Raw genomic sequence first — 144,179 nt, 5'->3', positions numbered from 1 at the left:
GTCGGATACGAAAGTTCTGAATCTCTAAAAATTAAATGACGGTAAATCCGATTAGCAATAATTCCAGAGTAAAATGTAGTCGAAGCATGAAAAAAAATTTACAAAAGTCGAACCGTTGAAACAAAACCGTTAGCGTTCATCGAAATTTTTCTCCTACGTGGAGCATTAAAATGTGTGGCGAATGCATAAAGGGGACGATAACGATTTATTTAAATGAGAGAGAGAGAACTTTTGCATTTTTATGGCGAGCACGCCGTCTCCACTGTCCCGAGCAGATAAAGCGGCAGTGGAGGAATGTAATCGCCTACCAGCTATGGCGCGGGAGGGAGGGGGAGGGTTGGAGCAGGAGATGGAAGGGGAGAGTGAGTGGTGGGTGGAGGGGAGGGGGCGTGTGTGTGGATGCGTGTGGGAGCAGGGATGGGGGGGGGGGGGGGCGGCACAAGTGGCAGAGAATTACACGCAGTCGCTAGCGGCCAGCCGCTGCGATTATTCAATAGAGCGTGCGGCGCTGTGCTGCGGCCGAGGCGGCTGCAGTCCACGGAGGTTCCCGTGAGCCACGGCGGCCGACCTTGTGCGTGCCTTGCTTACGAATGGCGGCACTGACACCACACAAGTGAAAGGGTTGTGGCAAAAGCACGCAACTGCCTCCTGTGCAGAACACAAATTTAAGAAAACGACTGTGTGATTCGGGCGTTTTAGTGTCAGTCTAAAACGATTTTTCTTTTATTACATGATTTCATCTGTACATTCTGTCGAGAAAAGTGGAACAACAGTTCCTTCTGCTAAGTCCATTACTAATACAGCCTGTGTCAATTATAAACGACTCTCAATAGGTACTCACAATGACACAGTATTCTTTAAATACTGCACCCGTAGGGTCTCTGTATGAGTAGAAACGGCAGCAGTTTGGTAATCTTTGTCACAGGGACCTTGGTTCGTTAGCACAAGTATGCAGAAGATCTCTTGGTAACAGGTAGGTGGCTTCATTTTCTTGTCATGGCAGGGGCTTACTTTGGCTTCTGTTGTTATCAGTGATGGTGTGGGAATATGCTTTCCGAATGCTGTTTTGGCCCTATCGGGCTACGCTGAGTGAGATAATCTTCATAGTGCAGTTGCAGATATTACCTCTTTCCCCGTACCCCAAAACTGAGGAAACAGCTTTCCGAAAGTAAAGCTTCACACCATCAAGACGAAGTAGAAGTCAAAGTAAGTCGGGTGCCTGGCAAGAAGCAAGAAAGCCACGAAGTGTGATCTATCAGTAGCACAATTCACTTAGTAATTAATAAATTACGCAGCTAATCAGGTTCTACAATTTATGTATAGACTTGACCCGGTTTCGATACAGCTATGGGTATCTTCTTCGAATTTCACATTGTATGTGGCTTGAGGCTTCAGCTCGTGGTGAATGTAACCTTTTCTGAGTAAAGTGGCACAAGTAACTCCTCATTCTTCTCAAGAAGATAGTCTTAACGGTACCGAAACATGGGCCAAGTCTAAAAATTACTAATTTCGGCAACTGACTGGCTGTGCAATTTATTAACTGGAAACTTACCCATAGTTGCTGCTAACAGCCATGTTCAATATTGTGAACATTACGTCTGGTAGCCCACACAGATCTGCTGAGGAGTCACACCCCCTGTGGCAAAGATTATAAAATTGCTGCCACTTCTCATACAGACACCTTAACCCGAATATTATGATTCGCATTCTTCGGGAATTTGTGCATTTCAGAGGATCAAATATTAACAATACGTTAATATCAGTTCATAGTTAAACAATAATGCACCCGTGAGAGTGTAGCAACAGAAACTGGTCGTTTTATAAGAGGAGCTGTTCAGATGCTCCTTGTAATTCATGATCCTACACTTTTTAGGTGCGGAAAGATCTAAACTGGTTACGCAAGTGATTCACAGCACAATGCCCATTTCCTCCAGCAATGGCTTTTAAGTTACTTACCGCTCCACTTTACAGTATAAAACACCTTTGGTTTTCAGATTTGAGATAGTCGGTTAAAACTCTAATTTGTAGGTTTGTTGTTGTAGTTTTTATAATTAAGCTTTATTTGAGACTATCTAATTTTCTCAATTCCCCGTTTTAAGAAAAGTTTTCCTTGTTTGTTCCCAAGTCTAAATTTACTCTACACGCTATGAGAACTCAGACTACGCACACAAAATACATCCAGGACGAATGCGTCGAGGTGCAGTTTTCACCAAGTTATAGCGAAAACAGTGGCAATATTTCTGGCGTACGCAAGTCATTGTTAACTTTCGTAGTTGCCTAATTATGACGACGGCTTCTTTTATAATAGCACTACATATATATCTACTTGGCACTGGAAAGAGCCTTCGAAGACAACTTTGAGAGTAACTGCATGGAACAAGGGAACAGCGCTGCAGTTCACTGACCCGCCATTTTTCAGAAAATATCCAACAAAAGTTTCCTCAGTTCTTCAAGATGTAAGCAAGCTCATACCTCAGGTACTGACGTATGTCAACATGAAATTTTTGGCAGCCCAGTTCCTGTGGTGCAGGGAGGCATAATCTTGCAAAGACGTACTAACCTCCAATTATTTGAATACGATACACTCACCGGGCAACCTCACTGCGACATTAAACCGCTCCCTTGTGTGTGTTTTCAGGGCGCACCGGACCATGACTTCATGACTTCATTTCTATGGATAACAATGTGGACTGCATTGAAGAGCGCTGAGGGGGGGGGGGGGGTGCTATTGGAACAATAGGATATTCTGCGAATGTAATGACCTGCCTGTTCACCATACTAAAACCCCTTGGAGCCCTTGTGGGAAGTGTTGTGGAGAGTTATAGAATCGCGTCCATATATACAATCGACCGTCCAGCAGTTGTCAAAAACGCTGCTAGAGGAACTGAAGATCCTGTCGCGAGAACTTATTAACCTTGTGACCAGCATGGAAGTGCATTGAGGATGCATTGGTGTCCGTGTTGATTACACATACTGTTGAGAACCATGTGTTGTCATTCTTAATGTGCCAGGGCCCATCATCAATCGCGGTGTCTTCAGTGAAATTTTTATCTTTCAGCGAAACTTCATTTATTTTCGTCTTATGGACTATATGGAGTATTTCTTTCAGTTACCTTCTGCACTACACTGTAGCAGTTCTTTCTGTGTATGGCGCAAGTTTCATCGAGCTCTATTTCCTAGTAGAGAAATAACTTTCGTCTGTAAGTTTGGAGCACGGGTGCAGTTTCTGCAGAGTAACAACTGTGACTTAGAATAGTCGAACCCTTCCGCGCGCCATCGGGACCCAAAGACAGGGAGAAGCATTCGTTGTATCATTACAGAGCTTCCTTCGCCTTTGCAAAAGTTTTTTTAATTTACTGAACAAATGTGAACTGAATAACTTTAAATCAACTCACCGTAACACCCAATAATCTTTACATGCCCTCTTCATCCGAAGCACATAATTTTCTTTGAATCTTTTCTTTAGTCTTCGGGAAGATGAAAGATGGAGGGTGAAGGGCAAGAGAAACAGGGTAGTCTACCATGTTTGGCAAGAGGTTTTCGCTTTTGTGAGGGTATTGAGTGATCCAGAGCACTAAAATTGCTGTAACTCTGCAACATTCCATCCAGACTTTACTAAGCGTTGGCTGTCAAGAGAAACAATGACCAAAAATACTTTATCTGCGCCACATAAGAACGAATCACTGGCTTACCGCTTCTGCGACCCATTAACTTTCGTTCGCGGGCAGGTCGTATTAGAAACGAAACAAAAGCATTAAACTGGAATACAAGGTGCATACTGAAAGTCGTGAGCAAACCATTGTTGAAAGTCCAAAAACGTAACAAACACGAATGCGTGATTGTTATTTAAAGACTTCGCAGTATATATTGTCATATTATGATGCCATTTGCTATTATCACGTGACCAGAGAGGGTACTTCCAAATGGGCGACATCGATGTTTCGTTTCGACACGTGCTGTCGTTGAATTCCTTGTAAAGAGGGAAAATGTATGCTAGAATTTACCTCAGACTTCAGTGTGCCTTAGGAGAAGGCTGCATGACCGTCATAAGTGTTAGCGGTTGGATGAAACATTTCAGTGATGGAGTATCCAAGAAGAGCCTTCTAGTGGTCGACCTCGGACTGTCTCCACAGAACACAGTAAAGAAAGAGTTAATGAGCCCATTAGAGAATAGACGGTGTTACAGAGAATGAAATGACTGCAAAACGTGCAACGAAGAAATAATTCGAAAGGTTTACGACTGTTGGGTTCCGTGTTCATTGGTCGAAGACTAACTTCGGCGGAGAACCGTCACCCAGAACCTTCATCAGAGATTTCAAAATAGAGATGGTGGTTTTTTGATGAGTACTGTGAGAAGCGATGAAAGTTGGTTTCATAATTATGAACTTGAAACAAATCGCCAGGGTATGGATAGGTACAACTAGGAATCACCATTGAAGAAGAAAGCTAAGAGAGTGATGTCTGCTGGGAACATTATAGGCATCGTCTTCTGGAATGTAATGGCTTGCATTCTGATTGATTTTCTAGAACATGGACAAACCATATCTGCTGCCGCTGTATCTAGACAATTTTGAAGCAACGTAGCGCATTGCGTGGTAAATGCCGTGTTTTTTGCTCGCGTATCATGTCGTTTCTGGAAACCCAGAATGTACTCTGTAGGAGTCAACATGGATTCGGAAACAGCGATATGTGAGACCCAACTCGCTTTATTTGTTAAGGAGACACAGAAAATATTAGATACAGGCTCCCAGGTAGATGCTATTTTCCTTGACTTCCGGAAGGCGTTCGATTCAGTTCCGCACTGTCGCCTGATAAACAAAGTAAGAGCCTACGGAATATCAGACAAGCTGTGTGGCTGGGTTGAAGAGTTTTTAGCAAACAGAACACAGCATTGTTGTTCTCAATGGAGAGACGTCTACAGACGTTAAAGTAACCTCTAGCGTGCTACAGGGGAGTGTTATGGGACCATTGCTTTTCACAATATGTATAAATGACCTAGTAGATAGTGTCGGAAGTTACATGCGGCTTTTCGCGGATGATGCTGTAGAATACAGAGAAGTTGCAGCATTAGAAAATTGTAGCGAAATGCAGGAAAATCTGCAGTGGATAGGCACTTGGTGCAGGGAGTAGCAACTGACCCTTAACATAGGCAAATGTAATGTATTGCGAATACATATAAAGAAAGATCCTTTATTGTATGATTATATGATTGCGGAACAAACACTGGTAGCAGTTACTTCTGTAAAATATCTGGGAGTATGCGTGCGGAACGATTTGAAGTGGAATGATCATATAAAATTAATTGTTGGTAAGGTGTGTACCAGGTTGAGGTTCATTGGGAGAGTCCTTAGAAAATGTAGTCCGTCAACAAAGGACGTGGCTTACAAAACACTCGTTCGACCTATACTTGAGTATTCCTCATCACTGTGGGATCCGTACCAGATTGGGTTGACGGAGGAGATAAAGAAGATCTAAAGAAGAGCGGTGCGTTTCGTCACAGGGATATTTGGTAAGCGTGATAGCGTTACGGAGATGTTTAGCAAACTCAAGTGGCAGAGTGCAAGAGAGGCGCTCTGCATCGCGGTGTAGCTTGCTGTCCAGGTTTCGCGAATGTAAAATTAGAGAGATTAGAGCGCGCGTGGAGGCTTTCCGGCAGTCGTTCTTCTCGCGAACCATACGCGACTGGAACAGGAAAGGGAGGTAATGGCAGTGACACGTAAAGTGCCCTCCGCCACACACCGTTGGGTGTCTTGCGGAGTATTAATGTAGATGTAGATGTAGAAGACAGTTCAGCATTAGGATAAAGTGCGTCCTCAACCGTTCTATTGGTGTAGAGAAATTCAGGACCTTTCTGTGGGAAACTATTCATATCCTTATAGTCAGGATTTGGCACCCTCCGTCTACCGCCTCTCGATAAGAATGAAAGGGTGTGAGCTATCACTATGAGACGGTGGCTATAGACGGTTTGTCTAAAAATTAAGATTAATTTTTTTTTATAATTGGTGATAATTACTTTCAGTTTGGCCAACGTAACCAAATATTGTGACCAGTCTGACGTAAAGAAGGGTAGTTTTCGCCTCTGAAACGTCAGGTCCAACATACATGGGAGTAAAATCCTAAATTTTAGGACGAAATTGCATTTGGAATTCAGTTCCCCCAAAATTCAAATCTCTGCAGAGCTCTCTAACTCACTTGTGCCACTCTCAGTGTTGGGCTGTGCAACTCGTTAAGATACAGTGTTTCCCTGAAATCTTAACAAATGTCCGATCATCTTGTCCTGCTTTCTTGACAGTGTTTTCCATTTAATCCTTTCCTTGCTGATTTGTCAGAGGGCCTCCTCATTGCTTACCTTATCAGTCGACCTAATTTTAGACAAATTCCTGTAGAAACATATCTCAAGTGCTTCGATTTTCTTCGGTTCCGGTTTTTCCACACCATACAATGATGTGGTCCACACGTAAGTTCTCAGAAATTTCATCCTTTTATTAAGGACTATGTTTCATACTAGTAGCCTTCTCTTGGAGGAAAAATATCTGTTTGCGGCTACAGTGATCGGCTTACTATGAGGTATTAACTTTTTATTTTTTGACGCTGCCACTTTTTTCTGATACATTAACAAACAGTTTCAGTCTTTAAAGTAAGTCTTGAAATGCAGTTTGCGGCGTTTGATGGAAAAATGTTAGTACGTCGTCAATTCTCTTCAAGACTTCTCTTGGCTAGGAATGCACATTGTGTCACCGCTAGTCGGCTGCTTAATATGTCCTCTATTCAGTTTAATCATAGGTTCTTTTAGTGGCTAGGCAGCAGATTTCCTTAACTTTGCCTATTTCGTGATCCAAGATTCTCATGTTAAGGCTCTCGCTGTTCTCATGTCTGCCACATCTCATTACTATAGTCTCGCTGGTATTTACTCTCAGTTCATATTCTGTTCTTATTATAGGATTCAATCTATTCAACAGATTTTGTAATTTCTCTTGGCTTTGACTTAGGGTAGCATTGTCATCAGTGAACCTTATCGTCAATATCCTTTCACCTTGAATTTTCGTTCCACCCTTTCACCTTTCTTTTATTTCCGTCATTACTTCTTCGACATACAGATTGAACAGTAGTGGTGAAAGACTACACCCCTATCTTACACCCTTCTTAATCCGAGTACTTCGATTTGAGATTTCCTGTCTTATTGTTTCCTCGTGGTGGTTGTTCTTACTGTTTATTAACCATGTTTTCCTACAGCTTACCCGTACTCTTCTCAAAATTTCGAACATCTTACACCATTTTTCCAAGTCGACAAATCCTGTGATCATGTATTGATATTTCTTCAACCTTGCTTCCATTACCAACCGCAACTTCAGAACTGTCTCTCTGGGTCCTTTACCTTTCCTAAAGCCAAAGTTACCGTCATCTAAAACAACTTTAATTTTCTTTTCCACTCTCCTGTATATTATTCGATTCACCAGTCCTAATGCATGAGCTGTTAAAATGATCGTAAGATAATCCCCCACTTGTCGTCGCTTCCTATCTTCAGCACTGTGTTGACAATGTTTTTTTCAAAATATGGTGGACCGTCGATAGCCTCACACATTCTGTACCTCACCATGAATAATCATTTTGTTGCAGCTTTCCCCAATGATTTTAGGAATTCCGATGGAACGTTATCTGTTACTTCTGCTTTCTGATGAAGTGAATAGTCGTTACGTCGCAACATCCCCAAAAGATTTAGAAATTCCCATGGATTGTTGCCTGTCTCTTTTGCCGTATTTGATTTAGTGTCCAAAGCTCTTTTAAAATTGCATGCTAACACCGGGCACACGATCCATTTCCTTTCGACTCCTGCTTCTTCCCCTATCGCGTCATTCCCGTCATTGAGCCCTTCAGTATACTCTTTCCACCTATACGCTCTCTCATCTGCATTTAAATGTGGAAATCCCACTGCACTGTTAAAATTTGCTACCCTACTTTTATCGTCCTTGCTTTTAGTTTCACTGAAGGTTGTTTTGACTTTTCTCTATGCTGAGGCAGTCTCTACAATCGCTTTTCAGTCCTCCATGACTATTAGATTTCATCTCCCTTTAAAGCTCAATTTCACGTATCCTCACAAACTTCCTCTGTGTCTTCATCTTCTGCCTGTACGTCAGGACGTTTATCGGAAATATTGTTGTTGGTGTTGGTTTGCTGTCAATTCTGATGGGAACATGTCTATCGCTCAACTGTTTGCAGTAACATACTGTTTGAAATACCTACCTATTTATTATGAATCCTACACCCGTGATACCATTTTTTGCTGCTGCTGATATTGCACTATACTCATCTAAACAGAATCATTATTTCTATTTCAATTCACTAATTTCCACTGTAAGCGGGCTGAGTCTGAACATTTCAGTTTTCAGACTCTCTGCAGTCTTTTGTGACCGAGCGGTTCTAGGCGCTTCAGTATCGAACCGCGCTGCTGCTGCTGTCGCAGGTTCGAATCCTGCCTCGGGCATGGATGTGTGTGCTGTGCTTAGGTTAGTTAGGTTTAAGTAGTTCTACGCCTAGGGGACTGATGAACTCAGGTGTTGAGTCCCATATGCTTAGAGCCATTTGAACCATTTTTTTAAGATTTTCTAGCTTCCCTTCCGCGTCCAAACTTCAGTCATTCCACGCCCCGACTCGCCGAAAGTTGCTCTGTCGTTGTTTATTCGCTGTTTCCTCGTGGTCACCTCCCCCTTTGCAATATCCTCCTGAAGATCCAAATGGGAAGTACGTCGGAACATTTTGCCAATGGAAACTTCATCATGACAAATTTTCTATTATAGGCCACAGGTTCCGTGGACACACATTATGTGTCTTTAATGCAGTGGATTCCATTGCCTTCCGTATCTTCATACCGTTCTTCGTTGGTGATTATTCGGCCTTTCAGTGGATTCTTCCCACCCCAACAGCGAAAAATGTCCTGACCTCTTTGCGCACCTCCACCCTCTTAGACAAGGCCGTTGGCAGAACGCAATTAAGCTGGAAGTCTTCGACCACCATTGCCGATCTTTTTCGTTCCAAATACAGAACGTGATATTGACTGAGTATTGACCTGTACCTCATTAAGCTTATGGCTGTTTGAAACCAGAAAGTGCACTTCATGCAAGAAATCAGATACGCAATACAAATTACAGAGAAATGTTAGCGTTTAGGTTACTAGGGGCAAACTGTAATGCTAGAGTCCTGTAAATTGCAGACGCGCTGGGCAGCTCACCCAGGAGAAAAATTCACAAATAATTTTATTGTAATTCCATTCACCGTCTAGACGCTGTTGTAAGTTGTCACAGCAGATGACGGTCTGAAAGAGGCACGCCTTAAATGGCTCTGAGCACTATGGGACTTAACAACTGAAGTCATCAGTCCCCTAGAACTCAGAACTACTTAAACCTAACTAACCTAAGGTCATCACACACATCCACGCCCGAGGCAGAATTCGAATCTGCGACCGTAGCGGTCGCGCGGTTCCGGACTGAAGCTCCTAGAACTTCTCGGCCACAGCGGCTGGCAGGCACTTCTTAGCAGAGGCGGCAAGTCTGGTACTTGTTCCAGAGAATCGCAACGTCAGTGAGTTTACGCAAGTCAGAGTGCTACAACGGCAGTCCTCACTCACGAGAGGCCTTAGGACCGGGAGAGGTGACATAGTATACTGTTGGTGCTAACCATAATAGGAGCACTGTGCTCCTATCAAACTTGGAATTTGTTAATGTAAAGGCCAGAAACATCCCTACGTACCGAGTGGGAGAAGGGGGGAAACCTGTATATGGCTGGCCACAGGTGTCCTGGAAGCGCAGAGCCACTTGTCAGATTGGCCGAGCCTGTAAAGTGTCGATGGATTGGTGGAACTACTGCACAAAGGGAAAAATAGTGCACCGCCACATTACTTTAAAAAACCGTGTGTTTGTGTTCAGACGGAGCTCCCACTTAAATCATCAATGATCTTGCTCATCGCCAACCTCTGGTAAACACCGACAAACGTGTTTTTCCCACTTAGAGTGCTGCTCTCAAAGTTCATACTTTACAGTGCTGTTAGCAATTCCTGTTTCTGTTAGCTCTCTACCCACAAAATGGGACACTGATCTCTTGTGCAAACAGTTACACCCTTTGCTTTTTCCAACGGTTAGAATTAGCCTTCAGTGTAGTTGTTACTATGGTTTCAAATAAATAACGCTAAGCCGGCCTGAGTAGCCGAGCGGTTCTAGGCGCTACAGTCTGGAACCGCGCGACCTCTACGGTGGCAGGTTCGAATCCTGCCTCGGGCATGGATGTGTGTGATGTTCTTAGGTTAGTTAGGTTTAAGTAGTTCTAAGTTCTAGGGGACTGATGATCTCAGTAGTTAAGGCCTGTAGTGCTCAGCGCCATTTTTCAAATTATAGCTAAAGTGACTAAGAGGGATTTTATTTGAGTGAGTCAAATCTAAGAGACACAATGAGCAGATTCTATATTGCCCAGAATCTACTATGTAGGAATCAACATGGATTCCGGAAACAGCGATCGTGTGAGACCCAATTCGCTTTACTTGTTCATGAGACCCAAAAAATATTAGATGCAGGCTTCCAGGTAGATGCTATTTTCCTTGACTTCCGGAAGGCGTTAGATACAGTTCCTCAATGTCGCCTGATAAACAAAGTAAGAGCCTACGGAAAATCAAATGGTTCAAATGGCTCTGAGCACTATGGGACTTAACAGCTGAGGTCATCGGTCCCCTAGAACTTAGAACTACTTAAACCTAACTAACCTAAGGACATCACACACATCCATGCCCGAGGCAGGATTCGAACCTGCGACCGTAGCGGTCGCGTGGTTCCAGACTGAAGCGCCTAGAACCGCTCGGCCACTCCGGCCGGCACGGAATATCAGACCAGCTGTATTGCTGGATTGAAGAGTTTTTAGCAAAGAGAACACAGCATGTTGTTCTCAATGGAGATACGTCTACAGACGTTAATGTAACCTCTGGCCTGCCACAGGGGGTGTTATGGGAGCATTGATTTTCACAATATATATAAATGACCTAGTAGATAATGTCGGAGGTTCCATGCGGCTTTTGGCGGATGATGCTGTAGTATACAGAGAAGTTGCAGCATTAGAAAATTGTAGCGAAATGCAGGAAGATCTGCAGCGGATAGGCACTTGGTGCAGGGAGTGGCAACTGACCCTTAACATATAAAATGTAATGTATTGCGAACACATATAAAGAAAGATCCTTTATTGTATGATTATATGATTGCGGAACAAACACTGGTAGCAGTTACTTCTGTAAAATACACTCCTGGAAATTGAAATAAAAACACCGTGAATTCATTGTCCCAGGAAGGGGAAACTTTATTGACACATTCCTGGGGTCAGATACATCACATGATCACACTGACAGAACCACAGGCACATAGACACAGGCAACAGAGCATGCACAATGTCGGCACTAGTACAGTGTGTATCCACCTTTCGCAGCAATGCAGGCTGCTATTCTCCCATGGAGACGATCGTAGAGATGCTGGATGTAGTCCTGTGGAACGGCTTGCCATGCCATTTCCACCTGGCGCCTCAGTTGGACCAGCGTTCGTGCTGGACGTGCAGACCGCGTGAGATGACGCTTCATCCAGTCCCAAACATGCTCAATGGGGGACAGATCCGGAGATCTTGCTGGCCAGGGTAGTTGACTTACACCTTCTAGAGCACGTTGGGTGGCACGGGATACATGCGGACGTGCATTGCCCTGTTGGAACAGCAAGTTCCCTTGCCGGTCTAGGAATGGTAGAACGATGGGTTCGATGACGGATTGGATGTACCGTGCACTATTCAGTGTCCCCTCGACGATCACCAGTGGTATACGGCCAGTGTAGGAGATCGCTCCCCACACTATGATGCCGGGTGTTGGCCCTGTGTGCCGCGGTCGTATGCAGTCCTGATTGTGGCGCTCACCTGCACGGCGCCAAACACGCATACGACCATCATTGGCACCAAGGCAGAAGCGACTCTCATCGCTGAAGACGACACGTCTCCATTCGTCCCTCCATTCACGCCTGTCGCGACACCACTGGAGGCGGGCTGCACGATGTTGGGGCGTTAGCGGAAGACGGCCTAACGGTGTGCGGGACCGTAGCCCAGCTTCATGGAGACGGTTGCGAATGGTCCTCGCCGATACCCCAGGAGCAACAGTGTCCCTAATTTGCTGGGAAGTGGCGGTGCGGTCCCCTACGGCACTGCGTAGGATCCTACGGTCTTGGCGTGCATCCGTGCGTCGCTGCGGTCCGGTCCCAGGTCGACGGGCACGTGCACCTTCCGCCGACCACTGGTGACAACATCGATGTACTGTGGAGACCTCACGCCCCACGTGTTGAGCAATTCGGCGGTACGTCCACCCGGCCTCCCGCATGCCCACTATACGCCCTCGCTCAAAGTCCGTCAACTGCACATACGGTTCACGTCCACGCTGTCGCGGTATGCTGCCAGTGTTAAAGACTGCGATGGAGCTTCGTATGCCACGGCAAACTGGCTGACACTGACGGCGGCGGTGCACAAATGCTGCGCAGCTAGCGCCATTCGACGGCCAACACCGCGGTTCCTGGTGTGTCCGCTGTGCCGTGCGTGTGATCATTGCTTGTACAGCCCTCTCGCAGTGTCCGGAGCAAGAATGGTGGGTCTGACACACCGGTGTCAATGTGTTCTTTTTTCCATTTCCAGGAGTGTATCTGGGAGTATGCGTGCGGAACGATTTTAAGTGGAATGATCATATAAAATTAATTGTTGGTAAGGTGGGTACCAGGTTGAGGTTCATTGGGAGAGTCCTTAGAAAATGTAGTCCGTCAACAAAGGACGTGGCTTACTAAACACTCGTTCGACCAATACTTGAATATTCCTCATCAGTGTGGGATCTGTACCAGATCGGGTTGACGGAGGAGATAGAGAAGATCTAAGGAAGAGCGGTGCTTTTCGTCAGAGGGTTATTTGGTAACCGTGATAGCGTTGCGGAAATGTTTAGCAAACTAAAGTGGCAGACTGCAAGAGAGGCGGTCTGCATCGCGGTGTAGCTTGCTGTCCAGGTTTCGAGAGGGTGCGTTTCTGGATGAGGTATCGAATATATTGCTTCCCCCTACTTATACCTCCCGAGGAGATCGCGAATTTAAAATTAGAGAGATTCGAGCGCGCACGGATGCTTTCCGGCAGTCGTTCTTCCCGCGAACCATGCGCGACTGGAAGAGGAAAGGGAAGTAATGACAGTGGCACGTGAAGTGCCCTCCACCACACACCGTCGGGTGTCTTGCGGAGTATAAATGTAGATGTTGTAAGTATTAGGTTTTTTTATTGGTAACGCCACCTTAGTATAAAAATCACTGGCTGTGCTGTGTGCAGTCTGTGGCTAGTTTGCATTGTTGTCTGCCATTGTAGTGTTGGGCAGCGGCAGCTGGATGTGAACAGCGCGTAGCGTTGCGCAGTTGGAGGTGAGCCGCCAGCAGTGGTGGAAGTGGGGAGAGAGATGGCGGTGTTTTGTAATTTGTCATTAACTGCTATATATATTATGACTATTAAGGTAAATACATTGTTTGTTCTCTATTAAAAACTTTCATTTGCTAACTATGCCTATCAGTAGTTAGTGCCTTCCGTAGTTTGAATCTTTTATTTAGCTGGCAGTAGTGGCGCTCGCTGTATTGCAGTAGTTCGAGTAACGAAGATTTTTGTGAGGTAAGTGATTTGTGAAACGTATAGGTTAATGTTAGTCAGGGCCATTCTTTTGTAGGGATTTTTTGAAAGTCAGATTGCGTTGCGCTAAAAAATATTGTGTCAGTTTACGCACAGTCAGGTATAATTGTTCAAAGGGGACGTTTCAATGTAGATGTAGATTGTTAATTTATTTACATTGTCAGTACAAACACCAGCTTCATGCGAATTTACTAACAATGAAGACACAGTTTTTCAACGATTGCGTGAAGCGGATCATCCAGAATTGCTGAAGTTCGAAAAAATTCATGTTCAGGCTCCTGCACGTAATAAACTGCTCGTGCGTAATTTACCTTCCATGTAGAGTGTGTAAGAAATATTGTTAGAAAATAATGCATGTATGCGTACTTTAGACTTCTACGCTTGTTAAATGTTTTCTACTAGGCAGTCAAAGCGGAAATCTACTGCATTAACGTGAATTCACCTTTACATTAATTGCGTCAGGCTGTCCATAGTGCTATGTGAGCATCGTAACTGGCAGAATCTTTGTCGTCAGTAACAAGATTAAGCAGAACAGTATTCATTCAGGAGATGTATATGAGCTCCTACAGGCAACTGTCTGCATGGGGTGAAAACATCAAACTCACTGACGCCACTGAGTTAGCTTTTACAGTAGAGTTCGCAATTATGTCCATCAAAGAAAAAGGATTTTCCGATAAGAGTCATCAGAGCTAAACGGCCAAGCTCATCTTTAACTGTTCCTTATGTGGACGTGTAGATACACGCCTAAGGACTGCAGAAGTAAAGTTAACTGCAAATCCTGTGGTAAATCACGGCGTTTAAAGCGAGACTGCCGACTGTAGAGAAGAATTCCAGAAGCAGATTCAGCTGAAGGGCGTCGAGTGTCAGAGGCTCCAAAGCCAGTCTGGAGCGAAAGCTGCAATGTCCTCAGACATAGAGAACCTTGTAAGAAGGCAAATCCAATTCTGTGTTTTGCATGTCGTACTCCAGAGCACCTAGCTAGAGAGTGTACTGAAAACACAGGAAATTCTGTGAAAAAAGACGCAGAGAAATGAAAGAAAAGCATAACATTACGGTTGCCTTATGCTGAACTGGGAAACGTATTTAAAGTAGATTGTGGAAGAAAAATGAGTTTGTAAAACTGAATCGAACTCAGAGTAAAGAAAGTCTGTTAAAATTGCTTCTAGAGAACAGAGCACGGTTAGCTTGTTCAGTGTGCAGTATCTGACAAGCTAATTTGGGTATAGTCCCGAATAAAATGTAAAAATTACATACGTATGGGACTTCGGTGTTATAGCTTGAAATATATCGTAAATTAAAAGATAAGTTTCATCTGTTTGGAGGGTAATTGGCTGTTCCATATGTCGGTTTAACTGCTTTACGAAGCATGCTGTAGGAATTGATTATGCCATGGTCGAACCAGGTAGTCGCGTTAAATGATGTACGGAGAGAGGAGTGCAAGACACTCAATTTGAACATACTTTATTATAGTTAAAGAAAACGCCTTCTTGGCATATACTAAGTTTTAAACGCAAAAACAACAAGAAAACCCACGACTCCTGTGGTGACAAGCCAAATAAGGAAACAAGACAATGGAAGAAAAATACTGATCAAAATCTGCTCGACACAATACAAACTACAACGTCCTACTACAATGTTACAGCGAGTGAATAAAATGTTAGGGCCAGAGTAAGTACTGGCTGGAGCTGTTCATAGCAGTTTGTAAACACTGTCGGTCTGACGGCCTAATCGTGCTTATAAATCCAGGTCGGCGGAATGATACATGAGTCATATGAGTTCTGACTTGTGGAACACTGTCACATGTTGTCTGGCGAAGCAGTTTCGTGTTTATCAGGAAAGTCTCTATAGTTTCTGTCTCCTGGCGATGTTTCCACGCTTCTGAAAAGGCGTCGGCAACCCTTCTTGCGTGTCAGTTGTGCGGCGCCCTCTAACAATAATGGGCTGCTGCGACACCTACACAGGGACAGGGACTTAGAAAGCCAGAAACAGATTTTGGAACCGTAGAATGCGAATGCTGTGGATTTAATATTTCTTTGAGAAGCTGAGAGGAGACAGTAAATCAAAGTTCGCCGAATAAATGGTGAAGCAAACAAGCTACCAGTGAACAGAGGATTCGCCGATGGGAAACAGAGGCCACAAAGCCTGATGCAGGCCAGGTGGGTAAAATAAAATTAGTTTTCTGTCAGTGGAGGATTTTGAGGAAAAACGTTCCAAATAGTAGTCTAAGAGAAGTCACTGTTGGAAGAAAGGCCTGAAGCAAGACATGTACCTACCAGAGGCGCTGGTGAAAGTACCAAGAAGCTGTTGCTTAATTAGTGTGTTAAATACACAAGACGAGACGGCTTTTATTGAGATGCCTCTTATCAAGGTTGAAGAAGTTCCACAATTTAGCCCAAGTCTGAAGTAGGCTGTGTGCAAGGTAGGCAAGGTCTCGAGTGGAAAAAAAAAATTAGAATCAGTTTATCAAACTTTATTAGAAAACATGAGGTTAATCATTTAGATTCCGTAGAAAAACTGTGCAGAATATATGTATTTTCTGCATATGAGGATATCTTTCATTTGTCAGGGGAAAAGTTTAGATATATGCATACACAATTTGGCATTACATAAAATTGGTTCCCAAAGCAAAGGGACACTGAGCTAGGGACACCATCATGGTACAGCTGAGTGGGGGACGCCAACTTCCTGCCACAGACCCGCCAATGGGAGGCCTGGGTGCCGTCACACGAGGTACGCAAGAAGGCTGGCGAGTTAGTGACCGAAACAGCGGGTCACTTCTTCTCCACCTTCTTCCTTGCCCTATAGACGTGTCCCTCAGTCCTTCCTATTGAAGATGAAATACCCTTTCAGGACCGTGTGCGCTTCACTCAGCAGATGTAGTCAGTTTCCACAAATTTTGTAGCCCTTAGTGGTAGTTTTTGGGAGCAAAACATATGTTTCTCTGAATCCTAGCATTTCTCATTTTACCTGCAGGAAAAATCCTCCGGGCTCCCACCTTAGCTCTTGATGCTTTCCTGACCTGTACAGTGTAATTTGATCTCTTCCTCACTAAGTACCAGAAACGTTACAACAGGAGGTAAATCAGCTATTGAACGATGGTATAATAGAACCTTCAACAGGCGCCTAGAATTATCTAGTACTCAAGATTCCCAAGAAGATGGATGCATCTGGTTAAAAGATTTGGAGGGTGGTAGCTGAGTTCGGAAAACTGAATAATAGTAGTGCCAACACAATCTTCCTACTCCCACGAGACCATGAAATTTTGGACGGCTTGGGCAAGGCAAGATATATTTCAAGAATTGGTTTGTGTAGTGGATATTATCAGATGTCCTTAGATGGAAAGGACTGGGAGCTTAACAGCCTTTAATACACCGTACGCCCATTATATGTAAAAAAGAAAATCAATGGGAATCTATCCTGCACCGTCCACATTCCAAAAATTAATGAATTCAGCTCTAGTGGGTTTGTAGGGTGAAAAACTGGTCATTTATTTTAGACGATGTAGTAATTTTTGTTGTACCTTATGGAGGACAGATTTCCCGCTAGGGCAAGACTTTGGAGAGGCTATGGAAACTCTGCTTGAAATTTCAGGTGGCTAAAGTCGAATTTCTAAGGGAACGGGTCACGTGTCTGTGACATGTCTTAACCACAGATGGGTTAAAGCTAGACCCAAACATGCTAAAAGCAAGAAATTTTGCAGGAATTCCATCACGCACCCAGAGGTGGTAATCAAGGAATCGTGGGAACATACGATCGAATTAGGAAATACCGAACGTGGTCCGGTATGAAAGGGGATGTTGAGTACTATATCAGAAATTGATTTATCTGTCGAGAACCAAGATAACGCAAAATACGACAGAAATAACTTTGGTTATAACATCAACACATTAAGGAGTGTTCGATAGGTGTGATACATCGTCGACCCCCTGATAGCAACAGATATAAATAATAAATATACTAACATTCCAGGAGGATGGAACCAGGTTAATTACAGAGAACTGATACAAAAACATTATGCAGATGAAGTGGCTAAGACTTGGGATCCCATCAGTAACTCTCAGTGACAAAGGTACCAATTTTTTGAACAACACAATAAAGTGCATGTGCAGATTAAGGACTGATATTGTACAGACCTCTTGTTACCATCTCCAGACGAATGCAGCATTGGAAAGATCACACAGAACTATAACGGAATTCCTGAGACATTACAACTTCAGGACACAATTTCCAAAAAAATTAGTGATTGCACGGCAGGATAACGTCGATTTCTTGCCACGATATTTTGACTGACAACCATTCAGTCATCTGAAGGTGAGTGTTTTTCATTAGAAATTGCTAATTTACTTAGTTACGTTTATAGAAAGAATTGGCCCGAAGACACATGCACAGTGCAGCTGCTACATGAGCTGCCTTTGTCGAATTATGTGCCTTCTTCGAATATTGCCTCATCTATGGCATGCAGGGGCAATGTAAATGTGATACTGTTGTCTGTTGGAATGCCCACAAAGTTAAAATTCGTATGTCAAAATTAATTAAATTAAATTTCGCTAGACGCATCATTAATCACAAAATATTTACTTTCTGAAGAAATCTGGTCCCTCGCCTTATCCAGCTGCCAAGATAAGTAACACAATCTCACGCTAAACTATGTCCACCAGTTCCTTAATTATTGAATCCCAGAAGGATCTTGTGAACTATTTATGGCCGTCTTACCCACCTCACTCCTACCCTCAAATACCGTGGCCTCACCGTCGACCGCCACCTCACCTGGACTCCTCCTCTCCTTACAATCCAACGTCAAGCCCACAACAAACTCCACCTCCTGAAACTCCTGTGCAGCTAGACATGGGGACTGCGTCCTTCCACCATCCTTCACAACTACAAATCCTTGATCCCCCCCATCCTTCGTTACACCAGTGTCACTTGGATTTCTCCTCTCCCAGGTTCTATAAAGCCCTCCAAATCCTAGAATGCCATGGACACCACCTCGCCTTCCGTTTCTGTCTTCCATCCCCCACGTGCATCCTCTATGACCTCATCCCCTACCCCCAACTCCTCCTTTTCCCTGAACACATCCACAGCCTGTATATTGTCCGACAACTCGATACTCCCCCGCCCCCTAGTGTCAACCTTCCTCTCTACCTCCAACCCATTGCCGCGCCTTCGCCGTTGTGTCCCACCCTCTCTCAATCTCCACACCCTCCATCTCTTTTACGAACAGAGCTTCCAGCACCTACCCCTCCTGGATGATGATCTTTGCCTTGTCGTCTACCCCACCTTCCAAATCTAACCCACCTTCGTCCTGTCTCCTCCTCAGGCTTCCTTCTCCTGCCCCTCCTGAGTGGCTTTCACCCTCCTACGCCCTTCACTCCCCCATGCTCCCCTTCACTCTCTCTGTACTTCCTCCTGCCTTGTCTTCCCTCTTAATCTCCAGCCCTGCCCATCTCCTGCCTCTTGGTGCGCCTCCTGCCACCTTTTATTCCTTCTCCTCCTACCCCCAGTCCCCCCACTGCACCTTCTTCCCCTCTCTTTTCCTCCTCTATAGCTTCCAGTGCCTCGGCAGGTCCATACCATCGGTTTTTATTCTTCATGAGTGTTCTGTCGTTTCCAGTGTTTTTTAAGTGTCTTGAATGATTTTTATCCTGAGGCTGACTTTTTATTTGTGTTTGCCTCCAGTTGTTTTTAAGTGCACTTTGATTTGCCAGCTGTGTTCTTTTAAATTTATGTCGACTTTTTAACTTTTCCCCGGTGCATGTCCCCATCTTAGCGTATATTTTAACTCCCATCATCTCCATTTAATGTGTTTTTTATGTTCCACTTTTAATCCCTCTTTTTATGTAATCACGTTTCTGTATATTTGTAAAGCCAGTTGGCTGAAAACCAGCGGACTGAGCCACTGCCAGCCCTCTCCTGCCCATGAGGGGCAGGGGAATGAAATGACAATAGAGGGGAAAAAGACCAAGGATCTCGTGGAGGCCAAGATTTCCATGGCAGAGTAATCCTTAGAATTTTCTGTGTAGATAAAATGCTCGTCTATGTCAGGTATTACTCATATATGGACAAGAAATGAAAATAGCTGGGAAGATATGCTTTAAACATGATAAATAAATTTTTTCTGTGTAAATGAGTGTGTAAAATGATGTAAGCGGAAAATTAGTTATATGTTAGCGGTTCATTTTCGAAAAGCAGTGAGAGCGCACATCCTTCTCTTGTCTGGAGTAAAAAGGAAATGTTTCGCTCTCTCTCTCTCTCTCTGTCTCTCTCTCTCTCTCTCCCTTCGTAGATGTCATATGAGATGTATCACGTAAGTGTCGCTCATGTTTTTCTATTTTAATTCAGTAACTGCGGTCGATTTAAAGTAAGTAGTTGCATCATTATTTTTATGCCTGTTCGTAGTTTATCCTTTCCATATTGGGTATTTATTGTTTTTTAAAGTAACGTTTCAGGCCTCATTGGCGAATAGTTGTAGGAACATTGTTTAGAGACCACGAACGAAAACTGATAGTGATCATTCGTCGTTTATTCCGTTATTTCAAGTCCATACTTCGTTGAGATCATTTTTCCGATCTTTTCAGTTGACGATCTGGGCTATGCGTGCACGAGAAAGGCGTACTGTTTCAAATCGGTCATTAGCCGCCTAACAATATCGCCACGCAGCAGTTTCGTTGATCTGATGCAGTGATGCAGCTGGGGCGCATGAATTATCACAATTTCATAGGGGAGTGAAGCAATTACGAAAATTGATTTGTTTTATGTTTTATTCAGCAGAAGTAGAGCCTCCATCTATGTGCCACATTTTCACATTCAGTCAGTTCAAATTCATACTAATATTTTAAATCAGTGAAATTAAACACTACATATGGCTGACTTACTGGGCTGTAGAAGGCGAGTGTGGCGATTATGTTCAACGTATCTTTCACGCACTGTGCGCCTTGCCTGAACAATGTAGGTTTTGCACCACTGCAAGATATGCCACAGGTTTCAGCCTTCCGCAATCGTAGATCGTCGTCTCCCGAACCGAGAAGAGCACACGTTTTTGTAGGTGGTTGGAAGATTTCTTTGAGGTGATATTTTCTTAAGAGCCTTCCTAATTTTGACGAAATTATGCCAGCGTACGAGAGGACGGCGCTGGACTTAAACCGCTCCTTCTCCTCGTGGTCTTGTGGGTGGTCACCTTTCTCCTTCCTTAAAACTGTGCTGATCTGATTAGGGGAACATCCATTACCTTCGAACTCTTATTGTAAGTCTTCCAGCTACTTTGCAAGGCTATCTGAAATAGAAACATGTGCACGGTGCTCCTTGCAAAGGAAGTGGTTTTATTTTGGAGGGATATAAGTTTGAATCGAGTTCTGTCTGAAAATATATTGATTTCTGTACTAAGTTGTAAGAAAAACTGTGAATAATGACAAGAAGGAAGTGAATAACGATTTACGACAATGTTGTCTGAGAAATTATTCGGCTGCAGGAATCGAATGAGCAATACATTATTCATTGCAACTGTGGACGCCAGTTCAGAGGGCGATTCTGCAGCACATGGTCAGCTGTATTTCTCCACGTCGCTAAGAGAACGTTGAATTCTATATCGGGTCGCAAATTGCACTTTGTGTAGTTCACCGGCCGAATTAACCTGTTTCTCCTTCAAAAACATCGACAAAAGCAACATTCATTCATTTCATTTCAAGATTGGAAATTGGCTTATTTATTAAGGGTAGTTTAATACGATATTTTGTAACGATTCTTTGATAACGCGGACCAATTATCGTCTTGCCTGTATCTTGCGATTGTGTGTATTACTTTGAGTGAGAGTTGCACGCAAATGTACGCTGGATTTTTGGCTAGCTTACATAAAGCAAACTTCGTTTTTATTTTCAGATTCCTTCATAGAAGTGGAAAAGAATCTAATTTTAAAAACCGCTAATGAACACAAATTTCCACTGTATGACAATCTCTCTCTCTCTCTCTCTCTCTCTCTCTCTCTCTCTCTCTCTCTCTCTGCACTCACGCACATTGCGATGCAATTGTTTTTTGCGAGGTAGCGACTAAATGAGTCTGTATTGTATCAGAACTCCATTAAGTAAACTTAATTAACATATGGAAGGAGAAGTAGTACAGAGTACAAACACTCTCGCAGTGTAATAATTTTGAGATGAAAACCAGTCCAATTGTTTCTTCCCTGTTTTCCAAGACACGTTGCTACATTATTTGCGTTAAGTGTGTGGCAGTTAAAATGTAAAGGTTGGTGCGTTACACCCTTCTTTGCAGGTAGTGTGTTGAATAATAATGAAAAATGTGATCTGCTTATTCTGTAGTTTATAGCGTTATCGAATTAGTACGCCTTTTATGAGGTAATACGGACGAAGTTGTATTCTGTCCAAGCATTAATCTTGAGTAAAAAATGGAAGAATGCAACTATCATTTAAGAATAATCTGAATTTATTGCTGGTAGATTATGAATATAGAACAGCCATCATCACTGCACATGTCACTCAGTGTGGGCACATCAGACTTGTATTTAAACACATATATATTTTAAACTTGTATACACGTATAATCATATTGAGTAAAAGAACCAGAATATGTGACTGCGTACGAACAAGCCTGAAAGGTATATGTTTAAGCACAAGTCTGACATGACCACACATGCACTAATGATGGCTATTATGGAGTCAAAATTGATATACAATAAATTCAGTTATTTCGCGACGGATCGCTACATTCTTCCAGTGTATATTAAGCAGTTACTGCACAGAAGAGTGCTATGGATTTTAACGTAATTAATATTATACATAAGTTCTTATTTTTCAAGTTTTATTTTTTCTTTGTGGTACCCTCCAATTTGTTTCCATTGCACGAACAATTAATTGTGCGTCATTTGGGACCAAAAGGAAAAGGTAAACCATGCCTCTAGGCCCATGAATTTGCAAGGAAATCTAAAAATTGTATAAAAATCTCAGTTACTTTTAATCTAAGACCATTTACTTTCAACTTAATTATTAAATCTGTTACATTAACCTTAACCACATACTATGAGAAAAACACGTTTCCTCCAAAATCTCTTTAGCGTGTTCTAGCAACGTGGTGGCTATGGTGGGATACAACCTGAAATTTATTGCAGACGCCCATGGGATTGACACTTATTTCTTCAGGGTCATATACAACTTTCAGTTCACTGACTAGGTGAAGAGCAGTGGCAAAAACTTCATTTTAATGCTACTGAAAAGGTTCTGTCTTAAAGAACTCGTCACTCTTGTTGCACTACAAAGAAATTGTTCCTGTTATTGACGGTTTTTATGGTTAGATCGATTCCTAACAGCTTTTAATATTTGTATTGGATGGCACCATCTCATGGCTCAATGTATTGACTATACATTTCTTAAACAGTGCAGAAATCTGCACTTAAAGACGCAGAAGAGACGTACATAATAGGTGTCTAACGTAAATGATGTTGTAAGGAATTGTAAACTGTGTAATCCATACAAGGATTCCTTAAAATTGTCTCCACGTGCTATTCTGTCAGACTATATCGAATGAAATAAATATTCAAGTCAGATATACCTGATCCGAGTGTTCCTGGTATTTTCCATGCTGAATTTTAATTTGGAATTTATTAACGTCAGTTATCACTAAGAGATTTAAAAAAAAATGGCTCTGAGCACTATGGGACTCAACTGCTGAGGTCATTAGTCCCCTAGAACTTAGAACTACTTAAACCTAACTAACCTAAGGACATCACAAACATCCATGCCCGAGGCAGGATTCGAACCTGCGACCGTAGCGGTCTTGCGGTTCTAGACTGCAGCGCCTTTAACCGCACGGCCACACCGGCCGGCGAAGAGATTTCAAATTCCTGAAAGATTTACTATATTATTTCGTTGGTAACACATTTAGTCCATGGCCTCGGAATACGGGTAGTCAAGCCACCTCGCGCTGAGGTTAAACAAAACTACACTCCTGGAAATTGAAATAAGAACACCGTGAGTTCATTGTCCCAGGAAGGGGAAACTTTATTGACACATTCCTGGGGTCAGATACAACACATGATCACACTGACAGAACCACAGGCACATAGACACAGGCAACAGAGCATGCACAATGTCGGTACTAGTACAGTGTATATCCACCTTTAGCAGCAATGCAGGCTGCTATTCTCCCATGGAGACGATCGTAGAGATGCTGGATGTAGTCCTGTGGAACGGCTTGCCATGCCATTTCCACCTGGCGCCTCAGTTGGACCAGCGTTCGTGCTGGACGTGCAGACCGCGTGAGACGACGCTTCATCCAGTCCCAAACATGCTCAATGGGGGACAGATCCGGAGATCTTGTTGGCCAGGGTAGTTGACTTACACCTTCTAGAGCACGTTGGGTGGCACGGGATACATGCGGACGTGCATTGTCCTGTTGGAACAGCAAGTTCCCTTGCCGGTCTAGGAATGGTAGAACGATGGGTTCGATGACGGTTTGGATGTACCGTGCACTATTCAGTGTCCCCTCGGCTGCACGATGTTGGGGCGTGAGTGGAAGACGGCCTAACGGTGTGCGGGACCGTAGCCCAGCTTCGTGGAGACGGTTTCGAATGATCCTCGCCGATACCCCAGGAACAACAGTGTCCCTAATTTGCTGGGAAGTGGCGGTGCGGTCCCCTACGGCACTGCGTAGGATCCTACGGTCTTGGCGTGCATCCGTGCGTCGCTGCGGTCCGGTCCCAGGTCGACGGGCACGTGCACCTTCCGCCGACCACTGGCGACAACATCGATGTACTGTGGAGACCTCACGCCCCACGTGTTGAGCAATTCGGCGGTACGTCCACCCGGCCTCTCGCATGCCCACTATACGCCCTCGCTCAAAGTCCGTCAACTGCACATAGGGTTCACGTCCACGCTGTCGCGGCATGCTGCCAGTGTTAAAGACTGCGATGGAGCTCCGTATGCCACGGCAAACTGGCTGACACTGACGGCGGCGGTGCAGAAATGCTGCGCAGCTAGCGCCATTCGACGGCCAACACCGCGGTTCCTGGTGTGTCCGCTGTGCCGTGCGTGTGATCATTGCTTGTACAGCCCTCTCGCAGTGTCCGGAGCAAGTATGGTGGGTCTGACACACCGGTTTCAATGTGTTCTTTTTTCCATTTCCAGGAGTGTAGTTCCGAGAACACTGGTGGTCACTAAAATGGCAATACGTCGGTGTTCAGAAAACAACAGAGTCTAGCTAACTGAGCTCACGCAGAGTACTTACGATTAAATTAGTCGTTATCTTGGGGTATAAGGGGGGAGACATTCAGCTCAGCACAAATATGGCTCCAGCTGGCCTTGGCATCAACTCCAACCGGGAATGGATTTCGGATACGACTACGTAAGTCGAAGGGGCCTCAGCTCTGTGCCAGAGTTCATCAGCTATAAGTGGTGAAGTGTGGTGTCATGACTGTGTCTCGGCAACCGCTCACTGTACTTTTCTAGTGAGTGAGAAATCTTCACGGAACCACGTGGGCAGCAATCGAACGTCTGCTGCATCGACGTAGATTGGGATACAACGCGTGGCCAGCGGCCTTGGGTTACTTTCTTGAAATACAATGTCGAGTACACTGGAAAACAGGCTACACATAACCTCTTGCCAGAATAACGATCTAGCTGCGGCAACTAGAGGTTGTGCTGTGTGGTCATCCATGCGGCAATTTTAATCGCCCTATATGTAAGTGCAGCGCCCTTTCTGTGGTGTCGCTGTCACGCGGCAAAGTTCTGGACAGTCGTGTGAGCGTTCCGGGGATGAGGAGGCGCGCACTGCCTCCGTGCTACACTCTCTTCATCCTGTGGTTTGCGACCCCTGCAGAACAGTGACAGCTTCGTGGTAGTAAATCCCAGAAGCTGCTTTGTATGACAAGTAGGTCTTTCCATTTCGGATTTCCCGTAGGCGGTTGGATTGTTGTGGTTGTGGAACAAGGTGGATAGTAGGATCTTGCAGTCACTTCGTTGATGAATAAGGTGCCTTAGATGATACGGGTGCTAGTGTCCTTATTACATCGCTGAATGTGAATCCGTATTTATTCTTTGATGTGTGATTTAATAACCCGTCAGTATCAGGCGTTATCTCTATTCGTCTAAATTTGTGGATATCTTGCGGAGAAGATTTCAGTCGCTATATAACTGTTGATTAAGTTGTTTGCTGTGTGGGTTGGTTTTATTTTGCTTTAGGGTGCAAGAAACAACTGGGGTAAATTGGCCAAACAAAGCGAAGAACTGTTTATAAACTGATAAACAAGATCAAAGCGTCTCTTCGATCGGTATAGGAGAAAAAGAGGCACAACTTGCAATATACCGCATACAATGTAATTGTGGCAAATCCTATGTTGAGAGGACTGGGTGATGAATCATCACCTGAATCAGCTAACATCTGCGGCATTCCAGGAGGGGCCAGGTGGAGACATCGGCAGTAGTGAAGCACGCGCTGTGAGAGACGACGACGTACTTGTAATGTTATTCGCCGAAACGGAAAATCTTGCTGTACAAAAGATGCATCACGTTTGTTTATTCAGGGAAGATATAGGAATACAGAAACATGAAAACAGTTTCTAAGAAAGCCTCAAGGTGAAAAGATCCTAGATTTCTATGCTGCAGCGAACGACCGTTGCTGGCAGCAAGGAAAGAACCGCGGCAGTAATGACCATGGAAAAGCCGTTGGACGTTGGCGCTCCAGGTACGTATGATCTACCCCCGCAAGCTCGGATCCCATCCACCACCAGAATTGGAGTGTCAAGCTTTGACAATGCAAGCCATTCAAGCTGCCGAAACGTCAGAAAACTCATCAAACACACTTCGGCCGAAGAAGCAGAGACAGAAGCCAACAGGCAATTGGTATACGCAATATTGCACGATATTAGTGAGAAGTTTCCCTGATGCAGGCAGGGAGAGGGGGACTATTTTTGTGTGATGTGCTTGCGGCCTTGGGACGGCTGATTGTGTGATCGTGTTATTACGTTGAGTGTTGCTGAAAGTATAGCCTTTTGAAAGAGTGCAGTAATATGTAGCTACTGCTTGCATGTTTATTTGAAATGCAAAATCCTCAGGCCTTGTTGTGCCTCTGTGATCTGCTAGAGCCGTACTATGCTTCAGAGAGAGTGCTCAGCTGCGGTTGTGGCCGGTCCGTTCTTTGACGTCAGCCCGTGGCGATAACCATCAAAGCGGCGGCCGTTATGTGGCCGTGGAAATTGCCCGCTCCTGCGCCCACACCGCTGTCTGGCGCTGCCAGTTTCCGTCCTGCAGTCGTTACCGTCTAACTGACACTGATAACGCCGATGCCGTACGGCTGCGTCGTAACTGGCCGAGAGCGGACTCTCTTTTCACACTTTAATCCACGGGTAGACAGGGCACGGTCTACACCATATCCCAAGCGTCAGATACACCGAAGCGACAAAATCTGGGCAAATATTTGTGTGGCGCTTCTATTATTCAAAGGCATGTAAGTACGTAGCCAATTTACGCTCTTGAGCTAGAGTGCCACATCTGTGTTATGAAACCCTAACACAGCGTCAGCTACGAGGTAAAGCACTAACAATGTGTGAAGGGTCCAAGCTGACTGAAATTCCTTGCCACTACGTTTACTGGATAATATTAAGGCGTTAATGGTTGTGAAATATTATAGTAAACGAGGAGCTGGGCGTGGCAGAGTGCTGGGACACAAAAACATAACACATCTCCCAGAAAAGCTATAATTAATTTCTTTTAATCATCTAAATTTAACACTACCAAATTAATATGAGAAAATAAGCAAAATTTTTAATATTGAAAAATTCGGAATCGTTCAGCTGTTTCAAAATGTGAGTTTGTGTAGATCTTCTATCAAAATAATCTCAGCAAAGCATAGAAGAGATTCATGCATTTGTACACGGTGCAGTCACATTAATGTGACCACTGGCTTTGTTCGACATCAAGTGGCAATAACCACTCATAGACCACGGGTCGCAGTCCTGGCACTGAGTGGTATACAGAGCTTGTCGACGGAACAAACGTCTCAGTGCAGTGGTTGACATAATACGGAAAGTGGGTGATTTACCTATCGTCCAAAAGGGCATGGTCATTGGCTTTCGTGACAAGGGTGAAAGCATTTCCGAAATTGCTAAGCTTGTAAACAATCCGAGTGCCGCAGTGCTTGAAGTATAACCCTCATGGCAAGATGGCGCTATCGGTGCCGAGGCTATTGTGGTGCACAAAGGACCATAAAAGGCATGTGTAAATGCTGGCTGTGGAATTGTGCTACTGTTCAGCAACTGACCGCCCAGATGATCCAAAGGGCTAACAACATAGTCTCCTCCACGACCATTCAGCGACCGTTGCTGCGTATGAGGCTATGCAGCAAGCGCCTGGTTCACACATCCCTACTGACGGCTTTTCATCAGCAAGGAAGGCTGCAATTTCCATGCCAGTACCGCAACTGTACGTCCACTGAAGTGACCTTATCAAATGAATCAGGTTCTATGCTCCATGGGACATGGCCGTTGGCGTGTGCGGCACAGCAACAATCATGGGAAAAGTCCAGGACGGAGGAGAGAGCATTATGAAGCATTCCCTCGGTGTTCTCGACATTCTCGGTGGCTCAAGTACGCATCTTTTCTTGGGGATCATCTCCATCCCCAACGTGCAGTTTGTTTTCCTCGGCACGATGATATCAACCACCAGGACCATAAAACGTGTTACACAGCTCGCAGTGTACGTACGTGGTTCGAAGAGCTTCAGGACGAGTCTACTCTACACACCTATCCACCAAAATCCGCGGTTATTAGCCCACTCGACAATATGTGGGTCGTTGATCTGGATGTTCTCAACTGATAAATCCTGAGCAGCTGGCCACAGTGCATGAGTTGACATGGCTCCAGATCTCTGCTGATACCTCGGGGTATGACCATGCGGTGCAACTGACCCGTGGTCATCGCACGGTGGCGCTGGCAGCAGTCCACATACACATAGGTGTGTTGCTGCATGTCAGAGTACGGTGCAACAAGTAAGTGTGCAGACTTTTCAGACGTGCTAATGGAGACTGTGTGTTTAAAATGGCTCAAAGAACACATATTGATGACGTTATGAGGGGTAGAATACTAGGGCGACTGGAGGCTGGTCAAACACAGCAGGTCGTAGCACAGGCCTTCCGTGTGCCACAAAGTGTGATCTCAAGATTTTGGCAACGATTCCAGCAAACAGGAAAAGCGTCCAGGCACCACAGTACTGGACGTCCACATGAAGACCGATGTCTCACCATCAGTGCCCACACACGGCCACGGACTACTCCAGGTAGCCTTGCTCGGGACCTGGAAAAGTTTGTCTCCTGACACACAGTCTGACGAGGACTGAACAGACATGGTTTATTCACCCGGAAACCTGCAAGGTGCATTCCACTGACCCCTGGTCACAGGAGGGCACCGCCGGCCGAAGTGGCAGAGTGGTTAAAGGCGCTACAGTCTGGAACCGCACGACCGCTACGGTCGCAGGCTCGAATCCTGCCTCGGGCATGGATGTGTGTGATGTCCTTAGGTTAGTTAGGTTTAAGTAGTTCTAAGTTCTAGGGGACTTATGACCACAGCAGTTGAGTCCCATATTGCTCAGGAGGGCCCGTAAAGCCTGGTGACAAGAACACAACACTTGATCATTGAAACAATTGTCCCAGGTTATGTTCACGGACGAGTCCAGTTATAGTCTGAACAGTGATTCTCGCCAGTTTTTCATCTGGCGTGAACGAAGAACCAGATACCAATCCCTTAATGTCCTTGAAAGTAACCTGTATGGAGGTCGTTGTTTGATGGTGTGGGGTGGGATTATGACTGGTGCACGTACACCTCTGCTTGTCTCTGACAGAGGAACTGTAAAAGGTCAGGTGTACCGGGACGTCATTTTTCACCAGTATGTTCGCCTTTTCAGGGGTGCAGTGGGTCACACCTTCCTCCTGATGGATGATAACGCACGGCCCCACCGAGCTGCCATCATGTAGGAGTATCTTGGAACAGAAGATATCAGGCGAATGGAGTTGCCTGCCTGTCTTCCACACCTACACCCCATCGAGCATTCTCGGTCGACGTATCGTTGCACTTCAGGTGCTCCGACAGGCACTGGTGCAAGAATGGGAGGCTATACCCCAGCAGCTGCCCGACTACCTGATCCAGAGTATACCAACCAGTTGTGTGGCCTGTGTAGGTGTGCATGGTGATCATATCCCATATTTATGTCGGGGTACATGCGCAGGAAACAGTGGCGTTTTGTAGCACATGTGTTTCGGGACGGTGTTCTCAACTTATCACCAATACCGTGGACTTACAGATCTGTGTAGTGTGTATTCCCCATGTGCCTATGGTATTAGCGCCACTTTTGTATAGTGCCACTTTGTATGGCACCACATTCTGCAATTATCCTTAATTTATGAGCATGAGTGTAGAAAAGACAAAAAAGAATTTCAGTTATGGCACTAAAAGTGAATTTGATATTAACGCATTACTAGTAAAGAAAAAGCAATCAAAAATATCATGTAACTCTTCTTCCAAAGAAAGAACATCACGAAACATTTAATCAAGACGTTAATATACACTTGACACCTCAACAAGTCAGAACAACCAACAGGTGACATAAAGTAATGCGAAGTATTAGCTTTACCTGAATCAGAGAAATAATACTTGAACTCTTCAAATAGAGTTCCAAATGACTCAGCCTACTTCCATGAGAGATGTATACATAAAATTTCAGTGGGAATGTCTACATGGCTAACTAAAACAGCAAATAGTGAACTTACATTAATCCTGAATATAATATAAATTACAGGATCAATTTCAAAACCATTCATTAACAAAATGTAGGGCACAGCGGATAACTCCGAATGCAGCAGGTACAGTTTACACATGAAGGGACTCACTAAACAACTGCAACAAAACGATCAGCAGTCCCTATGCCCGTGATATCCGTGGTCAGCAAATCGTAGTGGAAAAAGCGAGGCCGTCTTCCACCAAATACGAACGACGTGCTTCTGGAGCATGTAAGTGGAAAAATTGGCAACACATATTCTCTGTCACAATAATATTCCACTTCGGCAGTTGCTCGTAGTGTCCACGTAGATGTACTGCAAGAGACTTTATGTATGTAGAACAGTCAAGGTAACTGACGCACAATGTCAATATTGCTCTTCGGAAAAATGGTTTAGTCGGGAAACCCTCTTAGGAATTGTGCACGGTTTATTTCACTGATAAAGCAGTTCAGTATGTGCATTTAAAGGCTTATCAGTCTCTTAACTCCCTGTCGAACTCACATGGAGGCCCCTAACAGTGGCTTCTCTCTCCAGCCAAGATCTGGACAACGACTGTTTTCCAGTGACGAGTTACGGCTTAATTATTCTCAAGCCTCGCGACGACTGGAGATATTAGATATTCTTATTGGGACATAACGATGAATTTTCCATCTCTCGGACGATAAAGGCGAGGTCATCTGTCACACTACTATTAACATATTAGCGCAAGCAAAGCCACAGTAATAATTAGCCGTTTCAAAGATCGATCTCGCGTTTCCTACACGAGATCGAAGAACTGGGGTGCCATACCGCCCAATATGGAAACAGCTAAAGTGGTAAGAATAAACTTCATTTATTGGAGGATGACCTTTATTGGAAGCTCACTCGTGATCTGGAAGTCCATTGTCACAGAGACTAAGGATTCCTGAATGGCAGATGAAGACATTTATGCCCGTGTGGCTCCTATTTCAGGTGTCTGGAATGTCAATAGTACACAAGGACAAGGTCCCTCTACTACCAGTAGTTAAAGCTATTACTTTCCCTTTTTGTATACGGTTGAAATGTCTAGTCGGGACCCAGCAAAACCAGTCAGTAGACAAGTAGAGGGTTGGGTTGGATTGTTTGGGGAAGGAGACCAGACAGCGAGGTCATTGCCTCATCGGTTTAGGGAGGGGCGGGGAAGAAAGTCGGCTGTGCCCTTTGAAAGGAACCATCCCGGCATTTGAGTGGAGCGATTTAGGGAAATCACGGAAAACCTAAATCAGGATGGCCGGACGCACAAGTAGAGTTAGTAGAGTTGCAACTGTGAAACATCGAGCAGTGGCTGCTGTGAAATCGATTGGGGCTATATTTTTGGTTCGGATTACCATAAATAGTAAACTCTTGGATTAGGAATATACAGATTACTTTCTTTTATTTGAATAAGTATACGTTGTTGTCGGTTTCGTTGAAGTAGAAATATTGTGTCGACCATCAATGTAGAAACATTCTAGAGAATTAACATCTCAGTACTGTCAGCTACTTGAAAACAGCGAACGACAGAAACGTTTATAAGACTTGGCAGTTCCGCGTCGTCCAAAAAGTAATTGTGTTACGGTTCGGTACAGTGCTTTTATAAATCAGTCTGCTCTTCCATCGCCTTTCTGTGGGTGACAGCCAATATTTCTGAGTGGCTGAGCACAGAATCTGGCTCGTTTCTTTTCGCTTGGATTCTCACGAAACAAATGACCAGCGGCCGGAGGAAAATTGTGGTTTCCTAAATAACGAAATAAATCCAGAGGATAACCAGCAAGGAACATATATTTCCATAAAAAAGTAACGGCTCTCCGTTTTTCAGTCTAACGCGCACAACGATTTCCTTTTCAAAGATGTCGTCAGAAAGCATTCAGTAGGATAATTTATAAAGTAATGCAAAGCTTTCGTGCGATTGTTTGATGCGTATCACATTTTCCAAGTGAACATATTTCTGTACAAGACCTGCACTAGTTATTGTTATATTTTAGAATTGGAACACACATAGATTACTGGACAATTGCAAGCCGCAGTGTATGAGATGCTAGTGTCTGTTATCTATGTGAATATGCCATTTAATCTGAGTGCTCGCTTGATAAAAACAGCATTCAGTACGTTCAAACGATTAATAACGGTTTCTGAGTAACCTGAACATTGATAAGACCTTGCTATTTGGCCAGTTCTGTGTGATATAGTTACAACTTGTGATCAGTCGGTTGTGTACCACCTTCTGACGAAATCGTTGTAATAATCTGTAACTGTACTGCTTCCCATTTCCACAAATTACCTATTTCTTTCGATTTTTCATTACGGGAGTTGCATATCTGCCCACTTTACAGCGTTTCCTGTCTTGCAACAGTGAGAATAATTTACAAAACATAGTTTTCAATCATATGAAGAGATAGGATCACAAAATGAAGTTGATGGTACGTAAGGGAAAAGCGAAATCTGTTGCAAAATTGTAATGAATATGATAATAGTACAAAAATAACAAACTCTAAATACGTTGCATGCAATATACCACGCGAAAACTAAATTTATTTTCAACGTGATACACCGCCTGACAAGTGAAGCATGCAGAATACATGGTCGGATGTAAATGTAACTTCGTAAACGTACGTACGATCAACAGGTACGTAAATGATTAGAGTTGGAATTCTCTGTGGATGATATAACTGTGGTGTCACCGCCGGACACCACACTTGCTAGGTGGTAGTTTTAAATTGGCCGCGGTCCATTAGTACATGTCGGACCCGCGTGTCGCCACTGTGTGATCACAGACCGAGCGCCACCAAAAGGCAGGTCTCGAGATACGGACTAGCACTTGACCCAGTTGTACGGACGACGTAGCTAGCGATGCACACTGTCGAAGCTTCGCTCATTAGCCGAGCCAATAGATAGAATAGCCTTCAGCTAAGTCAATGACTACGACCTAGCAAGGCGCCATTAGTAACATTGCATGTATCTAAAGAATCTCACTTGTATCGCCACAATCTCCAGATGTACCAAACGGATGGATTAAAGTTAAGTATTCCAGAAGCTACGTACTTTTCTTTATAGCATTCATTACGTATCCTGTTTCAGACCTCACGCCATCCAGCTTTAACTTAGCGCATGCCTTTCGGTTTCCTCTCATTGTGTCTAGGCTGTCTTGTCTAGACACAACATTTTTTGGCGACGAGTCAATAAAGGGTCTTGTTCTTTCTAATTGCTTATGTTTACTTGTGTCATGGCTTCGCCAGATGTACTGTCCGAATTTTATCACTTGCAGAATCAGCAGACGCAGGCGTTATTGGATGCCCTTGGACAGCTCGTCCAGGGTCAACGTGCACTGCAAAACGATGCGGCAGCCGCCGCTCCACCGCTACCGCAGCCACAACATGCTGTTGCACCCATGTTCCGGCCGTTTGACCCAGCTAAGGAAACATGGACGGAGTGGTCACGCCAGTTTGGATTTCATCTCGCCGCCTACAGAATTCAAGGTAACGAGCGGCAGCCTCATTTATTGGCGTGTGTAGGGGTGCAAACGTACCGTGTGATAGTGAAATTATTTCCCCGACGCGACGTAGCAGCTCTGTCCTACGAAGAAATTTTGTCTGCTTTAGATGCCTATTTCAAGGAAACAGTTAATGTCGTTGCAAAGAGGTATACTTTTTTTCGTACGAAACGTACGGACAGTCAGACTAATAGGGAGTGGGTTGCAACACTGCAAGGCCTCACACGGGATTGTGCTTTTGAGTGTGAATGTGGACTCCCTTATTCAGATACAATGGTACGTGATGCAATAGCACAGAACGTTTCTGATGTTCGTATATGGGAGCAAATTTTGAAACTAGTCAATCCCTCCCTTCAACAAGTGATAGACATATTGGATAGGCAAGACACGCTTGACTTTGCTCAGGAATCATTTGCAACTTCGCCAGCCATGTGTAACATTAACCAGCCTGCCGGGCGCGCTGCGCGGACCGGTAAACTGCCCTCGTGCACGTCCACGCAGCTGCCGGCACGCTCTAAACCAGGTGTGCCGCGACAGCATACAAATGCAGTGAAATCATGCCCGTGGTGTGCTACTAGACATTCGCGTGAAAATTGCCTGTCACGCCAAGCTACTTGCTTTTTCTGTAATAAGAAGGGACATGTTCAAAGTGTTTGCCAGAAAAAGCTCAGATCAGACAATCATAACCATTCCAGGCCCTTTGCTTCGCGCCGGAATCGAACCAAGAATACTCAGGCTCGTGAAACTTCGCCCATGGACATTCATGTCGTTAATTCCACTTCGTCCTGTGCCCCTGTCTCTAACAGTGACTGTGTTCATCCCACGAATAGTGTGCGTCGACGTTGCAGGAAATCACGTCAATTAGAAAGTGATGCTGTACCTGTATCAGTTCAAATTGCACGAGACAGTCGCTCTTGTCGTCAGCAGGACAATAAACTTTTTGTAGATTTGGACTTTAATGGCAAGGTCATACCATTCCAGCTCGATACCGGAGCTGCAGTTTCATTGATCAATCACGACACGTACAAACAACTGGGCAAACCTCCGTTGCGTGCCGCGAATTTTAAGTTACATAGTTATTCGGGACAGCATATCCCTGTGTTAGGACAGTGCACTCTTCTTGCAACATACAAGGGACAAACAAAACTTGTGTCATTTTACGTTCTTCGTTCATCTACTGCAGTGAACTTGTTTGGTTTAGATTTATTTCAGTTGTTTAACATGTCTATAGTAAATCAGGTCCTATCAGTGAACCAGACTGTGCCTTCGGACAGTGTTTCTCGTCTATGTGAAGACTTTGCAGACATTTTTGCGCTGGGCCTTGGTTGCGCTAAGAACTATGAAGCACATTTGGAACTGACAGTAAACGCGAACCGAAATTTTTCAGAGCGCGCAATGTTCCAACGCATTGCGTGATGAGGTCGCGAGAACCTTACATGATTTGGAATCACAAGGTGTGAGTGAATGTGCGCAATACCTCTTCCATTTCAGCTCCGCTTCATCGCTTACGCCGTACGAGTGTTCCGTTCGTCTGGACGACGGAATGCGACCGCGCCTTTCGCCAGTTGAAATCAGCGTTGCTTTCAAATACTTGCCTTACGCCATTCGATCCCCAGAAACCCCTTTTGCTGATGGTAGATGCATCGGATTTCGGGATCGGTGCTGAGCTTGTGCACAAAAATGGATCGCATGATCGCCCTATTGCCTTTGTGTCCAAATTGCTCTCGTCTGCGCAAAGAAATTACTCGCAGATAGAGAAAGAAGCTTTGGCTCTCGTGTTTGGTGTTACTAAGTTCCATGACTTCTTGTATGGTCGTCACTTTACCATCATCACAGACCACAAACCTTTGACGTCGCTTTTTCATCCGAACAAGCCTGTACCTCCGTGTACAGCGCCGAAATTCATTCACTGGTCTATTTTCCTCTCGCAGTGCCACTACGATATCTTGTATCGGTCCACTGCTAAGCACGGAAACGCCGATGCGTTGTCCCGTTTGCCGGTTGCTGAGGATAGAGCATTCGATTCTTCTGAACTTGCTTGCATGTTCATTGATGCGGAAACCGATCACGTGGTCGACTCGTTTCCGATAGATTTTCTTCGTGTAGCTACAGTCACAGCTGCTGACCCTGTCCTTGCTACCGTTTTGCGTTTTGTTGCTACGCAATGGCCCTTGTCGAAGTCGCGGATAGAGGATCCGCTGGTTCGCCGATTTTTTGCTCACAAGGAGAGACTTTTTGTTCGACGTGGTGTTTTGTTGTTGCGTTCTGATAATGATCAGTCCAGAGTCGTGGTCCCACGTTCGTTACAGTCCTCTGTTTTACGGCTTCTTCACCAAGGACATTGGGGTATCGTGCGAACGAAACAACTTGCTCGTCAGCACTGTACTTGGTTCGGAATCGATGCTGCGATTACGAATATGTGTTGTTCTTGCATGGCGTGTTCCGAACAACAATCCGCACCGCCGCGGAAAGTCTTTGCATGGCCAAAAGCCACTTCCCCTTGGCAACGCTTGCACATCGATTTTGCTGGTCCATTCTGGAATGCTAGATGGTTGGTTGTGATAGATGCCTTCAGTAATTTTCCTTTTGTTGTCCGGATGTCTTCCACGACGTCATCTGCCACCATCCAAGCGTTGTCTGCTATCTTTTGCATTGAAGGTCTTCCGCAGACTATTGTTTCCGACAATGGCCCACAATTCATGTCCGCAGAATTTCAGTCATTCTGCCAGGCCAATGGTATTCAACATCTGACATCCGCGCCGTTTTCGCCTCAGTCAAACGGTGCCGCTGAACGATTGGTCCGGACTTTCAAGTCACAGATGTTGAAGTTGAAAGAGTCGCATTCTCGGGAGGACGCGTTGTTGCTCTTTTTGTCATCGTATCGCTCTCAGCCCCGAGATGGTCGCTCGCCGGCTGAGTTGCTCCACGGTCGTCCTCATCCAACCTTGATGTCTTTGCTGCACCCGCCGCATCAGGTTCCTGTGCAGCGGCAGACTTCTGCGTTTGCTCCAGGCGACGTTGTACTCTATCGCAACTATCGTGGTTCACGGCGTTGGCTCGCAGGGCGCATTTTCGCTGCCTCGTCCGCACGATGTATTTGGTTTTGGGGGCTTCTGGTGAGGTGCGTCGGCATCTCAATCAGCTGCGCCTCTGTCGTCGCACGGGTTCTGCCGCTCCCCGTCTGCTTTCAGCGACGGTGCCGTCCGGTCACCGCCCTGGGACCCATCTACTGGCTCGCCTCATCCCCAGGTGTTACCGACGATGCCTTCCATTTTGCCCCATGGCGACGCGCCGCTGCCGCCTCCGCCGCCGCCGCCTGTCCTCCAGCCGGCGCCGCCCGCAGTGGACGCTTCGCTGCAGCCGCCAAGCGCCTCCCTGGGTCACGCGCCGCCGATCGCTTCCCGTGACCAGCCGTCCTCCGCCATGGAACTCTTGCCCGCTCCGGACCACATGGCGTCTTCGCGCGTCGGGTACCCCGACGCAATGGAGGTCGACCCTTCGGCCCCTCCTGTCTCTTTACGGGCGCATACACCGCATGTTGACGTGCACCCTGGACTAGGTTTTCAGGCATTTCCTAGCTCCCCTCGGACCGAATGGCCGGGTGCGGGTGGCACAGCCTCGCCTGTTGTTAGGCTCCCCACCTCATCGCATACGTCAACATGGGGTCCTCCCCACGGCGGGCGGAAGCCTTATAACACGACCGTTCGCCGATTTGCGGGGGAGGAATGTGGTGTCACCGCCAAACACCACACTTGCTAGGTGGTAGTTTTAAATCGGCCGCGGTCCATTAGTACATGTCGGACCCGCGTGTCGCCACTGTGTGATCGCAGACCGAGCGCCACCACAAGGCAGGTCTCGAGATACGGACTAGCACTCGACCCAGTTGTACGGACGACGTAGCTAGCGATGCACACTGTCGAAGCCTCGCTCATTAGCCGAGCCAGTAGTTAGAATAGCCTTCAGCTAAGTCAATGGCTACGACCTAGCAAGGCGCCATTAGTAACATTGCATGTATCTAAAGAGTCTCACTTGTATCGCCACAATCTCCAGAAGTACCAAAAGGATGGATTAAAGTTAAGTATTCCAGACGCTACGTGCTTTTCTTTATAGCATTCATTACGTATCCTGTTTCAGGCCTCACGCCATCCAGCTTTAAATTAGCGCGTGCCTTTCGGCTTCCTCTCATTGTGTCTAGGCTGTCTTGTCTAGACACAACAATAACAAATACCAGATGTCTTAGTGTTGGTCATGTTTACTGTTGATGGATATCACTGAGTTGCTGTATTCTGCATCTATGAGTGCTTGGAACATTCTGGAGAGTAGTTTGCCATATGGTGCTACCCACTGATTATCTGTTTCCAGTTCTTCGCTGCCTCGTACTCGTACGTTCGCTATGAAGCCGCCGTTTTTGGCTGAACGTCTTCTGTATTTGGGATAGCTAACAACTATGTTTGTGTGCCGTCCAAGTACGCTTTTTTTTTGTATGTACTCCATTGCTCATACATAGAGAATTTCGATTAATAGCCCGCATTGTCCGTGAATCGCATTTTTCACTACTGTGTCGCTCAGTTTCGGATCTTCTTGTGAAATGGGAAATTCAGCGTGGATTATGTTGTCGATATCCATGGAATGAATTCTGTCGTGCAGCGATATGAGACTGTGAGAGTGAGGGAGTTCTAGTTTTCACCATTCGATTGTGTACAACTAACGGTTCCAGAGATGTGGTATTTTGTGATGACTTCAATAAATCTTATTTGTCTTTGTCTGAAAAATCGAGATACTATATCTATTCATGGGACTTGTCCGTATCTTAGTTGTTCTTTGATTTCTGGCCACGAGAGGAGTTCCATGAGAATGTTATGAAGAGGTCAGGTCGTCCATATTTTACTTTGTAGGTCATGTCGTCTTGAGTTATTCGTGCATGTGTCTCTGACTTCTTGTGGGTAAGATTACCACTGTTCCAGTGCCGTCAATGTTTCAGTCATTTATGACTGCGTCTAGAAGTGGGACATATTCTTCCTTTCCTAGTTTCTTCTGATTCAGTCTTATGTAAAGCATCCATTCCGCTTCTGTTTTTGCATACATATCTACCAGGAATCTTTGTAATAAGCGGCGAGTGTTGAGAATGTAATTGTATGTTTCATTGTCTCTTATCAAGCATAAAACTTGTTTCACGACCGTTTCAGGTGGGATTTGTTTCGTAAAACGATATCCATCATCTCCGAGCAGAAATATTAATGAATATCGGTAGGCATCATATGAACGGTGTGTCTCTGCAATGCCTTGTAGTCCTACTCTTCATCGTATAATTATGTCAAGTGTTTTCGTTGTCCAAAATTACGATGGCGACTTCGTCTACCTGAGGTTCAATAAATCGATGATTGTGTTCTCCAGGCGGCATTTTGTCGGCTCGAATTATAACTTTAAAGGTAGCAGAAATAATTTGGTCTAGAGCTGCTTTAAATATATGAATCAGTTGATTTTATTTCTGCAAGACTAGTCTTCACCAGTTGGTAGTTCCACCAGTGGCGAATACCAGAATGTACCAAAAAGGCTTCCAATCGTCCACAATGTTCCAGAACATTCCACAACATTCCAGAGTATTCTGGATTGTTCCACAATGATCTAGGATGTTCCGGGATGTGTGACTTTTTCTCATCTCAATCCACTGATATTTGTGCGTCTTTGATCAATTTCTGTTTCTTCATTTCCGACAAAATATACTTGCAGAAATTTATAGTCTTCTTTGGGTAGTGGTAGTAATCATCCTATGTTGTGATAGATTTGTCCTGGGATGAAAGAAACATAATCTATTTAATCTCTGTTAGTGCTGGTCGAAGTGACACCTAAAGAAGTCATTTGGTGGAAGTCGTTGTATGCTTTTATATTTTGAAGAAAGTCGTCTAACGTAAAATTGTTGCGGAGGTGCTTCGTGTGGTGGTAATCGAATTTTTACATTCAAGCAATAGAATCCTGGTGTTTCTCTACCGAACTTGTTCGCGTTGCAAACTGTCTGATGATATCCATTGTACCGATTACGAAGTGCTTGGCTTTGTTTTATTCCTTCGTCGACTCGTGAAGGAATGTTCATTTGTTAGGTTATATTGTTAACTTGTCCGCTTTTCTCTCTGACTTGAATTTGCAGTCCTTTATTATAAGACTGTGTCGCAGTTCTTGATTCTTCAGTCCGTTCATTACGTTGTTCCCCAGTTTCTTTGCTTCTCATGGTGCTTATTCTCTTTCGTTCGGAACTTACAAGTGCTTCGCGTTCTTCGTCTGTTTCGTTTTTCTTTGTTTTTGTTCTTTTGTTTCTGAACTGGCGAGATCTCCTCCTCTTTCATATTTGGTCACAGTGTAAAGTATACATTAAATTAACTTTTTGTTAACAAAACATCAAGTACACTTTACAGACTTTACTTTCGATTTACATTCAGTCACTATATCATTCTGACTACCCACACTTGACTGTTTGTTTTTATTCGCTCACTGGACTACTTTTTCGGTTGCTCCCTTCGTCACTGATACGAAACTGACGTTCGAATCCACGACGGGTCTTTACCAGTCGGTAGTCCCACCAGTGGCGAATACTAGAAAGTACCAAAAAGGCTTCAAATGTTCCAGAACATTCCACAACATTCGAGAGTGTTGTGGGTTTTTCCACAATGATCTAGGATGTTCCGGGATGTCCCCGAACATCATGGAATCTTTCCGAAAGTCTGACTATTCCAGAACATCCGTGATCATTGTGGAACATTCTGGAACATTATAGAATGTTGTGGAATGCTCTCGAATGTTGTGGAATCATCTCGAATACTCTCAGATGTTCTAGAAATTTATAGAGGTCAAAACTTCCCAGCTCTGATATCTTCAAAACCACCTCCTTCAAGTAAAAACGGGAACATTTTTCGTGGATGGGGAATAGAGGGCTACCATACCATATAAATCCCTCGATCGTACCGGGACACGTTTCTGAGGTTTGCGGCTTGCACCTTCTACACTTTTACTTCCATGATATATATAGATGACTACTAACGATGCAAAATCAGTAACACCACACACTGACAGTTTCTGTAGCACTCCGTGTCTGAGAGTTAGAACTGAGCATCAACAGGAAAGGCGGCACGGGCAACGCTTTCCTCAGAAGGCGCTATCGGCTAAAGACGGGTAGGGTGGCGGGAGGGGGCGTGGGGGGGGGGGGGAGTTATTGTTTTGTAGAGGCGGATGTTTACTGCCCTGAGTTAGGTGGTGACTGTTTACAATGCCTTAGTCGGCAGAACCTGTGAAAGCGCGGGCAATGCTGGCGTGAGGTTGCACTGTGGTGGGCCGAAAAAACGATTTCAGAGTATCGTACCCGGCGGCTGAACGGCGGGAACGGAATAAGCCGAAAATACATTCCTTCCTTTTTTTCCGAAGCAATGCTTCGGTTTACAAACGATGGTTGCGACATAACCTCCGAGATATCTTCTCACGGGAAGTGCTGAATCACGGTTCCTCTGAAAAGTAGAGATGCGTTTTTGATTGTCGGAGTGCGAAGGCCATAGGAGGGGAAATGTACACTTCCAGAACTTCTTCTGTAAGGAGTAGGAGCTTCAGGCGATTGGCTGGCGGATTCATGACCCACGCAGTGGGAGGTAAAGTCATTGTAATGGCCACTGCGATTCGTCACCTGAGCGCAAACATAGACGACGCATGTCCAGGAGGGAACGGGTATCCTGTCTCGAGACACTTCCCTGCTGGCGTGACCCAGAGCGGAAAGTCTGGCGGCTAGATTTCGAGAAGTATTGTTTTCGCGAAAAAGAACGCCGAAGTCGTTTCTCTGTGAACAGACTTGTTGTTCAGCTTACTCGATTGACGATTATTTTTCTCTCAGTGGCGTATGGCGCACACTGAAGCGCTTCTTTAAGGGAGAATACATGAGTCAAATTTCTGTCCCTGGCTAGTGATCTAACAGCAGTCTTGACTTGTGTTCTGTCTTTTGCTTAGACAATTTCAGCCCAAGGAGTTCGCGGACGTATACTGCGCCCACTGTGTAGGCAGAGAAGTACAGAAAAGCCACACACACATCATCATGACTGTGCAGTCAGAGAATTGTATTTAGGCCGCATACACCATCGGCACAGCGGCCAACGTCCCTAGGAGCAGCTCGTCGGTGCAGTGGAAGTGCTGCCTCTACCTCAGTACGTGGTTTCTTCTGAAAGCACTGGTCAGTATGTAGGTCATTTGTTGCTCACCGCTAATCAGTATCAGCCAAGTTTGTGTCCATCTAATAAAGGGGGACAGTCTAAACAAAATCAAACATACGTCGTGCCAATTTCTAAATTACACTTAGGGTTGCATTGTCGTTGAGTACATATTTATACAATTTTGCACTCTTTATCTGGCGTGAGGGTAAATCATTTATGGAATCCTAGCTGTGATTTGATTCTAGTAGCATCTCTATGGAAATAATTGATTTGAAGTAAAGCCGCAACACGAGACTTCGTTTTATAGAATCCCTAGGTGTAGACTGTCACTGGCAGGGTCATTTTAATCATTTTTAGGCTTGACTATTCCACTGTGGATACAAAATTACGCAATCACACAAACACGCTATACGTTACGAACACCGTGTTTTTAGATAGTGTTCAGCGACGAACTGCGGATCTGCAGTATCCCAGATGACCAACATCGGCGAGTATGGCGGCAAGCTGAGGAAACGTATCATTGCTTTATTGCTTCGACGAGGCACGTGTGGTAGCCAGGTCACGACTGGTAAAACCTGAACAAATGTGATGTCACAGTCGTGTGTACTATGTCCTCATGTGTTACCTCTCATGCGACCGCATCGTGTTGCTATTTTTCAGCAGGATTCTGTGCGGAGCAAGATCTTCAGATCCACCACTGGTAAAAAATTTATTCGACCAGCTCACACGTTAACTTCGTCCCAGCGTCCCCATGCTGGATATCAAGTACCAGTTATGCTGTTGTATTCCAGCTTGCCACATGAGAGGATACCTCTCAAACGAATCAGTGCATATATCCAGGCTGGAGAAAGGGGGCGGGGAAGGACAACGTCATCCTGATAAGTGAGTCCATACTGCCAAGTTATTTGTGTATTAAACAATTACGCTAGCCCCTCTCCTCACGTTCGGTCTGTGGAATCGATCCGTCAGTATTTGATGCGGTTTACGAAATATATCCAGCGGTAATGTTAGGTGACTCACACTGTAGATAAGAGGAAAATGATGAATTCGGAAATAAACAGAATTAGCACATCAGTAGGTTGTAGGATGACATCTTACCAAAATCACTGTTTAACTATTAGCTTTCAGGACGAAGAAACGTAGGGAGACCAAAACACAGATCGAAGGCTGTAGGCTAATATAAGCAGCCTTAACAGGCAAATTCTAATATGTGCAGGAGAAGAATAACAAGACTATGAAGATGTGTCATCAAGAAAGTACATCTGTCTGCAGGTAATGCTTAGTACTTTTATTACTGTAGCAAATACATTTCTGCGTTACGTATGTGGTAGCCAATAACTGTTACTAAATACACTGCGTAATAAGAAATGAAGAGAAGCATCCTGGAGCTGAGGAGGAAACGAAACGAGCTTCATGGGTTGAGGGAATATATAATATCATTTCAAAACTGAATCAAATTTATTAAGAACTCCGCACTAAGAGCCCACTTAGCATTATCACGTTCCACCCCGTCTGGCTTTGATGCATCCTCTGATTCACTCCGGATAAGTATCATAAAGCCTTTGCATACTGCGCTGAGGCCATCCGACCTACTACTGTTTTAACTGGCCCTTGGTACTGGTACTTGGACGCAATTAACGCCTGGGGTGGCCCCATACCTGTTGTCAGGTACAATTCTGGAGAAATTGTGGCCGTTGGAGTATCTCAGTACGACACCGAAAGTTCATAGAGAGAGACGTGGCACCTGTGGACAATATAACGTCACTTCATCCTGCTGTCCTCATACTTTTGGGTATGATCAGATTCCAGGACTCCTCTTCTACCGCAAAGTATTTAAATTTGGACAAAATGAAAAAGGCATAGCTGAATTAATTTGTACTTAGCTTTTTGGTGTTTTTGAAGTTTTGGGCAAGGCTCCCAGGCTGCTGTTGCTTCTTGCTCAAGTTTGTAAAAATAGGTTCTGGTAAGAGGTTTGATGTTTCTATTAAAATAAAAAGTCTTGACCATGATTTCATTTTCAACCAGATGGTTTAGTTCCAAATTATGAGTACACTTTCACTAATGGTGATGACAAGGGCTTTTTAAACTACCCTCAAAACACGCCGGACTCGAGACATCAGATACCTCGTAAACCCTCCAGGTTCATGCTTGAGTAGTTATTCAGGAATTTGTTGGCAAGCTTTTGACACGGGTTAATACTATTACAAAAACTTACAGGTTGAGAATAATGCTTACAGTAGCTGTTTGTAACTGATTACCAGAATGTGATTTCTGTACTGTGTTTACAATGGTATACTTAATCTGATTTCGGGATGTTTTCCACTCTGATTGTCAAACAAATGTTTTGCAGTTTTGTGTTTTTCTACGTATAGGTTACATGTGTTTTATGTTCCAGAGCAGGATTCACAAATAATAACAGCACTTTTGGTGTGAACAGTTTTGTGGATCAACGGTACTTTTTAATTCAAAATTACGACGGGATTTTCATATTTCAAAATTTAGCTATTTTCTATTTGGGATAGAACTGACAAAAGCTGGGCAGCATTCCAGTGAGTCCTCAGTTTCCGGATGAGACATGTAGTTCCAAATGTTTATTTAAATAATAATTGAACAATGTTGCACAATTCGTAATTTTCATCATTTGGTTAGTGTGACGGTACGTCACAAAAATATTGGCATTTTTATCGGTTGTAATCCACAGTTAAAGTATTTTATGAATATAATTAGTGTAAAATATGTAGTTAGTGTTCTTGAAACAAATGATATGCAGCGATAATTTAAGAGTAGTATCTTTATTTAATGTCTACGAAAATAAAAAAGTATCGAAAGAGACGCGATTGTGCGGCTGCGGAGGGAGGACGAATTTTATGGCTGATTATTTTTAATAAGCATTTTTTCAGTCATTTGCGCAGCGAGAAGCTCATCTTCCGATGCAGCCTCTGGTCAGCCATTACGCGCCGAAGTATTAATTTATTTTTTAGTGTTAACAGTAACTGTAAATGCGAGAGATTTCGTTGTAAGAACCTCTTTTAAATTGCAACAGATAATTAATTTACGTTAAATTCAGTTTTAAAATTATATATATTCCGTGAGCTCAGTAAGTTTTATCTTGGCCGCTCCACGGCAACAATCGAAATTCTCTCCAGCCTTGCTTTGCAATCAGTAAATAGAAATGAACAAAATTTCATTCAATTCAGCTAACGGCAACTATATTTTAGTCATCACGTTCAAAATCTAAAGCTGGTACGTGAATAACAGTGGACCTTCAAGAACCCGTTTCATATTTACTTATGCACGTAAGTAAAAGTGATAAGAAAAGACAATATCCCTGAGAAAGAATCATGCACTGACAAAAGAAAAATTTATGCTGATAAAATTAAAAAGTGTAAAAAATATAAAATATATATAATTTTTTGTATACGACGTAACAAATGATAACGACGTCACATTAGTTATTGAAATTAACGTAGCTATTTCTGTAATGTCAGTGCTCAGAGGTTTGTTTACATGTACTATGCATTTTGTCTGTTCCAAAAATTTGTTTCCTTGGGTTGCAACTTTTTAAGCCTACAATGAAAATAATTTAGGATAAGCTGTAAAACTCATCCTATATTTCTTGTCAATAGAACTTTCAGAGTGTCAGATGTGTGTGAAATCTTATGGGACTTAACTGCTAAGGTCATCATTCCCTAAGCTTACACACTGCTTAACCTAAATTATCCTAAGGACACAGACACACATCCATGCCTGAGGGAGGACTCGAATGTGCGACCGTAGCGGTCGCGCGGCTCCTGACTGAAGCACCTAGAACCGCTCGGTCACACCGGCCGGCCAGCAGTAACATAGCTTTGCCTTCTAACACATTGCAAGAACGTGAACTCTTCCGTGCCAGCTTTCGTACTCGCCGACAATTGTCGTCCGGGATACTATTCAACCGCGGTTAACCGCCGAATCCAATGCGATGCAATTCATGGGCAGCGCATGCTTCCAGTCACGGCACCTATCCAGACGCCGCCGTTTGTGTTCTAGAGATAACGGCAGGCTACGCATTTGGCGGTAGTCACGTGGTCAAGCTGCTGTGAGTCTCTAACCAGTGCTGTGAAATAACACAAAATGTTGATTGCAGTACATTATTTGTTCCTAGATGCGAGGAGCACATGTGAAGAGGCTACGTTGTGTTTGGTGAACAATACGGCTATCCTCCCTTTTGATGGTCAGCTGCGGTCTACTGAAAGCGTGACGACTAGTACACATTTTCCTCAAGTTCCCATGCTATCCAAACACTGCACCATTGCCACATCCAGATACCCAATAAATGCGGATACTACACGGTTCGACCAGCCTGTCAACCGAAGACCCATAATGAGGCCCATTTCTCTTTTAGGTGTTGATAAGTCTGTCTCACACGAGAAGGCGGCTTCTCCGTGGTGTTAACTCAACAGCTGATGCTTCTCACGTCATTATGCACCCTACCAGGGTTCGGTAACAACAGTAAACATGAACAACATTAATGTCAGCCGATATGGTCGACATTGACATCCAACCATGTGTTTTAGATGATTCGCATTTTTTTGAAAGCAATAAAACTAGTATGACTTAAAAAGATCGCTCCTGGTACATTTGTATTAGCTGCAGAATGATAGCTAATTCTACAGAAAATCGCCAAATAAATTTATTATCGCGCAATTAGGGCAGCAACCTCTCTGTCTCGTATTTAGAGTTATCGGGTCAAGTCCGGAGGAAACATGCACATATTTCCAACTTGCTGTACCCCACGCTGCTAGGTTCTCGACACTAGACCATCGCACTTATCATCTGGTGTGGCCTTAATAATGAAGGAGAATGTGAGCCACGATCAATAGCTGTAGCATCAAGGCTGACATGGGACGAATGATGATGAAAGGACAGTATGAAGATCATCTGTACCATCTGAAGTTGATAGTTGCTGCGACAATAACTATACTAAAATGGCCTTCAAATGTCACTCGATGCTACTGTTCTCTCATTGAAACTGTTCTTCATGTACAATATATCAAATGTACCGACTGTGGTGCTTCATACCTCAATGAAATATTGTAGTCCCCCTTCTAATAGCTGTCAACTCTAATGTATTGGTTGCAGCGGCCCGCCTCCGCCGGAATGCTGTATACCAAGTTTTAATAAGCACTTCGTCTTCTGGCGTGCTTGGAGTAAGACTTGTTTTGGCGTCTGACAGCGCCGTTCGCTGTGCGATGTGGTGGTATGATGTAGTTTTGCTGGGTGCAAGAATAGCACACTTTTTGTGTCATTAGTGTCCTGACTGGATTGATGCGGCACGAATTCCTCTCTTGAACCAAACTTCCAACCTCGTCATCCCAGAGCAGCAACTGCAACCCATGTGCTCAACTATTTTCTGGGTGTATTTCAATATCTGTCTTCACTGGCAGTTTTTATCCTCCCTGTAACACCATGCAAGTTTTTCCCCGATGTCTTAACTGATTTCCTACATTCTGCTCCTTCTTCTTGTCAGTGTGTTCCAATTGCATTACGAGTTTTTAATCATTTTTAGCGAGGGCACGTTTCATGCACGATTATTTTTCCCGATGAGAATGGCGAAGTACTGACACTTTAATAGTTTTGACGCGTTTTTCACGTGTTGTAATCCGGCCATTGTGTCTTTGTGAAGAAGAGTGTTTCGATGCGTAGTACTAGTATTAAGTCATCTGAATTGTAGAACATTTAATTTGGTTCCGCCCATTATGACAGAACGTTAATCGGCAATTGTTTGTGACTAGTATTAATCTTGGTTTGATCGATTTTCTTGCTTGATGGAAGTCGATTTGTCGAGTGTTTTCTGAGGGCTAATATGGCATGGGCTACTGCGATTTAATTACTTTTCTGGAGTCAGTTATATGAATTTCAGTTCAAGTGTTCTTTCAAATCGATTTTTCCTTGTCAATCAGTTTCCTATGAAGATACTTTTCTTACCCAATATCACATTGGGTACTATTTATTCTTGATGGCTGGTTTCAATAATTAAGTCTGTCACCTTCCGATCTTCAAAAAACTTGTTATACGTCCTGTTCCTTTATAACTGTGTCGCACAATCCCATGTTGACACTGTGGTAGACTGTTTGTAGCATATTCCACACAGGTTTGTTAAAAATAGAAACATATGAGTCATATACAAAAACCTTTTTTTATCTTTAATTGGCGTGTGTGGCCTGTGCTGCTTACTACCCACTGCAATATGAACATGGCATGTGTGATAAACCATAATGATATACGACGTACAACAACAAGATTTCTGAAAATGCTGGTTTGTTTGTTGGAACCTATTATCAGGACTTCATACTACTGAATGCTTTCTTGGCTATGAATAATTTCTTGGATGCAAATACGGATAGCTCCTGCTTAGTCTCGAATAATAAGGAATTTTAATCACTTCCCTGTTTTCAGACGACTTTGTGCTGATTGGTAGTAAGCAATCCACATACGACGAAACGCCTTCAAAATTAGTTTATTAATTCCCAATCCATTAACATCAAAATTAACATTAATTATTGCGTGTAGTATACACCACGTTCTTTGCCTGATCTCTCAGCAATGTTGGTGTTCACACAGCAGGCAGAGCCGTAGCTATTTGTTCAACTGGACGTGTGCTTATTCGGTGCCTTGTGTTTGCGATCTGTTACAAAACTGTGTCCAAATGCTCAGAGTACTGCACCGAGCTATAAGCCTCGTTGCATTACACATTTCCACACGTGGTGCTATATTTGTGATTTGGTTACTCAGATTCACATAAATTCAATATCTACAATGCCGAAAAAGTAAAAATACAAATGTGTGTGTGTGGTGACGTGGATGTACTATACCTCGTAAAGACAGTAGTAAGAGGCATTATAAGTAAGAGTAAAACGCGAAATGCTGTGTAAGGAGGAGAAGAGACGTGCTGGGCATGTAACGAAGGGCCCTTGACAAAGCGAACTCTATTCCGACATTTAACAGTATTTGAGCAGGTTGTGTCGAGGGTAAGGTTGAAGGCTGGGCTGTTTTTTTACACAAAAATCTCCAACCCTGTGGTTCTATCAATGCTTCAGCACGGAGCAAGTAAGGGAGACCATTAATTATTTGTGTGTGTGTGTGTGTGTGTGTGTGTTTTATTCAGGATTCCAATACACCGTATTATCCCCCACTCGATTCGTTACGGAACCCTGTTTTTCAACGTAATCACCATCCAATGCACGGTCTTAGGCTACCTTAGTGTGAGGGCCTGTATGCCCGAATGTAACCACTCTACTGGTCGATGTCGGAGCCGACGCCTTGCTGCATCAACAATCTTCCCATCATCCATGCACCGCTGCCCACGAAGTGCATCCTTTATTGGGCCAAACAAACGGAAGTCTGAAGGTGAATGAGGGAGAGTCCCCCCCATAAAGTTTTGTGACCTGTCCTCGGATGAGCAGACTTGCTTGAGGCATGCGCTGCTGTGGGAATGTAGGTGTTTGTTTTCATTTTTGTGGCAACGGATACGCTGAATTCGTTTCTTCAGTTTCCTGAGGGTGGCACATATTTCTTCAGAGTCGATCGTTGCACTATGATGGAAGATATCTAACCCCTTCAAAGTACCAGACGTCCGTCGCCATGACTTTACGGGCTGAGGGTGCGGCTTTCAGCTGTTTCTTCGGAGGAGAGGTGACGTGGTGTCAATCCACGGACTGCCGTTTTGTTTGCGGTTCGAAGTAATGATCACGTCCTTCATCACCTGCGACGATGCGTGTCAACATATTTCCATGTCCATCCTTGTAAGGCGCAAGCAGTTCCACACTGATGGCCATTCGTTGCTCTTTATTGCTGCTGTTAGGCGGCGAGGATCCCAGCTGGCACACACCTCTTAGTACCCCAACTGGTGGACGAGTGTGTCAGCATTACCAACATTTCTGTGGGTCCAGTTGAGCAGCCAGGTATTTTATTGTGATCCGTCCATCACCTCAAAAATGGTTCAAATGGCTCTAAGCACTATGACACTTAACATATGAGGTTATCAGTCCCCTGTACTTAGTACTACTTAAGCCTAACTAACCTAAGGACATCACACACATGCATGCCCGAGGCAAGATTCGAACCTGCGACAGTAGCAGCAGCGCGGTTCCGGACTGAAGCGCCTAGAACTGCTCGACCACAGCGGCCGGTTCGATCACCTCGAATGAAGCTGTTGGCAAATTTCATTGATAGTTAATCGAATGAGAGAGTCCGCGCTCGGGAGATCGGACAGTTCGCGCGATGTTGTTGCGATGATGACAGACACCTCGCCCACTTTTTACAGTGCTTTTGTTCACTGCCAGGTCTCCGTAGACATTTTGCAATCCCCTGGTTTTCCGCCATAAGAAAACTCAATGACGATTCTCTTCTTTAAATGCAATTTTGACGGCTGCGTACAGTGCCGACAACTATCGGAAACTCATGAATGCTTACGGGTTCAAGTGGGCATATTCCTCGGCGTCACACACCAGGTTCCGCAATTTAAAAAAAAAAAAAAAAAATTCGGAGAAAAAAAATGTTTTACAAACCTATTGAAATCATACGCTTGAAATGTGGCCGTAAACAAAGAGTGCAAGGCACTGCGGATAGCAACGTATCCTCGCCCATTGTAAGTAACAGCTCCATGGCGCCCCAGCTCTTTAGGTTTAATTGCACATATACCGCACACACTTGTAATTAATTCATATTGAAAAGGCGTTATCCGGCAGAGAATCTTTGTGTTCTACGTGCAGTGGTAGTGATGCCAGTTCTCTTAGTCGAATGGGAACACACGGTTTAGCATCCAGAGACAAATAGATAACTTTATCTGGACTGAGAATTCAAGCAACTGTGTCCAGAGTCCTTACCGAAGAACTAAAAGAAATTCTGGTCTGTGCGCGCAATATTGCGTTCGCTTGTGGGCGGCCGAGTGAGTACAACGTGCCTCCTCGCCCCGGAGGTGGTATTTTTCCTAGAGAGCAAACGAATGTATATTATGACATATTGCATCCGAGTTCGCGTGTGGATCAGGTAGTGTATGGCAGGTTTGAAGAACTTCACACCGTCGGCGTTCTTCGGCAGAAGCTCTGGACGTAGCTATGTATACAATTGTCTTAAAAAGATCTGATCGTTACTCCTCCGAGGATGGGCCTCTAGGGGCAGATAGGAGTGTCAATAATTAAGTTGCTTCCCGATTCTGAAACCAAAATTCTGAAGTGGCGTTTTATGTGATTCCCTTTTCTGTTATGAATAAACAGTCCGTATTTATTTATTTCCAAGAGTTTTTCCATGCTGATAAATATCCCGTCGTAGCGGTTATGTTTTATTTAGAAAATCGTATAAACTGAAATAAGAGTTAAAAAGTAAAACCTAGAGTTTAAGTATGTCTGATGAACTTGTATTTTCGGTTTTCAATAACATTTTACCCAATTTTCAATTTCACATGTGTCTTTACGTACATGCCATCTCGAGTGATGCTTGAAATGTGTAGATCAGTTGAAAAAAAAGAAGTTACATCAGTATCTCGACAGATAAAAACGTGCCCTACATGACTCGATGAAAAAATAACATTCGTCTTGGTATATTGAATAATTTTTGAAATATGAAGGCTGTGTCGAATGATATCACTTTACAGTTTGAATTAGCAGGATAGCTTCACGCACAGCATGTGTTCCTCTGCAGCCCACTGCTAAAATCGTACAAGTCGCATCATTATCTAGTACCAGATTGTAGAACTCAAGAAAATAGACAGAAATGTCTCTGAGAGCACATGTTTACTTCTGTAGTCGACGAAAAGTCACCATCTGTAATAGACTTATGTAGCGGTGTGGCGTAGCAAATGCGAAACAAAACAAAATAATTTTGTTTACGGGCAAACCAAAGAAAATTAAGACTCATGTTCTCACTGACATTTTTGTAGATCAGTTACAAATCTACAATTTAGTGTTATGTATTATGATATATCGCTTATGGCTTACACAGAGTATTGCAAAGGAGGGTATGGGCGGCAAACTTTTATACTTTATATTCCTATTCAAATGGTTTCTTGTTGTCGTATCGTCGTTAAATAGGTCTACATTGATAACTAAAATATTACGAAGAATCTGAAACATCTTAATACATTCGTTTTCGGTGGTAATGGAACAGACACGAATTAGTAGTTACGATTTTATTTGCAATAATTAAACGTATTTACATAGGTAGTGTACATATTTCGAATGTGCTCAGTATTAGACCTTTCATTTCATACCCAATACGACAATTTATCTTAATTTTACTTTTTAGAGATGTGAAATTTAAGTTATAAAATACGGCATATTGAATCTAGTGCGATAATATTATACATCCTATAAATAGCATCGAAAGATATCCGATTGCTAAATTGCATCGAACGACACCTGATTGCCAATTACACAGCGTTCAAAATTAAAGCAACAAACCGCGGTTTCTCCGCTCTGTATCTAACTTACCATATAATCATGCAAGCTGTCAACAGATGCGTGTAGATCGTGTCCCGCAGGGAAGATGGCATTTCGATCAACGGAAAACCATGCCAACGATGAAGACAGGGCACCCATCAAACAGAATAGTGTTTGCCGGGTAGTCCCACAACCACACTCATTGTGTACACAGTTACAGACGTGCATTACGGCACAGAGAAGACGTTTACCAGTCTCTCTACGGCGGAGGCCATAGGAAGAATGGAAGAAGGACAGTTGCAAACTCATGTGGCCCGATGGCTTAATGTGAATCGTTCTGTTGTTTCTCGGATGTGGCGACAGTTTACAGGGACAGATACTTTATCCCGAAAACCAGGAACGGGCCGACCACTTGTGACATCAGAAAGAGCGGACCGTTATTTGGCTGTAAGGGCACGACGACACCGCCTTTCCCGGGTTCCCAGGTTCGATTCCCGGCGGGGTCAGGGATTTTCTCTGCCTCGTGACGATTGGGTGTTGTGTGCTGTCCTTAGGTTAGTTAGGTTTAATTAGTTCTAAGTTCTAGGGGACTGATGACCATAGATGTTAAGTCCCATACTGCTCAGAGCCATTTTTTGATACGGCGTTTGAAGAACGCAGCATCTGGCATCTGAACTCGCTGCATCATTGGACGTCTCATATCCAGGAAAACTGTGTAGAGAAGGCTTCGACAGAGTGGCCTTTATTGTCGGAGACCTGCCGTATGTGTGCCGCCGACGTCTCTTCACGGAAGGAAATGTGGAAAGAGACCGAAATCGAGAAGTGTTACTATTGGTGTGGACAGGGATTATGTTGGCCACTCAAACACCTCTTCATGAAATTGTGCGGATGAATCGTAAAGGTTTAATTGCAGTCAGGTATCGTGATGAGATCTTGGGACCTCATGTACTGTTGTTACAAGGTGCTGTGCTCCCAGTCTTCGTACTGATGGGACGATAATGCTCGACGTCATAGAGCACGAGTAGTTAATGTTTTCTTGGAAACGGGAGATACTTCAATCATGACGTGGCCTGTTCGCTCGCCCTATTTGAATCCCGTAGAGCACGTCTGGGTTGCAGTAGGGAGGCGGGTTGCATCACGTCAACATCCACCATCCACTCTCCAAGACTTTCGTGCAGGTCCGCGGTAAGAATGGGCTTTATTGCCTCAACATGACATTGATGATTTTATTCCTAGCTTGCTACGTCGTCGTGAGGCCTGTATTTCTACCAGAGGTGGTCACGCCCATAGTGAGCACATCAGCCAGTGGTCGGAATGTGTGTTTAAATCAGTTAAGTTGGAAAAAAACGAAGAACATTTTCGTCTACTGTGATGCATATTGCAGTTGCTTACATTCTGTATTCCTCAAATTGTTTCTGTTTTGCTATTCCCGTTCTATATTGTTTTGTTGCTTAAATTTTGGATGACAATGTACGTTGTTAAAGGAGTTAAAAAGGAGTTCAGTGGGTGGATAGCTGAATATAGGCACAAGCATCCATATTTGCACACATAGGCTACTAAAATCACATTACAAGCCCTCCGCGTCCTTGCCGTAACTGGCTATAATATGTAAAAATGAAAATTGTTTTATTTGTTTTAAGAAATGATTGAAACATTTCAACAAAAGTATGTTAACCTTAGAGACTGTGTTATACAGTGTTTTAACTCATCATTAAAAACACTTTATTCGCACGAAAAGACGGAGGCAGACGAACAAGAAAGTTGCTCGATAATAATATCAACCGTTTTGACGGATCCCTAAGTAATTGACTTTTGACTGATATATTTAGCATTATATAGATCAATTGTCATTGAACCTTTACTTGGTCTTGCTAACGACAGACAACATTGTTTCAAACTACTCTCAGGCTGTATGATTACGTAGCTTTTGAATCCCTTTATTTAAATGATCACTAAGAGAACTATTGTCAGTGAACTATAGCTTATCTTCCTCCCACAGAAGATTAATTTCTTACTAGCACGTTAGTTTCGACTTGTCGGCATGCTCCTTAACATATGCAGGGTAAAGAACTGCTACATGTTGAACACAATAACATTGGCTTTACATGTCTTATAGAATATCACGAATGACTCACCGACCGTCACACAGTGGTTTCAACCATCGCGGCAGGGGACTCCACGAATGAAATGAAATGGTAGGGGAATCATGGGCATGCATACGTGTAAAACATGCTGTTTAGTTCAGAGAGACCATAAAAGATGGTGGGCTTATGCATAAACTACTCTCGCACTAATCAATAATAACAGGAAACTCTTGCCTTTGATCATGATGATGAATGTTCTATTGAGTCCAAAATAACAAGAAATATACAGACTTTTTTATGTTTGCTTTGGTTACAGAAATATAAAATAAACAATATATATGGTACAGTTATATACAAAACAAACAAATTAACAAAAAAACAAAGAGAAGTCGCCAGCTGCCAGTTTCTCTCCCATAGATTCGTTTCTGTTCGTTTCTCTACCTACCCTACCTATACCACCGGTGATCCTAAAATTTACTACGTCCTTCGCGTACTGTGCTAAAACAACCGAAAAATAGATTTGTTAGCGCGTAACTCTAGTCACATCATAATAATGTCAACAGTGGCAAAAGTGTGATGCTATAGTTAACCTGGTTGCTATACTATATAGGTCCAGTTGCCTACCATGCTCCTGCATCAATGACATTCACCACCGTTCCATATGACTATATTCTTAATGACGGCTATTGCGTTAAAGCGGTAAAGGGGAGGTGAGCGGATGATGGTAGGTAAGGTATATGATCCTTCATGTGCAAGATGTTGCAGTATATATGAAGTCAGTCTACACGTAACGATGAGGGTTGTATGATTTATCCTTTACAGAAGCAATACAGAATTATTTACCTACTTGCGACAAAGGTTCGTGTCCAATAATTTATATGATGCCGGATTTCGTGTTTGCCTTGAATTTCAAAGGATAAGGCGTTTCCTCCTTGCTGCCATTACTCAGGGCAGTGAAAAGTATAATTTACAAGAATAAGCAAATAAAAGACGTTTATTAAAGATCTTATCAGTGAGAAAATATTTGAAATTGGCGTACCAGAACCGTGTTCATTGTGTTGTAGTTAGGACCTAGCTGTGGACAAAGAATTCCTTGAAAGTAAACAATAATGTGAAGAAAACACACACACACACACACACACACACACACACACACACACACACACACACACACAAAAATCTTTCTACAGAAAACCTGGAAGGAACACGTTGCTCTTGTACAGTTATATACCCAAAAGAATAGTTTAACAAGGGCATAATAAGAACTGAGATAATAACAAGGTGGCTCACTTACTGTGAAAGAGCTGCTCACATGTTGATGTGATGGCGTTGATCACTACAAGCTTAGAGTGACTGGCGAACTGGTCTTTTAACGATGAGATGTTCGTAGCTTTGTAGATTCACCGTGCTCAATTTAGCTGTTGTGGCAATTTTCCAGTTATTATATTTATTTAACCAGTTAAATTTTAATACTTCAAGTACAAACTTTCTTTCATTACCTCGCTCATTCTTTGATTTAACAGTAACATAGCAATTTGTCTATTTATGATATATCTACTCAAGAGAGGTAGGGAGCTTCTGTCTCTCGCACTCGTCTCGAAAACGAAATGCTACTGTAAGAACGAGTTTTGAAGTACGGTTGTGCTGAAGAGAAGGATGTCAACAAATGAAAGAGGATTTTTTAATGTCGGTGTGCCTCAATCGTACTGTAACTCTCTGGGGTCATGGTCCTCATTATCACTTTAATTATTCTTTTAGTACAGCTACTTTGGCTATTAGACCGCTTCACTGTAAAACACTAAAGCAACTAAACTGCCTACGTTTCGACCTACTTGCTGCGGCACTCTTGAGTGTGTTTAACTGCTGCATACCAGTGGCTGTACAGCGCTACATACTGTTTCGGTTGACGGAACGCTACCGACGTCTTTGGATCTTTTGAAGAGAGGTAACGATGGAGGGGTTTGGCTATACAATAGGGTGCAGCCTCTGTTACTTTGTTGGCTGATTGGGAGAAAACTCTAGTAGGAGATTGGCAGCATATAGCGTATAGGGAGGTTATTATCTGTAGCACTCTTAGTAAGTGATTGGTGTGCAATAGCAAATCGGCAGCCTCTACGCAGTAGTGTTTTCCTGCAGAGAAGCATAAAGCCTGCAAGGCAGTTGACTCATGGTCGTTGTATATGCTGCTAAACCCGAGTCAAGTGGTGCTGCTGGCTGGTAAATACACGCGATCTGCCTGGATGGACTAGCTGGCAACTAGACCGTAGGTAAAGGCGTTTGATTATTTCAAAGGCCTCTCTTATTTTTCGCTGTTGCACCTACGGCTGCCGAGCAAGCACATGAGGTTCTAGAAAACTGACGCAACGGTAACATTCCTCCTGGCGGTATTCAGCAACTGAAGTGTTCTGTCCCAGTCCTACGTAACGTGTACTCTCCGGCAGGCGAGTTCTGGTAAGTCTCCCGGGTTCAACGACACAGACTTCGCCGCATTCACACCGAATTCTGTAGATGCTTGGAGTTTGTAGAACATCCGCGGGGTCTTTAATGGACTGAACAGATCTCGAACCTTTTGGCGTTCCGGATTATGGGTTTTATAACTGTGAGACGGAGGACCTTGACTGCACCCTCGCTGACGCCTCTCACATAAGGCAGGCGAACAACAGGACGAGTATCTTCTGTACCATTGTTAGTTTTGTCCTCTCTGTAACCCACAGCACGTTGTACGCCTCTGTTGTTGTATCCATTCTCACTCTTTCAGTTCATGTTGAATATGGTTAGGATCACTAATGCGATGAATTCGGGCTGTCAGTGTATGTAGCAACGCGTTATTTTATGCTGAATGATAGTGCGAATCCACATGCACTTACCTGTTAGTGTGTGTCGATTCCCTGGGAACCTTATGTCCTAGTGTGTCACCAGGTGTTCTATACATATCCACCCCCAGAAATTTAACAGTTCCGTTATTTGTCATTTATAGTGCGAATTGTATATTCTTATTCAGACGCTTCAGGTGCTTATGGAATCTGTTTGGTTCAGTTTCCCCTGCGGCCATGTGACAATCGTGCCGTCTATGTACCTCAGTCAGCAACTTGGAGACAGTGGCGTAAAATATAATTTATGAAAAATGACAGTGGCCATGGAAGCGTAAGAACTTACCCGGCAGTGTAGTTTGCTTACCAAACTAGTAGTAATCCCTACGTTGTTTTTCAGATGGTTCAAATGGCAGTAAGCACAATGGGACTTAACATCTGAGGTCATCAGACCCCTGGACTTAGAAGTACGTAAACCTAACTAACCTAAGGACACCACACATCCATGCCCGAGGCAGGATTCGAACCTGCTACCGTAGGAGTCACATGGTTCCGGACTGAAACGCCGAGAGGCAACAGGCCATAGCGGCCGGCGGTTTTCAGATGGACTGCTCCGTTTATCCAAGTGACGCTGCTGGTAGCGTCTGCCATAATAGTTGCTAACAAAGTCTTTATGAAATAAATTACTCTGTAATGCAATAACATATATTAATCCGTCATACAGTTAAGACTTTGAAAGATGAGAATGCAGGCTAAACGTAAGGGATACAGTTCACTGGCACAAATATGCCAGGCAGTTTGTAACACACGGTTGCAGAACAGTCAGGCGTACAGCTTTCGGCGCATTCGGTGCCAGCATTCCGCAGCGGATTTTGGTACAATATGTCTCTTTGATGTTTGCGGTACAGGTATCACTCGACAATCATGGCCAAGTACTGTTAATTACGCACTGACACAGAAACATGAGAACACGTGGTACTGTGGGGCAACGCAGTAAGTGAAGTCAAAAGCCGCTGAAATCAGTCCGGTGTAACCTCTCCCGTTGGGGTCCTCGAACTGTGGAACGAGTTCGTGTCACTCACTGATGAATAACTGAGAGGTGTTCATGCTGCGTGAGTGATGTTGCTAAAATGTTGTATGAAACTTTAAGCTCAACTCTGATAACTGGTCACCACTATCACGTCAGCATTGGCAACATCATACAAAAGGTCTTAACGTGAAGTACTACACTATTCATCACGCCAGGCGTAATTCCTAGAAATCAAGCAGCTATAATTGAATCAGTTAACTTATAAAAATATCTACGTTTATTAGATTTTGAGGATATTAGGTTGAAAAGAAAGTTGCAGGTAAATTAAGCAGCAGTGGTAACATATTCGGGAAATGCAGTCTATAAGGTTCTTCAATCCACTCAAACAACATATCCCAGAATTTTGCTCATCTATGTGTGAACCAAACGACATATTACCAAAAGAGATATCAAAAACGTGTACGAAAATGTACTGCACTTATTGTTACTTTATCTGAAGTACTTGAACTAGCAGGTGTTTTAAGACAGAGCAAACCAACCTCACCAACTAACAAAGTTTCAAGATTCAGTATTGAGTGAGCAGTTTACGAATAGACTACCGTGTCTTTGATATCGCTCCTGTAGGATCAGCGTACGCAAGATTAGTTTAATCACAGTCGACACAGAGGCATTTATGACCTTATTCTTTCGATTTCCATAAGCGAATGAAGTGGGAGGTGTCCTCTTCTGTAGTAAATTGAGTAATGCTCTCTACCAAGCTCTTATCTGTGGTTTGCACATTACTAATGTAGATGTAGATCATCATCGTCATACTGTGACGTCTGTTGTTGGAGAAATTCCTTCTGAAGACTTCTTCACGCAAAACTGCTACCATACATTCCCTTGGCTAAAAATTCTAGCCACCATTATAATATAATCCATTCCAGTATTCTCACTTTTTTCTTCTCCCTCTGAGAGTAATTCCTACACGCAGTTCTTCAGCGTCATTTTATAATGTGTTTGTGGAAGATTAGAGCTGAAGAGGTGTAACTTGAAGTTAAATTCCCTGGAAAATTAGAACTGTGTGCTGGACCGAAACTCGAACCCTTTGCCCTTCGCAAGCATGTGCTCTACTGATTGAGCACCTACGCACCCACATTTCCTGATTCACTTCCGCCAGTACCTTACCTAATATATTCCACACTCAGGTTTAATCTGCCAGCGCATGCTTCATTGCAGAGTGAAAAATAGTGTGAAACGTCCTATGAAAAGAAAATTGAAAGTTTGAAATTTTAATACTGTGGAGGCACTGAAAACTATACTGGACTATTCGGAAGCTAACAGATATAATAGAGATTAATAAAGTGACATGCAAAGAGGACAGAAATATCTGATCGTATGATTTTGAAGCAATATAAACAGAATCGGAGAATAGTTTAACACATGAAAGACGGTAAAAAGGAAGTTACTTTGAGCAACACAGTGACTGAGCTTTTCTTCTGATGATTGTACAGAAAACTAGTATGACGAAACAAAATATAAGAGGATTTTTGAGATATTACAAAATATGTGAAGGACGACGGAATCGTTGCAGGCTTGGACGACTCGAACGCTTATGTACGAAGGCGCATTCTCAGGGGAACGTTGGTTTGGAGAAACCGTCATGCTATGTTTCGGCTAAATATATCAACACATCATACTGAAGATCCTGTCACAAGATTAAAGGAGTGTGTAATTTGGACAGTGCCGGAAGGTATCAACCAGGCTATTATCACTGATTATTATAGTTGAAACTTAGGTAGTTGGAGAAACCGTCATGCTATGTTTCTGCTAAATATATCAACACATCATACTGAAGATCCTGTCACAAGATTAAAAGAGTGTGTAATTTGGACAGTGCCTGAAGGTATCAACCAGGCTATTATCACTGATTATTATAGTTGGAACTCAGGTAGTAGACTAGACTCTATCTATTTTCGGACATAAATTTACTCTGTAACGTATCTTCGATGAAAAGTAAAGCAAAATTCGGAGTACAACTATATTGGAATATATGAGGCTTTATTGAACTCTGATGCATGAACGAGACAAACTGTAAATTGTCTGCAGTAGTGATGTGTGGCACAAGTGAAAGTACTGAGAGTCGTTCGGTACAATAGTATTGACAGATGAAGTTTTATCCAGCCAATAGGCGCAACAGAGGCATTCGTTAATATGGTTAATAGAAGATGACAATGTCACCTGAAATTATGGCACAGAAAACTAGCAATATAATTTGCCTGGAAATGAAATTATTCGGGAGTATAAAGAAACTAGACTATATAATGTATGAGATATGTGGAACGAGACTCCAAAGGATGCGATTGTAGGTCTTGGTGTAAAGCAATGTTAAACAGAAGTTTGGAGAAGTAAAAAATGAGGAACTACCTATAGGCTATGTACTGGAGGTATTCTATGAGAAGAAAATAGAGTAGATAGAAGACAAAATCCGATCTATGCGGGGATCAAAAGGACAGTTAAGTAAGATTTCACATTGTCAGAGAGTTTCACATGTTTATGGTCGACGATATACTTTTTAATTCATTTAAGTTAGTGGTACCTGGGGGTATTACGAATATATGAAACTCACTTACCAAATTCACAAATTCTAAATAAATTATGATAAAAATATTGAGTGAACATTGGTAGATAAAAATGAAAAAATTCAAATGATACATGCCATATTCATAGACAGGTGATTAAAATAATAACGAGAAGAGTAAAAATGTCACTTAGAAAAATTTGGTAAAGTGCAGCTGAAATACAGCTTCCCAGGACTCTGCTGTATTACTTGAAGTAATGTATTCCCTAGCTACAGAGCTCGAAAACCACTACAGTTGGTAAATTAATCAAAAATAATAATATTTTGGCTGCAGCAAATGCCGAATATTTCCATAGAATATGGCATGTAATTTATTATTTATTTGTTTGATCTTTTCCATTAGCCTGTCATCTACACTCATCCTCATAAATTAAGGATAATGTTGATACATGGTGAAATAAAGCTCTGGTGGGCAGTTTGCGGGCTTAAATCACCTCGGGTTATGACCATGCGGTGCATTTGACCTGCGGTCGTCGTACGGTGCCGCTGGCAGCAGTCCACATAAGCAGAGATGTGTTGGTGCATGTCAGAGTAGGGTGCAACGAGTAAGTGTGCAGATGTTTTCAGACGTGCTAATGGTTACTGTGTGATGAAAATGACTCAAAGAAAGCATACTGATGACGTTATGAGGGGTAGAATACGAGGGCGACTGGAGGCTGGTCAAACACAACAGGTCGTAGCATGGGCCCTCCCTCCGTGTGCCACAAAGTGTGATCTCAAGACTATGGCGACGATTCCAGCAGACGGGAAACGTGTTCAGGCGCTACAGTACGGGACGTCCACACAGTACAACACCACAAGGAGACCAATATCTCACCATCAGTGCCCACAGACGTCCACGGAGTACTGTATATAGCCTTACTCGGCACCTTACCGCAGCCACTGGAACAGTTGTCTCCAGACACACAGTCTACAGACGACTGAACAGACGTAGTTTATTCGCCTGGAGACTTGCAAGGTGCATACCTTTAAGCCCTGGTCACAGGAGAGCCCGCAAAGCTTGGTGTCAAGAACACAGTACATAGTCATTGGAACAGGTCCCAGTTTATGTACACGGACGAGTGCAGATATAATCTGAACAGTGATTCTCGCCGGGTTTTCATCTGGCTTGAACCAGGAACCAGATACTAACCCATTAATATCCTTGAAACAGAACTGTATGGGGGTCGTGGTTTGATTGTGTGGGGTGGGATTGTGATTGGTGCACGTACACCCGTGCATGTCTTTGACAGACGAACTGTAACAGGTCAGGTGTATTGGGACGTCATTAGGCACCAGTATGTCCCCCTTTTCAGGAGTGCAGTGGGTCCCACCATCCTCCAGATGGGTGATAACGCATGGCCCAACCGAGCTGCCATTGTGGAGGTGTACCTTGAAACAGAAGACATCAAGCGAATGGAGTGACCTGCCTGTTCTCCAGACCTAAACCCCATCGAGCACGTCTGGGATACTCTCGGTCGAGGTATCCCTGCACGTCTTCAAACCCCTACGACGTTTCAGGAGCTCCAACAGGCACTGGTGCAAGAATGGGAGGCCATACCCCAGCAGCAGCGCGACCACCTGATCCAGAGTATGCAAACCCGTTGTGCTGCCTGTGTACGTGTGCATGGTGATCGTATCCCATAATGACGTCGGGGTACATGCGCAGGAAACAGTGGCGTTTTGTAGCACATGAGCCGGCCGGTGTGGCCGTGCGGTTCTAAGCGCGTCAGTTTGGAAACGAGTGACCACTACGGTCGCAGGTTCGAATCCTGCCTCGGGCATGGATGTGTGTGATGTCCTTAGGTTAGCTAGGTTTAAGTAGTTCTAAGTTCTAGGGGACTGATGACCTCAGCAGTTAAGTCCCATAGTGCTGCGAGCCATTTGAACCATTTGTAGCACATGTGTTTTGGAGAGGTTTTCTCAACTAATCACCAATACCGTGAACTTACAGATCTGTGTCTTGTGTGTTCCCTATGTGCCTATGCTATAAGCGCCAGTTTTGTGTAGTGCCACGTTGTGTGGCACCACATTCTGCAATTATCCTTAATTTATGAGCATGAGTTTAGATGCAGGAACATACTGTATGTTTCATGTAAATCAGTATATGTGAATGTAACAAACAATATGTAACATCATATTAAATGAGTTAGTTTAACTATATAAAGATGAACAGAGGAAATTTAACAAAATAAGGTGGAATGGTAGTTAAAAATTCCGAGGCTTTCGACGCTGGAAGAATAGAGTTTAGCGTCCAGCCGACGATACAGTCATGAGTGATAGTGAGAAAAGTGAAGATCAAGTACAGAGGTACTACAGGAGTATTTCAAAAGTTACGGGTAAATAGACCGTGAAATTGTTCAGTTGTACACAGGATTGGGAAGAAAGAAAACCATGGTCATGTGTGCCCTCAGAGGAAGCGACGGCTGGGTCTGACATCAGTCAGAGCGGATAATGCGCGGTTTGAGAAGCAGTAGAGGCACAAATTGGGGTGGGCAGACAAAGGTGATAATATGCAGAACATATAGACCATAGTGGGTACACACGTATAGCTGAAACCGTTAGTACAAGAGGTGAGGAGGTGAGATCACCTAACGTTACTCGATCTAATGACTTAGATTATTCAGTTGTTACGGATTATTATAAAGAAGAAAACTAACGAACAGCTGACTTTCCGAAAAAGAAACAAGCTTAATATAACCATGCGACAGACAGATCATTTGTAACTGTGTGTAATGGCCTTACAAATGCAAATAATTGTAGGAGTTAACTCAGAATATTGGTTTATCGTCTGACAGCTATAAACTTGAGACCAATTACGCTCTTTGTCACGCTGATATATGGACCATGAAGATTTCTTCCATCGCAAGGGAACACAACGGTTACCTTGTATCCAACACCACTATACGAGTGAGCATCAAGAATGAGAGTGTGAGATTAATTAATCAGCAATAGTTAGGACATATTCACGAAGTTTCTGAAACGGCATGTCGTCGTTATTAAGTCTTCATATAGGTGTTACTGTAACGAGAAGACATTTCGAGAACATTGTCTGTAACGCATGGTAAAGATAACAAATAGTGAATAGCTACACCCCCTGGTATTAATTTAAAACATTTCCCCACAAATCGTTAAATATGAGAGAATATACTACAGGGACGATTAAAAGACACATCTCCCTCCACGTGTTCTGTGTAAAGTAACTAATCATCTAACTACTACATTGGTACTTATCCCTGAAAATATGAAGTTGTCAGTTCTTGTACCTTTCAAAAGACTTTTCCTGTAGACAAAATTTGTTAATTACAGCGTAGAAGTTTCGGGCAATTTTCTTATTTAATTTTTATAGAAAAATGTCTCGTATTACGTCCACTCGCTTGTCGTTGAATTCCAAACACCAGCAGAAAATGTAAGTAAGCTGGTTCCATACGACGGTGAATAATGTCACAAAACTGAATTCGTAATGTGAGTTGAGCGATGATTTAAAGGAAGACTGGTCGTAGCTGTGTACTCATACACCATTTCAGCTCTCCCATTACCGGCAACAGACGTTCCAGGAGCAGTGACTTAGGGTACCTTATGTAATTTCAGCTCCGGGTGGAAAAGGCAGCCAAGAATCGTTGAAGGCTGTGTTGGACGCAATGATTATAACCACACAATATCTGTGTTACTGAAAGAGTCTACACTTCCTTTTCATGACCCAATAGTAGCATGGTGCTCTAGGGGTAAAAAAACTGAAGTTATATTCTTGTGGGAATTAACACAAACATTTCCATTTATGAGAATCATCAATACACGGTGGAAGTGTTAAGCGGACTGATGGATTTCAGTGTCCAAGGAACACGATATTCCGACAAACTACAACGTTGTTATCAGCGTGTGTTACGCTGTGAGAAACTGACAAGTCGAATGAAGTTACACTCTGTGGCAAGCTGATGGATTAGTGTAGTTTGACCGAAACATCGTGGGCGTCAAATTATAAAGTACGATGCCCCTCTGAATAAATTTTGCAGACGTGGCGTTATGGCCTTATCCTATCTTTAAGGCTTCCGATTTCGATTACTCGGTTCATGATTTCTGATACACCACATGAAACTCTGAACCACAGTGTTTTGTGTGTGTTATGTCCAGTACAAAAACTGTCGCAGTACGAAACGGTAGCCATAAACTTGACATGAATCAAGCGGAACTGTCATTATCGAGACTAGTGAACAGAAGAGGCAGTAATCAGCCGTCTGCTGAGGGACTTTCAAACCGCTCTAAATTGTTTACCAACCTATTTGGCCTTATAACAAGAATGAAACATCCTTGTTACCAGTTTCTAAGAGACATTGCCAACTAAATTACTATACGACATAATTTTTTAATAGAAATCCTACCAGGAATAATGTTCTTGGCTAATTAGTTCGGCTACGAGACATTTTTTCGTTTACAATTTACTTCGAATATTTCAACCTCCCTGCAATAATCATTAATTTGTGAAGGTTAAAAGACAAACTTTTGTGTCGATCTGCAGAACGCACTGACAGTTGTGTGATTAAATTAAGTACAGCAGTTGGATACATTTACTCTTAAATATGTCACAGTTTACCGTCTTTGCAATATACATTGTAAAATATAATCGTCAGATATTACTAGTCTGCCACTGACGACTGATTTCTGCTTATGGGGTACGTTTAGTTTATTATGAACGTGAAACTTACCTCGCAATATTAAGTTACGCAAGTGAGAAGTGGTTACATTGAGATCACATAGTACACGGCCTCACAGCCTTATTGCGCACTACGAATGTTTCGGGTTGCTAATTGTTACGGTTTTATTCTAAACGACATTTAAGATAGTCAATTTCTGTACCGTTCAAACAGACGTGCACCACGGACACAAACTACTGAAAGGTTCCCTTACCTCTGCGAACACCTCTCCCCTTGGTGCTGCAGGTTATGCGCTACCTGTAACAAATATGCAATATTGGATCACAACAAGTTAAGAAAACGGAACAGAGAGAAGTTTCATTGCCATCAATGGAAAGCAGAACGCTCATTAAAGGAACAGCTCTAATAAAGAAGATAGTACCACTAAAAGAATGAGTTTTACATTATAACATTTCCATATAAACAAACTTACCTTTCCTAAGTTTAGCCTATTTACTTAATTTAAACAAAGCAGTTTGCTAATCTTCAGCACTTGGTGCACAGTTAAAATCCATTAATCAACCTTTGGTCCTAAGGCGTAAGTGTGGCTCTAAAGCATTTTATAGTTCAAATACCGAAGACTTTGTTGGCAACGGTGCCATTACATAACTTGAATGAAACGAAATAGAAAATTGAGGTTTAAACAAAGATTCCAAATTTACCTAAAATACTGTACTATACATGTTTGATGTTTTGTAGCACAACTTTGTGCATTAATAAACCACCACATGGTTATTTTTGTTCCTTCGTCATCAAGCTTCTGCTTTAAATTAGCTGCTCAGGTTTCCACAGTAAATAGACAATTTTGCAACGGTACTTGTACTATAACTAATAATAGAATACTACATGAAAAGGAATAGGAGGGTAGAAAAACATTAAAGTAAAAATGGCTCTGAGCACTATGGGACTTAACATCAATGGTCTTCGGTCCCCTAGAACTTAGAACAACTTAAACCTAACTAACCTAAGGACATCACACAACACCAAGTCACCACGAGGCAGAGAAAATCCCTGACCCCACCGGGAATCGAATCCGGGAACCCGGGCGCGGGAAGCGAGAACGCTACCGCACGACCACGAACTGCGGACCATTGAAGTAAGATAGTAGGGATCAGAGCCTTGAAATTTCTGTACAGTAACGGAATAAGGAAATGTAGAGTATCATAGAACAGTGGAATAAGTTTCTGACAATACAATCCTGGGAAAAAATTAAAAACGGAGCGGTAAAAGAAGAAGAGTAGTGGACTGGGTAAGGGAGGGAGGCGACGGAGGGAGTGAGAGTAGATTCCCTCTGCAGCCTAGAAAATATTGGCTTGCTGACTTGTGGTTTGATAATTACTGGCAAGAAGGACCATATAAAGGGATTTAATTAACAAAAAAGTGTCTAAGAATTTCATACGCCGATGGACTGAATGGTGAATCATTTACTAAACCAACGAACAATATAGAAGAATAGGTTAGAAAAATGGTATTTCATTTGTACTATCCAAGCACAAGTGGAGATAACGGGTGGACATGTGGATGAGTTTGCTGATCGTCTGCATAAATAACGTACCATTAACCATGACAGTGAAAACCGAGCTTAACAACAAATTTCTCCTCTCTAACACTCAAGACAATTGGTCGGACGTTTGGTATTTAGTTGTAAATTGTGTTGCTGAGTTACTAACACTGATATAGGATGAACACAGGTAGTTGATTACTCGTGGTGTTATCGTGCTCTTTTCCACATATTTCTCATTTGGAATTCCCGATAACCATTTCTTCTCGGACAGACTGCCCTTATACAGTCAGAAATTATATACATACATTTTCCCATTGATTCCACTTGGTACGTACATGACTAAGTTGGATAGCCAGCATATTTAGTACCAAAATTTCGAGAAGTTACAATTATGGATCAGGTTTCCAGTAAATAAGAAATAAGGCAAAGAACAATGCAAGACACACAGACAATCAATACGCTGAATTCCTTCCTTTGGTGAAATAAAATTAAGAAAAGTACCGAAATATTATATGAATCGTTAATAAAATGTATTTGTTTATTAGGAGCACAATTCTGGGAACTAACCAAACGTGTACCGTGAACTGTCTTTCGTACAACGGTATAATTTTAAGTGTACATCCAGTGGTATATGCCATTACTGTCTGCGATATCTGTACCGATTGGTTAGTAGTAAGGAAGTAAGAAACTAAAACATCACGCATGAGCATCAGTTTTTCCCGAATTTCACTGTCAGACATATATCTCCTCAGATGTGTGGTACGATGATATAATTTTGCAGGTACATTCAGTGGTATATATGAATACTGCCTGCAAAGTGTGTCGCGAATACAGTTAGTAGTAAAGGAGTAATGAGACGTCATGCTTCATGCGGCGGTTTTAATGCATAATAGCGAATATTTAGTAAGCGATACTTTTCGTTTTCCTTTCATCGGCTTTGTGGCGTTGTCTCGAAAAGGTTCACAATTTTGGGTGAGGTTTTTTTTTGTGTGTCATCATGTTATCTCTACCTTAAATGCTGGAATAAAGTATGGACATTCACTTGTCGTGGTCTGCACTGGTTTTTCACACCCACCCCTTCGCTATCTGTATGCCTGTATGTAGGTGGTTGTTACCACCACAGACACTCTTTCCAGAGAGTAAGTGATACGTGCACTAAATTTTGTTGAAATTGTTGTAGCTGTTTGGAAGAAGACTTGGCGTATATTGATACATAAACAAATTCATACATACATACTTTTGTACACACATTTTTATTATATATACATATACACACACACACACACAATAAATATATATATATATATATATATATATATATATATATATATATATATATATATATATGTATATGTATATATATATATATATACTCCTGGAAATGGAAAAAAGAACACATTGACACCAGTGTGTCAGACCCACCATACTTGCTCCGGACACTGCGAGAGGGCTGTACAAGCAATGATCACACGCACGGCACAGCGGACACACCAGGAACCGCGGTGTTGGCCGTCGAATGGCGCTAGCTGCGCAGCATTTGTGCACCGCCGCCGTCAGTGTCAGCCAGTTTGCCGTGGCATACGGAGCTCCATCGCAGTCTTTAACACTGGTAGCATGCCGCGACAGCGTGGACGTGAACCGTATGTGCAGTTGACGGACTTTGAGCGAGGGCGTATAGTGGGCATGCGGGAGGCCGGGTGGACGTACCGCCGAATTGCTCAACACGTGGGGCGTGAGGTCTCCACAGTACATCGATGTTGTCGCCAGTGGTCGGCGGAAGGTGCACGTGCCCGTCGACCTGGGACCGGACCGCAGCGACGCACGGATGCACGCCAAGACCGTAGGATCCTACGCAGTGCCGTAGGGGACCGCACCGCCACTTCCCAGCAAATTAGGGACACTGTTGCTCCTGGGGTATCGGCGAGGACCATTCGCAACCGTCTCCATGAAGCTAGGCTACGGTCCCGCACACCGTTAGGCCGTCTTCCGCTCATGCCCCAACATCGTGCAGCCCGCCTCCAGTGGTGTCGCGACAGGCGTAAATGGAGGGACGAATGGAGACGTGTCGTCTTCAGCGATGAGAGTCGCTTCTGCCTTGGTGCCAATGATGGTCGTATGCGTGTTTGGCGCCGTGCAGGTGAGCGCCACAATCAGGACTGCATACGACCGAGGCACACAGGGCCAACACCCGGCATCATGGTGTGGGGAGCGATCTCCTACACTGGCCGTACACCACTGGTGATCGTCGAGGGGACACTGAATAGTGCACGGTACATCCAAACCGTCATCGAACCCATCGTTCTACCATTCCTAGACCGGCAAGGGAACTTGCTGTTCCAACAGGACAATGCACGTCCGCATGTATCCCGTGCCACCCAACGCGCTCTAGAAGGTGTAAGTCAACTACCCTGGCCAGCAAGATCTCCGGATCTGTCCCCCATTGAGCATGTTTGGGTCTGGATGAAGCGTCGTCTCACGCGGTCTGCACGTCCAGCACGAACGCTGGTCCAACTGAGGCGCCAGGTGGAAATGGCATGGCAAGCCGTTCCACAGGACTACATCCAGCATCTCTACGATCGTCTCCATGGGAGAATAGCAGCCTGCATTGCTGCGAAAGGTGGATATACACTGTACTAGTGCCGACATTGTGCATGCTCTGTTGCCTGTGTCTATGTGCCTGTGGTTCTGTCAGTGTGATCATGTGATGTATCTGACTCCAGGAATGTGTCAATAAAGTTTCCCCTTCCTGGGACAATGAATTCACGGTGTTCTTATTTCAATTTCCAGTAGTATATATATATATATATATATATATATATATATATATATATATTAGACGATACATACTTTGAAGGGCTATCGGGTGTGCCATGAGGAAGAAACTGAGGACAGGAAGCCAAGGCCGGAACGTCATCCAACGACGCTACGGAACGTCGACATGTTAGGCGCCGGCGCTTGACTCTAGGCCACCCTTTCGGCAGTAAAAGTGAATTTATTTATTTATTTTTGCACCGACGGACCGCAGACGAAACGTGTAGCAATGTTGTTTTTTATATTAATTGATCGTGACTAATTTCTGCGCTCGCCAGTGGAGAAGACGGAACTAGCTGTTCAGTAGACAGCCCTTCTTTCCTATAAATACGAAGCTCTGTTGCGTCGTTGAATGACGGTGTCGGACGAAATTTTCCACCCGTAGTGTACTTTTCTTATACATAAAGAAAAGTGTCGGAAATTCTGGGAGAAAAATAAACAGCGGATGGAAACCCGTGTACGAACCCGTCATCCACCGAGGGAACAAAGCATCGCTTTCGTAGGCGACAAGGCCTCCATCCGCAGCAGCTAGCTGTAGCTCCTCTTCAGGCGCTCGTGGCAATCAGTCGCGATCACTGAATATCAAATCAGCATTGCTAGACTTTCCGCCTTCAGTTCGTCAATGCCAAAATTCACGTTTACAGCCGAAGCCGTGGCCTAGCGTGAGGCGCTGGCGGCTGAGATATCGACGTTCTGTAGCGTCGTTGGACGATATTTCAAGACAGCGGTTCCGAACGGTTTCCTATACCGAGTATCTTTTTCACGACACCCCGTGCAACCTACCGAAGTTTGTCGGTATCGTTTTGAAGCACCCTGTATGTATTTAGAATATTAATCCCTTATCATCCCTCAGAGTGTCAGAGAGGTCGTTCTAATCAGTGAAATTTAGAGACTGCCCCGAGCGTATGATGCAAACCACAAAACGATAAAATAGATTTTCCAGAAACAATTATTTGCTTTAGGTTATGGATGGAACTTATGATCCAACAGATGTAAATCCTCCAGAATAAAAGTAAATACATACTCCAGCACAACAAATGTACAGCGCAGGAGAGGAAGTAGATCGTTCTTGTATCGTCATTCTTTCTCTAGGATTCTATGTTCCTGTTGTTGCCACCCCCCCCCTCCTACCTAACCCCCCCCCCCCCCTCCTACACACACACAAACGGAGAGAGAGAGAGAGACAGAGAGAGAGAGAGAGAGAGAGAGAGAGAGAGAGAGGTGGTAAACAATCGACAAAATAGATGAGAACTCAAACTGTAACCTGAACTTAATAAACGAACGGAATTTATCTAATTATCTACAGTATGATCAACAAATAATGGAACACTAAATGAAGTAAATAGGTTTACGATGTACTAGTAACCGATCGACATCCATGCTCTAAGGCTAAGCACGATTGGCTATCGATTCGGGCGCTACTTTCTCCACATCACGAGCTGTTGTTAAGCTACAGCAGTCTGGGATAGCGTTCACTCATTCCCTTTAGTGCTGCTGAGGAGATTATTGATTATATATGACAAGACATTTAAATACAAAGAACCGTCGAGCTTGTACATGACAGAAAAACACCCCATCTTTTTTACGGTGATTTTTCATTACTGATTTAAATGACCAAAAAGAGAATATCAGTTTACCATTTAGTTATTATTGAAGAAACAGACACTGATTTTGGCCAAAATATTAATTACAAGAACCAAATTGGTCCACTCCATATTTTGCCACTCCTTTTGTCTCGTGCTGGAGATGTCCAAAATAATACTACATTGCCGATATTATAAGCATTTGTTATATATGTGATTGTAACTTAAATAACATCAGTACCTTTAGTATCTGAAGTCAACCAGGTAACACCAAACATCTTCGAGAACAATTTACGAAAAGCATACCTGCACGCAGATATATGCTTTAGTGTACGCATTTTGCGCAAGTAACGCGGAAAATATTCTTTGCCGGAAATAGTGCAGTACAAAATAAGGCGCACCACATAATCCATCTACATATGTAAGTGCAACCAACGGAGAAACCAATATTGTGACGTGACAAATAAATAAAAACGCCTACAGATGTCCCTATCACTTTCTTTTATTTTGTCGCTACCAGTTTCAGCGCTTCCGTGGGTCATCTTCAGTTTGTTTTTGATGAGATACAGGTTGATATGATCCCCATGCATAACACATCAGTTGTCAGCATTACTGGATACGCAGATAATGTGTCAGCATTCCAACCATCAACTGCCCAGTTGACGATTGAAGTGCTGAAAATCTGCATTCCCGGTAATGCTGGCCACTGATGTGTTATGCATGGGGATCATATCAACCTGTATCGCATCTAAAACAGCCTGAAGATGACGCACTGAGGCGTTGAAACTGATAGCGACAAAATAAAATAAAATCATAAGGACATCTGTAGGCGTTTTTATTTGTCACAATAGTAAACGGCCGTCGTCCCAGAGAGCTCCTGCTGAAAGGATGGACATACAAAATGATGGTGGCGGGTGTAATGGAATTTGAAAGCATATCCCGTCGTATGATAGTTTGTTGCTGGAAATTTAAACGTGAATAACTTACTAGTATCGGAATAGAGAATAAAACTGGCTGGTTGACGTATAGCATGTGACTTAAAGTAATCGACCAAGTATATCAAAAGCTTCTACATTGACAGTGGTAAGGTGGGCGAGCAACAAGTGCAGGCAGCTGGCAGTCTCGCAGAGAACCTGACCCGACCGGCGGCGTGGGGTGCGCGGCACTGCACGACGCGGCGCTAACAGGAGCCAGCCGAGTGACCGCCAGCCTGCTCCTCCAAATTGCCGGCCATTCCCGCTAACAGCCGGCGGGCGCTCGATGCCGGCGCGGAGCCACACACCTGCCGCGTCGGCTCTCCCTCGCAACGAGGCTGAGCTTACGCTGGAACTCCTCCGTGTTTCCAGGGTCAGTGAGCTACGTGCTGCGCGACTGACCGTGAATATTGAGGGATACTTCTCACGAAACTAATCCATGCGCTGTGCAATGTATACATCGCGATTATCATTGAAACAACAAGTTCAACCTGACTGTTAAAACCGAAACAAAATAACAGGTTTATTAAATAGCAGAATATTCGCTTTTTCTTTCTTATAATTTTCCGTATGAACGTAGAAATCGAACGAAGATTGAAAACTTTTGACACTCTCTGTTTCAGGGTACATAGAGTCATAACATAAATTAAATAGGCAAATGGAACAAAACTTAGCCCTTCCACTATTTCTTGCTTTTCTAAAAAAAGTCGTAAGTGGTTGAATATTAAAAAGAGCACTAGTATTTTCTAACCGATTCTAATTTTTTTGAAACTGTGCCCAAAAGTCATGTTGTAACCGGGGAACTCACCACTATTTGGGCAATATGAATAGTCAGTGTCAGAGAGTGACAACTGAGGATGAAGGACTCTGTTCTTCGTGTTAATGAGTCCGATTACAAGATCTCCAAACATATAAGGGCATATTATGTAGTCACAGACAGCATATCAACTAGATTCCTTTTTTTAATACTATGGATGAAGTGTTGTTATTGTTTTAATTTACAACTGTTACCATAATTTCGTTCTTTTATTTTTTTATGGAAATAGCAGAGGACTCTTTCATCTTTTATAGCATATGAAGCATTGAAATTCATTGCTACGTCACTTGTAAAATGGTTTTCATACATGCTTCCACGCTGGAACAGAACAGATGTCTTGTGAAGATTGCAAGAAACGCTCATACAGACCAGCCATTTTGGGGTAAGTTCCTATGGGACCAAACTGCTGAGGTAATCGGTCGCTAGACTTACACACTACTTAACCTAACTTAAACGAAGTTACGCTAAGAGCTACACACACTACCATGGTCGAGGGAGGACTCGAACGTCCGACGGAAGGAGTCGCGGGAACCATGGCAAAGCACCACAGACCCCGCGGCTACCCCGAGCGGCATAGACCAGTAGTTGGCATTTCTTGCACACTGCACCCACACACCTACCTTAAATCACAGCACACGACAACAAAGACATCATTCTCTCGGCAATGCTGTACAAATTCTAATGACAGGTATTTCCTGCTCATTTCTGCGGGCATTGTCAGCAAAATAGCACAATTCGCTTTTCCCATTTTCATTAACAACGCAGTATTTCAAACAAATGCAAACTGTACAAATAAGCCGGCCGGAGTGGCCGAGCGGTTCTAGGCGCTACAGTCTGGAACCGCGCGACCGCTACGGACGCAGGGCCGAATCCTGTCTCGGGCATGGATGTGTGTGATGTCCTTAGGTTAGTTACGTTTAAGTGGTTCTAAGTTCTAGGGGACTGATGACTTCAGAAGTTAAGTCCCATATGGCTCAGAGCCATTTGAACCATTTTTTGTACAAATAAAAACAATCCTTTTTTTAAAAGGTTTATCTAAAAACGAAAAATTTTTGCCCTGCTGCTACGGACGGCAGATATTTCGTTTTTTATTTGGTTGTTAGTAAAAAATAAAAAAAAACAATTGTTATAACTGAGACCAAACAAGTATCGAAAAATACTAATTATTCAGAATGTAGATACCGATATCGGTTTTAACAGGTCGCTTTTTCCCACCACTATACGGCAGTCAAAATACCGCCAGACCTCAGGAAGAATGCACACTGGTCTGCAAAACTTGAGTACCAGAATAACTTTAGAGTCATGTGTCCTTGACAAGTAAAACAGCTCTATGGAAGTCGGACCATACATAGAAAATACGTCTACAGTATAGTTCAAAAGATAACTGAAATAAAATCTCAATGAGATGCACAGAAATTACACTTTTATTACTTGTATTTACACTGAAGTCACCGAGATTTATGATGGGTCATTGGATGGTACAGGAGGTGGGACATGATACGTAATCGTATCGTACTCTGTCGACAAATCCACCGCAGATCATCACCTATCCTGGTGTATAGGGAGGGAAAACCTGCGAAATCCACATTCTTTGCTGAGGCGTGTCCTTGCAACATACTGCCACTTCCTCGTGGATTTATTGTCCTCAAACTGCATTCCATTGATGCTCAAGTGAGTAGCACGTGAATAGTGGACGAAATTCGCCGTTTCCGAAATGCTCGCTTCCAAGGAACATGCCATAATAATCTGTCATTTGTCAAAGTCGCTTATGTCAGCTGATTTCCCAATTTTCGTCCTATATTGCCGCTAGTATAATTTCTAATTTACCTATGGTCCATTTGTATGGGTTCCTTACAGCGTCACGTCCCCACAACGCCACCAGGTAGCATTAAATATGGCTGTGGGCAATGGTCGCAGTGTTTCGGCTCATCAGTGTAAGTGGTTGTATCATCTGAGCTTAACTGTTTTACACCACCAAGAGATTGTTGATCTTAGCATTTTAGATAAATTTCAAATTAATACTAAGCCATGCCAGCACGTCTCTGGTATTGATATCAGAGAGTCTTGCCTTGGGTGCATTGTGGGGCTTGCTATCTACTCCTGCGGAGGTGCAGCAGCGTTGGCTGGTGTGAGCTCTCTGGCTCGAGTTGGCCAACGGACGAGAGAGGGAGCACTTGGTCTGCAGGATTGCCTTAGGTAACCGCCAGCTTGTGTAATAGAGTGAGCAATGAGGTAACCCTCAGTCGTGGCCATCAAGTGCAGGTTGTTTGTCTGCGACTTCTCGGTGGTTTGAATGCAGTATGGTGGATGAACGTTGTGGCATAGCTAACAATGAAGGCAGGTCATATGCACGTCATGACCTTTGTGCTGTGTACCAAATACGATCCCCGGGTGGACACTTCATACTCACCGGCAATAGGTGTTAGTTGTCGGCTTGGTACTTTCTCACTACTGTATGTAGAGTACAGCACATGGATGTATACTACACATCCCTGTTGGTAGGGATGATGGAATGGCAGCATGAGATTAGTATGACACTCAGAGTCGGCTAGAGGAAGAGTTTGACCATGTGTGTGTTCAAATGTGTGTGAAATCTTATGGGACTTAACTGCTAAGGTCATCAATCCCTAAACTTACACACTACTTAACCTAAATTATCCTAACGACAAACACACACACACCCATGCCCGAGGGAGGACTTTAACCTCCGCCGGGACCAGCCGACCATGTTTGTGAGCGAATTTGTTTTGTATGCTACTAACTGCTTTATTTTTACTATGGTATCTTTGATGTCATGATTGTCAAGTTCATTGGGTTGTGTTAGTGTTACTCGCTGCACTTGAACTAGTGTTCTTATTAAACTATCTGAAAATGTTGCCTGTTTCCGAATGCGATGTGAAACTTTTTTTTTTTTTTTTTTAAGAGAGTTTTAAGCTTCGATTTTAGTTTACTACCTCTGTTCGTATCCACGTGTGTTGCATGTTCGAAAGGACAACAATGTTTTAATGAGAAGTTAAAATGTGCATATTCCTGCCTTTTCCATACAGTTAAGTATTTACTGCCCTCAGAGTGTTGAGGCTGTCTGTTAGATGGATCCAAATATGTGAGGCTGTTGATTTGGTAAGGTTTAGTGCGTCAGTTGCACCAAGGCTATGTGAAGACTTCAATGTCCATTAAGCTAATAGATGTAAAAACCATGTATGATGCTTTTGGAAAGTTTTGTGTCGGATATTTATTTGAGAGGATTTCCTCTCTCCTTGAAAATGTATCATCGCTTCATTCTGTAAGTTTAGTGCGTCAGCTGCGCTAAGTTTAATATAACTGTTGTACCTGGTTTATGAATTATGAGTTTTTATATTCGGTAAAGCTTTTACTTGAACATTTGGTGATTGCTTGCCTTTTACGATTCACAAACAGACAGTATTACTGGTTGTGATATTTGTAGTAATGGTAAATTTAAATATTTGTCATGACAGCTTTTGTTTTATAGTGATCTTATGCGATCCGTTTAGACATCAATTTTTGTGAATCGTTGGGCCGTAGTAGTAAGCAAATCTGAGATTCCTTATGTCTTTTGTATTGAGTACACTACACGTTACAGCCACACAAACTCTCAAAGACGAAAAGGAAAGATGCTCCACGAAGGTATTATCCGAATTGTATGGAAATCTGCAGATGTGATGTATATGTGCAGAAAAATAAATCAATACTGATTCAGAAAAACTGAATGACTTAATCAAGAATAGGAGATTAACAACTGTGCAAGTCAATAATACGTTGAACCACATCCGGTCCTTACGTAAGCATTTATTCGGCATGGTACTGATTGGATGTCCTCCTGAGGGGTGACGTTCCAGATTCTGTCCAATCGGAACCTTAACTCGTGAAAATCCCGAGATGATTCGAAGGCTCTGCCCATAATGCTCCAAACCTTCTCAGCTGGGCAGAGACTGGGCGACCTTGCTAGACACGGTAGCATTTGTGAACCACGAAGAAAGCAGTACGTACCCTCGCTGTGTGCGGGTGGGCACCATCAAGCTGGAATGTAAGCCTAGGATGGAATGCCACGAAGGGCGTAGAATACCGTTGAATTACCGCTGTGCTGTAAGGATACCGCGGTTGACAATGAAAGGTGTCGTGCTATGAAAAGAAATTTCACCCGAGATGATAACTCATGGTTGTCGGGTTTTATAGTGGACGAAACTCAGGGTGGCAACCCACCACTGTTTGCTGTGTCCCTAGAATCTCATTGACCGAAGTAGAGTTTTCTTCAGTGATGTGTGCGTCTTCGAACTGAGTCCCACTGACCAGCGAAGACGTATCTAGAGGAGATCCGGACAGCTGTGGATGCCAAGCCAACTGTCACCCGTCATACAGCCCGAGGCCTGAGAATGATGCTCTGGGACGCCATTTGACTTCCTAGCAGGAGCGTTCTGGTTGTTAGCCGTGTCAACCTGACAACGCAGCGGTATTTTCCGCAATTTTTACTAGTAAAACAAATTTTGAAAAGTCCTAAATTTTCATTAAAATGGAATATACAGGGTGTTACAAAAAGGTACGGCGAAACTTTAATTCCTCACACACAAAGAAAGAAAATATGTTATGCGGACATGTGTCCGGAAAAGCTTACTTTCCATGTTAGAGCTCATTTTATTACTTCTCTTCAAATCACATTAATCATGGAATGGAAACACACAGCGTACCAGCGTGACTTCAAACACTTTGTTACAGGAAATGTTCAAAATGTCCTCCATTAGCGAGGATACATGCATCCACCCTCCGTCGCATGGAACCCCTGATGCGCTAATGCAGCCCTGGAGAATGGCGTATTGTATCACAGCCGTCCACAATACGAGCACGAAGAGTCTTTACATTTGGTACCGGGGTTGCGTAGACAAGAGCTTTCAAATGTCCCCAAAGATGAAAGTCAAGAGGGTTGAGGTCAGGAGAGCGTGGAGGCCACGGAATTGGTCCGCCTCTACCAATCCATCGGTCACCGAATCTGTTGTTGAGAAGCGTACGAACACTTCGACTGAAATGTGCAGGAGCACCATCGTGCATGAACCACATGTTGTGTCGTACTTGTAAAGGCACATGTTCTAGCAGCACAGGTTGAGTATCCCGTATGAAATCATGATAACGTGCACCATTGATCGTAGGTGAAAGAACATGGGGCCCAATCAAGACATCGCCAAACGTTCACAGAAAATCTTTGTTGGTGACGTGGTTGCACAATTGCGTGCGGATTCTCGTCTGCCCACACATGTTTATTGTGAAAATTAACAATTTGATCACGTGGGAATGAAGCCTCATCCGTAAAGAGAACATTTGTACTGAACTGAGGATTGACACATTGTTGGATGAACCATTCGCAGAAGTGTACCCGTGGAGGCCAATCAGCTGCTGATAGTGCCTGCACACGCTGTACATGGTACGGAAACAACTGGTTCTCTCGTAGCACCCTCCATACAGTGACGTAGTCAACGTTACCTTGTACAGCAGCAACTTCTCTGACGCTGTCATTAGGGTTATCGTCAAGTGTACGAAGAATTGCCTCGTCCATTGCTGGTGTCCTCGTCGTTCTAGGTCTTCCCCAGTCGCGAGTCATAGGCTGGAATGTTCCGTGCTCCCTAAGACGCCGATCAATTGCTTCGAACGTCTTCCTGTCGGGACACCTTCGTTCTGGAAATCTGTCTCTATACAAACGTACCGTGCCACGGCTATTGCCCCGTGCTAATCCATACATCAAATGGGCATATGCCAGCTCCACATTTGTTAACATTGCACTGACTGCAAAACCACGTTCGTGATGAACACTAACCTGCTGATGCTACGTACTGACGTACTTCATTCTAGTACTGTAGAGCAACGAGTCGCATGTCAACACAAGCACCGAAGGCAACAGTACCTTCCTTCAATTGGGCCAACTGGCGGTGAATCGAGGAAGTACAGTACATACTGACGAAACTAAAATGAGCTCTAACATGGAAATTAAGCGTTTCCGGACGCATGTCCACATAACATCTTTTCTTTATTTATGTGTGAGGAATGTTTCCTGAAAGTTTGGCCGTACCTTTTTGTAACACCCTGTATAGTTAGTAATACAGAACATAATGAATATCACTGACGGGCCTCTGAGGCTCAGTGGTATTTAAAGGGTTAATCTCTTTCAATACCACGAGTGTCACTTACTGCTGTGTCTGTGAGTCGGCCAAACATTTCTCCGGTAGTATCCTCATGTCTGAATACATTTTTAAAGGCTGTGTGTAACATTCTTATTTTCTACCTTTATGGATTCAAGAGATTAAAATGCCTGGTTTATTGTATTTTGTTACCACCAGAAGACCTTTTTGTTTTCTGACAGATATTTCGGCAGCATATGACTAAAACTGTTGTACGCATGGCCCATATTAAGAAGGATTAGATACAATGACGTTATCTGCTTGGTACTGCAGCCATTTTCATGGCAAGAGTCTAGTAGTCTCCGTTTCCGAAAGGTTCTCTGAAATGTACCACTAAACCAGAGTGGATCTTCTACGTATAATTTTACTTTGCCTTGTACGTAACAATGTGGACCGTAGCTTATAGTGTGTTTTCGTTTTAACCAAATTTATTCTGCGTTTGCTACCTTTGAAATAATTGTTCTCAGTTCGTCCTTTAAGAAGCTGACAGGCCAACCAACTTAGAAAGTAATATATGAATTAAAATAATACAGAAACTAAAGTACCTTTAAACCAGAAAAATTCGTGGAACAAACGGGAACAAGATTAAACCTTGTGAGACGTGCTTCTGTCCGTCTCGCGCCCTAGTTACGCCTTGGCTTCCCGCCGGCGCTTTTCCGCGTGGCGGCGCCATCTGTTTTCCTCGTCTCATGCCCCGCCCTCTAGGTCGGTGGAGTGGAGTGACTGAGTCGTGAAGCGTGGCAGGACGCCCTCGACTCCGGAAGTGCTTGTTTGTCTTACTTGCGGTGGTTTGGGTGGTGTCGGCCAGCTCATTCCACCGTGAAGTTCTACGGCGTAGCGTGTTTGACTGGGAGAAGCCGTTAGCTCCGATTATGCTTGTTCTTGTCGGAAGAGAATTGAAATATGGAGCCGTGATGTTGCTGTTCCGGAGAATAGTGGGAGTCGCCGAGGAAGGTTGCTCCGGGAATGTTTTGAGCACTGAGGACGGCAGGTTTTCCTCCCTGACTGAAGTTGAGTATATTTCGTTATTGCCGTTGTGCTTTTGACTTGCTATTGCCTTGTATTATGGTGGTGTTTGCGACTTCCTTTATGTTGCTGCCGCCGACATTGTGTGTTTCCCGTCCACCTGTTTAGCTCGCCGGTTCTGAACCTATGAAGGAAAAGGTTGAATGTTCGTTCTACACTGCGTTTGCGGAGTTTGATTTCGAGTGTGTAGGTTGTTCTTGTACTGCTGGGCTGGTTCCTCGGTTAGGCGTCGACATGAGCGTGAATTGCTTGGTTAAAATTTGCAGTAGGCACTCCGGTCATGGAGGATAGTAGAACATGTTGAATCAAAGGCTGTCAGTGTAAACTGTTGCTCTGTCGTGTCACACTAGGAGACTGTCTAATTAGCTACGGATGTATTGGTGGCTATCTATTGATTAATTTGGTAGTCAGTTCCAAGCCTATGTGTTCTATGTATGTGAGAGAAAGAAAAGAAATTTGTGAAGTACGGGGCTGTGCACACCCCAGGCTGTGGCTAAGCCATGTCTCAGATGTATCCTTTCTTCCAGGAGTGCTCGTTGTGCAAGGTTCGCAGGGGAGCTTCTGTAAGGTTTGGAAGGTAGGAGACGAGATACTGGCAGAAGTAAAGCTGTAAGTACCGGGCGTGAGTCGTGCTTCGGTAGCTCAGATGGTAGAACACTTGCCCGCGAAAGGCAAAGCTCCCGAGCTCGAGTCTCGGTCGGGCACACAGTTTTAATCTGCCAGGAAGTTTCACCTTAAAAGTTGTTGGTGCATGTGTTTGTCTTAAAAATTGTTTTAATACCGTGTGTTATTATCAGCCCCCTTTTAGACTGAAAATTTTACAGGGTTATAGAATTTTATTTGTATGATTGCCTGTACGAACAGTGTCGATTGCGCTGGTGGCTTTCACGCCAGTTTGTGAAATGTGGCAGCTTTACGCTGCGGTTTAATGATTTGTAATTGAAAGGCATCATTTAATTCCCCTTTGGGGCTCGCCTTGTATTTTTCCTGTTTTGTACTACTTGAAGACTGTAAATCATGATGTTGGGGCACGATTACTGATCGGTAGCCTTGCAGCTGCTTGTATTTTATACTCAGCAACTGAGGTTAAACTTTTGAAATTTTGCTGGCCATGTTGTTGTGCGATTGTTTGCATTTTAAATTTATATTTTATTCAAGTTTACCTTTTAGAAGTATATGCATGTATTGTTGTCCCTAGGGTTTAAGCTGGATAGTATCAATTAATTTATTTAAGGTTGCTAAGTTTTAGGGAATTGCTTCGTTGTATGATGGTTCTTAATGCTTAATGAGGATTCCAATTGTACTGTGGCCCTTAAGACTCGATTACTGATAAATTTGTTGATTTGCCTTCTATATTTGGGAACTTGCCTAACCTTAAACATCGGCCAGCCCTTCAGGCTGAGCTCTTTATTAAGTACCTTGATGAACTGGCCCTTCAGGCCCCCCTTTCGGAAGCTCTACAGCCCTTATGGCTTTGAAGTCCGGTTTTAATACTTAACCTCTCTTGTTAGTGTATGGCCGGCTTACTGATAAATTTCTGGCCATTACTTACTTATTGCAGAATTAGTTTGACTTATTTCATTTATTACCTTGCCCTTAAGGCCGAGTTGTTAATAAGTACTGGCTATTTTCCAGTTGATATTTTTAAGATTTTCTTATCTTGTTAATTTGGCCCTTTAGGCTTTCTTTGTGATTGCAGCCCTTAAGGCATACGCAGTACTATGTTGCGTGGTACAATGTTAAATTGTTGATGGATTAGTTTTTTAAGGATTGATTCTCCCTATATTCATCGTCCTGACAGATTGTGTATTGTATTTTAGCAAGTTTTAATACATGCATTAGAAGTAAGGTGTTGTATTACTTGGCCCTGCTTCCTCGCCCGATCCTAGTGGTTCCTTACTTCCTTGATTGTTAGAATTTTTGTCCGTTAGCCACTATTATCGGTTCCACCTTGGGACTACCAAACGTATTTCTCACCTTCTACATGATAATTTCACATAGGCAATCTTAACCGCTATAATTTTGTAAGTTCGCTGGTCGAAGATGTTATATAACATTTTTGTGTTCATTTTTTTGAAATAACACCTTACGTGTATAACACACCTATCTGCAAACAGAATACCGACTAAATGGAACCGTAAGAAACTTGCGTTAGCAAACCTTGGGTAAATATAGTATCAGGTTCAGCATACTGCGTCATTTATGTGTCTCGAATTGCAATGGTTTCGGAAAAAAGAAACATATAACAGCATTGTGGTGGCGATATTGGCGAGCAGTATACAGAAGAAAGTTATCCATTGGCGCGTTTGCTTTCGGCGTATGGAAATTCGATGCTGCGTGCGCACTTTGCATCCCATCTAGGTTTGAATTCGGGGTTGTTACCGAGATTTGAATTTGAGATCATCCCGCAGGCCGGCCCCTGCCTTGATTGCGCTGCTTTTGCCCGCCAGAGGTATTTACCTGCTAGTGAGGCGCGGGCGTTATACAGTATTAATTCGCCTTCGCCTGATATCCACAGTTCCAGTTCCAGCTCCAGCCATTGAGCGCCGTGAATAAGGGACGGCCGCCAGAGGCGCGAAGCCACCGCGTACATTCAGTCGCTGTATGGACAGGACGCCGAATGAATGGGTAATGAGATGCGCTTGGCAGCGCTTACCTCCGCTAAAGTCACTGGCTGAGTCAGCCTCCGAGGAAGTCCCTGCTTTCACGTCGGACTTAGGAGACTCCGCGCTATAATAGGATACGCAGCGGGAGGCGACACGCTAGGACTCGAAGACGCCTGCGATTCTCAAGACATACGAACCAGCGATAGTGTGCACTCAGTTATCGACTTGCTAAATAGCGTCAAATCTCTTTATGAAAATAACACGAGAAACTATTTGGCTGCTTGTTGCACCTTGGAATATCAACTCTACTGGAAAGCTTTCTTTTTTTTAAGTTTTAATAAGCAAGCATATTATATAAAGTAGATCACCTTACCAGAGACGAGAGTGAATGCTTAGGACTCACTGACAAAGTAACTGTACAGACATTATTTGTACTGATTTTACATTACAGAAGATAATAATAACCTCAATTCTCGATAACTGGTTTCTGTAATCAATGTTACAATCTTCGGATCAGAAAATCACTTATACGCTATGACTACAAACAATACAATTGTAATATACAGTATGAGGTACAACATAAAACAAAAAACCAGAAATACAACGTACCTTGACAGACAGGTTATTGCATGCTTCGTAAAATAGCAGTAAAAATATTCTCTCTCTTTAATTGGCTGATACGTAACAGAATAGAAGACCTGCCAATTCATAAGAAAGAGTACTTTTATTGCAACTTTTCGAAATATGCAATGCCCTGTATGTCGAGTTATGTTGTACTTCTGTTTTTTTCTTTTATATGGTGCTTGGCACTCTACATTACAACTATTTAGTATAAACTCACACTGTATAAATACACTCCAGGTCTGAAGATGGAAATATCGATTACCGAGACGGGTTATCGAGAATAAAGGGTACTATTAGCGATCTTGGCAAAGAAGTTTATCCTCTCTAACGTGTTATCACAGACCTTTCTTCGCGGCTCAAAATGAGTTGAAAGGAGTATACTGGGGCACACTTGTATATGGCGCCAGAATAAGATAAGATTATTAATAAATGAAAATGAAACTAAGATACTATAAACGAAGAATGTCTGTCAAACGATCGATAATGTATATCGCTGACTGTGCCCAACCACAGAGCCAAAAATACTATACTGCCAGTGTTGGAGAAAGAGAGTACTTGGCGCACAGTTGTAGGTAGCTGTCTGTGAGGGAAAGACAGTGGAGTAGGCAGTTTCTGTGGTGTGCTGTGTGATGCCACCAAGAGTTAGTTTAATGTAGGTATGTCAATATTGTTGAACATGGCAGAAGAAGTCTTCAGGCAAATAAGGTAAAGATTTAAGTAATTATGATTTAAATTTTTGCCAGCGCTTTAGTATAGTTGAGTTGGCTGATAATTTTTAATTGTTGAGTAACCCCAGAATGCACGTAAACTGTTTCGAGAAAAAGACTAGTTAAATATTTCATTTGAGTAGTGCTTTTAGTATTTGTTAACAGAGCTATGTGTAATTTGATGATTTGCATTTATGTTCGAGTAATGAGTTAGACGATACTTGCTGTTAAAATCTCATTGTTTGTGAATCAACTGTAATTTAACTTCATGTGTCAGATGCTTCTCAAGAGACTAACTTAACTTGCAATATAATTTGCTGAGAAAACTCAGTGTTAGTAATTCACCATAGTCAATACCGCCTTCCAGTCCATGTCACATACTTTTTAAAGAAGTTGAATTTTCTTAAATGTTCTCGGCTATCAGCCAAAAGAATTTCCTGTGCATTTCAAGTATTATGTCTAACACAGCACACCGCGGAGCCTGTAGCTAGCATTTACAATTTTTTATGAGAGACCATAATATATCATGTTACTCTGTTGCTGCTCTAGAGGTGAGACAGTTTAATTTGACTGTTATGTGCACAGGGGCCAAACTTATTAGTTTTTAACATGGCTAGAGGATTCAGTACCTATGGGGTAAATGTATTTTGCAATGGCCGTATTTCTTTATTGGTATTGGGAGCTGTATTGCCCAATCGATTCGAAAAGTTAAGCTAACAATAATACAGAGAAAGCACACCACTTACACTTACAAAACGCAACACGACAATTCGAGTTCTGTGTCCATTCTACAGTTAAGACTTCATACAACATAACATTAAAAGATGTAATTCTATTAAAGAACTTTACAGTGATTTCATTGAATTTAATATTAAAGCTTTTATTATTTCATACATATTAAAGAGCTTTGCAGGGTAACTTAGAGAAGGAAACCTACTGGTTTTGTTTTCCCCTCTTTTGGCCTACTAGGGACATTTGGCAATTCCAGTTACGTTTCATTTGCTCTTCACTTTTCTAGCAATAATATTTCATCTTTGCACCATACCTCTCTTTATTCCTTCACATCTCTTTATAACAGTTTTCATACTCCTTCTGCCTTGGTATCCTAAAGTTAACCCTTCTGAAAATACCGCTTTCTGTAGTTTCTTCCACATTTATGACGTGTATTTCAATTTCTTCTTTTTCGGGTCCAACTTCCTGAACTTTTGCCCACATACACACACATGAAGAATTTGTCAGCCACTGTCAGTTATCCAGTGTAAATACAAAACAAATTCAATCTTCTTTTGCCTATTTTCTGTATAATTTCATACATTCTGTCATTCATTCTATTAACAGTTTGTTTTTCGTAGCGCCTAAGCTTTAAATGGTGTTACCCCTCTCTAATATTTTTCTAGTGTGTCTATCTTATTCAGGTCCCAACGCCTTAATTTCCTACCTTTTACCAATTACTTCAGTTTCAATCTACTCTTCAGAACCAAAATTTGTGATCAGAGTCCACATCTGCCCCTTGAAATGTCTTACAATCTATAATCTAGTTCCTAATACCTGTCTAACCATTATATATTCAGTCTGAAACCTTCCGTTGTTTGTAGGTTTCTTCCACATATACAGTCTTCTTTTACGGTTCTTAAAACAAGTGTTAGCTGCGATTGAATTATGTTCTGTGCTAAATTCTACCAGGCCGCTTCCTCTTTCATTCCTTTCACACAGTCCATATTCACCAACTATTCTTCCTTCACTTCCTTTTCCTATCATCGAATTCAAGTCCTCCAACAAAATAAAATTTTTATCTCCTTTAACTACTTGGATAATTCCTTTTATCTCATCATACATTTCTTCAATTTCTCCATCAACTGCTGAGGTAATTGTGATGTGAACTTGGAGTGACGTGATAGGCGTTGTCGGTATAAATGTTAAAAAGCGTAGATGAAAATACACGTACTTGTCATACTCGCTGATTATAAATAGTATGTTCCCAAGTTTAATTAGATAATATGTCTCTGAAGGTACCATTACATAAATTTTGTACACATTATTAAGCACCAGTTTCTAATAAACGCAATCCCAAAGCAGTTGTGTTACGCCACTGTGAATACTCCTTAAACCTTACGTTAAAATAACGGGTGGTGTGGTTGATATAATATTTATCACACAGTTACTACAATCAATCCTGTGTACTCCAGAGCCATCAAATTTCAAGTTTGTCATACGTCCTTTTCAAGTTTATGTTTACTCGCAGTTTTAGGATGTTGTTAACTTGAAAGCTACATCTAACATAATATTTCCTGAAACAGTTCTCTATTGGCTGGGACACTGTGCCGTGAAATTCCATTGGAATGTTTTTCATCCGTTCTTTATTGGTTCTATTTTCTGTGTGAGTGAGCACCTGCCTGTCGTTTATTATACGAGTAAATTTCTTTAGCCTATTGTAATGGCGCATATGTAATTAACAGAAAACCGTTAGCTACGGATTTGATTTAAAAAGCTTCTTTACGCAATTCGCTTTCTGAGTAAGGTAGAGAAATGAAGAAGGCATTTTGTTTCACGGAGGATTGCTTAAACTGCCACTGATGATACTGCCTGTACACGCAGGTTTTCTGAGAATCAAAAATTCATGTTCGTTGTTTTCTTAATAGTGAGGTCAAGGTAGTTAATGTTGTGCCCTTATTCAACTTCCTTAGCAAAAGTTATTTTCGGGTGCACGCTGGCTTTTGCTTGGACGAAAATGCTAATCTCACTGTTAACTTTATCAGTTATAAAATGTCGGATACATACCGTTTATAATCGTTTTTGATTTTAACTGTGGAAGCTTGGTAAAAAATTTACATTCTAAATCGTTCACAAAATTATCCGCTGAAGTACCAGACAGTCTGTTACCCTCGCCAAGCCCATGTTTTCGATAATTTATTTTGTCACTGAGAAGTAGAGAAAGTGTAAGCCAAAACTAGATCTATAAGTTCAATTACTTCTGTACACTCTGAAGTACTGATCTTTTTATGGAGCAGGAGATTACGTCCAATAATTACATTAGTTGCTTTGATCGGGACATTACTTTAGAGGTTTTTTTACGTCTTAGGACGCTAATGTCGCTTTATTTGATATACGTGATGTGTTGGTAAATGTGCCAACACCTTGTAGATAGAAGCGGCCGAAATGCACCCTATCTAACGCAGACGGGCGTGAATTCTGGAACAGGATAAGTAGTGAATTCTAATAAGAAAAGTATGCAGCTCCTCGAATACTTATCTTTACTCCATCCTTGTGGTACATCGCTCTTGATAATACAAATAAGACTATCTTCAGATACGGTTAATGGCGCCTTTCTGGGTCGTAGCCATGGACTTAGCTGAAGGCTATTCTAACTGTCTCTCGGCAAATGAGAGAAAGGCTTCGTCAGTGTAGTCGCTAGCAAAGTCGTCGTACAACTGGGGCGAGTGCTAGCCCGTCTCTCGAGACCTGCCAGGTGGTGGCGCTCGGTCTGCGATCACACAGTGGCGACACGCGGGTCCGACATGTAGTAATGGACCGCGGCCGATTTAAGCTACCACCTAGCAAGTGTGGTGTCTGGCGGTGACACCACAATATGTGTATCCATTATTGCATTTGGAAGCTCGGAATTGATTTTAACCCTAGAATAAGTTCGAACATGTAAACTCACGTAAGTTCATGTTTTAGATACTTTTAGTTTATAGCATAGTGGTAACATATTGTTCACACTCGGAGTCGGATTTCCTTCTCTGTGAATCTTAACTTGAGATCTAAGCTGGTAAGTTTAGCATTCATCATTTTCGGCGATATCTTTTCATTATAAATTAGGAGCCGTCTCTCTTTCGCAAAGCAAAGCAGTCTGAGATTTCTCAGTTGGATCTTGGTAAATTTCTATTTTGCCGCTTTCTGAGAAGAATTCTTCCGCCTTCCTAATGTAGTCATTTTTCATATAATAACTGCAGTATTTTCCTTATATGCTTCTCTTCCTCTTTGTACTGAGATTTCTTAAAGTACGACTCTCGTAATTCACCACTTTACAAGACCTATTTTGAATTGATAAAGCTTTATTGACCTTAATGGCTGTGTCCGCAATTTCTGGTTTCGTCATCCTAGCTGCTTCGTATATTTTAGTCTCAACTATTTCTCGCTTAACATTTCTTTACTAACATTGGAGTGGCATTATGCTGTACACTTTTATTGAGCAAAATATCTTCATCATCACTCAATACAAAATTTGTTAAGTCAGCTACCTTGTCACTGAAGCATAGTAGCCCAATGCCAGCCTTACCATCTACAACATTCCAATTCTGGGGTTTGGTCAGTTTAGCCACCTACTGTTGTGCCTCTTTTCTATTTTCTCAGCATTATTCCTAGCCCTATTAGAAATCTCTTGCCTCAAACATTTAAACTAATTACAAGAAAGTTCGTTACTTAGTTGCAAATGTAACTCGAAACCTTCTTTCCATAAGAGGTCTTATATGATACACGCTGCTTAATTCCCGTTTTCGAATAGTTCGGCGTGACACCAGCTGCAAGACACTGCTTATTGACCTCAATATGAATTATTTATTTTCATCCATTTGGCTTTTTCGCTATTTGTTTCATAATTTTTTGTTCTGGGAACTCCGTAAGCTTGTTCTTATGTATGTGATTATATTTTTCTTCTAAAATTCGCCACGAGAGCTCATCAGAATTACTGTCACAGAACTATTTCCTTTTGAACAGTTTAAATTTGGTCGTGTTTTAATTTATTTCATTTTATTACTGTAATGACTTACACACCTGGTAAGCCTACTACAGACTTTACTTACTGTATTCATCTTTTTATTCCAAGAAGACTGCAGACTAGGTTATGGCTACAGTAGCGACACCTGGCGAGCTTGCAACACAACCATTTTGTGGCTACTGCACTGTATTTTGTTTTGAACAGTAGCGCTGCGAACGGGATGACTAGTATGTAACATATTTTACATACGTGCGACGATACTGAGCTAATTTTGTCGTTGTCTTTGGACGATGCCACTACTGCTTTCTTACATTAGGGAATGTTTTCATAAGAGTTACGCCTCGTCATTCTGAAAGAGCATAATTTTCATATGTACTTCAGTTATACTTTTCATTAAGGCCTATTTTATTGTTTTAAGCTGTAGATAATCCGCTAGTTGTATTTGTGGTTTCCCCATGCTTTGCTGCAGATGTAGAGACGGTCGTTGCTGACCAAAACCGGTACGCTGACAACGTAGCCACTTCGTGATTAGAGACGGAAATGAAGAAATTTATTCTTCAGTTATTTTGTTATTTTTTCCTGTTGAACATCTTGTTTCCACAAAGAGTCTTTCTGGGTTTTCAAGAGTTTGCGCTGTTGTGTGATGTACCTAGAATAATTAATTTTTACTCCATATTGGGAAGTCCAACACAGTCCATTCACCAGAATCATAACTCATAATCTGGTGCAAATTTTCATTTTGCCAATACCTCTCTCTTATCTTCTCCTGCCGAGCTTCTTCTCGTATATATACTCTTCTGGTAGGCTATTCAGCTGAGCTATACCTCCCAAATATTTCTAGAACTGTTTAAGATATCGTAAATTTGCTTTCAACCTGATGGACTGTGAGGAAGTCTTTGCTATACGCTATATAGTCTTTATTCTTATTTATGTATTCTATTTGATGTGATATCAGTAGTGTGTTGCATCTCCACGACACTGGTCTAAACAAGGACCGCAGAGGAAATGTTGATTTCAATCTTTTTCTGCCCTTCACGTATGTCGAGTGCTCTTCAGTTTGAAAGACAAAATGTCTTTCACTAACGAAGGGCATATAGATATGCTGCTTCTTTACAGAGAATCCGGATTGAATGCGAAGAAAATCAGTTCTACAGAGAAAGGTACAGACGACTTCCAGCATCAATGAGAAATCAGCGACTACGCTGAAATAATTGGAAAGCACGTGGGGTACTGTGAAGAGGCTAAGGAACAGGCGTTAACAAACGGAGTGAATGAAATAGGTATTTCGGTAGCTGTTGCTAATAATTCACACTTAAGCACCTGAGAATCTGCGAGCGCCTCTGTAATAAGTCAGCATGCTCCCTTGTTGCTTTGAAACAGCTATCGTCTATATAGTGAGTCACTTCACTTGCAGATTGACTAGTGACATTGCAGAAGGCACATGGAACTCTTTCCTTTGGTTCTTCAAATGGCTCTGAGCACTACGGGACTTAACTTCTGAGGTCATCAGTCCCCTAGAACGTAGAACTACTTAAACCTAACTAACCTAAGGACATCACACACATCCATGCCCGAGGCAGGATTCGAACCTGCGACCGTAGCAGTCGCGCGCCTTTGGTTCTGATGCAACGTCAAGATTATAGACTCTTTCTTCAAAGGAACGTCTTTATCGATGAAGCCACTTTACTAATTATGGATGACTTAGTGTTAGAAATAAACATGTTAAGGTCAATGAGAATGAGCACAGGTTGAATATTTGTGGCGGTGGGATCTTAAAGTTTGGTACGGGATTATTGGGGACTATGTGACATATCCTTAAATCAGTGAAGAAGTATAGCCGGGTGATTTATTACTTAAATTGCACCGGCTCTCAAACAGGAAAAAGCACTTGGAAGACGTTGATGCATGTGCCAGAAGCACCATTGTTTCACAGAAAAACGTAGGGAAATGCTCGTTCAGTTCTTTCTAGGTCGCTGGATACGACGTGGAGACTTTATCAGATGACCTACACTTTCGCCATACTTTCGCCACTGGACGTTTTTCTCTGCGATAAATTCGAAGTCGATGCTCAAGTCAAGATGCCCTAAGACGAGTTTAAGTATCACAATGTTGCAGATGTTTTCGTACCAGAGTGCAGTTTTGGCGGCTTGAGGTTTATGGCAGGACCACACGGAAGCTCGCGAAAGGGCGGTCGACATCATAAGTGTAGCAAAACATGTTCTGGCCATAATCGCTGCTGTCAGCGTAATTTTTTCAGTGTGAGCAAGAGTCACATTGCAGATGATGTAGTTTTGCGTATTATATTCAAGGTCACACCTGGGATTTGAGGAAAGTGGACTGAACTGGAGGGAAGATCAGCTAGTCGCGAAACATCGACGTCATTATGCTCTTCACAAACCGTCAGAAGCACCCACATCTTCCTTTCTCAGCCAAAACGAATCATTCGAGGCCTGAACTCTATAGAGGGAGGACCAACATGTCAACCTACATCCTTTAGTTGTCGGAAAAGTTTTGTTTGGGTGTCTGTTTGTAAATAGTAATAAATAGTATAAAATAACGGATTGGTTAAAGATAGATACAGAGGGAAATAGTGAAGTTCTGTGGCAGGAGGAACAAGACTTCTGGTCAGGTGATTACAGGGTTATAAACACAAAACCAAATAGGGGTAATGCAGGAGCAGGTTTAATAATCAATAGGAAAATAGGAATGCGGGTAAGCTACTACAAACAGCACAGTGAACGCATTATTGTGGCCAAGATACATACGAAGTCCACGCCTACCACAGTAGTACAAGTTTATATGCCAACTAGATCCGCAGATGACGAAGAGACTGATGAAATGTATGATGAGATAAAAGAAATTTTTCGGATAGTCAAGGGAGACGAAAATTTGATAGTCATGGGTGACTGTAACTCGATAGTAGGAAAAGGGAGAGAAGGAACGTAGTAGGCGAGTATGGAATGGGATTAAGGAATGAAAGAGGAAGCCACGAGGTAGAATTGTGCACAAAGAATAACTTAATCATAGCTAACACTTGGTTCAAGAATCACAAAAGAGGGTTGTATACATGGAAGAAGCCTAGTGATACTGGAAGGTCTCAGATAGATTATATACAAAAGAAGGCAGATATTCAGGAACCAGGTTTTAAACTGTAAGACATTTCCGGGGGGCCCATGTAGACTCTGACCACAATCTATTGGTTATGAACTGTAGATTAAAACTGAAGAAACTGCAAAAAGGTGGGAATTTGAGGAGATGGGACTTGGATAAACTGAAAGAATCAGAGGTTGTAGAGAGCTTCAGGGAGAGCATTAAAGAACGATTGAATAGTATGGGGGAAAGAAATACAGTAGAAGAAGAATGGGTAGCTTTGAGAGATGAAATAGTGAAGGTAGCAGAGGATCAAGTGGGTAAAAAGACGAGGGCTAATAGAAATTCTTGGGTAACAAAAGAGATATTGAATTAATTGATGAAAGGAGAAAATATAAAAATGCAGTAAATGAAGCAGGCAAAAAGGAATACAAACGTATCAAATATGAGATCGACAGGAAGTGCAAAATGGCTAAGCAGGGATGGCAAGAGAACAAATGTAAGGATGGAGAGGCGCATATCACTAGGGGTAAGATAGATACTACCTACAGGAAATTTAAAGAGACCTTTGGAGAAAAGAGAACGACTTGCATTAATATCAAGAGCTCAGATGGAAACCCAGTTCTAAGCAAAGAAGGGAAAGCAGAAAGGTGGAAGGAGTATATAGAGGGTCTATACATGGGCGATGCTCTTGAGGACAATAACATAGAACTGGATGAGAATGTAGATGTAGATAAAATAGGAGATATGTTACTGCGTGAAGAGTTTGACAGAGCACTGAGAGACCTGAGTCCAAACAAGGCCCCGAGAGTAGACAACATTCCATTAGAACTATTGACAGCCTTGTGAGAGCCAGGCATAACAAAACTCTACCATCTAGTGAACAAGATGAATGAGACAGGCGAAGTACCCTCAGACTTCAAGAAGAATATAATAATTCCAATCCCAAAGGAAGCTGGTGTCGACAGATGTGAAACTTACCGAACAACAGTTTAATGAGTCATGGCTGCAAAATACTAACACGATTTCTTTATGGACGAATGGGAAAACTAGTAGAAGCCGACCTCGGGGAAGATCAGTTTGGATTCCGTAGAAATGTTGGAACACATGGGGCAGTACTGACCGTACCTTAGAAAATAGATTAAGGAAAAGCAAACCTACGTTCCTAGCATTTTAGACTTGGAGAAAGCTTTTGACAATGTTGACTGGAAAGCTGTCTTTCATATTCTGAAGGTGGCAGGGGTAAAATAGAGGGAGCGAAAAAGGAGCGAAAGGCTATTTACAATTTGTACAGAAACCAGATGGCAGTCATAAGAGTCGAGGGGCATGAAAGGGAAGCAGTGGTTGAGAAGGGAGTGAGACAGGTTTGTAGCCTATCCCCGATGTTATTCAATCTGTATATTGAGCAAGCAGTAAGGGAAACAAAAGAAAAATTCGGAGTAGGAATTAAAATCCATGGAGAAGAAATAAAAACTTTGAGGTTCGCCGATGACATTGTAATTCTGTCAGAGACAGTAAAGGACCTAGAAGAGTAGCTGAACGGAATCGACAGTGTCTTGAAAGGAGGACATAAGATGAACATCAACAGAAGCAAAACGAGGGTAATGGAATGTAGTCGAATTAAATCGCGTGATGCTGCTGGAATCAGATTAGGAAATGAGAGGCTTAAAGGAGTAGAGGAGTTTGGCTATTTGGGGAGCAAAATAACTGATGGTCGAAATAAAGATCATATAAAACGTAGACTTGCAATAGCAAGGAAAGCGTTTCTGAAGAAGAGAAATTTGTTAACATCGAGTATCGATTTAAGCGCCAGGATTCTTTTCTGAAAGTATTTGTGTGGAGTGTAGCTTTGTATGGAAGTGAAACATGGACGATAAATAGTTTGGACAAGAAGAGAATAGAAGCTTTCGAAATGTGGTGCTACAGAAGAATGCTGATGATTAGATGGATAGATCACATAACTAATGAGGAAATATTGAATATGGAGTTTGTGGCCCAACTTGACTAGAAGAAGGGATTGGTTGGTAGGGCATAGTCTGAGGCATCAAGGGATCACCGATTTAGTATTGGAGGGCGCCGTGGAGGGTAAAAATCGTGGAGGGAGACCAAGAGATGAATACACTAAACAAATTCAGAAGGATGTAGATTGCAGTAGGTACTGGGAGTTGTAGAAGCTTGCACAGGATAGAGTAGCATGGGGAGCTGCATGAAACCAGTCTACAACAACAATAAACTCTGTCAGCGTTCTTTTTCTCTATAGAGCAAGCAAATATGTCAAGCCGCCATAGTGAGAGAATAATAGCATGTTTGTTATACAGACTTTATTTGTTATTAGTAATAACATTTGATGTCTAGATCAGCTCCTCATTCATTGCAACATAACCAGCAGATGAGGGCAACGAACTGAGATAATTCGAGGTATCCGCTTGGTAGCGAAAGGACCATAATGAATTTGGTCAGCTCGCGTACCTGATGTGTACATGCATCCATTCTTGTATAAAATATGCGTGCGATGCAGACAGGCATTTTTAATGGCTTCGATTGTCTCCCCTTTTTGAAGTATGTATCCTCTCATACAAGAAACAGCTGTCAATACAGAGAGCTGCACAACCAATGATACGAATAATAGTCACGTTTTTGGTATTATTATTATTATTATTATTATTATTATTATTAATGTATTCGTTTATATTTATATCTGTTGTTGTATTTTCTCCAGAAGTGCAACACTCTCGTACAAGCTGGTGTCGTCTGTACTGTCACAACAGTGTGTTAGCACTAGAGTGCAGTATTCCTTGTGAGAGTGGAAACACCTGTGCATCATGAAGGACTACACAGGGAATAGAAGGAGAACAACAACAAAATGTAGAAGAAAGAGGAAGATGAAAACAGCGGACCCATCCAATACACCTACTACAGCCCTATGTTTGAGAGGAAGGTTTCAGTAGTGGATTTGTACATTCATCTGTTGTGGATGTGGATAATGTATACTGTACATGAGACAGACTGAGCTGCTGGAGTCTGTATGTCTGAGCTGTATACTTTGTAGAGTATTTGCACAAATATGTGTAAATATAAAGCTGTTAGAACAATGTAAATGCCTTTATTCATTGAATGCCAAAGAATGTAAGTGTTGACCTCTAACTATAAAAATCAGTAGAATGGGTATTTATGGATTATATATCTATGTATCTCGTGGCTCCTGCAGACCTGAATACGAATGAAACCAAAATTAAGGCGTAAGTTGCAGAATTGAAATGACTGTAATTATTGATACATACACACATCTAAAGTGAAGAAGAAGAATCCAACAAAATTATTTTTCCTTCAATCCTATCACTCAAATGTTTCTTGGTCTGAACGCTGTAGTGAGAAGAGCGTCAACAGCAGAGTTATGCGACGGTAAAATATGCTATGACAGTATAAATTAATGACGTCCTGGCATGCTCTGTGACAAACAAATGAAAGTAAGATGGTTACGTATGTGCTGTGGGTCTAGGAGCTCAGCTCATTTCCGAGATGCTACACACACACACACACACACACACACACACACACACACATCGCCAGTCTGCCTGGCTGCCCAGATACGATTATGAAAGTTGCAAAAGGTCTCTATAAGTGACTAATGACCGTTGTATTCAAGTTCCTCTAGGTGACTACAGCGATCTTGTATTCACGCACTGCAGCAATGTAGATATTTGACAACCTGCTTCTGTTTTTCACTGATTTGAAGACTGCATTAATTATATATGGTCAAAATATTCAGACCGTACTATGATGTCTTTCTACTGCTATGTTTAAAAGACGAGTATGCCAGACAGTACTCTTAGATAGAATAGAAAAATTAAGTAGACATGAAAGCACATTAACTTCCCACAACATAATATTTAAACAAAAAACTCTTGCTACACATCAAACGTACATTACCCCTGTTAAAATGAGTGTGTTGTCCTATTAACGGGATTGCTTTAATTTAATGATCTGACGACGATCTACGTAGCCATGATCAATGCTCATTATTCCAAAACACGTAAGTAAATGTATGAGACACTTGACTTGTTAAGAGATTCGGCAATGCACAATTTAACAACGAAACGTATGTCAAGTCTACAGTGTTACTATTACATCACTATACTAACGTTCTAGTATAGTAGACGATGGTAAATCTGTATGTCCACCCACTATTAAAAGGATACTTGGACCTATTTGTTTTCCCACAGCAGTCCAGAGACGCAATATGAAGCTTGACACCACACACACTGCAGTATTTTAAGTTTCAGAATGAGGAAGTGTAGCTGGCGTACATTACAGCACAGTGATAGGTCATCTGATATTCACAACAACCATGCCCTAACATCAGCACTGCTCGTCACACATCTACAGTGGCCTATGTCACTTATTAAGGTGATTGTATTCTAACGTACAATATAAATACGTGTGGGAGCAAAAGATCGAAAAGCGCCTAATATAGTGGCATGTATGTATGTGTCCCGCACAACGAATGATATTGATTGTATGATATCATCGTAAATGTATTTACATATATTGTACCAGAAAACATTTATGACATATAGCAACGCGCATATTGAGGAGTCCATCTAGCATACTCTGCAAAATGGTGACAAATATTAAGGTAAGATGCTTTTATGTTAAAATGTGGGTGTGTTTGGATGAATTACTTGTATGGCAGAAGACTCCAACACATTCAATACAAAGCGTGACATTGCTTCTGAATACCCACATTTCCATTCTAAATCAATACAATGTCGTGGTATATGCCATAGATTTCGAGTCCTATAGGCGAATTATGTGTGACAGCATAATATTTCCCCCTTCCCACATCACCAGTCATGTAACAGCAAGATTTCCCGGCGTTATTACATGTACTGACTCTCATAGGTGGAAATGATGTCGTGAGCATATCATTAACTAGTAGTACAAACATTGTAGTTTGTAAAGATTGAGATGGTTGGTCATTAGTTATTAAGCAACACTGAAAAACTGAGTAAAACCAGTAATGTTGATAACTCCATATGTTTCCATTGCATTGGAAGGTAGGTGTGTTGAGATGAGACACAGAATCCGTGGAGTGAACCTGCTGTGTAGTTTTCCAAGTGTTTGCTTATGGTTATTGCAATTTGTAAAGATTTTTGGATAGTATTTGACAGAAAAAGATGCAATAATTACTGAAAAGGATGCAGCTTTTATTAAACATCCATCATATATTCTGAAAGCAGCATCAGAGCACCGCGTGTCTAGGAGAGCTTCTGACAGCATTCGCTTGTCTAAGATGTGCTAGTCAGAAGAAATAGAACTGCTACTCCTCCCATGTGGACATGGTGTAGCTTACGATAAATGCGAACATCCCCTTCTCTCGTGTGCTGTTTGCCAGTGCCCTGTATTAGCTAATGAGGGAAACACTGATTTTGTAGGAGATAATAGCTTTTATTATATAATTTTCATGCACTGTTGATACACACCGTGGAAAGTAATGAACCATTGTTAAATGTATTCTTTTTTCCCTAGATTAGACACTTGCGTCCGGTCTTAATATGACAGTTACTTTAACGCTATGATCTTATCAGGTCCTTCGAGAAAACACTGATCTGCATTAAAGAATCATGCCGAAATGCAGAATTGGCAGTGACGTCGCTTGCCAATGTCTTCCAGGGGATTAGGAGACAATATTCTATCATCAGCAGACTACTTTTCTCAAGACCTGTGCTACAGAGCTCCATACCGTTTGGTTACGAATGTTTTACGATGTGGGGAGATGCACTACAGAGGCTGTCATTTGGTGGTCTAAACAATAATGTAGACTCCACCAAAGGTGACAAGTGTTGCACGTAAGCGCTGTATTAAAAGTGCAGAGCTTCCGTAACATCCAGGAGTTATATTATGCGTCTAGGTGAGAAACCTGTGATTACGTAGGTATTTATTTGTATTTGTGCCTGAGACTTCATAGGTGTGAGATTTATTTTCGATTTATAAAATTTCTTTGTATACAACGTGTGAAACAGTATGATTGTGCATGAAAGAAGAGACTGTTTGCTTCTCTAACACAGGAGAGAGCAACTGACTCTAAGGTTTAGACTCGCAAAGAGCACCAACTGGTTTTGTGCTTTGTTTATGATCAAGGAAATCATACACGTTTGGTGCGAAATGGTAGATTGTTTAGAATAAGTGGGATTTGGAATACAAAAACTCCAGGTCCCACCAAAATTTCAGTTCCCATGATGTTCTTTGGAGAGAAATAAAATTAAGCATATTTAAGTGAAGGATTCTGAGGAGCGCTATAATACATGACGCTCTCGGTCAGCGTTTCATTACACCTTCATTTTATTCCTGAGATCGAATAGTATTCAGTATTTTAGCAGTTATGATGTGTTCGGAAAGACTTGTACGTTTTCTATGCATTTTTATTCACAAGGAAACGAAATAGAAATGTAATGAGAAGGCACCGAAATCACAAAGCAGACGTAATAAACTGATTTTTCATAGAAGTCATGGCGTGAAATGTCAGAAGTCTGAAGGTGTATGGAATATTAGATAATCGGGAAAGGAAAATGCTAAGGCTCAGTCTAGATACAATGGGCGTAAGTGACTAAGTGAAAAGAAGGCAAGGACCTCTGGTCACGCGAGTATAGAGTAATTTCAATGGCAGAAGAAAATCGTACAACGAGAGTAGAATTAATTAAGAATAGAACGGTAGGCCTGACAGTTACTGCAAACAGTTCAGTGACAGGGTTATTCTCATCGGAAAGACGGCAGACCAGCAACGACAGCAATAGTTCTGGCATACATGCCGACTTCGGGAACAGAAGCTGAAGAGATAGTAAAAGTGTATGAGGATACGGAGTGGGTAATTCAGTACGTACAAGAAGATGAAAATCTAATAGTCATGGGGGATTGGAAGGCTGTTGCACGGGAAGGAGTAGAAGAAAGAGTCACAGGACAATATAGGTTTGGCAGTAGAAATGAGAGAGGAGGAAGTGGGATTCATTTCTGCAATAAAATTCACAAGAGGAAGAGGTATACTGGCAAACGCCGGGAAATACAGTAATATTCCAGTTACGTAACCCGATATTGGATTGTAAGGCCCACCCAGAGGCAGATATAGACTTCGATGACAATTTGATAACGATGAAGACTAGGCCAAAGTTTAAGAGACTACTCAGGAAGAATCAATGCGCAAAAATGTGGGACACAGAGGTGCTAAGGAATGAAGAGCTACGCTTGCAGTTCTCTGAGGCTATAGAGACTGCGATAATAAATAGCTCAATAGGCAGTAAGTTGAACAGGAATAGACGTTTCCGATAAGGCCAATCGCAAAAGTTGATGAGAAAGACGAAGCTACGAGGAAGGTAACTGTGAAGCAAGCATGCGTAACAGGAAAAATGCTAAAGTTGATCGACGAAAGAAGGAAGTACAAAAGTCTTTGGGGAAATTCAGAAATACAGAAATATAAGTCACTTAGAAATGAAATAATAAGACAGGGTAAGCAATTTAAAGCGTAATGGCTACATGTAAAACGTAAATACTTCGATAAAGAAATCATTGTCGGAAGGACTGATCTAAGGCATAATTACCTCCGGTGCAATAAAAAGCAATAGTGATAACATTAAGAGTGCATCGGGAATCCCACTTTCAAATAACTTCCGGGAATTTAGTCAGGTAACACTTTCAGCGACCGCCGATGTTTCGGCGGGAGAACACCCCGCCATTTTCAAGGCAAACTGCAACGGACAGGCGGCGTACATGCAAATTTAATACCTCGGTTCTCGGACCCAAGCTGGAAAGATAACACACACACACTGAACACTAGTGCCACCAAAGATGGCCAAAGTCAGAGCTATCGATAGTGAGACTATGAATTCGCAGGTGAGGTAGCATTGAGTCTGTCCCTCTGTTTCTTGACAAGGGAGAGAGCCGGATTCCAAACAGAGTTTAAACAGAAACCTCCATCCCTGTTAACAAGGTTGCTCGCTAATTTAATCTCAACTGCCTCCCGAATCACACTGTCCCAATAGCTGGACGTGCATGCCAATATCTCGGTGTTATTATATAACATGGGGTGACCAGTATCCAAGCAATGTTCGGCAATAGCAGATCTATTTGGCTGCTGTAATCGTGTGTGCCGTTTATGCTCAGTACATCTGTCCTCCACGCTCCTGATAGTTTGACCAATATACGCCATGCCGTAGCTACAAGGGACACGATATACACCCGCCTTACGCAGTCCAAGATCATCCTTAATTAAGTACTCTAATTTTAGATGGAGGTCGGAAAACACTTTTCACATCGTATTTCCGTAAAATACGACCGATCTTATTGGACGTGTTTCCTGCGTAAGGCAAGAAGGCAGTAGACTTAGGTGTTGACTCAGAATTCTCATCAATCACCTGATGTACAGTTTGTCGTTAGCGCAACGCACGTTCAATCTGTCTATCACTGTAACCATTTTGACGAAATGTAACTTCAAGATGGGACAGCTCAGCTGGTAAAATCTCAGCGTCAGAAACGATATGTGCCCTGTGTACCAAGGTACGAAGTACCGCTTCACGCTGAGCCGAATGGTGACAACTATTAGCTTGTAAGTACAAGTCGGTGTGAGTACGTTTCCTGTAGACTGCATGTCCCAATGATCCATCATCCTTCCTCCTAACCAACACGTCGAGAAAGGGAAGGAACCATCCTTTTCCACCTCCATCGTAAAACGAATGTTCGGGTGGATCGAGTTCAGATGTTCTAGAAAGACATTCAGATTCTCCCTACCGTGAGGCCAAACAACGAGGGTATCGTCAACGTATCTATAGAAACAGGCGGGTTTTAAAGGCGCCGACTCCAATTCACGTTCCTCGAAGTCTTCCATAAACAAATTTGCGATCACAGGAGACAACGGACTACCCATCGCAACTCCATCTGTCTGCTAGTAATACTGGTCATTAAATAAAAAGTAAGTGGATGTCAACACATGCCTAAAGAGATTAGTTAAATCAGCACCAAACCTGGCTTCAATTAACCGCAACGAATCAGACAGAGGAACACGAGTGAAGAGAGAGACCACATCGAAACTCACTAAAATATCAGAGTCATTCAGCCTCAGTCCCTCCAAACGACGTAAAAAATCAGCTGAGTTCCTGATATGATGTTCACACCGTCCTACTTGTGGACTCAACAGAGAAGCAAGATGCTTGGATACACAATATGTCGGGGCGCCGATGTTGCTCACTATAGGACGGAAAGGAACCCCTTCCTTATGTAAATGTCCACTATAGGACCGGGTTTTAATTTTTTATTTATTACTACGGAACGGAATGTCCAGGTCCGATCCTGTGGAGGTGGGTTAAATTTATTGCTCACATGAATACAGTTTTCTGAAAGTGAGTAGTACTCGTATTCTCGTTGTTTAAGTATATTTCCACTGCTCTCGGGTAGTTCTAACATAGGCCTGTACTGCGTAAATGATAATGCAGTAACACCGTCAACGTTTCAGAGTTTAATATTGCTGTAATTTGTGCTCAGTTTTGACATGATTGATATAATTTATAATAAGACTGCATAACTTTCATGTCAGCAAGTAACGGGTATTTAAAAATTATCGTTACAATGAAACCTCCATCCTGTAACAATACATTTAACGTTGGGGAGAGTAACACAACATTCATTGGTGAACTATGCAATGATAGTGGTGTAGTTATTATAGATTGTGGAAACTCGAAGTCGGGAAAATTTTGTGTGTGTGCTGAACCAATGAATCAATGGTCTTCTTTGGATACTCTTCCGTATGTTGCTCCAATATACACTTGACGGCTAATAAGTCTGGAAGCTAGGGGTGGGTGATGGTTAGAAATCTACTGGAAATGTTCGAAGGCTTACGTATAACATAAACGCTTACAATTTATAAAGGGAATCGGTAAAAAAAAATCACTCATAAATGCAGTGCTAACCTGCTCATTAGATCCCATTCTGTTTATATGACCGGCGGTTGGAGTTTTAACGATTATTCAATGTCGATATGTAAGTCATAACAGCGGACCATCGCTGTCATTAACGTTCGACAGCATCATCCCACTAAAAAGTAAGAAACAAACTGCTGTCACGGTGGAACGTCTGACCCTCACCGAAAACTCTTAGAAGTTAAACAACACACAAAGACAAAGAAACGACGCACCCGAAGGAACTATCGAAATGGGGCAGAATTCGGTAGATGTGATGTACTTGTATAGATAAACATCTGATTACAATTTCAGGAAAGCAGGATGATTTATTCAAGGGAACGAACTTCACAAAAAGAGCAAATCAATAACGCGATGCTCCAACTTTGGCCCTTGCCAAAGCAATTATTCACTTTAGCATTGATTGATAGAGTGGGTGGATGTCCTGCTGTGGAACATCTTGTGAGTTTCTGTCCAACTAGTGCGTTAGATCGTTAAAATCCCGAGCTGGTTGGAGAGCCCTGCCCATAATGCTCCAAATGGTCTGAGCTTTGGAGAGATCTGGTGACCTTGCTCGCCAAGGTAGGCATCGGAAAGTACGAGGACAGGCAGTGGAAACATTCGCAGTGTGTTGGTGGGCACTATCTTGCTGAAATGTAAGCCCAGAATGGCTTGTATTGAAGGGCAGCATAACGGGTCATAAGAATCTTCGAAGTACCACTTTGCTTTAAGGGTGCCTCGCATGACTGCCTGGTATGAAATTAAATGACACCCCAGACCATCGCTACTGGTCGCCTGGCGGTGTAGAATACTTTGCTAGCACGGAAATTGTTAAAACCACGTCATTGTAGGAAATACTCTTGCCATTTAGGAAGAATAATTTTCTTTACACCAACTGAGTAGTGCTGCCTTCTCTGACAGGATGGAACCTGCTACAGCTGTCTCAGCTATTTCCTGTCAGTCCGACACGTGTAGCACACTGAACACAGCCAGCGTTCTTCACAGCTTGCTAACAGATAAACCGGGTGCGGACGGTTACGAGTAGGTCTCCAGCATCTTAAGTTGTTTAAAAAAAAAAATGCGTCTCTAACCTATACCCATTCTGTGCTGAGAGAGGTAATTCTTTCTTTACAGCGTAAATTATGAATTTCTTAGCTCCATCGTTTACTTTAGTGGCAGCCTTACAGAGTCGTCACACACTGATATATAGTGGTTGTAGTGTGTTATTATTTAGTGAACATGGGATAAATGTGTATCTATTACAGTCATTTTTGCAGTTTACATAACGCAATATTTACTACATTTTTCAGCACTCCACATCAATACTCGTTGAGGATGCTTCAGACTGCATTGTAGTGGTGGAGTGTAAGCATACGTTACAGATGGATAACGGCTACTGTTTCTCAAGCCTTAAAAAACCACAAAGCATGTATTAGGAGCTGATAATGAGGGCTAAAATTAGAGCATGTAATGAAGTATGGATAAAACTTGTGTACATGATTTTTCCTTAAGGGGAAGCTTGAGTATTTTGAAGCAGTTTAATTATTTGTATTGAATATCTTGGAATCGTCTGCCTTACTGGTAATTCACTCCCACAGAAAGAGTAATTTAAAAGTATCGTATGTCTGTATGTACCAGCACTTTGCAGAATTTGCTCGGAGCACTCTTCAGCATTCCTGTTTCTGTATATATTAACTACTCTCGGATGGTCAGTAACACATTCTGTGTGGTATTCGTATGGCACAGGACATGTTAGTTCGTTGAACATCGCAGATATAAAGTAGAAGTTGTGGCATAATCAAGGATTATACAGAATGTAGCAACCAGCCGCGGAAACATAATTTATTTATCTTGTTGCAGATCGATTTCGACTGATATCACTCATCATCGGTGCATTTTTCTAACCGATGATGACTGATGTCAATCGGAATATATTTGCAACAAGATAAAAAAAATTATGTTTCCGCGACTGGTTGCTCCATTCTTTATAATTTTATATTCCACGGTCGCTGCACAGGGACGGAACCTTATGGAGCCCAACATTCAAAAATAATTAAGGATAATAGTTGAGTGAAGATGTTAAATTCATACAGGTACATACGAACTTTTCTATTAATTACCACAATTCCCCCCCCCCCTCGCCACACCCACACATTTTGACTGTAAGACTGAATAATACACAAACAGGCGAGTTAGGGCATGTTTGTGGTCTGCTGAACGGTGCTGATGTTGGTGATTGCAGGGTCATTTCCTATATATATATCAGATAGCCCGTGTATACGGCAGCTGTATTTCCTTGCTCAATAATTCAGGAATATACCATGGATTTGATTGTACCGATCCCGTCTATTACAGTATGTCCTCTCCTTGTGGACAGAATCTTGGGTCTGAATTAATTTTCCTTTCTCCTGTAAAATTAGACGAAATCAAGTGTAGTATAAAATAAAATGTTTTAAGTTGGTGACACTGTCTAAAAGCGAATAACAGTGTTCTGTTTAATACTATTGTGAACTCAGTGGTTGAATATCTTAACACCTGGAAGAAAATAATCTGATTTGCAGTGTTTGTGGTGAAATAGCAGTCGAATATTGTTCGACGTATGTTTATAATGTGTGATTCTGTCAAAAATGAAAGTAATTAATTTTCACTACAAATGAAAAAGAACTGGAAACTAAGGTCTTTAGAGGCATCGTATGCTTAGGTAACTTTGGCGCAAGGAAATAAGTTCAAAGCAACAATCACTGTATGCTACAAATTTATATCGATTCCTCAAGGACGTGAATCAGATGTGAAGCAGCTTGTTACGGATGAAGGATACAAACTTTAACGTTCACAACAGTAATCTAAATAAATAAGCCTTTTTTCACTAACTAAATCCCCCAAAAGGAACCCTATTTTTAAGGTAGAATTAACGGTGGTGTTTCACATCTTCAAGCACAATGTGAGGTTTTCAAGCACGGATTGTTGCACTAAGTTACTAGCTGATGTGTCTAACGATTCGAAAGTTCGAAAACAAGTTTCGTATGGGAAAACCAAAGCCGAAAGCCGGATTATTAATGTGCTATCCCCCAGATGTATTGTTGATTTTGTGAAAGTACCCAAGCTTGAAGATTCCCAGTTTTCGAATGCCAGTAATAAAGGTAATCGGTATGCACGCGACAGCAAGCTCTGCGTCATATGTCTCAAACACCATGCATAAAAATGGGATACTTCCGGGGATAATACTTCGCGTTCTATCGCTGATAGAAAGTTCGGGTCATGTGTTTTGGATACCCGTTTGACTAGGGACGATTTCAACACCCAACAGATGGGTTGCCTCAGTGTCAGCATTGTACACTACAGGATCAAAGTATGGATATTACACGCTTCCTCCTGATTAGTCAAATGGAGCGAACCGGTTCCCTCTTTTTAGTTTCTATGTTGTCTACGGCGGGTCTTAAGAAGGTTATGGAGGCACCGTTAGTTCATGGGTGGTTCCTCACCTTTACCATTTTTCGTATCACCACCGAGCTGCGGTATGTTAGGCACAGAAAATACCAGAAATTTTTGCGGTTTATTCCTAAGACCCCGATCTCTAACACCACTGACCCTTTTTTTAAATTTCTTTATTCATTGTCGAGATATAGACGTCCCAAATTATCATACTTCTGGACATACTATTCATCGTGAGGCGAGCTCCAAATAATAAATAACCGCATCAGATTGCTTACATTTTAGCGGTATATTCTCTGGGCATTTATCTAGAAGTGACATCTTACCGTCTTCGGGTATCTTTATCCGTTATCGAAAAACACTTCTAAAACGTGGGTTGTGGGTACTAAGGCCAAGCCGCAGAAACATGCGTAATGTTTTCAAATTATTCCTAAGATACTGTTCTCGAACGAACTTTCAAATCATCGTACCTTTACACTTTTCAGAGATATAGAGGTTAAAATTTACATGCACACGCATAATACTCACACAATATCCAGTGTTAAATGAAAACGTTGTTTATGAAGTGACGCAGCACGAATAAATATGGTCTAAAAAGTCTCGGTTATCATCAGAAGGTTTCTGAGCACTCCATGTTGTAGGATATGCAAAATACTTGGTCACGTAAAGTCCGGTCTAAGGTGTAAAATTAGTTTTGCTTTACCACAGTTTCAGTGAGTAAACTACCAAAATATTCCCGACGCATAAAGTTCTTTTCATATGAGTGACATTCCCTGCTATGACAGGGAAAAGAAAGGAACCAGCAGAGAAATTCTAGTTTTTGAGCAAAAAAAAAAAAAAAAAAAGGCAAATACGATCCTGTTTGAAAGACTCTGACTGAGAAAGGGGTACCGGTTACCTCAATCTATCTTCCTCAGCAGCTTCAAAAATGTTCCCAAACATGTAGGCTTTCGAACGTATTCGCGCTATTTTCATGCAGAGAGAGAACGACGTAGTGTCAGAGGGGAAAAAGACGATTAGGTAATATATACTGGACGAAAATAGACAGTGGTTGTGATACAGAAAGACAACAGCAGTATGAGAGAAAGAGAGGTACGTTTTGACAACGGAACATAGCTGGCAGTGGCAGAGCATTGCTAGGAAAAAAGAGGAGACATTGCCAGTGGGAGAGGAATAACGAAAAGGAGAAAGTGGCAATGGATAAGAGTCAGTGACAGAGACATAGTCTGTAACAGTTACAACGACGGAGAGAGAAATAGTGATAGAAGTGACAGCAGCAGTAGGAAACAATGAATGACGCAGTAGCAGTAAAGGAGAACATGAGGGAGACAGTGACAGTGAGAAGAGACAATAGTAGTAGGAAAGAAGAAAGGCGACTGTGGCTATAAGAGAGGGGAGGCATTGATAGTTGGAGAGCCACAAAGACATAATGATAATGACTTAGACGGAGTGAATGATGAGAATAGACTAGCGTGTTTGAGCAAGTTACCGGACGGGGCCTTATAGAGTTAGAGGTCATTCGCATGTTAAAAAGAGAGCGAATATGTTTCTAATCCAAAGTATTTGGAAAGGCTGAATGAGGCAGCTGGTAAATTATGTTTCAATCACAGTCTTTTACAAACAAACAAAAAAATGGTTCAAATGGTTCTGAGCACTATGGGACTTAACTTCTGAGGTCATCAGTCGCCTAGAACATAGAACTACTTAAACCTAACTAACCTAAGGACATCACACATATCCACGTCCGAGGCCGGATTCGAACCTGCGACCGTAGCGGTCGCGCGGTTTCAGACTGTAGCGCCTAGAGCCGCTCGGCCATACCGTCTTTTACACAGGAGCGGATTCGCCTTTTATGTATTGCGATAGGTACGTTTTTCCACTGGTCTGAAAATGTTTCCAGCAAAGAATATGACAGAAAACAAATTGAATGAATATGCTAATTCTATTCATGAAAATATAACTAATGTAATTAATTAACAGTTGCTTAAGCATGTGTAAAATATATTCATATTCGGTCGACGGTACTAATGTGAATAATAGTAATGATGGATTTGTCTTTAAGCTACTTGAATGTAGAAATGGAATAAATTTGGCATCTAACTTGGGCACATATTGTGCAAAGTGCAGTGAAAGATGCTAAACGTTCAAGTGGAATCTGCTGTTATGAAAGTGTGTGACCATTTCCAAGTTCCTCGGAAAAAAACTGATCTCAGTTGTTGAAGCCCATTAGTGCGTATCAGCATTAAAGTTAAAATTGGAACAGAGACAGGAAGAAACATGTTTTTGATTTTCAGTCACAAATAATTCGAAACACTTCCTGTAGTCTAATAGAAAAAAAATAAAGAAAAGTTTCTTGTATATCTGTACTAAAGCTATTTAGTATCTTTCAAATGCATAACATGTTTCTGAAAACAATATTACGAGATCTGGTGTAATATACAATTTCTTAATTTCAATTTCAAAATACATTTCATCTGACAAATCACCTCCATATAAAAGAATTATATGGGGAGTCTGGCATCTGTAAGGTGATTGGCATGACATTTGTGGATATGAATAAAGTTTGAAAGAAAATTGGGTTATAATTTCAAAGAAGAAGGGGCAGCTAATCTAAAGCAATGCACCTAGTTAATGTCCTTCATTTTGGGTATACTGGTCTCCAATGCATTTCTTCAACGTTTATTTTCTCTCGTAATGCATATGTGGGCAAATAAAAGAAACAGGTGTTCAACTTTTCTGCTTAACAGTGAGCTTCTGATTAGAATTAATAATGTCTTGCAAACTATTCTAAACTGTGGGAAAAAACGACGTTCACTCTTGGAAGAACCTAAATCTGACATGAAATACTCTTGGAAACATTTATAAATTAATGGCTGTTAACTTAAGGAAGAAAACGGGCTTTTATGCGTAATTTTCTGATATAATTTTTAATATTATTTTAAATAATCATGTAAAAATTAAACTCTCTTGTTAAATACATAACTATTTCCTAAGCTTTTTTGACAATTCTTTAACACGAGTGAGCTTGTCCCTTATTTTTGTCAAGTATCCCTTATTTCTAAGTTTGTGTTTTTTGTTTCACAATTGTAAAGGTGGAACCCCAGCTGTACTGCACGGCAACTGTGTTAAATCCTGACGGCATGCTGCTGTCCAGCTGCGTTTTGCGTCTTTGGAATACGATAGAGACAACAGATAGGTTAAAAATATCAATATCTAGTGGACTGACACACTCTGATATTGAACCGTTTCTTTCATTAGAGCTGTCTTATAGAGATGTCAGTCTAATAATGTAGACTTGATATGTATACGGTTTGCATTTTGCTAAAAAAGTGTGAGCATATTATTGAATAGTTACACTGGTGCAGTGCGTGATTACGGCAATCGCGGTAGTTGCCTAGAGAGACCTACTGCGCCTTGCATAATCTCATCTTTCATTTATAAATCAGACCTGTAATCTTTTGCTAGGAAGGTACGTCCATTAACACCACCCTATATTTTTTTCAGGTAATTGGCCAAACTAGAACCTTAGTTCTCTAATCACTAGCCACGTTAAGTGCTTGAGGGCCCCTACATCGAATTTGAGACAGCAGCTCGTAAAGACTCGACTCTTTAACCGACCATTTCTCTTGATTGGCCTGTGTCACGCGAACCACGAATTCTGTGCCACAGGAAGTTCGTTATGTAAGGCAGTGGAGACGCCGGCGCATCCAGTTTCTTTTTCATCATGGTGTTATGCAACAAGCAGACTAATGACCTCTAGGTCAACGAATTCATCCTGCAACATATGTTAGGAAGTGTGGTTCCTAAACTTGTGTTTAATGGAAGGTATCGTAAGTAAACTGTAATGTTTTAGGAGTCAAATAGACGTATATTTTCCAGAGATAGGTTGAAATGTATTTATTTGAGTGCTGCGGAAGGTTAGTCCACCAAGATCGCAGGGCAGAACTCTTGTTTTCTTCGTTATGAGGTATAGAAGAAGCAATGGGAGGTTGTCCCAGAGTACAATGTTAATTTATAGACCCATAACGCGCAGCTGTTGATATCCATTATGCAAAAATTATCCACAATATCCACAGACCGTTTTATGAGACACAATTACGGACTAGCTGTTTACCAACCCTAACCGCCTAAAAGATGGTCAATCCGAGTTAGCAACCTTTTACACCAAATGTACGGCGATTTCTCAGTGACTAAGTGACTTCCAAAAACGTTACCGACTACCAAATTTAGTGATGTCACAGAATCGGAGGTAAAATAGTCCCCCATTCGGATCTCCGGGCGGGGACTACTCAAGAGGACGTCGTTATCAGGAGAAAGAAAACTGGCGTTCTACGGATCGGAGCGTGGAATGTCAGATCCCTTAATCGGGCAGGTAGGTTAGAAAATTTAAAAAGGGAAATGGATAGGTTGAAGTTAGATATGGTGGGAATTAGTGAAGTTCGGTGGCAGGACGAACAAGACTTTTGGTCAGGTGAATACAGGGTTATAAATACAAAATCAAATAGGGGTAATGCAGGAGTAGGTTTAATAACGAATAAAAAGTAGGAGTGCAGGTAAGCTACTACCAACAGCATAGTGAACGCATTATTGTGGCCAAGATAGACATGAAGCCCATGCCTACTACAGTAGTACAAGAAAGCAGGTGTTGACAGATGTGAAAATTACCGAACTATCAGTTTAATAAGTCACAGCTGCAAAATACAAACGCGAAATCATTACAGACGAATGGAAAAACTGGTAGAAGCCGACCTCGGCGAAGATCAGTTTAGATTCCGCAGAAATATTGGAACACGTGAGGCAATACTGACCCTACGACTTATCTTAGAAAATAGATTAAGGAAAGGCAAACCTACATTTCTAGCATTTGTAGACTTAGAGGAAGCTTTTGACAATGTTGACTGGAATACTCTGTTTCAAATTCTAAAGGTGGCAGGGGTAAAACACAGGGAGCGAAAGGCTATTTATAATTTGTACAGAAACCAGATGGCAGTTATAAGAGTCGAGGGAAATGAAAGGGAAGCATCAGTTGGGAAGGGAGTGAGACAGGGTTGTAGCCTCTCCCCGATGTTATTCGATCTGTATATTGAGCAAGCAGTAAAGGAAACAAAAGAAAAATACGGAGTAGGTATTAAAGTCCGTGGAGAAGAAACAAAAACGTTGAGGTTTGCCGATGACAATGTAATTCTGTCAGAGACAGCAAAGGACTTGCAAGAGCAGTTGAACGGAATGGACAGTGTCTTGAAAGGAGGATATAAGATGAACATCAACAAAAGCAAAACGAGGATAATGTAATGTAGTCGAATTAAATCGGGTAATGCTGAGGGAATTAGATTATGAAATGAGACATTTAAACTAGGAAAGGAGTTTTGCAATTTGGGGAGCAAAATAAATGATGATGGTCGAAGTAGAGAGGATATAAAACGTAGACTGGCAATGGCAAGGAAAGCGTTTCTGAAGGAGAGAAATTTGTTAACATCGAGTATAGATTTAAGTGTCAGGAAGTCGTTTCTGAAAGTATTTGTATGGAGTATAGCCATGTATGGAAGTGAAACATGGACGTTAAATAGATAGGACAAGAAGAGAATAGAAGCTTTCGAAATGTGGTGCTACAGAAGAATGCTGAATATTAGATGGGTCGATCACATAACTAATGAGGAGGTATTGAATAGAATTGGGGAGAAGAGGAGTTTGTGGCACAACTTGACAAAAAGAAGGGACCGGTTGGTAGGACATGTTCTGAGGCATCAAGGGATCACAAATTCAGCATTGGAGGGCAGCGTGGAGGGTAAAAGTCGTAGAGGGAGACCAAGAGATGAATACACTATGCAGATTCAGAAGGATGTATGTTGCACAAAGTACTGGGAGATGAAGAAGCTTGCACAGGATAGAGTAGCATGGAGAGCTGCATGAAACCAGTCTCAGGACTGAAGACAACAACAACAACAACAACAACACGGCATATGAGCAGTGTGCGTTGATCTGAGCTTCCGAGATATAGACAATAAATCTTGTTTTTGAAATCTTACGGATCATGAATTTTATGTGTAGCTGAAAATCTAATTCGTGTCTAATAGTATAACATAATGGTTGTTAATACTACTCGGTCTACAACTTTGCTTCCACCGTTTTTTCTCGAAGTTCAGGGGTTTATTGTGAAAAACTTCCAAAAAGATTATGATTCGTAGTATTGCCCATCGCTGGCCAGTGCATTCCTCCATCTTTCGATAGCAAACGAATCCCGTGGCGGAAGAACTGGGCGTCTTTTGTGGGGATCCATGAATCTATTCAATTTCGCACTTGTTCATATGATCGGAAGTGCTGGTCAGCCACGCTGTATGGCACTGAATGAAAATGGTGGAAGTCAGAGAGAGCAACGTATGGGGAATACGGCGGGAGGGACAGGACTTCTCATTTCAGCGTTTCCATGTATATTTTGACGGGTTTTGAGGCATGGGGTCGAGCACTGACCTGCTGCAAAATTACCTTTACGTGTCTATCGCTGTATTGTGGCCGTTTGTGTATCAGTGCTGGGCCCGAACGCATCAATTGGTTTCGATAATGATGTCCTGTGACTGTCTTCGTCTGTTTCTGTAGAAACGAAACCTTCTGTCTTTCACCGCCATTCCGATCTTCGACATCAAAATCACCGTTCTTAACTCGTTGAAAACACTTCTCTGCACGTTCTTTCAATAATAGTTCCCTCACCATTGGTCTTATCCATCATTTTAAGAGCCACAGCCTCAGATTTCTTAGTGTTAAAGCGGAAATATTGGAACTCTCTGTAAATGACAAAAAATGGTCACTAAAGTTAAGGTACTTAATTGAGAATAACTTTATGATGCAATCAGAAATCGACTAATTTTTTTATGGTATTATGTTTACAGATGTCTAAGCTTATTGCATTACACCTATGATCAACAACCCGAACCCCACTTGCCGCTACTGCCGTCTATTGCAAAATGGCGGAAGCAAAGTTGTAGCCCGCATCTCGTGGTCGTGCGGTAGCGTTCTCGCTTCCCACGCCCGGGTTCCCGGGTTCGATTCCCGGCGGGGTCAGGGATTTTCTCTGCCTCGTGATGGCTGGGTGTTGTGTGATGTCCTTAGGTTAGTTAGGTTTAAGTAGTTCTAAGTTCTAGGGGACTGATGACCATAGATGTTAAGTCCCATAGTGCTCAGAGCCATTTGAACCATTTTTTTTTGCAAAGTTGTAGACCTAATACTATAGCTTTTAATAGAATTGTTACATTATTTCTGAAAGTTGTTGCACGACAATGAATTCTGGTTAAAATATATTGAAAGGTTCAACTGTATCGTTAACTACAACAGGCCCCTCTATACTAACTGTAGGACCATCAGAGTTTCTACTGACATGTGCGAAGTCAGGGACGTCAGTATGCTGGCCGCGCTGAAAAGTTGGGTGTAGTGGAGCGGGGGATGACGGCCAATGGGGTTACGTTACCCTGCTACTTCTCTGCACACACCTTACCACATGAAATTTCGCTGAATAGATACCAAGACCAATTGCTTCTATCAATTTTTATTTATTTCAAGAAAATAAATTTTGTAGCTCTGACATTCGAAGATCAACTACTGTAGTTGAAAAGATGGATACAGCAGCCTCATCAGAACTGTGGAGAAGAAACGAAAACCAAATTCAATCGATTCACGTGTTCTGGCGCAAAAGAACGGAGTCAATAGGAAATTCAGGGGTAAGCTTGGTTGTTAAAAGTGTATTATAAACATGGTTATGGATGTAGAGGGAATCACGTAACAGTAAATCTTGTCTTAGAAGCTGACGAGAGGTATTCCACAACAGTCTGCTCTGTGTAGTAACGTGCTCACATTTGGATGAGGATGTAGAAGAGCTCTTCAAAGAGTTTCTTAACCTGATTGTTGACAAGACAGTCTACCAAATCTAAAAGCAAACTAGAGGTAGCCAAATCATATGAAATGGAATTATTTATTTCAAATAATAAGGAAATCACACTGGGTACTCCTAAACCACTATCGAGTTGTAAGTGATCATATTTCCGTAAGACGGATAGTGAACAAATGTACAACATAAGATAGAAAGAAATTCCTAGGACAGGAAATCACATATACATGTACATTCTGATAACTGATCCAGCACACTGGACTCGCATTCGGGAGGACGACGGTTCAATCCCGTCTCCGGCCATCCTGATTTAGGTTTTCCGTGATTTCCCTAAAACGTTTCAGGCAAATGCCAGGATGGTTCCTTTGAAAGGGCACGGCCGATTTCCTTCCCAATCCTTCTCTAACCCGAGCTTGCGCTCCGTGTCTAATGACCTCGTTGTCAACGGGACGTTAAACACTAACAACTGATCCAGAACTTGATGTATAAGGGAATAAAATTAGTAAATTCCCCATCTGATAAAAAATGTTTTACGCGGACAAACGGCAGTGAGCAATTTTTATGAAAGGTAGCTATGAAATTTGCAGAAGTTGTCAGGTATGCGAAGAAAAATATGTTTTAAACTGGAACTAGAGAGATATTAATGAGAAAGCGAGAGTTCCAAGGAAACAGTAAAAGATGGATGATATAATATGCTGAATGAAAAGAAAATATGCGGAATCGTCATAGAAACGTTGTGAGAGCACACAAATAAAATTTTCTAGCAGAAGCAATTGAAAAAGTATGAAAAAAAACAAAAGAACAATTTTCGTTACTTGGAAACTTCATTTCGTCCAAAGACGAAGCATAGGAGCTAACAATGAAGTGACAGTTATACAGCCAGTCCAAGATTTCCTTAAACCTTTGCATATTGCTGTAAACCTTTGCATATTTCCAGAGGAGACACAGAAACAGACGGACGATAACGTAAATAATGACATTCCATATTGAAAGTGTGAGCTATTCGAGACACAGGACAGCAAACATTCTGGAAGATGATGGTATTTCAATAGAAGTGATTGAGAATTGTGGAGAACTATACAAAGGCAACGTCCATAATTATTTACATAATGTTTTGCGGAAGAAGACAATTCCCCTGAATTGGAACGTGCCGCAGATATGGCCCTTGACAAGGAGACGGAGAAACAGGACATATTATGATCGGTAGTGTGACCATATACTGGCTTTTGTGGTATAATTTTGTGACTTCTATTTTTAAAGCTTATTTGATTACATGTGAAGCCTTACAGGGAATACTGATGCACTCCCTTCACCGTATTTCAGTGGTTCGTAATGACTGTCCTGTGCGTTTGTAAATCTTAAATGTGGACTGCATTTCAGCTTACGATCCAGTTTAGGACTCCACTGATTATCACGATTGTGGCACAGCCGACATCCCCATGACCTCGTATTAATCTATTTTCCAATTAACTGCTTGATTCAGGTCTGTAACTAGGCTCGAGTCAGATGCTTTTATAGCCACATGGTACCTGGTCACCGTATTTGTGTACGTGGTAGAAGAGATATGTGGGACGAGTGGGGGTGGTGGCTAACTGCAATGGGTCTCAGCCAAGCAGATTAATCTGACACCTCGATGGTTACTATACAATCATTTGCTACATTATTATGTATTGTACAAGATTTGTCCATTGCATCTTCCTGCACGCTAATGACTCTCAAGCGAATGTGCACGGGAACTCGGGGCAGAACGGCATATGTAATGATTAACAAATTTTGTAAAATGAAGGAGCATAAGAAGACACTCTCTAGTACAAACTAACGTACCTCACTTGAAAATCTCTTAAAACCGTATGTCATATATTTTTCACAGTTTTTAAAAGAACGGTTGCTACATCCCTTTCTGCCCCCATTATATTGCAGAATAAGCTACAGTAACTTTTTGTGATATTATTGCGCAAACGCTGAAATTACTGGGAGTACTCTCTTCAACTAAGACATAAAGTAGCTTAATGAGGAATTCAGACTAAGGAATCTTCAAACAATCGTCTTCAGGAGTAAGAAAATATTTTAATGCTGGTTTGAAAAATGTGCAGTAATTTTTTACGCTTAATACCACATTATTGCTATTGTTTTTGTTACTTTATGAAACCCCATTTCTCATCCACCAGAAGTACTTTCTGGTTTGCGAATGGACCTCAGGAGGATGCCTAGCACTAAATCCTGTAATCGAGTCCTTCCCAGCTAGACAACTGTCTTCGTCAAATCTGCGTGGTAAGCTGTTTCTATGGGCTAATTGATAAACTAATGTACTGATACTTAATTGTATCATCGTTGGTTTAAAACTCCTGCTCTCTATTCATTTCACGTATGCTACCGGCTGGTTGACTGGAATACTCTCTTTCAAATTCTGAAGGTGGCAGGGGTAAAATACAGGGAGCGAAAGGCTATTTACAATTTTTACAGAAACCAGATGGCAGTTATAAGAGTCGAGGGACATGAAAGGGAAGCAGTGGATGGGAAGGGAGTGAGACACTCTTGTAGCCTCTCCCCGATGTTATTCAATATTGAGCAAGCAGTGAAGGAAACAAAAGAAAAATTCGGAGTAGGTATTAATATCCATGGAGAAGAAATGAAAACCTTAAGGTTCGCCGATGACATTGTAATTCTGTCAGAGACAGCGAAGGACTTGGAAGAGTAGTTGAACGGAATAGATTGTGTCTTGAAAGAAGGATAAGATGAACATCAACAAAAGCAAAACGAGGATAATGGAGTGTAGTCGAATTAAATCGGGTGATGCTGAGGGACTTAGATTAGGAAATGAGAAACTTGAAGTAGTAAAGGAGTTTTGCTATTTGGGGAGCAAAATAACTCACGATGGTCGAAGTAGTGAGGTTATAAAATGTAGACTGGCAATGGCAAGGAAAGCGTTTCTGAAAGAGAGAAATTTGTTAACACGAGTATAGATTTGTGTCAGGAAGTCGTTTCTGAAAGTATTTGTTTGGAGTGCAGCCATGTATGGAAGTGAATCATGAACGATAAACCATTTGGACAAGAAGAGAATAGAAGCTTTCGAAATGTGGTGCTACAGAAGAATACTGAAGATTAGATGGGTAGATCACATAACTAATGAGGAAGTATTGAATAGGAATGGGTAGAAGAGAAATTTGTGGCACAACTTGACTAGAAGAAGGGATCGATTGGTAGGAATGTTCTGAGGCATCAAGGAATCACCAGTTTAGTATTGGAGGGAAGCGTGGAGGGTAAAAATCGTAGAGGGAGACCAAGAGATGAATACACTAAGCAGATTCAGAAGGATGTAGGTTGCAGTAGGTACTGGGAGATGAAGAAGCTTGCACAGGATAGAGTAGCATGGAGAGCTGCATCAAACCAGTCTCAGGACTGAAGACCACAACAACAACAACAACGACCAGCGAGTATTTTTGTTCTGTAGTGAACGCATTTTTAAGATTCCCACCTTATTTGTCAACTCGTTAGTTAATATTATTCTTAGCTTTACTGATGTTTATTTACGATGCTGGTTTGGCTTCATTAAACTCCTTAGATGCTTTTATGATTTCCGTTTCGAAAGGTAAAGTGACTAAAACAGTCGTTTGAATTGATTTAATATCCAATACCTGCCTATCATTGCTTCTAATGTTAGATCATACCACCTGTAAAAGAAAAAGAAGAAAAAAAGAAATATATGATCTGAAATCAACTTGCATCCAAAAAATTAAGATTCGGAACAGGATACTATCCCATTGTACATCGTTCCGATCCTCCCCAAGAGCACGTATCATGTTAATTGCTTTCATGGAGCGCAATAACTGACGCATTTATACGTATTATGTAGCTAAAGTAAAGCGAATGACATTCACGGTAATAACGCATGTCATTTGATAGCGTATCATTAAAAATTGACGGCTTATGTAGCGTTTAAAATCCCAAAAGAATATAAAAACACAACAGCAAATGTGGAGGACAACCGTTCACTTACCAGACACACTCCAAGTCAGAATGCCTGTCGCGTATTTCCTTCTACTCAGAGCCATAACCTAATTGTCAACACAATTGGTTGCAGCATTTTGCAGACTGGAAAACAGCAAAACCCCTTTGTGCATCGCTATACCGTTCTGCCCCGAGTTGCGCTAGTACTGATACAAACGTGGTTCTGTAGTATAAAGCGTGCTGCACTCTTTTAAGGGATGTGCTTCTTTGTATCTCCTATGGTTAGCGTACTAAAAAAATATAAGTCTAACGTATGGATCACGTAACACATTCCAGATGATCAGTGCAGCAGAATTTCCGGTCACGTCGATGTTCTTACCTTTACGGGGCTCGGCACCGCCATCCCCAGATGGCTGTGCGCTGCCCTTCATCTGCCGAGTGTCCCACCTGGCTGAGATACCCTTACTGTCCTTTGTAAATGGAGCCATTTCTTTTCCATCCAGGGCTGTGGCGAAATTCAAACTCTTTGATTTATGCCACCAAATTGGATATGAATTTGGTTAATTTCCTACGGGTCAGTTTGTATTTAGTGATATTTTACAGCATTCTCGTTTGGTCAACCAATGTAGGAAGCTTATGTGTAGCACAGCAGGTATGGCTTACAGGTCGAATTCAACGTCTGCAGTTGCGTGCCTGGGGCACGCTCGTGCAATTTCATAGACTGTACAGTGCTCTGGCAGAAGAACCGTACAGTCTGGTGGAATCTCTCACGAAGGGAAGGTCTCTCTTCTGCGGTAGGTCATCAGTCGGCAAGTGTCATGACAGATGCAGGCAGAGTGCTGAAGAGTCCGTGGACAACCGACGCTTGTGTCAGCCACATTGACCGAAACAACCGTCGTATATCCCAAGACTGCACGAACAAGCGTCATGCAGATCGGAACTGAGCTCGCTGCATGGTCTAAGGGCTCAGGAACAGAAACAGAACTCAGTGTCTTCCTGAGGCAACATGGGGGAAGTTCTCAATACGTTGCTTCCAGGACAGGTCGCAATGCATCTGACTGGGCGCCCCCAGGGCAAAGCTGTTTCCAGGACTATAACCAATGGTAATTCTACTGGCATTGATGGACGGCCAAGCTCAGTGGCTTGCATCGTTATGCCACTGAACTGCGGAGACCATTTGGTTGCCCGTCATGTGGAATCCTCAGTGTCTTATTGCAGTAGGGGCTGCAGATGGATGACGATGGTACCGCAAAATTACAGCATCGTGTCATCGATCTCGGCTTGGTTCTGTCCGCCGTGAACAACGTAACGGTCTAAGGACGGATAATTGAGGAACGCCGGTACGGATGCGGCGTTTTGAGGACTTTCGTTCCGCCCACAAGTGGAAACTGCACCCAGTGATTTGGACGAGTACACCCACTCTAAGACGAAGACCGTCGTTAAGAAGAACGTGTCACCGCACATGGACTAAGAGGTAGTCAACAGAAGTCACAGCTAATATGAAGCATAACGAAAAGCTAAGAAAATAGCTGTAACTGCATCAAGTCTAAAGCTACTCATTCAGCACAGGAAAATGCAAAGGCTGTATAACTTTCTGTCATTCTTCTTTTTATTGCGAAGTTACGGAATTCTGGAAGTTATTTATTACAAAGCCAATGAAATTCTGTTGGAAAACGAGTAACGTAGTGTCCCTGATTATATAAGGGATAGGTATGTCGTATCTTTGGAAAATAGCAGTCTTACCAAGACCACCCTTACTATTTGTACAAATCTGTCACATTTGCACAGATAACATTCGATGTTTATTACTTTTGGCTGCGAAAAAGTTCGAAGTTGCAGTTTTGTAAATGATTCTAAGACCAAAATGTAATAAAAATAACAATACCGTGTTGAAGTAAAAAATAGACGTCTGTAGTGGAAATTGAACGTGTCATTGTAGAAAAGTACCTAAGAAACTTTTTGGGATGAACTATGATAACCGTTTTCGGTAGCCATGCCCATAGACGCACATTCTAAACAAAACGATGCCTATGTCATTGACATCAAAGGTAACAAATCATATACGAAAATAAGGTGCATTGTACAAACGTTCCCAGGTCAGAGATTTGGGTACTTTTCCGCTTTCCTACGCGTGAGAACTAGCATCGCCGAAACATTCACAAAGCTGATATTTCGAAGAACGACAATATGCTTCATGTTTCACTTAAGAAAGTGAATAGGGGTATTGTGAGAAGTAAAGAATATAAAAGAAATGTTGTTAAGAAGGCGTGTGTAAGTGGTTAAGCACGTATTTCCAATAGTGGAATGATAGTACGTCACCAAGAATTAGGCTCAAAATGCAGGCAAATATCAAGAAGTTTCAGTTACAAATTTATCACTTTGAACTGTAGGTGCAAAAATTAGTAAAATCCAAAAACGACGTGTGCTGGTTTCTTATCTATCAAAGAATGTAATTTGAAATTCAGTAATTGTGAGGCATTGTTCAAAGGTCGGCTTTTCAGATTGTTGTTCGGGTAGATCTATTTGTAGGCCTGTGTGTGTAAAACAATGCTTAATTGTCAATATTAGTACTGCTAGCGGTGGCAGCATTTAGTACTTTAATTCACATCGAGAATAAAGAAATTAAATTTAGAATCATACTACTTTTGACATCTTTGCCTCAAGTGATAACATGACGTTACAGCTTTTCAGTTTTAGTAGGGAAAACTATGTATGACAGACATCTGATTTTATAGATCATAGGATTGTGTTTGCTTTCTTAACTTGCGGATGCTGTAGAAAATGTTTTGATATTCTCATTGAAGAGAAAGAAGAAGAAATGTTCTTAATTCTATATAGGATAAACACAATAGATGAACAGTATCCTCATTTGCAACGAATGACTGAAGTTGTGGATCCAGCACAACATAGACCACGTACAGTGGACTCAACTCTGAGAAACAAAGCACTGAAATTCAATATCGTGTGAGAAAAAAATGCTGGTTTTAGGGAAGCCTTCTTCTCCTTATACAATGTGTCTGATAAGAAGACGTCACAGATTGCTACTTATGGGACGGAAACCACATGACGCAAAGGGCAAGGTATACAGTGAAGACACTATAAATATAGAGCAACCGAGGCTTATCTGCGAACATAACGAAATATTTCCAGTGAAGCGAAGCCATATTATGGCAAAATAACACGTCCTTGTCTGTGAGCAGAGTTAATCACTCTTTCAAGAGAGACATCCAAATACTAAGAGAAATTATAAGTTTTGTAATAAAGACTTCAAAGAAAACTTTGCACTGCGATCTGAAGCCCACAAGTGGATGTGTGCTACATTTGTGAGGAATTAAAGAATGTGTTTAAAAAACCACAGCCTCAGTTAAACATGAAAAGGACGCCAGGAGCTAAGCTGATGATTCACAAGAGGAAAAGTAATAAATTTTACACTGATTTAAAGGAAAACAAGGAAATTGTATGAATAATGAAAACAATGTGGCCTTGATGTTTGGCTTCATGCAACACCAATACCTGCCAGCGATACAAAGTCAAGATATCTTCTTTTTGAGGCAGTTATCCGTCCCCCCCTCCCCTCCCCACAAGAACCATGGACCTTGCCGTTGGTGGGGTGTCTTGCGTGCCTCAGTGATACAGATGGCCGTACCGTGGGTGCAACCATACCGGAGGGGTATCTGTTGAGAGGCCAGACAAACGTGTCGCTCCTGAAGAGGGGCAGAAGCCTTTTCAGTAGTTGCAGGGGCAACAGTGTGATGATTGACTGATCTGGCCTTGTAACACTAACCAAAACGGCCTTGCTGTGCTGGTACTGCTAACGGCTAAAAGCAAGGGGGAACTACGGCCGTAATTTCTCCCGATGGCATTCAGCTTTACTGTATGGTTAAATGATGATGGCGTGCTCTTGCGTAAAATATTCCGGAGATAAAATAGTCCCCCATTCGGATCTCCGGGCGGGGACTACTCAAGAGGACGTCGTTATCAGGAGAAAGAAATCTGGCGTTCTACGGATCGGAGCGTGGAATGTCAGAATGCTTAATCGAGCAGGTAGGTTAGAATATTTAAAAAGGGAAATGGATAGGTTAAAGTTAGATATACTAGGAATTAGTGAAGTTCGCTGGAAGGAGGAATAATACTTTTGGTCAGGCGAATACAGGACTATAAATACAAAATCAAATAGGGGTAATGCAGGAGTCGGTTTAATAATGAATAAAAAAAATAGTAGTGCGGGTGAGCTACTACAAACAGCATAGTGAACGCATTATTGTGACCAAGATACAAACGAAGCCCATGCCTACTACAGTAGTACAAGTTCATATGCATATCCCATATGCAGATGACGAAGACATTGAAGAAATGGATGATGAAAGAAAAGAAATTATTCAGATAGTGGAGGGAGACGAAAATTTAATAGTCATGGGTGACTGGAATTCGGCAGTAGGAAAAGGGAGAGAAGGAAACGTAGTAGGTGAATATGGATTGGGGCTAAGACATGAAAGAGGAAGCCGCCTAGTAGAATTTAATCATAGCTAACACTTGGTTCAAGATTCATAAAAGAAGGTTGCATACATGGAAGAAGCCTGGAGATACTGACAGGTTTCAGATAAATTATATATTGGTAAGACAGAGATTTAGGAACCAGGTTTTAAATTGTAAGACATTTCCAGGGGAATATGTAGACTTTGGCCACAATCTATTGGTTATGAACTGCAGATTTAAACTGAAGAAACTGCAAGAAGGTGGGAATTTAAGGAGATGGGACCTGGATAAACTGACTAAACCAGAGGTTGTACAGAGTTTCAGGGAGAGCATAAGGGAACAATTGACAAAAATGGGGGAAAGAAATACAGTAGAAGAAGAACGAGTAGCTTTGAGAGATGAAGTAATGAAGGCAGCAGAGGATTAAGTAGGTAAAAAGACGAGGGCTAGTAGAAATCCCTGGGTAACACAAGGCATATTGAATTTAATTGATGAAAGGAGAAAATATATAAATTCAGTAAATGAAGCAGGCAAAAAGGAATACAAACTTCTCAAAAATGAGATCGACAGGAAGTGCAAAATGGCTAAGCAGGGATGGCTAGAGGACAAATGTAAAGATCTGGAGGCTTATCTCACTAGGAGTAAGATAGATACTGAATACAGAAAAATTAGAGAGACCTTTGGAGAAAAGAGAATCACTTGTATGAATATCAAGAGCTCAGATGGAAACCCAGTTCTAAGCAAAGAAGGGAAAGCAGAAAGGTGGAAGGGGTATATAAAGGGCCTATACAAGGGCGACGTACATGAGGACAATATTATAGAAATGGAAGAGGAGGTAGATGAGGATAAAATGGGAGATACGATACTGCGTGAAGAGTTTGACAGAGCACTGAAAGACCTGAGTCGAAACAAGTCCCCAGGAGTACACAACATTCCATTAGAACTACTGACGGCCTTGGGAGAGCCAGTCATGACAAAACTCTACTATCTGGTGAGCAAGATGTATGAGACAGGCGATATACCCTCAGACTTCAAGAAGAATATAATAATTCCAATTCCAAAGAAAGCATGTGCTGACAGATGTAAGAACTACCGAACAATCAGTTTAATAAGTAACGGATGCAAAATACTAACGCGAATTCTTTACAGACGAATGGAAAAACTGGTAGAAGCCGACCTCGAGGAAGATCAGTTTGGGTTCCGTAGAAATATTAGAACTCGTAAGGCAATACTGACCCTACGACTTATCTTAGAAGCTAGATTAAGGAAAGGCAAACCTACGTTTCTAGCATTCGTAGACTTAGAGAAAGCTTTTGATAATGTTGGCTGGAATACTCTCTTTCAAATTCTGAAGTGGCAGGGTTAAAATATAGGGAGCGAAAGGCTATTTACAATTTGTACAGAAACCAGATGGCAGTTATAAGAGTCGAGGGACATGAAAGGGAAGCAGTGGATGGGAAGGGAGTGAGACACTCTTGTAGCCTCTCCACGATGTTATTCCATCTGCATAGTGAGCAAGCAGTGAAGGAAATAAAAGAAAACTTCGGAGTAGGTTTTAAAATCCATGGAGAATAAATGAAAACCTTGAGGTTCGTCGATGACATTGTAATTCTGTCAGAGACAGCAAAGGAACTGGAAGAGCAGTCAAACGGACTGGATAGTGTCTTGTAAGGAGGATATAAGATGAACATCAACAAAAGCAAAACGAGGATAATGGAATGTAGTCGAATTAAATCGGGTAATGCTGAGGGAATTAGATTATGAAATGAGACATTTAAACTAGGAAAAGAGTTTTGCAATTTGGGGAGCAAAATAAATGATGATGGTTGAAGTAGAGAGGATATAAAACGTAGACTGGCAATGGCAAGGAAAGCGTTTCTGAAGGAGAGAAATTTGTTAACATCGAGTATAGATTTAAGTGTCAGGAAGTCGTTTCTGAAAGTATTTGTATGGAGCGTAGCCATGTATGGAAGTGAAACATGGACTATAACTAGTTTGGACAAGAAGGGAATAGAAGCTTCCGAAATGTGGTGCTACAGAAGAATACTGAAGATTAGATGGGTAGATCACATAACTAATGAAGTATTGAATAGGATTGTGGAGAAGAGGAGTTTGTCGCCCAACTTGACTAGAAGAAGGAATCGGTTGGTAGGACATGTTCTGAGGCATCAGGGGATCACCAATTTAGTGTAGGAGGGAAGCGTGGAGGGTAAAAATCGTAGAGGGAGACCAAGAGATGAATACACTAAACAGATTCAGAGGGATGTAGGTTGCAGTAGGTACTGGGAGATGAAGAAGCTTGCACAGGATAGAGTAACATGGAGTGCTGCATCAAACCAGTCTCAGGACTGAAGACCACAACAACAACAACAACAACATTCGTCAAAGTGTTTTCCGTTCACAATTTTAAGACAGAGAAAAACACGTTCCTGTGTGTACCACAAGGGACAGGGGAGAAAAGGTATGGATGAACTTCTGTCACTCCTTAATGACTGTATTGACGAATTTGTCTCGAAGAACATACCAGAATTACACTGATACAGCGCCAGCTGTAGTGGAAATAATAAGAGTCACACTCTTATAAGATATTGCTTGGCTTTCACCGATATGAGTCGGTTTCACACTATTGTGTACTTCTATCCTTTAAAATGGCATTTGTTCTTGAGATCGGAAGTTTGGTATGATAAAACGTGCTCTTAAGAAGAGAGAAAGGTCTTGTTCACCATATGAACGTTGCGAGTTTGTTGTTGCATCTTCAAAAACAGTTACCTTAAAAATGGTTGCAGCAAGTGATATTGCGGAGATTAGCAAATGTTGACTTCAGTTTTACTAGAAGGTGGCAGTGTCCCTAGAAACACCACGGGCTTCTAGAGAGAGTAGACGGGACTTCAATGTACACCAGTTTAATTATTTCAAGTATTCGTTGAAAAAGAAGGAATGTGTTGTAACAAGCAGCTGGACTGATGGATTGATTGAACACACCTTTCATCTGTCTCAGTCAGGAAGAGCTGTTCCACACACGTTTCCCTCTCAAGCAATATACACTCCTGGAAATGGAAAAAAGAACACATTGACACCGGTGTGTCAGACCCACCATACTTGCTCCGGACACTGCGAGAGGGCTGTACAAGCAATGATCACACGCATGGCACAGCGGACACACCAGGAACCGCGGTGTTGGCCGTCGAATAGCGCTAGCTGCGCAGCATTTGTGCACCGCCGCCGTCAGTGTCAGCCAGTTTGCCGTGGCATACGGAGCTCCATCGCAGTCTTTAACACTGGTAGCATGCCGCGACAGCGTGAACGTGAACCGTATATGCAGTTGACGGACTTTGAGCGAGGGCGTATAGTGGGCATGCGGGAGGCCGGGTGGACGTACCGCGGAATTGCTCAACACGTGGGGCGTGAGGTCTCCACAGTACATCGACGTTGTCGCCAGTGGTCGGCGGAAGGTGCACGTGCCCGTCGACCTGGGACCGGACCGCAGCGACGCACGGATGCACGCCAAGACCGTAGGATCCTACGCAGTGCCGTAGGGGACCGCACCGCCACTTCCCAGCAAATTAGGGACACTGTTGCTCCTGGGGTATCGGCGAGGACCATTCGCAACCGTCTCCATGAAGCTGGGCTACGGTCCCGCACACCGTTAGCCCGTCTTCCGCTCACGCCCCAACATCGTGCAGCCCGCCTCCAGTGGTGTCGCGACAGGTGTGAATGGAGGGACGAATGGAGACGTGTCGTCTTCAGCGATGAGAGTCGCTTCTGCCTTGGTGCCAATGATGGTCGTATGCGTGTTTGGCGCCGTGCAGGTGAGCGCCACAATCAGGACTGCATACGACCGAGGCACACAGGGCCAACACCCGGCATCATGGTGTGGGGAGCGATCTCCTACACTGGCCGTACACCACTGGTGATCGTCGAGGGGACACTGAATAGTGCACGGTACATCCAAACCGTCATCGAACCCATCGTTCTACCATTCCTAGACCGGCAAGGGAACTTGCTGTTCCAACAGGACAATGCACGTCCGCATGTATCCCGTGCCACCCAACGTGCTCTAGAAGGTGTAAGTCAACTACCCTGGCCAGCAAGATCTCCGGATCTGTCTCCCATTGAGCATGTTTGGGACTGGATGAAGCGTCGTCTCACGCGGTCTGCACGTCCAGCACGAACGCTGGTCCAGCTGAGGCGCCAGGTGGAAATGGCATGGCAAGCCGTTCCACAGGACTACATCCAGCATCTCTACGATCGTCTCCATGGGAGAATAGCAGCCTGCATTGCTGCGAAAGGTGGATATACACTCTACTAGTGCCGACATTGTGCATGGTCTGTTGCCTGTGTCTATGTGCCTGTGGTTCTGTCAGTGTGATCATGTGATGTATCTGACCCCAGGAATGTGTCAGTAAAGTTTCCCCATCCTGGGACAATGAATTCACGGTGTTCTTATTTCAATTTCCAGGAGTGTATGAAGAAGATAAAGTTCCTGTAAAACTGAGTGAGATACAAGATATTCGAAAAGCCCTACAATATATCCCTGAAGAATGTATCAGCTTTTATGAATAGATTTTATGCCGGCCGTATTTTGACACTTCAACATTTTGCAAAGCACAGCTGTTATGTTCAGTATAAGCTAAAAATGCAAAGCAAAATTATCTAAGGTTTTTATTTTGCGTGTATAGCAAATTGAACTAATGTTTTCTGAAATTATGTTTTACTATCTGTGATGTTATCGTATTAACGTAGGTGACTAATAACAACGTTTCGCAGGTAGTGAAATTAATCTGCGAAAACAATTACATTTGGGAAAGGTATCAAATACTTTCAATGTAGAAAGGTACCTAAGACATCTATTTTGTATATTTTTGTACACTAATTTGTCTCATTGTAGAGAACTTGTGTATTTCCCTTTATCAGGAAATTAACAAATATTTTTATGTCGTTGTATATTCCTTGGTTACTGAGCTGGACAATTTTGTGTTGTTCCTCAAAATTTGCTTTCAGTGACATTTGTACCCTTCTGTAATGACGCATTCATTTATAGATAACCAATACCTGTTTCAGCTGTTTATTTTTATACTTAATCCTACCGATTTCGATCAACAGACCATTACCAAGCCGGAGCAAAGCATAAACAGCTTGTCTCTACAACGTTTGAAGTGAACAGATTCGACGCAGATACAAGAAAATGGCTTCGGGTACAATGAATAATCTCCAAAAGACCTAAATGTCTAGGCGACGCAAATAACAACGATGTTTCACAAATATTTGACAGTTGTAAAGCCACACCTCATCACAGTTATAGATACAGGGTGATCAAAAAGTCAGTATAAATTTGAAAACTTAATAAACTACGGAATAATGTACACAGAGAGGTACAAATTGACACGCATGCTTGGAATGACATGGGGCTTTATTAGAACGAAAAAAACTAAAGTTCACAAAATGTCCGGCCTATGACGCTGGACAGCAAAACGTCAGTAACTCCTACCGTGACGGGTGAGAGGTACGCCGATATGTTACAGAATCGCATCATCCCCAGCCTGGCTGATAAACACGTGATGGAAAGTACGATGTTTATACAGGATGGCGCTCCACCCCATATTGCTACACGCGTGAAAGATCTCTTGCGCGCGTCGTCTGGTGATGATCGTGTGCTCAGCCGCCACTTTCATCATGCTTGGCCTCCCAGGTCCCCACACCTCAGTCCGTGCGATTATTGGCTTTGGGGTTACCTGAAGCCGCAAGTGTATCGTGATCGACCGACATCTCTAGGGATGCTGAAAGACAACATCCGACGCCAATGCCTCACCATAATTCCGGACATGCTTTACAGTGCTGTTCACATTATTCCTCGACTACAGCTATTGTTGAGGAATGATGGTGGACATATTGAGCATTTCCCGTAAAGAACATCATCTTTGCTTTGTCTTACTTTGTTATGCTAATTATTGCTATTCTGATCAGATGAAGCGCCATCTGTCGGACATTTTTGAACTTTTGTATCTTTTTGGTTCTAATAAAACCCCATGTCATTCCAAGCATGCGTGTCAATTTGTACCTCTCTATCTACATTATTCCGTGATTTATTCAGATTTCAAATTTATACTGACTTTTTGATCACCCGGTATCTATGGCACTGTTGGCTGGAATACCTCTCGGAATGCGTTTAGGCAGCTGTCGGAATGAATACGCACATTCGTCAACATCTAATCTAGATAAACACTCCACAAGGCACCATACGGTGCGTAAGGGAAAGTACCCTGTACCACTACTAGAATAGAATACTACTAGAATATATCTGCATTCAGCTTCCAATGACAGTCCTCGAAAAGAAAGTCGCCTTCCCTCAATTGAATTCACGAATCATCTCTCTCACCTGTTGTTCGAACCTGCCGCTAACAAATCTAGCAACCTGCCTCTCACTTGAGTCGGTGTCTTCCTTCAACCCCAACCGGTGCGAATCTTTAAGAACCGACCAGCGCACAAGAAATGGTTGCACTAGTGTCCCTTATGTGGTCTCCTTTAGAGGAGAACCACACTTTCCTAAAATTCTCCCAATTCCACCATTCGCCTTCCCCACTACAATACTCCCATTACGTATCGCTCTGCGTTGGAAATTTCCCATGCGTATATGTGAGTATCATGTCGTATACGTATTTGTGGAGCACAGTTGAGAGTAATGGATACATGTCTACTGTAGTCCTGCGAGGTTTTTGAATGAGAGAGAGGGTAAAACCCGGTGGCAGCATGTGGGATACTCCTCTCTAATGCCACCTTCTGTCCCTATCCGACGGACGGACCAATGTTAACTGTAACATTCCCTCACTTCAGGAGAAATTTGTCGTTTAATCCAGGAAATGTGTGATTAGGATCTTTACACCACTATCTCTCCTCTTCTGCCTGCCCAATTACTGACGCTGAGTATTTCATCTGTTACCACAATTCGAATTGCCGTACTTTCACACATTCACGTCAAGCGCCACTGCATAAGCTCTCGTTAACGACCTCGGCTAGGAACGTTGTTATAGCCATATATACTAATGATACACGACCTTCAGAACTTGTTTATTTAATTTTTGCGTAATACGTCCTTTTGGGACCCGAGGGACATTCCACCTGTTTGAAGAAAATAAACAAAGAAACGTCCCCACAGTATGGCTTGGGTTATTAACTTTCCTCGTTAGTAGAATGCTACAGCTAGCACGACTCGTCAGCGTCCGAAGGGTAGATGGACAGCGTGCTACTGCGAGACAAAATATGTCAAATCTCAGTATCAATTTTGGCTAAATATGCTGTCCTTTTTCTTATAGTTACTTCGTCTCTGATTTGTATGAATCTAGTACACTCGACGTTTAACATAATTAATTCTAATCGTTGTACTGTGATACAATATTTCACTCCACTGTTCCTGTAAGTGATAGTTACATATTCACGTACTTCTACTTTCACAGCTTTTCATATTCGTCTTACTCAATTTTTACTGCATTACTATTTACTCTGTGTTAGATTCAATTAATTTTTAACATTCTTTTGCATTTCCATATTTAAAAGATTTACTTTCCAGGTGTCACAGTCGCACAATTTTGTGTTTCACGCTAATAATTTCCAAACCAACTTCTCGAATTCCAAGACAACAGCTGGCACCGGCAGAGCTCATATGTTGAGCAAAGCTCTGACTGTCCGATTCGACCTATGTACGTTAGTCATATTTCAACAGTTCAAAATGTGTACAACTGAGTTATAGCATTTTCCTGAATATTAGCAGTGAAACGAAGATTAAGATTAAAATTGAAAATGCATAAAATACAAATGGTTCAAATGGCTCTGAGCACTATGGGACTTAACATCTGTGGTCATCAGTCCCCTAGAACTTAGAACTACTTAAACCTAACTAACCTAAGGACATCACACACATCCATGCCCGAGGCAGGATTCGAACCTGCGACCGTAGCGGTCACGCGGTTCCAGACTGAAGCGCCTAGAACCGCACGGCCACACCGACCGGCCATAAAATACATTTTCATTAGAATTTACAGGCGCTCTGCCTCAGAATCACTTACATTTACCTACCTAACCGTACTCTGTTTTGGATAACGTGTAATTTTCGATTTGATGAGTGTTAAAAGGTGCCGTTAAAATCCAAACTGTGCTATAGAAAAAAGGCAAGAAAAATAAGGGATGTGTGTCTAACTGATTACTTACAAATAATAAGGGAGTGTCCGAAATAGGCATGGTAGTTATCGCTGAAGTTTTCGGTTATAGCGTTTTCCTCTCCAGCTCTCTCTCTCTCTCTCTCTCTCTCTCTCTCTCTCTCTCTCTCTCTCTCTCTCTCTCTCTCTGTAACAACCGCTCCTGATAAACGTTTTCTGGAATAAACTACTTTCGATTCCTTATTTCCATTGTTCCTGCAATAAACGTAGAAAACCGACAAAGATTGAAAATTTTGAATCTATCGGTTTCAAAATACATAGAATCAAAATATTACGTTAAGTAGCAAAATGAAAGAAACTTTGTCCGTCCACCTTTCTCAGCTTTTCTCGAAAACTGATAAGTAGCTGACCATTGAAAAAATCGACAGTATCCTGTCTACTGATTTTAATTTCTAGGACCTCTGTTCAAAAATTATACTGTAACTGTGAATCCTGCTACAATTTGGACGTTACGAATATTCAGTGCTAAACGGTGCACACTGAGGCTGAAAAACTGTATCTTCCATGTTAATTTGTCCGTTTTCAAGGGCTACAAGCGAATAAAGGCATGTTATGTACACACTGACAGCAGATCATCTGCTATCGGTTTTTATTGTAACTACTAATTAACGTTTAAGATTCAAGTTTTCCCCTTATTTAATGTCACAAGTTTATTGTGGCTTCTCTTGGTTTCAGTCTTTAAAAGCGAACGGAGTATTGTACTTCATCGATATAGCAATTCGTAAAATACTTCCAGACTATCGATAGTCTGACGACGACAGTAAGAAACAAACATACAGACCAGATGGGGCGAGTCCTCCACTGTGTGTGTACACACGTCCACGCCAAATGGCAACAGGTATATTATTTGTAAATAAGTTATACAGAATTGCAACCAGTCACTTTTTTGAATAATTATGTTTTATTCCATGAACCGGTTTTCGAACGTTTTCAGGTTCATCTTCAGATGGTTTCAGGAAGTTACATCATTACTGGTAGTAGCATAATGCTGAGTGCTGGCTCTATGGCAGAAAGATGGGTCACACTCTAATGTATCACCATGACTAAAGCTAATCTGTCGATATGGATGTAAATTTAGTTTTTACTTAGTGCGACAGTATAGGCAGTAAGTAAAAACTAAATTTACATCTATTTCGACAGATGAGCTATAGTCATGGCGATACGTTAAAGTGTGACCCATCTTTCTGCCATAGAGCCAGCACCCAGCATTATGCTGTTACCAGTAATGATGTTACTTCCTGAAACCATCTGAAGATTAACCTGAAAAGGTTCGAAAACCGGTTCATGGAATAAAGCAAAATTATTCAAAAAAGTGACTGGTTGCAGTTCTGTATAACTTATTTACATTCAATATACAGTCATGGTTCTAAAATATCCATAATGGATAAGCATAAGGTATATTATTGTCTCATCAATGCTATACCAATTCTTATGCCATGTTTTCGTTGGTAGTTTCTGTAAGCACTATTATTAAAGTAGCTCTGATCGGCTTTCCCATTTTTCTACAATACGCAATATTTCAAACCAATGCTGAATTTTGGAATAAAAATTACAAAAATCACTCATTCTTTAAAAAAGGTTTATTTAAAACGAAACGTTTTAGCAATTCTGCTACGGCTATTCATATTTCTGTTTTGCTATCCGGTTACTAGAAAAAAATAAAAACACCTGTTATAACTGAGAACAAACAAATACAGAAAAGTAACGGTTATTTAAAACTAAGAAACCGGTATAAGTATTAACCAATCTGTTTTCCCCATTCCTGGTCAGAAAAGCCCGGATTGTTACGGCGCTATTCATAACGATATTTACGTGGTGTGGTGTTGCACCCCATCGCAGGGTCCCGTACATATTTTTGTGACGAGGCGTCTCTGGCCGGAAATGTAAGCAAGCCTGCTTATCTCTCGTTCCCTAGGGGCGGGCTTGGCGTGCTGCGGTCCGGGCAGTGTTTGCGGAGCTGTCGCCGCGGTAAGCCTCTTAGGACGACTTCGCGGCTGAGGGGCGACACCTGCATATGACGTCAGCGCTGTGTGGCGCTCACGACATGCAGCAACGCACAGCACTCAAAAATGTACGTTTTTCTGTATCAGAAATGCATGCTTGGATGTCCTAGCATACTGAACACTTATACACATATTCTTTTAGCTCTTAGAGCCCCAAAATTATTTAAGAAATTTTTTTTCTTTATAAATTTGGTCATCTATGGACCGCATACAACTTAAGACTTACGGTGTTTCTTTTTCTTCCTTTCTTCCCAGTATTTCTTCATTTTCTCTCCAACTCTCCTGTCAGGCAGTAGTAGCCAACAGCGACAGACGCAGCAATAGATAAGTAAACCGATTTTGTGTCATTTACGAGTTCCTAACCAGGAGCGAATTTTATTATATCACCTTCGTCACTTAATAGTTTAGTCCCTTGAGTTTCTGTTTGTAAATTTAAAATCTAATAGCCACAGTTCTCGCGTTTTCGTTTGCATCTGAAAGTAAACCGATTTTGTGATATATTATAAGTTCCTTATCAGGCGAAAATTGTTTAGTTTCACCTGAGTGCTTCTGTAGTTATTTTCTTAAATATCTGCGTATTACTAGACTCATTTCGTGCGTTTTCTGTTGTGTGCAGATGCGAGCCGAGTTGGTGACGCTTCGCTCTCAGCTTCAGGCTGTGATGGCTTCGGTTACACTGCTTGAGGCTGCAGTGGATCGGCACCACTGTTGTGGGCCGGCCGTGGGGATCAAACGGACGTCCAACACGTCCGAGTTCTGCGATCGGCCCTCACCGGTGGCCAACCCAGTACTGCTCGCACTGAGGCTGACCCATCACCTGTGGTCGAGTGGGATGTCGCCCTGGGGCGAAACAGGTGGCGAAAGACTTCCCAGGCGGCCGCACATAAGGCCTCCCCGGTTTGTCTGACAAATAGGCCCGTTAGGGACTTGGCTGACAAGAAGGGCAAGAAATACAATGTGCACTCCGTGTGCATACCGAGTGGAGTCATTCCAGATGTGGGAAGGGTCCTGCAGGATGCCAAGAAGAGCACAGGGTGCAGCCAACTGCGGATTGTGGCTCACGTCGGTACCAATGATGTTTGTCACTTTGGATCAGAAGAGATTCTCTGTGGTTTCGAGTGGCTAACAGAAGTGGTAAAGGATGCCAGTCTTGCTTGCAAGATGAAAGCAGGGCTGACCATTTGCAGCATAGTCGACAAGACGCATTGCGGACTTCTGGTACAGAGCCGAGTGGAGGCTGAGACGGTTCAGCGACTGTGTAGGCTGCAGATTCCTCGACTTGCGCCAAAGGGTGATTGGGATTCGGGTTCCACTGAATAGGTCCGGTGTCCACTATACGCAGGAGGCGGCTACACGGGTAGCAGGGGCTGTGTGGCGTGGACTGGGTGGTTTTTTTGGATTGGAGGGTCTCGAGAAAACACAAGATGTGCTTCAGTCACAAAGGGTGCAGGCTGAACACAGGAAGAACATAGATACAGGAACGATTGGTATAACAGTTGTAAATTGTCGTAGCTGTGTTGGGAAAGTTCCAGAGCTCCAAGCGCTTATAGAAAGCACGATGCTCAAATCGTTATAGGCACTGAAAGCTGGCTAAAGCCGGATATAAGCTCAGCCGAAATTTTTGCGAAGAACCTAACGGTGTTCAGAAAATATAGGCTAATCATTGTTGGCGGTGGTGTTTTTGTTGCTGTGTAGTTTAACTTGTCGCGAAATTGAAGTAGATACTTCCTGTGAGTTAGTATGAGGTAGAGGTCATTGTTGGCAACCGGAATTAAATAACAATTGGATTCTTTTACCGACCTCCCAATTCAGATGATATAGTTGGTGAAAGGTTCAAAGCCGGCCGCGATGGCCGAGCGGTTCTAGGCGCTTCAGTCCGGAACCCCGCGACTGCTACGGTCGCAGGTTCGAATCCTGCCTCGGGAATGGATGTGTGTGATGTCCTTAGGTTAGTTAGGTTTAAGTAATTCTAAGTTCTAGGGGAATGATGACCTCAGATGTTAAGTTCCGTAGTGCTCAGAGCCATTTTTGAAAGATTCAAAGAAAACTTGAGTTTGATTTCAAACATGTACCCGACTCATACGATAACAGTTGGTGGTGACTTTAATTTACCCTTGATATGTTGGCGAAAATACATGTTTAATTCCGGAGGTACGCATAAAATACCATCCGAAATTGAGCTAAACGCATTCTCTGAAAATTATTTCCAGCAGTTAGTTAATGAGCCCACACGAATAGCAAACTGTTGTGAAAACGCACTCGACCTCTTAGAAGCAAATAATCCTGAGTTAATAACGAGCATCAAAACCGATATAGGGATTAGTGAACACAGGGTTGTAGTAGCGAGATTGAAATTGTAATCCCCAAAACATCGAAAAATAAGCGAAAAAAATACCTATTCAGAAAATTAGATAAAAATTCGCTTGACGCCTTCCTGAGAGACAGTATCCACTCATTCCAAATTAATAATATAAGTGTAGACCAGATGTGGCTTAGATTCAAAGAAATAGTATCTGAAGCAATTGAGAGGTTTATACCACATAAACTAACAATCGACGGAGGTGATCCTCCTTGGTACACAAAACGGGTTAGAACACTGTTGCAGAAACAACGAAACAAACACACCAAATTTAAACAGACGGAAAATCCCCAAGATTGGCGATCCTTTACAGAAGCTCGAAACTTGGCGCGGAGTTGAATACGAGACCCCTATAACAGTTTCTACAACGAAACTTTGTCTCGAAACCTGGCAGAAAATCCAAAGAGATTCTGGTTGTATGTGAAGTACGTTAGCGGCAGAAAATTAATGCATTCGCTGCGCGATAACAATGGAGACACTACCGAAGACAGTGCTGCCAAAGCAGATTTACTAAACACAGCCTTCCGAAATGCCTTCACAAAAGAAGACGAATTAAATATTCCAGAATACTAATCGTAAACATTTGCCAACATGAGTAACGTAGAAGTAAATAACCTAGGATTAGTGAAGCAACTAAAATCACTTAATAAAAGCAAGTCTTTAGGTCCAGACTGTATGCCAATTAGGTTCCTTTCGGAGTATGCTGATACATCAGCTACATACTTAACAATCATACACAACCGTTTGTTCGACGAAAGATCCTTACCCAAAGATTGGAAAGTTGCATAGGTCACACCAATATCCAACGAAGGTAGTAGGAGTAATCCACTAAATTACAGGCCCATATCGTTAACGTCGATATGCAGCAGGATTTTAGAACATATATTGTGTTCTAACATTATGAATTACCTCGAAGGAAACGGCATGTTGACACACAGTCAACATGAGTTTAGAAAACACCGTTCCTGTGAAACACAACTAGCTCTTTATTCACATGAAGTGCTGAGTGCTATTGACTAGAGATTTTAGATCGATTCCGTATTCCTAGATTTCCAGAAGGCTTTTGATACTGTACCACACAAGCGGCTCGTAGTAAAATTGTGTGCTTATGGAATATCGTCTCAGTTATGTGACTGGATTTGCGATTTCCTGTCAGTTAGGTCACAGTTCGTAGTAATTGACGGAAAGACATCGAGTAAAACAGAAGAGAATTCAGGCGTACCCCAAGGTAGTGTTATAAGCCCTATGCTGTTCCTTATCTATATAAATGATTTGTGAGTCAATCTGAGCAGCCGTCTTTGGTTGTTTGCAGATCACGCTGTCGTTTATCGACAAATAAAGTCATCAGAAGATCAAAACAAACTGCAAAACGATTTAGAAGAAATATCGAAATGGTGCGAAAAGTGGCAGTTGAACTTAAATAACGAAAAGTGTGACATCATCCACATGAGTGCTAAAAGGAACTCGTTGAACTTCGGTTACACGATAAATCAGTCTAATCTAAAAGACGTAAATTCAACTAAATACCTAGGATTTACAGTTACGAACAACTTAAATTGGAAAGAATACATAGAAAATGTTGTCGTGAAGGCTGCGTTTTATTGGCAGGACACTTGGAAAATGTAACAGACCTGCTAAGGAAACTGCTTACACTACGCTTGTCCGTCCTCTTTTAGAATACTGCTGCGCGGTGTGGGATCCTTACCAGGAGAGACGTCTACAGACAAAGTAACCTCTGGCGTGCCACAGGGGAGTGTTATGGGACCATTGCTTTTCACAATATATATATAAATGACTTAGTAGATAGTGTCGGAAGTTCCATGCGGCTTTTCGCGGATGATGCTGTAGTATACAGAGAAGTTGCAGCATTAGAAAATTGTAGCGAAATGCAGGAAGATCTGCAGCGGATAGGCACTTGGTGCAGGGAGTGGCAACTGACCCTTAACATAGACAAATGTAATGTACTGCGAATGCATAGAAAGAAGGATCCTTTATTGTATGATTATATGATAGCGGAACAAACACTGGTAGCAGTTACGTCTGTAAAATATCTGGGAGTATGCGTGCGGAATGATTTGAAGTGGAATGATCATATAAAATTAATTGTTGGTAAGGCGGGTACCAGGTTGAGATTCATTGGGAGAGTGCTTAGAAAATGTAGTCCATCAACAAAGGAGGTGGCTTACAAAACACTCGTTCGACCTATACTTGAGTATTGCTCATCAGTGTGGGATCCGTACCAGGTCGGGTTGACGGAAGAGATAGAGAAGATCCAAAGAAGAGCGGCGCGTTTCGTCACAGGGTTATTTGGTAACCGTGATAGCGTTACGGAGATGTTTAATAAACTCAAGTGGCAGACTCTGCAAGAGAGGCGCTCTGCATCGCGGTGTAACTTGCTCGCCAGGTTTCGAGAGGGTGAGTTTCTGGATGAGGTATCGAATATATTGCTTCCCCCTACTTATACCTCCCGAGGAGATCACGAATGGAAAATTAGAGAGATTAGAGCGCGCACGGAGGCTTTCAGACAGTCGTTCTTCCCGCGAACCATACGCGACTGGAACAGGAAAGGGAGGTAGTGACAGTGGCACGTAAAGTGCCCTCCGCCACACACCGTTGGGTGGCTTGCGGAGTATCAATGTAGATGTAGATGTAGATGTAGATGTAGGTAGGCCTGACGGAGTACATCGAAAAAGTTCAAAGAAAGATAGCACATTTTGTATTATCGCGAAATATGGGAGAGAGTGTCTCAGAAATGATACAGGATTTGGGCTGGAAATCATTAAAAGAAAGGCGTTTTTCGTTGCGACGGAATCTTCTCACGAAATTCCAATCACTAACTTCCTTCTCCGAACGCAAAAATATTTTGTTGACACCGACCTACATCGGGCGTAACGATCACCACGGCAAAATAAGTGATATCAGAACTCGTACGGAAAGATATAGGTGTTAATTCTTTCCGTGCGCTATACGAGACTGGAATAATACGTAGAGAATTGTGAAGGGGGTTCGATGAATCCTCTGCCAGGCACTTAAATGTGATATGCAGAGTATCCATGTAGATGTAGAACTGCTCGTCTCTGCTCATCTGTCAACACTCTCTTGGGTCGAGGCTTTGGCTCATCTTCTTCATAGATTGCGTTTGTTATTAGTTGCCTGAAGTGATCCCTGTCACATATTTTTCTCCTCTGCAACACTTATTTTTTTGCCATCCTTCTTTACTGCTTCTATCCATCCTACAGTTTTTTTTTTCAGCTTACTAATGTAATTAAAATTTTTCTTTGTAATCCGTGATTCTCCCATCCCTTTTAAATGTCCCTAAAATTTTAATCATCTCTTCCTCATTGTATCTGTGATCATTTCTGTATATTTGTATTAGTACATAGAATTTTTCTTAGTATTTTTCTCTCTCTTTTTTCTAGTTCTCTTAATTCGCGTTTCTTATTCAATGTTAGGCACTCTGAGTCATATGTTACTTGTGTCATAATGACTGAATTATAATGTCTAATCTTCACTTGCATGGATACTGATTTTTTATTATAGTAATTTTGTGTTAATTTATATGCAAATTTGAACATTTTTTCTTTCTTTATTTGTTGTGTTATCCAGTCTGTTGGCCTGCACCCACTCCCCCAGAAATTTGAATTTATCAACTATTTAATTTTTCCATCTTTTGTTTTCATAAACTTTTCTGTATTACGTTTGTGTTCTATATACCCGGTATTTTCATAGGATATTTTAGCCTAGTTTTTTCAGCAATCTCAGGTAACAGATCAAGCGTAACTATTGTGTCTGCTCGGTTTGCGGTTATCAATGCCATACCATCTGCAAAGGCTAAACATTTCACTTCAAATTTGTTCTTTCCTTGTCCCATGCTTACGCCCCTTGTGCCTATGTTTTTTAATGTGCTTTCCCATGTTTTTACTGTTTTAACTAAAACCAAGTTAAAGAGAGTTGGGGACAGTCCATCTCCTTGTCAAACTCCTGTTTTGATTTTGAATGGTTCAGAAATTTCGCCTTGAAACATAATCCATGATGTTGCATCTCTGAGCGTTTGTTCAACAAGTATTCTGGTGTTTTCGTCTATCCCTGATTTATAAGGTACTGGGAATAATGTTTGTCTGTCAACTGAGTCGTAGGCCTTCTTGAAGTCTACGAAACTAACTACTGTTTTTTTATTTAGTATACCTCTGTCTCAGTATTGTTTTTAAATTAATTTTCTGATATGCAGATAAGCCCCCTATTTTCCAAATTTCTGCTACCATCCCATCCTCTCCTATTGCTTTGTTATTCTTCCATGCCTTGATAATCTTTTCTATTTGTTCTACTGTAGGTGGATCCGGTTGTGGATTTTCATGTTGTGGTTTTTGAAATTATAATCTGTCCTTAAGCTCTTCACAGATTAATAGACTTTCAATGTATTCGGCTAAATTCTGGAAGTTGTCTTTATTGCTTAAAACCATTTCCCTATTTTTATCTTCAAAATGTAAACTTGTTGACTGGAATCCAGTTAAAACTTCGTGGAAAATCTTATAGAAGTCTATAGTGTTGTTCCTTTTAAAGTCTGAATCCATTTCTTCAAATCTATCTTTGTCGTATTATCTTTTCACTCATCTGATGATTTTTGCTGTCTTTTTCCTTTCTTCTTTAAACGCTTTCCAGTATTCATGTTTGTTATTACTATTCCTTTTATTTTATACCTTCAGTCGATTGTCAATTGCTTCATCACACAGCTCGTTCCACCATCTATGTCTTGGTATTCTTCATGGTTGTCCCATTTATTTAACTGCCTCTACCAATGATTCTTTAATTTCTTCCCAATCATCCATTTTCTTGTGTTTAGTATATTACGGAATTTGTCCTGATTTTGTGTTAAAAATTTAGTGTTTACTCTTGGAAATATTCTTGGTTTTGGTTTAGGTTCGTTTGGTTGGAACATGGTCTTTATCTCAGGCGAATAATGGTGTGAGTCTATGTTTAGGCCCTTCTACAATCTGTAGTTACGAGACGTTATTGCCACATAGTCCAATTGATATTCACCTTGATTTGGATTAGGTGATACCCACGTTTTCTTCTTTATTGCAATTTTCCTGAAAAATGTCGACGTTAATTTTAGGTTAAATAGCTGGCAAAAAATCGATAAGTCTTTTCCGATTTCTGTTGGTTCTTTCATGTGCTGGATAATCTCCTACCACTGATTTAAATTTTACATCTTTGTCAACGTGTACATAACTTAAGACATTAATTATAAAATTTCCACAAAATTGAACTTTTTCATCACATTAAGTAACGAATATACAAAGAAATTAACAAGTGGTAAACAATATATTGTTTTAAGAATGTGGTTTCACCATAGATTACAGTGTTAAAATTTTGCATAAAATTAATCTTAATTATCATAGTAAGCAACGGATACGAGAAGAAATTGGCAAGAAGTACTGAGTGAATTTTTTTTAGAAGGTCGTTTCACTTCGAGAACGCTGGGTCATACAGTTTTCTAGCGCCTGTCGTTTCGTGAGACATATTTGTAAGCAATTTCGCATGTTTCCTAGACACAGTCACTCATCTCAAAACTTCCATGACCTCGTAATGCCTAAAACAATTTGCAGGCCGGAATAACTAGCAAAAATAGGCCTAAAGTTTAATAACTTTATAACAAAAGCACATAATGCTCTTGTAGTTATAGTGTAAATGGGAATATTGCTTATGTTTTTTCGAAAGGAGATATTACACTCTTCGTAAGGAGTGAAATTAACAACTCAGAGTTCTGAGAAAATACTAGCAACAGTGGAACAAAAGTAATCTCTATATATTGTAAATACCGTACTTCTAACAATGTGTTGTAAGTATGTACATCACTGTCCTTCTCAAACTGTGATGGATTACTTCTAAACCTCATTAGCAATACATGTATTACGACGATGAAGTTAAAATTCTTAGCTCCTTGGACTGGTACAACTTTGTTACCTTTTATTATCACTGTTATTATTTGTCATATGAAAGAGCAGAGATTGAAGGCTAAATATTTACTAAATTATGAGAAAAATGTGCTTAATTAATCCTCATTCTCTCACTTGAGATTATTTTGAATAGTTGTCACAAATGAATAAAAAAGCGATGTCTCCTTGCAACAGAACAAAATAGACAGCAAAACTCTCTCGTGTATAGTTGCGGTTGGCTACAGAATAGACATGTTATAGGATCTGTGAACGCTGATGAATCGCAGCGATCTGAATTGCGAAGCAAGTAACTGTATTGAGTAACGCAGTTGCTACCCACAATGGAAATACCGTGACAAGATGATGAAATGATTATTAATGCTAACACTAATCGTGTGAACACATCCTGTAAATTAACTCGTTCTACTTCTCCACCAACATGCAAGCAAGCCGTAAAAAGTAGCAGTTAGTTCATTTCTGAGAACCCACTGTGCAACTGCACTCACCGTCCTCTGATTACACACAGATATTAACTCGTGTATGCGTAACTCTCATGCAGCAGAGACTATACAAATATTATTCCACATTCAAAAACCTCCGAATACCGATTGCTAACGTTGACGTCGCACATCAGGGGAACAGCGTGAAGGAATTTGTTTCAGTTATTTTACTTCTGTATTTCTTTTTCTTCTTTAATGTCATCTATGTTATACAGTTTAAAACGAAAAATATTTAAAACATTTTCTTTACACTGTATAAACAACAACATCCCAAAATCACCGAAAGCGCTTTAAAACACACACACACACACACACACACACACACACACACACACACACACATATATATATATATATATATATATATATATATATATATATATATATATAGGGTGAGTCACCTAATATTACCGCTGGATATATTTCGTAAACCACATCAAATACTGACGAATCGATTCGACAGATCGAACGTGAGGAGAGGGGCTAGTGTAATTGGTTAATACAAACCATAAAAAATGCACGGAGGTATGTTTTTTAGCACAAACCTACGTTTTTTTTAATGGAACCCTGTTAGTTTTGTTAGCACATCTGAACATATAAACAAATACGTAATCAGCGCCGTTTGTTGCATTGTAAAATGTTAATTACTTCCTGAGATATTGTAACCTAAAGTTGACGCTTGAAACCTCCGACGTTCAGTTGCGTGTTGTAACAAACACGGGCCACGGTCGGTGAGCAGGGAAATGTTTACGATGACGACCGTGTTTACGAGTGTGGCTGTAGTGCACTGTTGTGGTTTGATCTAGCTGTCGCAGTGCCCGCATGTAGCGCTTGCAGCTATTGTTATTCTGCATTCGCCTCCGCACGCAGACCAACTGTAGTACACCGTGTTACCAGACGTCTGTGATAGTGTAGTGTTGTAGGAACTGTGACCGTGGTGGATTCGAACTCTGAAAAGGCGGAGATGTTACTCATCTATGGCGAGTGTCGACGAAATGCAGCTGAAGCCTGCAGGGTGTATGCAGAACGGTACCCGGACAGAGATCATCCAACGTGCCGCACATTGCAAAACATCTACCGCCAACTGTATGCAACAGGTATAGTCGTAGCACGCAAACGGGTGCGTAACAGGTCCGTCACAGGAGAAGCGGGTGATGTTGGTGTCCCACTGGAAACGCGTCGACGTATGTAGTATCAGCATAATGGTGCACCTGCACATTCCGCAACTAACACTAGGCTGACCCTTGACAGGATGTTCGACGGGCGTTTCATAGGACGTGGAGGACGCATAAATTGGCCAGCCCGTTCACCTGATCTTGCACCTCTGGACTTCTTTCTGTGGGGTACGTTAAAGGAGAATGTGTACCGTCATGTGCCTACAACACCAGAGGATATGAAACAACGTATTGTGGCAGCCTGCGGCGACATTATAACAGATGTACTGCGGCGTGTACTACATTCATTACGCCAGAGATTGCAATTGTGTGCAGCAAATGATGGCCACCACACTGAACATCTATTGGCCTGACATGTCGGGACACACTCTGTTCCACTCCGTAATTGAAAACGGAAACCACGTGTGTACGTGTACCTCACCCCTCATGGTAATGTAAATGTGCGCCAGTGAAAAAGACCAATAAAAAGGTGTTCGCATGTGGACGTAATGTGCTGTTCCCGTCTCTTCTGTACGTAAGGTCCATCACCGTTCCCTTTGGATCCCTACGTAATTCGGTGCTCTCCGATACACACGATCGAACAGCGGAGGAGTGGTACTCAAGCGTCACCTTTAGGTTACAATATCTCCGGATGCAGTTAACTTTTTTCAATGCAACAAACGGCACTGATTACGTATTTGTTTATATGTTCAGATGCGCTAACAAAACTAACGGGGTTCCATTTTAAAAAAACGTAGGTTTGTGTTAAAAAACATACTTCCGTGCATTTTTGTATGGTTTGTATTAAACAATTACACTAGCCCCTCTCCTCACGTTCGGTCTGTGGAATCGGTTCGTCAGTATTTGATGCTGTTTACGAAATATATCCAGTGGTAACGTTAGGTGACTCACCCTGTATATATATATATATATATATATATATCAATCAATCAATCAAAAACCAGATTCGGCAATCACCTACATAATAGCAGAAGTATGAGATATGGATAACCTGTTTGTAATTGTACAGTGAGTATATCAGTCAGAGCTGTATGTTGTATCAAGATCTGAAACATCCACCTTGTCCTTCACAGTTGATAGAGAGGTTTAGTACGTGCAATTGCAATCAATTATTAACATTTACTTTGCAAATGTTGGAGTTCATCTCAGTTTACCACATTATGCTGTGACTCTCGATGTATGGTGTTCATTATGAACATGATTAATCACTCAGTTGCTTATAGTTGTTTCTGGGCTCTAAATTCCAAATGCCAGTAAGCCAGATTGGCAATAGCAGTCGGCCTCCGGCCTGTGCTCCCTTTACACAAAATTTCACAGCTATAATTAATTGTCAGCGCCTCGTTCCACATCATTTCGATAAAAGAATCGTTCAAATGGTCTGTCCATACAACTCACTACCCAACACTGCGCCTCAAAGTACGCCTTTCTCTGTAGTTCATGCCTTAATATTATACACTTTTCGAAATTGGATTGATTTGATACAAAGGTCTGCATTGCGCAAACAGTGGACGAAAAGTTACAGACAGAAAATACAAGAATGTATTGCAAATAATTAGGAAACAATTACCGTCAAATTTTACTTAAGTGACATTCCGACCTCAGCATCATAGAAGTTCCTCTTGTTTGTAAGGAATGTAAAGTAGTTGTTTATCTCCTCCTAAATATTCCGAACTGAGTATCCGCTGTTCAAGTAGCAGCTTACTGGTATTCATCTGAAAATATTGAACACCACATTCTATTCTTACTGCTCACTTTTGTGCAATCAATACTTCCTTTGTAAGTCAGGAGTTACCAAAGATAATTATTCCATATTACGTTACTGAATGTAAATGTGCAAAATATGTAGGGAGGTTGGTAAGTCTGTTTACAGCGTTTGCAATTATTATATAATTATAATACATTTTCA

This window comes from Schistocerca americana, chromosome 3 (assembly GCF_021461395.2).
Source record: "Schistocerca americana isolate TAMUIC-IGC-003095 chromosome 3, iqSchAmer2.1, whole genome shotgun sequence".
NCBI lineage: Eukaryota > Metazoa > Arthropoda > Insecta > Orthoptera > Acrididae > Schistocerca > Schistocerca americana.
Note: the sequence above shows the minus strand (reverse complement) of the source record.